Source organism: Podarcis raffonei, chromosome 2 (assembly GCF_027172205.1).
Source record: "Podarcis raffonei isolate rPodRaf1 chromosome 2, rPodRaf1.pri, whole genome shotgun sequence".
Taxonomy (NCBI): Eukaryota; Metazoa; Chordata; class Lepidosauria; order Squamata; family Lacertidae; genus Podarcis; species Podarcis raffonei.
The window spans coordinates 70,297,969-70,415,847 of NC_070603.1; the positions used below are offsets into that span (position 1 = coordinate 70,297,969).

General features: G+C 42.5%; 5 protein-coding genes across 17 annotated transcripts; 4 read left to right on the forward strand and 1 right to left on the reverse strand.

The window, feature by feature from the left end:
* Positions 1-7,815: 7,815 nt before the first annotated feature.
* On the reverse strand, positions 7,816-31,370 carry CDC25C (cell division cycle 25C). Of its 2 annotated transcripts, XM_053377303.1 has the most exons (17): positions 31,351-31,370; positions 25,446-25,545; positions 22,998-23,209; positions 21,043-21,125; positions 20,177-20,210; positions 18,423-18,456; positions 18,178-18,267; positions 17,855-17,953; positions 16,968-17,096; positions 15,861-15,941; positions 14,391-14,546; positions 12,871-12,972; positions 10,667-10,729; positions 10,090-10,188; positions 9,737-9,870; positions 9,493-9,604; positions 7,816-8,043 (listed from the first exon to the last, which is right to left on the reverse strand). In XM_053377303.1, exons 1-17 carry the CDS (start codon positions 31,353-31,355, stop codon positions 7,903-7,905), a joined length of 1,674 nt encoding a protein of 557 aa, XP_053233278.1. In that variant the 5' UTR covers positions 31,356-31,370; the 3' UTR covers positions 7,816-7,902. The 2 variants fall into 2 exon arrangements, with proteins under 2 accessions (XP_053233278.1, XP_053233279.1); XM_053377304.1 differs by lacking the exons at positions 25,446-25,545; positions 31,351-31,370 and adding an exon at positions 24,722-24,860 and having other exon boundaries at positions 18,423-18,459.
* LOC128408098 (oocyte-specific histone RNA stem-loop-binding protein 2-like) lies at positions 25,243-34,584 on the forward strand. 2 transcript variants are annotated; one of them, XM_053377308.1, is made up of 6 exons: positions 25,243-25,489; positions 26,147-26,224; positions 28,459-28,536; positions 31,422-31,526; positions 31,778-32,860; positions 34,024-34,584. In XM_053377308.1, the coding sequence occupies exons 1-5, from the start codon at positions 25,440-25,442 to the stop codon at positions 31,938-31,940; spliced, it is 474 nt and encodes a 157-aa protein (XP_053233283.1). In that variant the 5' UTR covers positions 25,243-25,439; the 3' UTR covers positions 31,941-32,860; positions 34,024-34,584. The 2 variants fall into 2 exon arrangements, with proteins under 2 accessions (XP_053233283.1, XP_053233282.1); XM_053377307.1 differs by having other exon boundaries at positions 25,255-25,489; positions 31,419-31,526; positions 34,024-34,583.
* A 1,080-nt stretch (positions 34,585-35,664) lies between these two features.
* FAM53C (family with sequence similarity 53 member C) lies at positions 35,665-52,439 on the forward strand. Of its 7 annotated transcripts, none has more exons than XM_053377311.1 (6): positions 35,665-35,727; positions 39,796-40,043; positions 45,844-45,901; positions 49,122-49,861; positions 51,639-51,923; positions 51,959-52,439. In XM_053377311.1, the coding sequence occupies exons 2-5, from the start codon at positions 39,966-39,968 to the stop codon at positions 51,909-51,911; spliced, it is 1,149 nt and encodes a 382-aa protein (XP_053233286.1). In that variant the 5' UTR covers positions 35,665-35,727; positions 39,796-39,965; the 3' UTR covers positions 51,912-51,923; positions 51,959-52,439. The 7 variants fall into 7 exon arrangements, with proteins under 7 accessions (XP_053233286.1, XP_053233288.1, XP_053233285.1 ...); XM_053377313.1 differs by lacking the exon at positions 35,665-35,727 and adding an exon at positions 35,794-35,817; XM_053377310.1 differs by lacking the exon at positions 35,665-35,727 and adding an exon at positions 35,884-36,012.
* Positions 52,440-53,973: 1,534 nt separating this feature from the next.
* Positions 53,974-69,630, forward strand: LOC128408100 (C-terminal-binding protein 2-like). 2 transcript variants are annotated; one of them, XM_053377318.1, is made up of 10 exons: positions 53,974-54,482; positions 55,348-55,463; positions 57,574-57,728; positions 58,258-58,402; positions 60,144-60,350; positions 62,608-62,822; positions 63,728-63,858; positions 63,981-64,108; positions 64,725-64,845; positions 65,362-69,630. In XM_053377318.1, exons 2-10 carry the CDS (start codon positions 55,391-55,393, stop codon positions 65,528-65,530), a joined length of 1,344 nt encoding a protein of 447 aa, XP_053233293.1. In that variant the 5' UTR covers positions 53,974-54,482; positions 55,348-55,390; the 3' UTR covers positions 65,531-69,630. The 2 variants fall into 2 exon arrangements, with proteins under 2 accessions (XP_053233293.1, XP_053233292.1); XM_053377317.1 differs by lacking the exon at positions 55,348-55,463 and having other exon boundaries at positions 54,062-54,482.
* Positions 69,631-72,890: 3,260 nt separating this feature from the next.
* KDM3B (lysine demethylase 3B) lies at positions 72,891-114,071 on the forward strand. Of its 4 annotated transcripts, none has more exons than XM_053377319.1 (24): positions 72,891-73,205; positions 79,812-80,003; positions 80,484-80,597; positions 82,256-82,361; positions 87,592-87,716; positions 88,326-88,394; positions 89,480-90,058; positions 91,406-92,651; positions 93,609-93,810; positions 96,657-96,871; positions 98,455-98,607; positions 100,076-100,183; positions 101,200-101,327; positions 102,009-102,291; positions 103,594-103,850; positions 104,597-104,863; positions 106,017-106,188; positions 106,438-106,528; positions 106,639-106,769; positions 108,170-108,289; positions 109,028-109,167; positions 109,503-109,679; positions 111,830-111,964; positions 112,839-114,071. In XM_053377319.1, exons 1-24 carry the CDS (start codon positions 73,032-73,034, stop codon positions 112,917-112,919), a joined length of 5,265 nt encoding a protein of 1,754 aa, XP_053233294.1. In that variant the 5' UTR covers positions 72,891-73,031; the 3' UTR covers positions 112,920-114,071. The 4 variants fall into 4 exon arrangements, with proteins under 4 accessions (XP_053233294.1, XP_053233295.1, XP_053233296.1 ...); XM_053377320.1 differs by having other exon boundaries at positions 102,012-102,291; XM_053377321.1 differs by having other exon boundaries at positions 79,836-80,003.
* The last annotated feature ends 3,808 nt before the right edge of the window (positions 114,072-117,879 follow it).

Sequence of the window (117,879 nt, forward strand, 5' to 3'; positions counted from 1 at the left end):
ACGATTTATTCTAGGCTTGATGCTTCCAACTTTTGTGTAGCATCTACACAACATTATCATTGTCAAAATGCCATCTTGTTTCTCTCCGCATTTAATACAGATTTACTGTTTCTGCAGATAATCAGGTAATCCTCCAGATTTAATGGGAGGAAAATACAGGCTGCCATTTTGATAAGGACAGGATCCTGCAGACAGTGCAGAAATCTTGCATCCATGAGCCACATCAATAAGCTGCAGTGTGGAAACCCTCACATATATATAAAAAATGTGAAGCTCAAATAATTATCACACATGGACAAGGGGCATTTATATACCACCTTTTTATCCAAAGAGATCAAGTTGGTGTACATGGTTCTCCCTTTCTTCATTCAACCCCCTTAACACCCCTCTGAGGTAGGTAAGGCTAAGAGGCAGTGAGGCAGTGACTAGCCCAGGGTCACCCAGTGAGCTTCATAGCCAAGTGCAGATTTAAACACTGGTCTTCCAGGTACTAGTCTGGCACTCTAACCACTGCACCATACTGGCTCTTCAAAGGAATTGTACATCTGCCACCCCGCACCCCCAGCTCTTTCTGAAAAGAGGGAGGAGGGGGTACCCTTTGATCTGGGACGACAACACTTTGATAGGGATGGCTTGACTGCAGTTCTCCATGCACTGGTAACCTCACAGTTTGATTACTGTAAAGTGCTCTATGTGGGGTTACTCAGCAAACTGATCATGTGCCGGGTGCGGCGCCAGCCACCCCTTGGCTGCGGGGCCAGCCATCCATGGGGCGGGGCAAGCCGGGACAGGACGCTCCACGGGGCCTCTGAGGAGTCTGCCTGCCTCCTCCCACTCAGCCGCCCTACAGCTGAGGGGGAGGCAATGGGTGGACTGTTTGGGGCAGTGCGGAGCCTGTGGGCACTCAAGCCACCACGTCACTCCCAGGAGAGACGCATGGCTTGGGTGCGCTGCAGGCCTTGCGCTGAGTGCCACCCACCATTTTGTCACCCCCTCAGTGGGGACACCTGGGGCAGACCGCACCTACCACACACCCCTTGCTATGCCCCTGGGGTTACGCTTAGGGTGATTCCAGGGGCTAAAGCTCTTCAGAATATGGCAGCTACCTTGCTTGTGGGGGCAAACCACTGCCATCATACAACACCCTTCTTGCTGGATTTGCACTAGCTGCCAATAATTTGCTCCCAGGCCTAATTAAAGGTGTTCATACCAACTTACAAGCCTCTATACAGCACAGGACCAGATTGAGCAACTGCTTTATGTACCCAGTTCATCACTGTGGTCTGCAGGAGAGTTTCTCCTGCAAGTTCCAGAAATCTCAGAAGCCTTCTTCACAATAACTTGGAGCAGGGCTTTTAGTGTGGCTGCCCCCTGTACATTGGAATAGCGTTCCTGCCAAGATACGACACAAACTTTCTGTACCTTCTGAAAACAATTTGAAGACATTTTTGTTCCGAAAGGCTTCTCCAGCTGGATAAATGAGTCTTTGTTGTGAGTGTCTGTTTTGTATGGTTTTAGTATTGTTTTAAATGTATCTGTTGTCTTTGTAATTTTTTTATTGTACATTTCCTTGAAATGATTGTGTAGATGGTAATTAGCCAAACAACAATAATAGCAAGAAAAGGAAAGAACCATACAATGCATTCTTAAATGACATTTTTTTATTTTATTTTTTTACAAATTAATATGTATCCATAGATATATGGAGTGGGCCTTTGAACCTACCCTACATCACTTGTGACTCATAACTCAGTAGAGCATGGGACTCAATCTCAGGGTCATGGGGTTCAAGCCCCACAGTGGGCAAAAGACACCTGCATTGCAGAGGGTTGAACTAAATGACCTTTGTGGTCCCTTCCAACTCTACAGTTCCTTGAAGCACTGCCCCCACCTATCTGAATTACACTACTGCTAAAAATGCAGGATTTACTTAAGAACGACCCTGCTTCTCTAAGCAAAGTGGGCTCCAAGTTAGCCTTCAGGACTGTCAGGAGCAAGACTTGGGGTACTTCCAGACAGAGACCTGATATCACAAATGTAACATTGGCAACAGGCTTTTTAAAAAGAAAAAGCTATCTAAATTTTGGTGGCAAGTCTTAATTTGGATTAAATGATTAGAAATTGCAAGATGGCATTCTGATGCATGTGGACACTGCAAAAACAAATAAAAAAACTGCTTGAATGAGCAGCACCCATCCCAAAGCATCCTTAGAATAGATATTATCTAGGATGACTGTTCTGCTGCTTTTGTGCATTAGTTGTGTGTTGCAGGACAGTTTCAAAATGGCACAGCCAAGCCGTTTCCCGTAAGCCTCAGTGTTGGAACATAGTGTGTAAACATTCTGCATATGTTTCAGTTAGTTGACATTTGCCATTCGCAATGAGCAGAGCATGGCATTTTACTCGGAGCCATCGTTAGCTCAGTTTTGAGGTTTTTTTGGCCAACTGACACTGGCACACTCAGAAAGAATTACAGCAGACTCAGCAGAGTTAAGTTTGAATAAGTAGAAAGCTTTTTGTATAGAACGGAGAAGCGCCTGTGTATCAATATGCTCTTCTCTCCCTTGTTTTGCCTTCCCTCATCATATGCCCAAGTTTGCAGATGTGCCGTAAGTTTAGTAGCAACAGAGTACCTTCCTTTGCCCAAGGCAATCCTGGGTGAGTGTGCACTGGGAGAGATAGAAAGATGGGCCAGGGCCTCACGACCAGCAGCTGTTGAAAGGGCTAGTGTACTGTGCTGCCACTGACAATGAGCAGACAGCTTAGAAGAAAAAGCCATCCTTGGCAGAACCAATGGAATTTTGGAAGCATTATAGAGTGCCATAAATTTATTCCCTATGAACATTTAGAAGTACAGTGGTATCTCTGGTTACGAACTTAATTCATTCTGGAGGTACATTCTTAAGCTGAAACCGTTCATATATATATATATATATATATATATATATATATATATATATATATATACACACACACACACACACATATATATATATATATATATAATATTTTATAACAATTAATGATATAAATCTCATTCATCATGTTTACAATTACTCTTCCTCCCCTCCTCTGGACTTCCCTCAACTTCCCCTCTGCTAAGTTATTTAGTTTTATTTATCGTATGCTGCTTTTCCTACACAACAATAAAATCCCTTATCATTTCTCTAAAATATCTGTTACTCAAATGAAGTTGTGAAAGTTTTTTCAAATCCTGCCAGTGAATCCAGTCCATTCTGTTGTTTCTGCAAATAAACTGTGAATGGTTCCCAGACTCTTTTGAAGTCCTTTTCGTCCTTCTCTCATAGTTTGTCTGTTGGCTTAGCCAATTCTGCATAGTTCACCAGCTTTTCTTGCCATTGTTCCTTTGATGGTATTTCTTCCATCTTCCAGTATTGTACAATCAAGATTCTTGCCGCTGTTGTAGCATACATAAATAAGGTCCATTTTTCTTTTGGTAGCTCTTGGTTTGAGATACCTAACAAAAAGGCTTCAGGGTGTTTGACAAAATTCACTTTAAACATTTTTTCCAATTCATTGTATATCATTTACCAATATTTTTTAATGCATTTGCATTCCCACCACATATGATAAAATTTTCCTTCCTTTTCCTTACATCTCCAACATCTGTTATTTTCTTTCCTAAACATCTTTGCCATTTTCACTGGTGTGATATACCATCCATACATCATTTTCATGTAATTCTCTCTTAATAGTGTGCAGTCTGTGAATTTTATATCAACTTTCCATAATTTTTCCCAACTTTCAAATTGGATGTTGTGTCCCACATCCTGAACCTATTTATTCATAACTGAATTAACATCTTCATCTTTGGTTTCCCACTCTAATAAAATATTATATGCTTTTTTTAACAATTTAACATTCTCTTCAACTATTTCTTTTTGAAATCTGGAGATTGTATAACTAAACCCCTTTTTATTGTCTTCCTTAAAAATTTCATTTAATTGCCTGTGGTGTAACCAACTTTGTAAACAGTCTTTCAGCTCATCATACTCTTTCAGTTTGAGTTTACCTTCTTCTTCTGTTAACAACTCTCTATATGTCAACCGGCTTACTTTTTTGGTCGACTTAAGTGAAAATGCTTCACTGGGTAACAGCCACCATAGTGTTTTCCGCTCTAACAGATCTTTATATTTTCCCCACACTCTTATTAATGAAACCTGAAACTGTTCTTAACCTGAGGTACCACTTTAGTTAATGGGGCCTCCTGCTGCCACCCCACCACCAGCGCGCAATTTCTGTTCTCATGCTGAGGTAAAGTTCTTAACCCGAGGTACTACTTCTGGGTTAGCGGAGTCTGTAACCTGAAGTGTTTGTTACCCGAGGTACCATTGTAATCTGGTGGCTGTTAGCAAACAGGATCACTGTTCCATGCAAACACAGAAAAGGAGAAATGTCAAGAGCAGGTGATGTTGGGCTAATCTCTCGCTCTCATTCACACACCTGAACCAGATTATCACCTGACAACAGTGCTGTTTTTCGATGAGATGAGAACACCCCCTTGCTTACAATTAGCATGGACACCTGGAAAGTCAGCAGCATAGAGGCAGCTGTTTCCCCATTTTCTTTATCAGCATAGCCAGATGCTGCAGAGACTGAGTAGAGGGCTTTCCCTTCCAACGGGACTTTGACCCTCAGCAGTGAAACTGCTGTGCACAGACGGGTTGTTGGCATGACTTCTGAAGCTGACAGGCCCCCAGCTCCAGCCCTTAGCAACAGAGGGGCACTTTTGTTTTTTTGTTTTTATTAAGCCCCCAAGCACACAGAGCCAGAATCCAAGAAGAAGATTCTAGGTTCCAGTCACTATACAATATGTACTGAGCCAAAACAGATGGGATTTCACAGCCACGACCCCAAAATACTTTGGAAACGGATACAGGATAGAACCTTGGGAGATGGGACGCTATCTGAGGACTCCGTTTGGAATCGTTCTTTCAGTTTGTGGGTTGGGTTACTGCTGGTGGGCTTCAGGAAACAAGAGAATTAGAGAAAGGAGACAGTTACTTCTTAGCGCCAAAGTAGTGCATGAGCACCAGGATTTAATGTTGCCTTGGGAGAAGAGCAGAGTAAGCAGGAGGAAAGAAACAGACCAAATGGCGATGCCATTCTGCACAGCACTGAGTTTTGTCTCAGGGGCCAAAATGTCTTGGGCCAGCCCCGTCTTTAGTTGTGTGGCCACAGCAAAAGCAACAGAATGTATGGGGTGGCTGATGGTATGACTGACTACATCACAGTGATAGCCCCAGGCAATCTGCTGCCTGAAGCAAAGTCCCAATGCCCCGTCCACCCTGCATTGCTTTAAAAAGCCTTACCACCCCATGCCAACATTAATTCCTGCCTTTCACCGTTGCCAGTACTGCCTAAAGTAGGTTCCTTTGTCCTGATGTATGGCAAGGACCAGCCTTGCATATACCAAATTGGTGGAGAACCTTTCTGGTGGGCAGGCAACCCGCCTATCAATCACATGACATAATGACGACATCAAACACTTGACAGGGGGGTTGTCCCACCCACCCACCCGTCAAATTCCCTTATGCAGTTTTCCACGGTGCCCAACAGCCAGCTGGCTGACGGGCATTTGGGATCCACAGTGCAGGGGCTGTTGCCCCAAGCTCAGTGTTTTGCAAAGTGCTGAGCATAGGGGCCAGCAAAGCATTAGGAGTTTTTCTGCACTATCAATTTAATGAGCACCCAAAACATTAATTTGTGATTTGTATGCCTGCAGGGAGATGCTCCCAGATGTTGGAGGTGGTTTTTGCCCCTACAATAATGCACCAGTGATTATGTGAGCATATGAGCGCCTTTTGAAGAGCTTATCCATATGTTTGTTAAGCTTATACGAGCACAAATTAGAAGACAGCACATAAGGTAATTGATGTCTGCAGTGCCATCTGATTTGCGACTTCAATTTTGTGCTTGCTATTCATTTTGTTTCAGTTAGTTTCAAATCAGGTGAACGGGCTAGGACATTATAGATCCCATTAAATGCCAACTGCAGGACTAAAGGTACCAAGCAAAGGCCCAGTCAGAATATCCCTTTCTGCACCAATAACAGAAATAACTGTTGCAGCAAAATAAAGAGCCTTGTGGCACCTTCAAAACAAACAGACTTATTGTAGCATAAGCTTCTTCCAGAGTCCATCAGATGCTGTGGGACCCTAGCCCACCCACAGCTTATGCTATGATAAACCTGCTCACCTCTTAAGGTGTCACAAGGCCATTTGTTGACTTTTCTGCTACAGTTCTGTGCATCCCGACCCTTTACCAGTTTGCTTCCTGCTGTCATCATTTCATTCTGCCTAGAAGTTGCCACCCAGAGCTGACAGAAAGGATTTTCCCCCTCACTCGAATTTGAGTTTAAGCGTTGCAGTGGCGCCATCTGGTGGCACATCTCTTTTGTAGCAGGCAATTTTAAAAATCTGCAGTAGGGACCTTTCTCCTGAAGCCGTCAAATCTAAGCGATGCCACTGCTTCATGAGGTCGCTCTTTAAAATTCCGTCAGACATTTAGGGAGCCCCCACCACACGCTTATGCTTTACAGCTGCCTTAAACCCATTATCTTCATGTTGGCAATTGTCATAGATATATTAAGAGTCTCATGCTCTACCAAATGAGCTAAGGGTTGTGGGTTTGAGCTACACATTGGTGAGAAGATCCCTGCATTGCAGGGAGTTGGACTAGGTGACCCTTGCAGTCCCTTCCAACTCTACAACTCTATGAGGGACGCGGGTGGTGCTGTGCTCTAAACCACTGAGCTTCTTGGGCCTACCAATCAGAACGTCGACGGTTCGAATCCCCGTGACGTGATAAGCTCCCGTTGCTCTGTCCCAGCTTCTGCCAACCTAGCAGTTCAAAAGCACACCAGTGCAAGTAGATAAATAGATACCACTGTGGCGGGAAGGTAAACGGCGTTTCTGTGTGCTCTTGCTTTCGTCACAGTGTTCCGTTGCGCCACATGACCCAGAAAGCTGACTGTGGACAAATGTCGGCTCCCTTGGTCTGCAAGTGAGATGAGTGCTGCAACCCCATAGCTGCCTTTGACTGGACTAGGGGTCCTTTACCTTTATTTATCTTATCTTCTTCCCTCAATGTCAGTAAATAAATAATATTCTAAGCAAACATGCCTATACAGTATATTAAAACACAGGGTTATAGCCAAGTACTCAGATTAGACCCACTGAAATTAATAGACCTAGCTTAGTCATGTCCACCAATTTCAATGGGCTTTCTTTGAGAAGGACTAACACTGGAGACAACCCACATGCTTCATCTCCCAGGTTTGTGTGGGTCAGTTGCAGCAGAAGTTACAAAGAAACCCACCCACTCTTTGCATCCCTCTCAAACAACTTGTGTGCCTCTTATGTTTATATGCTATCCAGAGTAACATCGACACCTTCACACGTTATGTATCCATACCCTTTCAAAATGTGGCTCTTTCGGGAGGTGGGTATTATTGGGTTACTGCTTTTATTTTTATTTTATATACTGTGATCTTTTAATGCAAACTGCCCTGAGACCTCCGGGTATAGGGCGGTATATAAATTCAATAAATAAAAAATAAATCTAGGAGATGTTATATTTACCCACTACACTGCACAGGAAGAAATGCATATGCAAAAGAGTAACAGGCATTATGTTCCAGTACAGTTTATTCTACCATTAAAACCAGACGCTTAAGTGCCAGTTCACACTGAGCTCCTTCCCAAATGAAAATTTGTGGAAACACAAATGACGCTTCCCTAACATTTCTGAGCTCTCCTTATTGCAGCAACTGACATGCACTCCTAAGTGCTGGCTTCAATTATAGAGACCTCAGGTTATCCCTTTGCCAGGGAAGAGTCCTCTTAGAGCAGAATCCCTTCTCCAAGACTGCCTTTGTCCTCACGGCTTCATGAGACGCGCAACTTGACCCCTCCACCTCCGCTCTCCTGCCCATGTCTTGCTTCTGGTGCGGAACTTCAGCATCTCTGCCTTGAAGTCCTGGTGGCGCATGGGGCAGTAGCTCTGGGGCTCACACAGCTCCTAAGGGGAAGGGAGACGCAGCAGAGTACAAGGTCTGGAGCTTTTCTTTTAAAGCCAAAGACCCACTGAATTCATCACAAACATATCAAGCTTAAGAAACCCCAAACAGTGCATTTCCAGCTCTTTGGCACATAGGAGGAGGAAAACTGAAGTCTTATAGACTTTTTCAGTTAAAGGATGAGAAACCAAGAAAGGGTCTGGATGGGACTCAAGCAGATTCTGAAACTGATATGGTTACCTTTCCCTTCCATATTCTCCTGCTTCTATGTACAATTAGCTGCTCAACATTGTTCCCTAGAGGAAACGCATCCTTTCCCCATCTAATTTCTTATGTCACATCAAAGGATTTCAAGTTCTACACAAGAAACATATTACACCTATGTCTCAGGCCTCCTTCAAGGAGCTTAGGTTGAGTCGACCGGGTTCTAGTTTAACATTTCTTCAGATCTAGTGCATTCCTGCCCCATGATTTAAATGTGTGCAATATAGATTTCCCTAAGCTGCTTTAAGCACAGAATTCCAGGATTCCTGCACATCACTCAACAACAACAACAGTTTACCCACCTACATCCTCTGTGATGAGACCAGGCATAATCATAATAGGGAGATTTTTTTTACCAACCTGCTGACCAGCATCTAGTAAGAGAAAGCCCTGACAGTCTGCCCACAACACAAACATGGGAACTATAATTTTTGAGTTCCAAACAAGGCTATGACAAATGCATTGAAGACTACTTTGTATTCTCATTTTGTATTTTCCTGTTGTGAACCGCCCTGGGATCTTCAGATGAAGAGCAGTATACAAATTGAACAAACAAACAATGAACTTCAACTGGTCCAAAATACTGCAGCTACATTGTTAATGGGGTTCTAGTCAACTGGAACATTACTCACCAGTTTTACACACTTTTTCACTGGCTTACCATGTGCTTTCAGTTGTAATTCAAAGTGCTGGTTTATACCTATAGAGATCTATGTTTGGATCAAGGAATCCAAAGGACTGACTGTGCCCATATTTGTTAAGCTTATTAAGGTGATCTTCCACTGGTGTTCCTCTTTCAGATGTAGAAGAGTGGAGACAGGACCTTCACTGAGGTGGCACCACAACTGTGCAACACCCTTGCCCGGGTTGTTAGTCTGGTGCATATGTTACCTAACTTTTTGTGCCTGATTACAAGTATTTCATTTGCCTGAGCTTTTTAAATGAACAATAATTTATTCTTGATTGCTTCTTTCTATCTCAGCTGTTGGAATTCAATGTGCTGCATTATAGAGACATTTTATACTGATCTTTTTAGGATTTGTTTTTAGTTATTGTTTTCTTGTCCCTCAAAACATGCACAAGAGGGTTGACAATACATCATTTTTTCCATTTGCTAGGAGAACCCAAATCTTGGAATGAGATGTTCCTGCATGGTAGGATTATGAAGTCAAAGTCTTGGCTGTTACCTTGTATTCTACGAAGAAGTCCTTATAGCCACCCTGAAGGACATACAGTTCAGGATAGTGCAGCGCAGGATACTCATTCATGGCTCTGTCTTCTTCCCTCAGATAGCGACACCTTCAAGTAACATCAAGGCAGGAAGAGTAAGCAGAAAGGCAAGACAAAAGCCACCCTATCAAGCAACGGACCTCCAAAACCCCACCTGTTTATCCTGCTCCCAAGAGCTGCCTCACTGAGACCCACACTCACATCTTTGGGCCCCTCTCTGAGGAATATTCACAGTGGAAAAGAAGGATGAGGCGCTTTTGAGGCGTTGATGAGAGAAGAGGCTTCCTCAGGAAGGATTCAAATAGATCATCTTCCCTGGGGATATTCAGAGCCCCCTGTAGTTAGAAACAGAAAACAAATTCTCAGAATGAGGTATAAGGCATCAACATCAGCTGGTCGTGGTTGTTTAGCATTGATATGCAGAAGCCCCACCTGGAGGTGTGGGGGATTTAACCGTGACGTTTTGCTCATGCCTTGCCACTGAGGTAAGGCCATCCCATCATGCAGCCCACAAAACCAATCACCAGCCTTAATTAAGCACATGATTCTCTCACCTTGATATGTCCCCCATCATATTCATAGGGGTAGCGACAGTCAATAATGCAGAACTTCTCTATAAGGCTTTGGAACTGGCCTTGGAGCAGAGCAGCCATCTAAAAGAATAGCAGAACAAGACCCAAGTTCAACTCGTCGCTGTCTCTCAAGCCTTACCTACATCACAGGGCGGTTGTCAGGATAAAATGCAGCTAGAAATGGGGGAAGAATCATCTCTACCACCACCTTGAGCTCCAGAGAAGGAAGATGGGCTAAAAATGAAGTAAACAAAACCACAAGCTCTACTATTTCTTCCCTGTCATTACATGGTTACCTATTAAACCCTAAGGTGGAGGATAGCTCTAGCAGGTAACACTAAAGGTAGACTGAGCTAAAGCTGGGGTCCTTCAGTTAGTGCACAAAACACAAATCTGTATTGGGGTGGAAAGGACAGCTATATCCCCACCCCCCCAAGTACCTTCTGGGATTTTTATAGAACCAAGTGTGGGTCAAGGAGCCAAAATTCAGCTGATGTGGAGGAAACCAAAGGGCCAAAGACACAGACGCACACAGATAACAGAAGAGGTGATTGCTCACGGTCTCTGAAGTGATGTATTTCAGGTCCTGATGCCTTCCTGCTACTGTTGGCAGTGAATACACCTAGAGACAATGCAGCCACATTCCACTTCAGGCTTTGCAATAGCTCCCAAACCCCCCAGATCTCCTAAGCCTCAGCAAGATAAATTCTAAAACCAAAGCTGTGATCCTAAGTGCACTTAATTGGAACAAAGCCCCAGTGAACTCCATAATCAGGCCTACTTCTTAGAAAACATGCAGACAATTGGGCTGCAAGCACTGAATGCATCATCTGATTCCTGGTTCAAAAGCACTCATGCTCTGAAAAGCAACGTAACCACCTGATTGATCTTTATTTGCTAGGCTGCATTTTCTGCAAGATTACAAGCCAGCGTTGAGAGTTCTACAAGAAAAAACTTTTATAGTCTGAAAACTCATACCCTGTTGGCAGAATTACACAAATTGGGGGGGAGTATACATTTTATTGGAATTGTCAGGGGCAGATTAACATGGGTGATGCCACAAAGGGATAACAACATAGGGAAGATGCCTGGAGTGTGGCCCTATACAACCTTGTAAAGAGCAAAACACAGCAGATTGTGAATGAAGGGAGATTATTTTTGTTCTTTTCATTTTCCAGTTGGTTTCTTGATAGTATGATTAATGGCATTTTATTCCACTTTTGCATTGGAGAAATGTACAGTACTGCTGTTTAACTCTTAAGCACCAGAGCTATATTCAGCTTAGGTGCAAGGAACGTTCCAGCAACTAGTTAAAGACGTAACGAAGGACAGCTATTCTGGCAACGCTGAGGGGTTGCAAATAGGCTTTTTGGGTAATATGAAAACACCTTTTCTGAGGAGTGATGTTGCACTCCTGTTTGTAAAATGAATCAGGATGATTCAGCAAGAGACAAATGGGATAGCCCATTCAGAACTTTCAGCAGACAGACCCCATATTCTAAAGCTTCCCTGCAATAAGAATAAAAAATGTTGAGCGCAATGCCTTAGAGCAGTGGTTCCTAACTTTATTTTGGCCATGCCCCACCTAAACATCTCTAAAATCCTGACCCCCCCCCCGATGACATATAATTCTTATTATTAAAAAAGAGAACTCCTATTCACGTGGAGGAAGCTTAAAAGGCCATTAACTGTTAATAACTCATTTTCCAATTACCCCCCGTAAAAATCAAATTGCCCCCCTGTGGGGCATGTGCCCCACATTGGGAACCACGTCCTTAGAGCATGGGTAGGCAAACTAAGGCTGGATCCGGCCCAATCGCCTTCTAAATCTGGCCCGCGGATGGTCGGGGAATCAGCATGCTTTTACATTAGTAGAATGTGTCCTTTTATTTAAAATGCATCTCTGGGTTATTTGTGGGGCATAGGAATTCATTCATTATTATTTTTCAAAATATAGTCCGCCCCCCCACAAGGTCTGAGGGACAGTGGACTGGCCCCCTGCTGAAAAAGTTTGTTGATCCCTGCCTTAGTCTCCGGATTGTGAACAAAATCTTATCTGATTCTGTGCTACAACAATTGGTAAAACAAGACTTGAGGGAATGAACGGCACAGTGGCATCTAGGCCGTATTGTACTATAACATTCAATTCTCATTAATTAGTACAGAACAGTTTAACACGAAGAACTGTTTCTCCCACCCTTTTAAAGATAGCTGCTGGCGTTTTGATGGGATTGTAGGAACTGAAAGGCATTTTGACACATGGGCAGGGCAACCCATATGTCAGTCATGTGGCATCAGTTATGCCTTGTGACTTACAGGTAGATTCGCCCACCCCATCTATCAAAGTTGGTGCACAGGGTGGGGCCACAAGAGCCGCAAAAGTTCCCCACCCTTGAACTACCCCAATACAATTCTCATGCATATATGTACCAATCTGGTTAAGATCTTCTTGACTCATGCAGTGACTTGCTTATAGAAATGCATTATTAGTTGGAACCCCACCCAAAACATGCAAGTGGTCTTACAGCTAGATCACAAAATCAGGCGTGTGTGTGTGGTATATCAATATACACCCCAAGTCCACTTGTAACTCTGTGTGTGCCCTGCTTTGCCCCCAAAAGAGGATAAACTATCAACAGGCAGTTTAAATATGTAGAAAGCTTGCATCTCCCAGCATCGGTCAACAATCAAGGTATTCAGCATCATTGGAGAGTGAAAGACAAAAGCCAGCCTCCCTGCCCCACAAAGGTTGAAGAAACCTACACAGGAGAAATCTCCAATCAGCTGCCTGAAGCTGTGGTCTTGATCCAGTGCTCTGACAATCTCCATGTCAGAAAGGGAGGCTGCCTTCTTCAAATGCATTACCTATATAAACAAAGCAGGCAGTCATCAGCAACATGTAAGCAAATGAATCCCTGCCCAGCTACCTACTTGCTAGTTTCTCTCTGTTCACACAAGTGTGATAGTAGAAATTATATGCTACCACAAGATAGAGTGATGGCCTCCAATTTGGATGACTTTAAAAGGGTTGTGGAGAAATTCATGGCTATCAATGGATTCTAGGGCTCCGTCTAGGCATCCTTTCTACAGTGGTACCTCGGGTTAAGTACTTAATTCGTTCCGGAGGTCTGTACTTAACCTGAAACAGTTCTTAACCTGAAGCACCACTTTAGCTAATGGGGCCTCCTGCTGCTGCCGCGCCGCCGGAGCCCAATTTCTGTTCTTAACCTGAAGCACTATTTCTGGGTTAGCAGAGTCTGTAACCTGAAGCATATGTAACCTGAAGCGTATGTAACCTGAAGCGTATGTAACCCGAGGTACCACTGTACTGTGCATGCATCATGGTTTGTGCTCATGATGCTATCAGGACAATTGTATGCAATCAAACTTTCAATACCATTTGCTCACGCAAAAGTTCTGCTGATACTGCCTTGGCTGCAATCAGTGCACATCCTCAAGTTTCCAGCTAAAACCCCATAACTTTTTACACTACAAATGTTACGGTTCATCCTTTCACTCTTGCTGTTAATGTACTATCACACAAAAGTGCCCTGGCAATGTGCCAAAATGCACCTGCTCCTTTGTGACGTAGCCACTCTCCTATCCCTCCTGTTAACGCCCAAAATTGGCATTCCTGTGGGTGTTTTCTTTTTAATGGAAATGAGCAAAACGTTTAGCACAGCAATCGCAGCCCCTATATAAAAACTGAAAAGGTGTTGAAATGAAAGTGTAGTGGCATGGCGTCATGGCATGACTAATTTGCACAGCTGGGAATTACGGGTAGCCGGAACACGAACAATGGAATGGGCAGAGTTGAAGTGTGGCTGCAATGACGCAGGTATGTTGGGGAAGCATCGCAAAACAACTGAGAAAACGGGATGATGTTTGGATGGCTCAGTACAAATCCATTTCAAATGCACTATGAATCAGAAACGCTTTGCTGCATACATCCACAACTAAACAGCGGTCTGATGGGCCGCTAAGTTATGATGGCTATATGCTGCCTCAAGGAACAAAGAAATAACTGGTTGCTGGGGAAAGCAAGTGGGGAAGGTGTTGCAACACTCAGGTCCTGCGTATGACACCCCGCCTCCCTGGCATCTGGTGGACCACTGCAAGAGGAGAATGCTGGACTAGATGGGCTTATTATCTGCATCATCAGGTATGCTCTCATGACAGCAGCTATGCCCCGATAGCTACCTGTTGATACAGCACATGGGACTGCCATTCTGCTGTCACTACTTAGACCCAGGAACTCATACTTGAACCAAGCAGGATCTTACCCCATCTGGCTCCTCTTGGGTTGGGCTGTGCTTCTGTTTCACCTTGATGGGTGCTTCGTCTTCATCTTGGCTCTTTGCTGCCTTCTTCAGCACGGGGCTGTTCAGTTTCTCTGGCAGTGATGGGGATCGGAAGAGTCGAGTCTTGTTCATAGAGACCTGCTCAGAGTGCCACATAGACAGTGATGAAAGTTGGGGAGCAGTGGGGAACTCCCTTGCTTCATTGACAATGTTTCAGGCCTCCTACAAAAAAGGCTGATGGTGAGCAGCACCAGCCTCATCATCAGGATTTTAATTTTTGGTAATTACTAGAAAGATCAGGGATGGGGAGCTGAAAGAGCAGACTCTTATTTCCCCTATTCCCACCCCTGGGCCCAAATTTGACAAGTAGGAATCCACCTGATGCCACAATGATGTCAGGTGACACAACATTCTAAAGCACAAAGGTCAGCTGTTTGGGGCGACTTCAAAGCACCTATCTTTTTACCTGTGCACACCTTGTGCCATTATTGTCAGTTTGTATTGTCAGAAAGTATTGATCTGATGTGTAGAGATCTTTCCTGTTCTGCTTAGTTCAAGAGGGATCTGGAAGGTTTCTTCTCTGTGTGAGAGAAGGTTCTTGTTTGGGTTATTTCTTCTGAAAAGCTGAGTACAGCTGGTTTAAACTGGTTCTATTAACTTTCTGTCAAGTTCATGCTGACTATAATAGTCAGGCCAGAAGGAGCCTGGGTTTCACTTACTTTCTACCTCTTTGTTTTGGTGTGGTGTTCTGTATATAGTGTTAAGTTTAGTCTTATTACCGTATTTTTCCACGTATAACACGCCCCTGTGTATAAGACAAATTAGCCAAGTCGCACCTATTTTGGGGGACTCAAAATTAAGAAAATGGGAAAGATTGCCCCTGTGTATAAGACTACCCCCCTTTTAACATTTTTTAGTAAAAAAACCTAGTCTTGTACATGGAAAAGTTTGGTATAAGTTATTATTAAGTTTAAGTTAAGTCTGCTGCAACTGGATTTCTGATGAACTGTGTCAATCCTGAATGTATTGGATTTGTGACCATTATGCTCATTTTCCTTCAGTAGCAGTAAAGCTCTGCTGGATGAAGTACAATTGCCTCTGGTCTATTTTGGGGGACTCTGCAACGTGTTTAAGTCTTTCCTTCACACGCGTGACAATTATGACATCAGGTGGTTGGCAGATAGGTGTGACTTGGCCTGATTAAGCATGCAGGCTGGAGGTTCCCCATCTCTAACTTCATCTGAAGGAACATCACAGCTTGGAGAGGAGGGCTAAACCTCTGCTCCCTATGTGCTGCATCCTGGATTACCTATTCAGCCTAAGATTAAACATTAAGAAATTGTTTAATAAACCCTGATGCAGTTTCTAATTACATTTTCAGGGTTCTCTCTAGTCTGAATCTTACTTGCCATAGGCAACCAAGGAAGGCTAGGTTTGCTATATGCTACTTGCCTCACTGACACTGATGTCCTGAGTAAGAAGTGGTCCCGAGAGCAACATCGCCATGCTGGAGAGATGCCCAGAAAGTGGCTTCTAAGAGAAACATAAAAGAAGGATGCAGAACCCAAGCAGTATTTCACAGTATGAAGACAGGAGAACTTAAAACTGTTTCCTCTGCCCATAGGAAGAAACAACATGACCCTCCCCGTAATTCAACTGACATAGTGTTTTTGTACAGAAAAAAAACCAGCTTATTAGTACTACAGATGCCCGAAAGCTTTACATACAAGCTTGCCACAGGGAGGAATAAATGCATATGGTGGTTCAGCTTTGGGGACAGATGACCAATAATAGTAGATGGAATAAGGGAACCTTGAGTTTTAGGGGTGGACAAGGAGTGTAATTCTGGTATGATAGAACAAAAATGTGACAAATAATCAGAACCTATTTTTGACAACCTTGCCTATAACTCCCATTAAGCATAATGTATGAAACCACTGTGTGATGTTTTGAGCCTTCCTCCATATAAAAACTACTGCACTTGGATCAAATATCCCTGTTGAGATCTCACAAGGAACTTTCGCATTTCATCATTTCCTACTCTTAACCATTTACTGCAGACGGTTGGATGTCTCTTGCGGAAATGACAATGGATGGAAAATAAACTGAATTGCATCTAGGTTTTCAGAAGTCACGATGCTGAAATCAAGACTAGATCATCTTTAGGGGAGCAGGTGAAATACAGAAGCTGCTCAGCACAGCTATGGCAACAGTGTGAAAAAATTCAGTGCCCATTGTGAACGCTTTACTATTACAGGTGTTGGGACACTTAAACATATACTTTTGAGCAAAATACCTACAAGTCTTCTACTGCTTCATGATGTTTCAGTGCAATAATACACAAGTCCATGATTTAGCCATTACCAAACCACACTTCTCAAAAGACTCTAAGCTCTCTCTCCAACCACATTGGCAGCTTTGTAGTAGGAACAGATCCAAGACCACTGTGTTCTGGCAGCCCTGAGAATAATAACTGGTAAGATCTACTTTTCCATCTTCTAAGATTTCTTGCTTTTCACAAATGCCAATAATGGAGTGAACATATCACATTTGTTTCACCTCAGTCTCTTCCAGTTCAGGGCAGAGTTCTGGAAAGCCACCCAAGGACTCTGGCATTCCTGGTGGTGTCACTGCAGAAATTGGGCTGCCAAGATCTTTCATCTCATACTCCTCTAGATCACCTGCTTCCTGTCAAGAGAAGAAGCTCACAGCTGGCACCTATTGCTTCTCCGGCATGATATATGTGTGTGTATATATCTTTCCCCTAGAACTTTTATATATCTGTGGTTGGGTAATTTGGGTTTTATATTAGTTTTCTGTACTAGGAAATATTTGATTGTCCTTAACTGTTGAGATGAAAGCACTTGTTCTGTTGGTATGCCTTTTTGTCTCGATACTTGAATATTCCTGTAAGTGCACGTGCTATTTGTTAGTTTTGGCAATTCAAAATGTAACCATATATATAATTGCACATAAACTGATTCCCTTGGTGAGCCACACCTCCCTTGTAAGAAGGGACAAACGATGCACCGCACAATGATAGCTGGCACCTAAAAATGACCAGCATATGGAGGCCAGCATCCATCACCATTACATGCCTTGCTGCTGGGAGATTAATTCTGAGTTCCCTAACCAAATGCTTTATCCCCATTCATGTCCAATGGAGAAGTTCCCTGCATCGTGAAGCTTGAAAGACTGGCCTGAACTGGACATTTAAGTGGAGTACTCTGTTAGACTAACACTCCCAATGAACAATGATTTTTGTAGAGGAGAAAAAATATGTAAACCCACAATGCATGGATTCCCATGTATCAGTAAATCAAATTATAGTGTTGGCATACTGATAAGTGGTAGGTCTGACTACTACTTAATATCTATACCCACACATAGCTGAAAAGGTCCAAGCCTAGTTCTATTTGAACAGCAAGTAAGCAGTATTAACTTACCAGCATAGTAGCATAGGTCTGCTGTGCATCTCGTGGTTTTTTCCAGAACAGCAGGGATTTGGGCATGCTCCACCCTGGGCGCTTAAAAGAGCTACCCTCCTGGAAGGAGATAAGGAAAGGAGGTGGCTTTTAGAGTTGAGAACTCTCTGGAATCAAGAACCTGGGGAAGTTTCAAGGAAGTTAAGCTAAGTATTATCACCATGAAGTGAAAAGAAGGGCCTAGCTTTGGTAAGCAAAGACTTCTGCCTGCCTGAAAACCTGGCCTGCAGCTTACTAATATGGCTGGAAACCCCAGCTTGCTGCAAAAATAAATAAATACTCACATTCTCTTTGTTCATGGAAGGACTGCTGATCACCCTGCTAATGTGTCGGAAGCAGCTCCGAGTGTCCGGTGTGCTACACAGTACCCGGGACTGGAAGACCATGCAGAGAAACACTTTTTCAGTAAATTAATGTTGGTTGTGAATCTTAGAACTGGGGCCCCAAGACCTCTGACTCACAGTTCTCTGGCAGCAGAATATTACTAAGAGGTGAATGAATTCCACCTCACCAGACAGGAAACACTCACCTGGAGCAATTGTGAACACTGCCTCCCTGAAAGTCTGCTGGGAGAAAGAAACAACTAGTCAGAAAGCCTTCTCATTGAAAAAGAGTGGTCAATCTGTCAATCCCAATCTGCCTTGCATACACTTCCTAGAAGTCCACTAGGATGGTAACACTTGTCCAGCAGGAGGAGATTTCAGCCAATTTTTCAGTCTGAAGAATTGAGGCAAGGTCTCCTGGTCTTCCTGGAAATCACTTTAGAGTTCACCTCCTGGTTTATTCACAGGACAGTTCCATATTTTATAAACTTGGTGTTAAATTCATGCTACCCACTCACTTTTCATATTTCCAACATCTGGGGTCAACTTTCAGATGACACACAAAACTAAACCCCAACGTTCTCTTTATTCTCACAATAAACTAACCTAGCAAAGACCAAATCTTAAGAACGCTGGTGTACAAAAGAAAAAGCAGTGTAAGTCCTTTGTACAGCCATTTTGCTTATGAATCCTGATGGGCAAAAGATCATCAGTTGGACCAGCATCTTATAGATTCAGCACCCTCAGCTCAGGGACAGGGACTTACTGATGTGGGTGCATGAAAATTAAGCAATGGACCAACCACTCTCCACCTGCATTTGGGTTAGAATTTTCCAACACAGAGAGACAGACATTCAGAGGGTAATGCACCCTTTCCCTCTACTGATAAAACCCCACATTCTAATCATGTAAATGAATCCAGCTACAGTACTTCATCTATATTGTAAATAAATCCATCTAAGGCTGAAAAGGTTAGGGTTAGGGCAACTCAATTTGCCTGGTAGACCCAGATGGTGAAACAGGCACATATGCTCTACCTGTGTCCACCAGGCATGAAAGTTACGTCATATGCAACTAAACCATGCAAATTAGTAGCTGTTCCCCAGTTTACAAGGCATTTCCAATGCATCTTCTTTAGCAATGAACAAATAAGTTGTCTTAAGGAAAGTGAGAAGAAAGAAATCTAGGGCCTGCCAGACTGTTTGGTAGAAAAGAAAACAGAAAAAAAAGAAGAAGAAAAAAAAAGAACAAAAGCACAAAAGCCTCCGCAAGCATCTCTACGGTTTTCTAAATATACTTTGGCAAACCCTAGAAAAAGACAATAGTGGTAATCTATAAAACATACTAGGGACGTGGGTGGCACGGTGGTCTAAACCACTGAGCCTAGGGCTTGCCGATCGGAAGGTCGGTGGTTCGAATTCCCGCAACGGGGTGAGCTCCTGTTGCTCGGTCCCTGCTCCTGCCAACCTAGCAGTTCAAAAGCACATCAAAGTGCAAGTAGATAAATAGGTACCGCTCCGGCAGGAAGGTAACGGCGTTTCCGTGAGCTGCTCTGGTTTCGTCATAAGCAGCTTAGTCATGCTGGCCACATGCCCTGGAAAAACTGTCTGCAGACAAATGTCGGCTCCCTCGGCCAGTAAAGCGAGATGAGTGCCGCAACCCCAGAGACGTTCGTGACTGGACTTAACTGTCAGAGTCCTTTACCTTTTTATAAAACGTACTTGCTGCCAAAGAACCCAAATATGTCTGTGCTTTGCTCAGGTTCACAGATTTCTAGCACTCAGGGCTCAAAAAAGTAAACCGCCTAATTGGGAAAGAATCTTCCCTCTCTCCTCCTGTCATTCTCGGCTTTATCCCCCATTATTCTCAGCTTTGAAAGCAGTTCAACATTTTAAACACAAATGTGTGGGGGGGGGGAGCTAATACTAATATGCTATAAGAATGTGATGGCATAACTTACAGCTTATTCTGGAGTCCCATTGAACCCTTCTGACCTGTAAAAGAATAAAGAAAAATCAGCAAAAGACCAGAAAAGATTGAGGCTTGAAATGTAAGTGACAAGATAAAAGCCAGAAGTTGTTCTTCTGTAAAAATGGCTTAACCACTGGTTCCCAAACTTTCCCCCCGTGGACCACTTGAAAATTGTCAAAGGTCTTGCCAGACCACTTAATTTAGTTTTCTTCCTTTTGTAGCAATTGTAACAGCTGTGCTAGATGCTGACTTTTAATTGCATTTTTAATTGCTTATTTTATTTAGTGTATTGTATTTTATTGATTTCCAATTTGCATTCCATATAATTAAAATTGGAATACAATAAAATACAACATAAGAAATAAAAGAAGCAATGAAAATACAACTAAAAACCAATATTAATATTTATTGCAATCATGCCACAGACCACCCAAATGAAGCTTGTGAACCACTGGTGGACAACAGACCAGTTTGGGACCCCTGCCCTAGACTAACCAGAAAACAAATCACAAAAGCCTACTGGAAGCACACAATGAGGGGGGCGGCTTGGGAAGAGAGCTTTCCCAGGGTTCTAGTAGAATGGCAGTGGGAGAGTCGAGGGCACTTGTTTCCACAAGTTGCCTGGCATGTTAACATGTAATCAAATTATCTGCGGGGGCTTGGTTTACTGACAATTTTATGCTGCATTTCTTATGGTTATTTTATTTTAGTGAGCCATTCAGAGAATGTTGTCATTGGGCAGCCACTATAAATGCCCTAACACATTAGCTACAGGAGAGCTACAGGAATAAAGACAAGCAGAAGCATGCAGAGAATTGTGCTGCTGGCAACAACTATTACCAGTTTCCAATGTACCCGGGGACTGGCTGAAGTTGAAGGCAGTTTCCTCTTCATCATGGCTGAGATTGGACAGATCTAGGCAGCGTCTTGGTGTATCCCTGCATGAACAAAGTAACAGGAATGCTTGGGAGAAACACACACATCTTATACAAATTAATACAGGACATAAAAGACTGAATTTCTGATTGAAATATAAAGTTTGTGAGTGTTTTCTGGTCTGTGTGCTTCTCTTCTAAGACAGTAATCACAATTAGTAGACAAATTGCATTCAGCTGCCATTTCATCAGCTTCTACTATACATAATCAGGGGATGACGACCACCTTAGAATGCTGCACCAGAGAAATAATTACTAAGGACTGAAGTCAGATTAGGATTTAGATTAAGTGAGATGCATTTAAGACTCACTGACTACTTTAAGCCCCATTTGCCAACTTCCAACAGGAGCTTAACCATGTCTACTCAAAAGTAAGTCCTATTGAACTCATTGAGGCATAATTCCAGGTAACTGGATTAAGTTTGCAGCTGCAGTCTGGCTCCAGCACTATATCACTGCCATAGGGACACCATTTAGATAGCACTTAAGTTGTTGTTATTATGATCTGCTTTTTGATCTAATTTTTATTATGATCTGCTTTAGAATTAGCTGCTGTGTTTCGATTAATTGCAACCACTATTTTTTAAAGTGGCTATCACCCACCTGTGATTTTATATACTATTGCTTTGCTATGAATATTTTGGGTGGTATTCAATGCACTCATTCTGTCAACACAAGGACTCAATGGAACTTCCCCTTTTCCTTTCCTCATATGCCCCCTAAATCTGGTCCAGGACCCCCATCCAAACCTCCAAGGCAAATTTGGGGATGGTGTGGGGCACACACAAATAAGAAGGGGGGGTGTTCTGTTGCACTAACAGAACAAGTGCATTGTTCTGTTGCATGAATTTTCTCCACATTGCCATTGTGTGTCATTGCCACCATTTGTACTTTTCATGTACAGAGCAAAATAGCATGTTTCAATGCAAATAATTTATAGATAATGAAATAAAATTTGACTAATTAGCACAAGCCAGATTTAATTATGGAAGGGGGGAAAATCACAATGTATGCTGCTCAGCACTAAATACAAACTAGGTCAAATGCAATATGGTTATGCTGTCAGTTCTCAATGATTATTTTACCAGTATCCATGAAAAAGACAGTCACCCAAAGTACTAGAGATGAAAATTGACATTTGTTTTTATGTTCAAGAGCCTTTACCACAGCTTTCAAATAATCATAGTTGTTTGGGCTGTAGCCTATTTACCTGTTATCTCCCTAACAAATGACATACTTTGCCAAGGCCATTAAATTTTCAGCAGTTCAACTGATTTAGCCCTCTCCTTTTCAAACCCGTCTTACAATAATAAATGCAGGTCCCGCTATACAAAAATTCACTTATGTTCATGTTAATACTCAAACCTTACTATACATACTGCAGATTCAGATTTCCAAACAGACCAGTGTGTAGTACTGTAAACAAATAAAGCCTTAAACAAGCCTTGTGTTTTGCTGGTCCCCACTGGCCATTTTGCCAGAGACAATAGTGGGAGAAGAGATTGGGCAAACAAAACGTTTTTCCTTCCTTGTTTGCCTTTTGCAAGGTTTCAGAGTTTTTTGTCATTTAGGATTCAAAATTCTGTGGTTGGGAACACATTTTCCCATAGGAATTAATGGAAATTGTTGACTCATTGTGCAAACACTCACCTAAAGAATGATTTCCTGTGACTGCATTGTGTTTGGATGGCGATAGTGTGTAAGTTATATGTGCATGCATACTTCGCAGAGATAGTCAACTGAAAAATTAATTACACATTTGAAACTACCTAACTTGAACCATATTGTATCCACTCATTATGCTGCTAAATTAAGGAAATTGGGGAAATGCAATGCTTTCTACTTCATTTCACTATTCTGAAAAGAGAAACTTACCCGGTTAATGTGCTAAAGGTCCTGAAACCATGAGTTAGGTTAGAGATTGGGGTAAGAGGTGCCTCTGGAGTAAAGGGTAGTGAGAACTCAGCATCCTGGAACATAATCATCCTGCATCTGGATCGGAACCCAAGACACAAATGAGAAGCATCAGCCTCTATGGGGGGAAAGTTCTCAGACATGGTTTGACACAGAATCCACTGAGCAGCTGCCTGTGGAGAACAACAATTACTATTTATATCCTGCTTTTTATTATAACCAGACTATCTTTCAGCATAAACACAAAAACTGCAATATAAACAGTACAGTTATCACTAAAATTATTATAACATACATAAAAAAAACTTGACAGCAGTGAGGTTCAAAAGAACCACTCAAAACTGGTAGCGATAGGATTAAAATAAAATACATAGTAAGCCTGCAATTTATGCACATTTAACTTGTGTGCATTCAGCTTTATGCATTTGGCAATTAAAAAAAAAGGAGGGAGTAGAATGGAGGTTGGCATCCAGAAAAAGCCTTTGGCAATCCCACTTGCCATTGCACTAAATGTGTTTTGACAATACACAATTTTGGCTTTGGGAGCGAACCCTGGAACAGAACCCTCATGCAAATTGAGGGGTTATAAAATTAAAAGATTATAAACCCATCAATATACAGTGGTACCTTGGGTTAAGTACTTAATTCGTTCTGGAGGTCCGTTCTTAACCTGAAACTGTTCTTAACCTGAAGCACCACTTTAGCTAATGGGGCCTCCCGCTGCTGCCGCCGGAGCATGATTTCTGTTCTTATCCTGAAGCAAAATTCTTAACCTGAGGTAATATTTCTGGAGTCTGTAACCTGAAGCGTATGTAACCTGAAGCGTATGTAACCTGAAGCATATGTAACCCAAGGTACCACTGTATGCATCTTCCATTTCCAAAGCTAAGCAAAAGTCAAATTCTGGCAATTTATGATTAAAGCCAATTCTGTCATACATGGCTTGAATCAAGCTTATGGGTTTGCAGAGGAAAGCATCCTGCTGTTGGTAAATTATCACCAACGCAGCTTTATGTTCCTGTTGCAGTTTGTCACCCAGCGACCTCACCCTTCCCCAGCCCCACGCATGTAGGAATATCTGCTAGTTTCCTTCAGTGCCAGATTTACATATAAACGAAACAAGCTATAGCTTACGGCCCCACTCTCTTGGGGCCCCCCAAAAGATTTAAAAGGGAAAAAACTGGATGTGCATTTCAAAAATATAAGATAAACAAATAAAATAAAACCTACATACAGCAACAGTGTTTTGTGTTGTGTAGGCTCCTATGATGTAAGTAATGGGCCCTGCCTGCTAGCCTGCTCCCTAAAATATCACTGGTTTGCTATTATTATTTCATGTTATAGCAAGTTTCTAGAGTCTAGATTATGAGTCTTTGTAAATTGTGTTTCTAAATGAACTTTTGTTATTGCCAAATGCCAATGTGTTTGCATTATTAAGTTTGTTATGAATAAAAAAATCATTTTAAGTCAGAGCTTAATAATTATTTCACTATTAATATACCGGTACTTCTTAATTGTATTTCAGTTCAACAATTACGTTGATAAAATACATATTTTGATATGTGCAAATGGCTTTAGATACCTATTGGGTCCATATTTTACCATAATAGCATATATTCAACACAAAAAACAGCGACAATTTGCTGCTGACAAAGGACAGCTGGACATATAAAGGGCCCCATTACCTTCAGTAGCTTAGGGCCTTATCACACCTAAATCTGACTCTGCTCTCCTCTAGACTCCCTTGACCCCATACTGCAAACATACAGTACAAGGGCAGCCAGAACCTGTAGCCCCGGGCAGAGAGAGCCTCGACTGCTCCCCAACAAGGGAATCTCTCCGTCCCCTCGAGGACCGCCACTCCCAGCAGAGCTCATCCCACCGCCCCGCTCCCGTTCCCCCAAACCCACCTGTGCCCATCGACGCAACTGCGCCGCTGGCCCAGCCCTTCCCTCGCCAGGCTGAAGGGACAGGCTCGAAAGCGGACAGCAGTCTGGGAACTTAAACCTGCCGCCCGAGCAGCCAGCCAATCCCAAACGCCGTCTTCTTCGTCAACCAACCACCGAAGCGCGGAGGAAGAGGAGCCCTAGCTACGGCTTGAACAGCTTTTCAATTGGTCAACGTAGCCACGGGCGTCAAAGGAGCTCCGGAGCACCTATTGGGAGAGCGTATGGTGGTAGGCGGGGCTTTGCTTACCACGCTTGTTATTGTTCCGCAGCGGCTTTCCGCCTTCCTTTGTGCTTTTCGTGCAGCCAATCGCTTAAGGAGGGCCCGCCCCCACTACCACGCGATAGGCCAGGAGTGTGCTGCAAGCCCCGCCCTTCTGAGCTACTGGAGGGAGATTTAAATCCCGGGAAGATTCTGCTCTGCACCTGACAGACACGCTGCTGTTCCATTTGAGTCATGCACCTTGGGAGTGCTGTGGGTGATGGGTGGGCTCCCGTGAGCGACAGGTGCTTGTTCCTGGATTTCTGGAGTGGGTGGAATGCGAAGCTCAGTTGTTTTCTTCCTCCTGCAATGTAACGAGAAGGAAGCTGCTGTTTGTTGGCTGCTTCGTTCTGTTCTGTTTCTTTCCACCCGAGTATTGGTTACCAAAGCTGGTAGGAAGAGTGCTGCAGAGCCACGGAATAAATGAATGGTTTCCTTGTAGCACAACATTTTAAAAAATATTGTTCTAAATTTAGCTGACCAGTCACTAAAAAAAACTAGGCTCAGCACCATGTCAATTTGTCTCCCGCCCCCCATTTCGCGGGCTCAGTTTTATTTTGTGTTGGGACTAACTGTAACAGCTCTGATCCTCCTATTTTCTGAACTCGTATGGAAAGGCGAAATGGGGATAACTAAAAACCTCTTATGCAAACGTGTTATGTTTTGCTTTGCTCTGTAAATGTGGTTTCATGCTGCAGGGGCTTTGCTGTTTGCGTGTTATGAATTAGATGAGAACTGATAAGAGCGTAAGTGCCTGGAAACAGTTTTCAGTCCACTCTCGTTAGCTAGAATATCCGTATAGGCTAAGATCTGTTGCTCCCCTCTGGGAGGTCTTTGGGATTGGTAATAGTCTCGTCTGTAGAATATTTATAACAAATTACTGTCTTTTAATCTGCCCTCAGTTCTCTGTACTATGGGTCATTAGTTTTCAATCATGGGGCACTTGCTGCTGGGATGTCACCTGTGTTTCAAAGAAACAGGTAGGTAACAATTCAGTGGGAGATGGGATGAAGTAGGATATACCTTATTAGCAGCAATGAATAAACTTTTTCCAAATAATAAGAGTCAATTCATTAGTTACGTGGATTATGATTCACAAAGGAAATCAGTTGGGAATTCTGGTGTAATGAAGGCACCAGTTTGTGATACAAATCAGTAACAAATGTCTTTGAAGAGGGTTAATTGTTTGATCTCAGCCAACGTCTGATGCTTTAGAATGGAGCTTGAGAGCAGGATGAATGTAATATTGAAGGGAATGAACCAGAAACCTTTTTCAGCCTCTAGTGGTCATATTAAAGTATTTAAATACAAATGAAACAAAGATAAAAGCAGCAGATACTGACTGCATTTGCTTAAGCATTTAAGATTTGTTTAAATTAAATCAGTTAAAATGCCTCAATTTTTTAAAATTTTGCCTGGTGCTCCAAAAGATAAGTGTTGGTCTCTGGCAAGGAATGTGAGGGACCATTGGGGACCACATTCCCTTAAATGAGTATCACTATGAGAAGCATAAGATACTTAACAAAGAATAAAATAGTTAATGTTTTCCAAGGCATTGAAAACTGTCCAAGACTTTTGTGTTATGCCTTATTTTTATTTTCTTTTGTCATTCATGGTCATGGGTTTACTCATTACAATAGTGAACAGGTTCCTTCTGGGAGCAATTCATGACTGCTGAGATGGAAATAAACACAGTAAGAAGACTACCTTGTATATAATACATGAGCTAGGGTATGAAGCTGGCAGCAACTTGTACCTCCTCTAATTATGGACAGCCAGTCACTGTCTTTTGACCTAGTTTATTTTATAGGGTTACTGTTGTGATTTTTTAAAGTGTATGTGTGAAGAAAACTGAGAAATGCACCTTGATTCCCATGAGGAAAGGTGGGATAGTTATGGTATGTCATAAACAGGGTGAAATGTGAGGGAACCTATGGTCTTGAGGCATAAATGAATCCATATTTTTAATAAAACATTTCCCTTCTCTCCTCATTCAAGGCCACAAGGTTGCATAGAACAAGCATTCCCTAACTGTGGTCCACAGGTGGTCTGTGAGCCTCTTTCAGGTGGTATGTCTGTAAAAATATGATTAAAAGTTACATAGCATCTAGCACAGTGCACTGCAATTCCTACAACAGGCAGAAAAATAAGTGGTCTTCCAAGAACCTCAGTAATTTTCAGGTGGTCTTGGTGGTGAGTTTGGGAACTGCTAGTATAGAAGATGTTGTAATAATATGTAGCACCTGGATTCTTCAGACTGGCAGGCAGTGTTTGATTTAGGCAATGTATAATGCTAATATTGCATGATTCAGGTAGCTGCACACAAAACTTGAGGTTTAGTTATGCATGCTCTGGGGAGAGTAGCCAAGAGATTGCTCAGACACTTGGAAAATGTTAAAATTAATGGGAGGGTTGGGGAGAAACAAAATGGAGTATATTGGAATGAGCATTGGTTTACGTATTTTTAGTTTGGCATGAAGAGTGTCAGACATAGCATGGGTGATATCAGGTGATTATTGCAGGCTAGCATATTGTACACAAAATGGAACAATAAAAATGCTAACTTTCCTTCACCTCTAACTTAATGTCCCACATTATGAATTGGAAATTTAAAGCCCATGCTGTCCAGCTTTCAACTGGCACAACATTAAGATTGATTTCAAAGTTTATGGGCTTTCTCCATAGTGTGTGGTTCTGATCTTGAACTGAGTCTGAAAATTGTATGGCTGCCTTGCTACTGAGTTTCAACCATTAGTTCCTGGAGACAGAAACCTTTTGCAGAAACCATTTATTAAAGGGATCCTGATGCGTTGGCTCCATTTCCAAGAAATAAATGCTATTTGTACATTGATACATCCTGTTATGCACCTCTTAGTTGAAAAAGTGTACCCTTTAGGCTGCTTCTGTGGCTTCAGATGGCAGTAACTACTTAAAGGTACACTTTACTTTACTGAATAAAAGATCCTACTGATTTTCAGAGGCATGTTTTAACCTGTGAATACCTTTCAGTAGTGACCATGGTAGATTGGGGGTTGTGGGATCTTGCCATAGCTGGCTCTAGCCTATTTTTCATGCTCTGTAATCAAAACAGATGATAAACAGTGAAGTCATATTTGAAGGAGACCCACTTAAGTAAATAGATTTAAGTAACTTTCAGTGGGCCTACTCCAAGTATGACTACCATTGGATATTGCCTCTCATTTTCTTGGAACAGGCCTTCATCCCAGGTCTTTCCTGTTGAAATGGTGAGTGTGTGTGTAGGCACCAGCCCAGAAAGGACAACAGAATCCAGGTAAGTTTTAGTAGGACTGTAGTGCTTTTATTTGGGGGGGGGGGCTTACATGTCATAAACACACTTACTACAAACTTATGCCTATATGTACATCCATTGATACAGTTTACATGTTGTTCACATTCTATTTTGTTCACATTTGTATCCTGATTTCTTTGACTTTTAGAAGACATCTGAAAGCAGCCCTGTTTAGGGAAGTTTTTAATGTTTGAACTTTTATTGTGTTTTTAATGTTCTGTTGGGAGCTGCCCAGAGTGACTGGGGAAACCCAGCCAGATGAGGGGGTATAAATAATAAATTATTATTTTAGTTATTTTATTATTATTTTATTTCCTAGTTCATATTGATTTCATATTAACATGTATACATCTCTGTTCCCCTAACCATCTAATAATTTCTACCTTATCTCATATACTTTGTAATAATTCTACTTTATAAAGCTTCCAGAAAAATAAAAAAATAGTTAAAAACAAATCAGTCATTCCATATCCTATCTTTCATCTGCTTATTTCCCTGACTTCCTCACACCTCCCTTTTTTCGTATCCTGATTCAGTCATTGTTTCAGCAAATCCTTACTATATTTTAGCTTATAACCAATTAATTAACTCTATACATCCTATCCATCTTTCACCATATTCTGATGTTCAATTTACCTTACTTTAACCTTATCTTACCATAAAATACCTTAACCTTATCTTAGCATAAAATACTGTAAAATACCTTAAAACTTAAAAACTTAATACTTATTTATCCTTACAGTATATCATTTCTACTAAAGCCAGACAATTTCATTCCAACATTCTCCCTAATATTCATTAATTTTACACTAATTCCCAAAATAATTTTTTTTCTTTATAGACTCTTCCAGTTTTCATCCAACGTCCCTTCTTCCTGGTCTCGGGTTGTGTCAGTCCTTATTATCCAATTCCATCTAGTCCATCAACCTGGTAGTCTGATATCCGAGGCTCTTAAGTCTCTTCCATGCCCCTTCTGCAGATCTTTTTCTTCTTGTTTATACTTGCACTTTTCCTTGTCTTTTGTTGGTCTCTTTCTTAGTTTCTTTCCTTTCTCCTTAGGGAGTAGGTCTCTGGGGAATTTCCATCCATACTCATGTCCATCTCCCCACATCAAACCAGCCCATTCCCCACAGTCCCACTCCCCACAGTCATCAATATAATCCAAAAGATCTTTAACAACATATTTCAAAATCTCTCCAAAGTTGAGATCCTCCTCAGCTCCAGATTCCTTCAGGTCTAATTCAAGTTCAATCTTCCAAAACAGCGGCTTATACTCCTGCAGGGCCTCGGGTCTCACCATTTGTGTTGCTTGAGGTAGCACTGTAGCTTCCTCCATTATTATCTGCCCTTGCATTTGCCCAGTTGAACCAGTTTCCTGGATTGGTCCCTGTATAATTTCTATGTCAATATTCCCTATTTGTCCACATTCACTAGTTGCAACAGTCATCAAATCCAACTTCTCATTCATCAAATCCACCTTCTCATGCAACTGCTCCAGCAAAGCACTTGTCTTGCAAAAAGCAAGCACCAGGACTTCTTCCAAACACATTTTTATTCAAGGTCACAGTCTGGTCCCACGATGTTAATCTCGCAGCTGTGAAATCCCCAAGTAAACTGCAGCAACAATTTGACAAGCTCCCTCTAGAGGATACAATTTCTATTTGTGTCCATCTTTTAAAATCATGTCCAACAAAAGAAAGTTACGTTCAGTTTTCAAATATTTTGTTTCTTTAGAATGCAACAGGCAGCAGTGGAATCAATTTGTTTCTCTTTTTTCTTGCTATCTGCCAAAATGTTCCATTCACAGTCAATGAACGTCTCCGATAATTTCTGTCTCTGGCACCCCGTTCCCAGGTTTGAGACGGTGGAAACTTATTTTCCTTTACTCCCTCTCCGGCAGGCTTGAACAGTTTAATCCCCCCCCCCTTTTCTCCTGCTTCCAAGGGGGTTTTAATGGTTATAAATGAAGGAAATTTCGACCTTTGTAAAGCGACTTTCCAGGCTATTAGCTTACAAGATTTTTGCTTCAGTCTATTTACAGAAAGCGGAAGGCGGACTTCCTGTTTTGAACCTTCCCGCTTCGGTGCCAAATTAAAATATTTATTGATCCAATTTTCCGTTTCTACTCACAGGTACTTATTTAGAATCCAATTGTCGACAGGAAAAAGTCAGCGCTCTCCGGCAATGGCAATGCGGCTTCCCTCCGTGAAAATAGCAGTCAGTTCGCAGCACCGCGCCGATCACCCTCCTTCGCTCCGGAGCCCCAAAATGGGGTTCCCCACGAATAGGGGAGACGCTCCTGGTGCTCTGCCGAACCCCACGTTCCCAGGCTTCTACCACCTGGGATTTCTAGCGGGTCCCCACCTTCGCCGCGGCGGGTAGACCCAGTTTCCATGGAGACAGTTCCTCCGGTTGGAGGAACTCCGCCATTTTGCCGATGGCGCTAACCCGGAAGTCCAGTTTTTAAAAAGCTTCCACTTTCCCTACGATGTGCACTCATTTAAAACCAATTTTCCCTATGTTGAGCTGCCATTGAGAAACAAGACCCAAGAACCTCTTGTGATAATTTCAAAATGTCATCTGAGACCTCTGTCAATCTCTGCACCACTTTCTCATAGGCACTTTTCTTTATCTTTTCTTACTAATCAGTAGCATCCCATATAGTTAGCTTTCACTTATTTGCTGCTGCTAATTTTTCAGTTTAAATAAAAACACAAAATTTGCTTTGATTCCTCAAAAAATGTTTATTTGGATATGCTGAAAATATGGCATTCTTAACTACATCAACTCATTCACCTCATGTGTTCTAATACTGTTTATTACTGATGAAGAATTTGCATTTAGCATTACATCTCTTCTCTCAGCAGGTCTGGCGTGGAGACAGATGTGGCTGTCTTGCAAAGGAGGCAGAAGCAGATAGACTATGGGAAAAACACCATTGGTTACCAGTGCTTTGTCCAGCAGGTGCCCAAGTGAGCAAAGCTAGTTGTTTATCTACCAAGTCTTTATCTTCACGTAGCACAGGCTTGGAGTTCACAGCTTTCCTTTCCAAACGGTGGCTGGCAACTGTTCTCTAAGCCTACTTCAAGGGACTGGCATTTGAGACATTCACTTTGGCATCTGCTCCTGATGAACCATTGGGAAAGGTTGCCACTTTTTTGGGGTGGGGGCTTAATGTGGTCTTAAACGGTAGAACCTAACAAGTGTTCATGCTTTGTTCTAGAGCTGCTCGGCAGCTAGGTGTTCACCCAAGAACTCCAAATAAATATAAGAAGTATAGTCGCCGCTCCTGGGACATGCAGATCAAACTGTGGCGACGGGCACTGCATGGCTGGGACCCACCTGGACTTGAGTTCACAGGAACTGGACAGGGAAGTATTTGCTAGTTTCTCTTAGCTATTCCGGGATAATCTGGGGGAAGATGCTTTTGGAGATGAAATATGGACATGTGTGTCCAGTTTTCCCTGCCCAAATCTTTTGCTCTAGAGAACTTGCTAATGGAATTCATTCTTTGACATACTCCTGTTGAACCTTGGTTCCATATTAGAAAGTAACTACCTTTTCATTGTGGAGCATTCACTGCCAGCAGCCCCGTGACCCATTTATAAAGCAATCTTAACACACTCTTCAGGAATTGCGGGCCTAGTCTATGTAGGCTCTCTCCCTGGTATTCCTTATCACCATGGAGACAGGGTTAATTGTCAACACAGCTCTTGTGCTCCTTGCTGAGAGCAAATGGCTCTTGGGCTTATCAAAGTCTGGGAGTATTTTTGTACACTGTTGTGTGAATGCCTGTGTGGTGGTGGTCACATGTGCATTGATAAGAGGGAGAAATACTGCTGTGGTATAGAAGTGAGAAAGATGTAGCCAACTTTATATTTTAGTGGATTTCAATCATTGCCTATATTCTGGCAGTTGGTGATCTCCCCAGAGGTGTATGTGGCGAAGAATTTAGTCATTTGAGTTCAGTTACCATCAGTGATGAAGAGAGAAGCCATACACTTCTCTTTCAGTATGGTTATCATAGCGGGGAGATTTCATCCTTGGCGTCCAGGACAACCTGGGACTTCTTGGCCTCTAAATGTTACTTCTTATCAACCATGGTTCGAGAATTGTATACAGGTTCCTTATGCCTGGTCTGGGATCTAAAGACATCTAATGCTATCTGCTGCCTGGTTCAGTGTGAATGAAATTCTGTTTGCTTGCAAGGCAGGAGCTGGTGGGTCCTCTGCCTGCTCTTTCAAATGACTGGCTTGTTGCCCAAGGGACCCTGGAAAAACTTTGTAAAGAAGTCTTGCATGGGCAGGTATTTAACATTACTCAGTGTGCTCCTTATAGCTTTATTTTGCCATAGTTAAAAACAGTGCTTTTTCCCCCCTGGGGGGATGCAGGGGTACGCATATCCCTAATCATTTTGTGAATCTAAGTTTGGCCTCACTGAGTATTTCAGTATTTCAATATGAGTAGGAAAATGAGAGTACCCCTAAACATTTTTTTTAGAAAAAAAGCACTGGTTAAAAGAACAAAATATTTTGACTTGTATTAAAAAAATAATTCATAGGATTTGGGGAAAAGCATAATTTCCTTAAACTACAAGTTCTCTATCACAGTTCTGTACAAAATCTTCACTACCATTGAAAACCCTTTGGGAATGAGATATTATTGGTGACTCTATAGACAAGATCTCTTGGAATAAAATATTGAACATGTTCTCCAATTGCTCTTCCTCCGTTAGAGTTCACTAAAATAGGCCCTCAAATTAACTTACTGGTGGTGCATGTGTTCTTCACTACTAATAGATGCAACTTGCCCAGCTACCTGTTGCAGCACCTGTGGCCAGCCTCCTTTTTCCACAAATGATAGGCTCCTTAGTGTCCTCCTTTGGGGAACTGGTCTTTCACAACCAAACAACAAATAGCTATAGCACCTGATACCCTTATAACTGATGGCTTACCTTTTAAAGAACTTACTATACAGCTTATGACAGCAGCTAAAAGCTGGAGGACATTGAACATGGACTTGTATGAAATGTGACTGGCACAGCTGTGGGAATTAGCCCTAATGGACAAGTTGACTAACAGAATGAGAGAACGCAGGAGTAACAAGAAAAAAAGACACTTTTAAGAGAAAATGGTTTGGCTTTATTTCATGCACTCTCAAGGAAGGATGGATTAGACCACATGACCATTTATGGACTGATACACTTATATGAAGTTATAGTTAAGGTGGAATTTACATTTCTTCTTCCTATCCAATAAGTGCAGCTGTTCTGTTTTACCGATAAAATACAAATAAACTTGGTGGTTTGTTTTTTTTAAATAAACATAAACTGTAGAGTTCTAGATGTTCATGTGCGATTCAATGACAGGTGGGGTGGGGAAAATAACTTTAAATGGGAAAAAAGGTTTGTTAACTATGAAATCTCATTTTATTAGACTACTCATTTAACACTGTCTCTTCTGGTTTTAGTTTGCTGGTTTGTCATCTTCTGACCACTCTTCTGCTTTGCTGCGTCATGATGATAACTTTATGGAAGATACAGAAGATCATCCATACTGCTTCTGGGTGTGAACCATATCTTCTGGAAACCCAAAGCACCTGATGCCCTAGAAGAGGCAGCATCTTTAAAATGAAAGTGGAGAGTGGGAACCTGAGCTATCTTCAAGCTTTTTTCCACTGTGGCCAACTCTTGCTTCCCTAGATTGCTGCAATATTTTGTAATACATTAATCTATTTCCATTCTTGAGTAATTTGCTCTATGCAGTTTTCACACAGAGAGCACTTGTTACTGTCTCTGCTTCACCCACTTACTTTGAAGAAGCCCTGTTTGTATCATTGACATTTCTATTGTTGAAGCATGGGTGGAAGATGTAAAGTCAGTAAAGTACATTCCAGAAGTGGAATACTTGGTGACAGTACCTTGCATTGGAGGGGGGAAAGGGGGAGATGATAACCAAAGATGAAAAGTTTGAGCATGAATTACTTTAGAAGGTAAGCACCCAGGATCAGCTTATCAGTGAGTTCCTCATTGGCCTGGCTTGTTTAGATCTACGGTACTTGACACAAGTACAGTGGTGTGAGGAAAGCCTCTTTGGTACTTGTTCTCACTTAAGATCCTTCTGTTGCTTAGGTGAGAACATCACCCCCAAACCTTGGGTGGGAGGTAGAGAATTCATAAGCATGAAGCTTAGTAAGGGACTAAGGTTTTTGTTTGTTTCTTTGTTTTGGAGGGGGTCCTATCAAATACATAAACCTTGGCCTCTTTCTGTTTAAAATGGAAAAAAAGTTCACCATGAAGAGCTACCTGCTTCCCCACAGCAGGGAAAAGCTGTAGAGTAAGGATGGAAACCTTGTGGCTCCTCATATTGTTGGACTAGAACTGCTTCGTCTCTGACCATTGCCCAAGCTGCTTGGAGCTGGGAGTCCAGCAGCATCTCATGAGCCACAGGTTACACATGCCTGCTTGTGACCTAAGTTTATGACTATCCCTATTCATTTATCATTTAGTCATGAGTGTGGCTTGGTTACGAAAACATGACCTTTACTTTCCTGATTATGCACCTCCAGCTGGTCGCTCTCTCAGTATATGCCATTCTCTTCTCTATATGTGTTGCAGCTGGTGAATCAGGGCACAAAACATATTTCATAGGTTTTATCAGTTGATCTGCAGCTACAACCTGTCAAACTTTGCCAAAAGTTGTTCAGGCATACTTAGGTCTAGGTAGTTCCAGAAATACTGCTTGTGTTATGAGGGGCCAGGGCTCAATGCAAGCAGTGGCCACAGAAGCGTTATTGCTCAGTTTCAGGTGGCTGGCCAGGTTGGCTAATAAAGAGCTCAGGTGGAGAAAGAAAGGGACTCTTGACATCATTGGGGTATATATATATTTAGTAACAATATATTTCACATTTTATGAGGCGGAGCCCTCTCGCTGAAAGGTATTTATTCTGTAACCGAGGCTGGCTTAAATTAAGAAGTGGAAAATGCCTCTGGGCCATAGAAGGAATGAGCCAGAGGAAGGGGTAAAATGCTATTCTCCCAGAGCCTCACTTCGAACTACATATCCCGTCATGCTTTGCCACTTGGTACGGTCCGTAGAAGGGGGAGAAGAGGAGGCTAGCGTTGGGGCAACCCAGGACGACAGAAAGCCAAGTCCCTGCCTTGCTGCAAGAGGGGTTCGTAGTGGGTTGTTGCGGAGAGGCGAGCCCCTTCCTGAAATTCCCCTGTGGGTCGCTGCTGATCTATGGGGCTTCACCGCCCCCCTTGTGAGTTGGGTGGTTTGTCCTGAGCAGGTCGATCCACTCCCGACCGAAGGGGGAGCAGAGGCTCCTGGCGGGGTGGTGGTGGTGGGGCTGGGAGCCCTGGCCGCCGGGTTGGGGGCGGCAGCTGGACCAGGGAGGGCCGGTGGATGCTGGCGTGTCGGGGGAGCCCAGGAACGAGGTCTCCCACACACACGGCGGGTGGGTGGTCTCGGGGCTGTTCAGAATCGGGGGTGGGGGGCGCGAGAGAGAAAGGGGGTGCACAACTGCCTGGCTGCGGGCCCCGCGAGGAGGTGCTGGAGCCGCCGCCGCCGCCTCTGCCGCCGCCTTCAGCTGGCGCGGTGGGTATCGCGAAAGGTGGCAAAAGGGGGGGGGCTGCGGAGCTCGGGTGGGTGTAATGCTGAAATTTGTGGGGTGTGTGCGCGCGCGGTGGGGGATTTTGGTGGTTCCAGGTGTGTGTGTGTGTTTATGGGGTGGGGATCTTGGGAGTCTCCGGCGAGGGAGGGGGGTTGTCTTTGTGAGGTGCCTTGGTTACAGACGTCTCCTGTTGTCATAAAAGAAAAAAGGGAAAAAAGGAACCCTGCAAGGCAGAGGTTGTTTTGTTTTGTTTTGCTACGTTATGGGCGCTTGCTTCACTGGATTGGATAACGTTGGGGTTTCGGCGGAAGATGTGGGTTCAGGGGCTTGCCTGGGCGTGCAAGGGAGCGCGTGAATCTATGGGAATTTGGGGTGGAATGGAGGGCCTTGGTGGAGAAAGGGGGGGAGTGGTTCCCTCCGCGGAGGCTGGGATGGTTCTGCTTTGTTAGGTATTGCGTCCCCTGTGGATGCATTCCTAAAACTAGGTTGATGGGACCCATTCTTAAAAACACAGCAGAATCGCACTGCATGGCACAATCCTGTCATGGAGTCTCGCGCTGTCTCCCTATCGCACAGGCTCGAGGTTGCTTAAGGCCTGCTTGTGTTTGGGGTTTTTTAAAAAAATAATTAGATCGCTATATAAACGAAGGAATCAAGTCTTGGGCGCATCATGTAGGACTGGAGGAGGGGAAGCAGCTGCAATGAAAACCCAACACTTTCCTAAGCTGTTGAAAATTTTTCTACACTAGTTTTAAGGTGTCTGGTAATGGGGCTTGGTGGATCAGTGTTTTCTAAAGGCTTGTGGCCTGAAGCTATTAGAATAAGTAGGCGTGGAGGAAGATGCATAGCAAAGTATTATAACTAATTGCCTGAGGACAATACATGAAGGATAAAAATAATTCTAGCACGTCCTTTACAGTGAAAAACAGCCACAAGATTTTGGGCACATCCTAGGAGACTTGTTCTTAGTTATTCTTGCAGACTTATCCCACCCAATCCTTGAGGCCCAGGGTGGATTACAGTTCATCTTTTTATCTTTTCTCATCACAACAGTCCTGCAGTTAGGTTGTTACTGAAAGATACTGACTTATCCAAGGCCACCCAGTAGGCTTCATGACTGAGCAGGGGCTTGAACTTCCGTCTTTCAGATGCAAATCTTTTGCATGCTATCAGTTGCTAAATTAACCAGGATTAACGTGGGGAAAGAAATTGTTCCTGGCACAAGCTCTCTAGAACAGAGTCTATGGAGTATTTTAAGTTCAGAGAAAGTTATGAGGAGCCTTCAATATATGCAGTGTATGCCAGGGGAAATATTAATTGCTCACCAAGTTGCTTGTGTAAATTGGAAGTGGCAAAATTAAGCTATTTCTCTGTGTGCAGCATGGTCCTATGCACATTCACTTAATCCTTAGCAAAATGCATAGGACTGCAGCCTTACTAGATTTATGGTCAGAATGTGCTCTGGCATCTGTAAAAAGTAGTAGAGGAAAAAGTACACCCCACCTTATCAAGAGCATACAGAAAATAATATTTTGAAGTTTTGAAAATGTATTTGTTATTTTGCTTAGAGAGCACCACTGGAGTATATTTTAGTTTACTGAGTTCCATAAGCAAAAATGTAGATAGGCCCCAGCGCCTGCCCTGAAGAATCTTGCAGTCTAGAACAGATAATGGGGAGGACAATAACTGATGAAGAGGCAGAGACAGGACTAGAAATGGATGAAAGTGTGTGAGCAGCTTGGTAAATCTATGGAGCCTCACTCTTTCCCACAATTATTGTAAATTGTGTTTTAATGCTTAATGTATGATTTCAGAAAGGGTAGAGTGGAAGACAAAGGTGCAGCAAGGAGGCCCTAGAGAGGCAATTTTAAAATGAACTTCTATATTGAGGTAACAAAGAAGGGATGTAATACAGTACTTAGAAAAACTAAGATTTTCAAGGAAGCAAGCCACCTGACTTTTCTCAGCTTGGTTCTTTCTGGACTAAACTAAGAAATGGACTGCCAGTTCTTTTCACCTGAAACAAATACAGCATAGTTTTTGGTGAACTACTCCCCTCCCCTCCACCAGCAAGTCCATCTTGTTGAACTAATCCTTTTCACACATCGTCTTTGGAGTCCTCTTTTCCCTTTGGTTTTAGGACTAGTTAGTTCTACTATTTTTGGAAAAAGTAAGAGTCATTTGTATGAGTCTGTGTGTATGTATAAATATGCATTGAGACTGCAATCCTATACCCACATAACTGAGTGTAAAACCCTTTGAACTAAGTGGGAATTACCACACTGTGAAGATTGTAACCACTTATACTGTAATCCTATACATATCTATTCAGAAGTAATTTGGACAGTTTAATGAGTTACTTCCAGCTAAAGTGTGTGTTTCAGTCTTCACATACCAAAAAGTGCTATATAAATTGGTATGCATAGTAATTTGTCTTTCCTAGATGACGAATGAACATCATAAGTAGCCTGGGTTGTAGTCAACATTAGTCATACTCAAAACAGAGAGATGACTAACTTAGGTGCATTAACTTCAGTGGGTCAGCTCTCTGTAGAACTTATTAGGCTATAACCTCTTACCTTTGTTGCCTTATTTTACTCTATAGTAGAGCTTCTGGGCTGCTGATCTTGGTTTTGTAAAGCACCTTGTGACACTGTTTAGGAGAGGTATAAGTATTAACCTGCACAGAATAAGAGGTGTTCAGTGAAATACTGTAGTTAATTTGCCTTATCTATTTCTAGTAAGCTATTTACAATACAACCATCACTTTAGCATTCTGAGATAAGTTAGCAAAGCTTGAACATTAGGAATTGGTTATCCACATCAAGAGGGAAAGTTCACGCTGGGAGAAAGGTGGCAGTGGCAAATGATCAAGCTTGCTCAGAGTAGATGTTGACTTTTAATGTACTGAGCGCTGATAATGAGAGATTAAATTAGGTAGGCTTCGCATCTGATTTAGATTTTGCTCACAATACTAAGTTCTGTTTCCTTATTATGGAACATTGCATGTTTTACTATAATACATTTAAGAATCCCAGACACTAGCCTTTAAGTATTGTAGACAATTTGAAGAATAAGGTAAGGCATCAATTTATTCAAGGAACCAGAAGGAAAAACTGAGGATGGAGTCCTGACTCTTTGTACTACAGAAATAAGATATCACATGGTTGGGGCTTTCTGAGACTGCTGAAATAAAATCAACATGCAGGGGGGGAAAGTTGGACAGCCAGTGTGATGATATAGTCTCCTTGGCTTAAGTTATAGAGTTTGAACTAAATCCGCACACAGCTAAGAAGCTCACTGGCTGACATTTGGTCCATCACTATCTTGCTGCTTTCACCTACCTCACTGGGTAGGTCTGAGGATAAAATAGAGTAGGGGGAACAGACCCTATATGCTGCTTGGTGTTCCTGGTAGCAAAAGCAGGGTAAAGATGTAATATTTTAAAATATGATGCTAGGTATGGAGGTTGGAGCCTTATCTAAGCTTGTTTAACTTGTGTCTTGGTCGTATACGTATATTGCACACATATGCATGTTTATTTTTGAACAGCAGATTTGGAGAGAATAAGGTGGTTGTATGATATGATATAATATGCCTTCCTTAATTAATGTCTGTCTTTTGCAGGGTTCCTGAGTATGAGATGGAGTATGGCTAGCATGTATGAAGACAACAACTTAGCAGATGTGATGGTGATGCTTGAATGCGGCTGGACTTGCTGAGGGAGGCGAAAGGGTGGCAGGTGGCAGGAGCTGGAGTCTCTCAAGGGTTCTGGTGCCTGGCCTCTGTAAGAAGCCATGATCACCTTGATAACTGAACAGCTACAGAAACAAAGCCTGGAGGAATTGAAATGCACATCCTTCAGCATCAGCCTGGTAAGATTTGCCCTGCCTTGCCTTGCATCTTGATAATTTTCAAATCAGTTGAAGAAATAATGTTTGTTTTTATCTTGAACAATAGGGCCACATTCAACTAACTTGTTCTGTTCGTGGAAACCAATTCAAGAACTCCTGCCAGTGCAGCAGGGCTCCCCTTCCCCCATGCCTCTTCCAAATCCACTTTGGAGGTTGGGAGAACCCCCAGAACAGTACACAGGGTGGAAGAGAGGGAAGATTGTTCTGCTGGGCAAGCAAAAATGCTTGCAGTGGTGGAATGATTTCCTCAGTGACCTTGAATTCACCCGTTGCCTCATTTTAATAAATGAAAGATTGGAGAGATTGCTACGCTGTGATTCAAGCTGCTGCTGCCTATGACCAGGAGTCAAATAACTAATTCTGATTGCCTAAGTATACTTTGGGTCTTCCCTGCCCATAACAGTCTTCTGCCCATACTGCATGCCAAACTGCTTTTGAAACTGAGGGGAGGTTCCAACAGAGCTTTTGATATGGCATGAGGATCTGCTATTCAAATACTAATTTATTAAATCTGTTGGGCTAGTACAAGTACTTTGTGGCAGTCTAAGCTGGGGTAACCAACATGGTCTCCCCCAGATCTTCTTGAATAACAGCTCCCATTATCCCTGATCATTGACTATGTTGGCAAGGGTGAATGGGAGTTGTAGTCCCAACAGCATTAGTTTTGTTGTGAACCAGCAGCCTGCTATATTGGCTTGGGAGAGAGGAGTGTTCTGCAGAGCTAGCACTGCCAGTAGTACATATATTTTGTTTAGTGCCCTACCGCCAATCACCCTTACAGATTTTCTGTTTTGATCTTTACCTTGGCAAAGCTAAAACCAGCTCTTGGGAACATGGCTAACACTTCTACAATAAGTAAGAACACTTATTCTGGTGATTGTTATGGGCACCTCTTGTTATGGCCATGGTTGTGACCCATGAAAAGGCTTATATTCCCCACCCCCACTCCCAAGTTTCCTTGCTTCTCCATAGCCAGAGGAGATTTGGAATTTTTTAAAAAGTTCTTAAGCAGATGAACAGATGAGTAAGTATCTATGCAAATATGAATGTGGTGTGTTGGGGTAGACATCTCAAAGTGAGGGTTCTGCTTTCAGCAGTACCCTGGCATTCAAGAACATCATCTTTTCCTTAGCAGTAAAACCGAGTAGACCAAAAGCTGCTTCTATTCTCCTCAGTCAATTTCACCATTCCAGTGATGTGTTTGGGGTTAAAGAAAAGGGCTGTGATTTTACACTTATAAGAATTGATAAAAATAAGGATAATTGCTTCCTTCCCCCTCTTACCCATTACTTTTCTACAATTGTTGAGCTACTGTTGCTGAGTTGGAGTTATTGCCATGGTAGTAGCTAGTAGGCAGTCACTGCTTAAGAAGAGAGATTCCATTCTATGTTTACATGTAATTAACCTATGGGACTGATCTCCACATGATAATGTCTATGAAGGTAAATTGGTAGGCTGTCATTGGCTAATAGTTTCATTAGGCAGGAGTGAAGTCTCCATATTTATAGAGATGTTACAGTAGAACTGAGTACCTGACACCAAGTACCTTAAGGGGAAGATACTGCTTTTGGCATGATCTGTGTGTTCACCACACCTGGTTTGGGACTTTAAAGGTAATTGCTGGGACTTTAAATTGAGCCCATAAATGCACTATTAATCAGTGTAACTGGTGCAATATAGTTGTTGCTTGCTCTAACCACCTGACCTTCATCAATACTTGGGCAGTTGCATTTTGCACCATTTGAAGTTTCTAAACTGCCTTTAAAGGCAGCCTAATCTAGAGTGTATTACAGTAGTCCAGCATGCAAGCTTCTGAATTTCATACTTCAGGGTGAGTGCAACCCTGTTAAATTCTCCATCCAGATTATTCAGGTTCCAGGATTAAGTTGTATCTTACTCTCATCTAGCCCACAATTGTCTCCAGATATTGCCTCAGGAGTTCTAAACGTGGCTTTTTAAATAGTGGCCTCAACGTGGCCTATTTCAAGGTAGCAGTGACCACAGTATTCCCTGATAAAGGTGTTAATCACCTCCAAGGTTCAGATTGCATAGCCAAGCCTTGGCAAATTTCACTAGCTAAAATGGGCAAGGGTTAAGGGAATATGTGGTGGGCCTCAACTCTCCAAGCAGCTTGTATATGTCTTCAGTTTGGTGCGAGGTGGTGATAATCATAGTATGACTCTCAGAGAGGCTCATAGTCTTGGACTCTATCACAGTTATTACACCCAAGTTGGCACAGGTGCAAGTTACTTTATCTACAAAATAAGCAGCACACTCAGGCTCTAGATCTTGCATCACTGAGCCTCCACTGAGGAGTCTGCTCAACACCAGAAACAGCTGTGGTGGATGATGTTGAACAAATGTAGTGGTGGCAGAGAAGTAAATTAACTCTCACTTGTGTTTGGTCATATTTGTTGAATGTTTTCTGTCACTTACACGCTAATTGTTGGTTCAGATGATTCATCACCATTAGCTTCTTGGAATACCACAGAGCTGACATGCTTCTACGATCAGGTCAAGGATATTTGGGAGCTATCCCATCAATTGCCATTGTTATTTCCTCATTCCAAGCAGATACCAGAGCCTTGGCAGGACCATCAGCTAGACCTTTAAGAAAATCTCCAGTGATGACAGAAAACCATTGAAATTAATCAGGTTCTGTGGAGATTACAGACAGCCTGAATGTCAAATCTGATCATGTAATGAAGCGGCCAACACAACAGAACCAAGAACGACTCCCTCACCTGCAGATGTTTCCCTCTTTGTTTTGTACAGAAGATTAGCTTCCAAATTTGTCATCCTATGTGTGTTGAATCAGCCTCAATTAGGTTTGGTGGGGTTATTAAAGTTCCCCCAAACCATAAACTGTGCAGTTCTCAATGCCACACTGACCACCTCTGTCAGCTCAAACGGGGAGAGTGTCGGGCAGCTAGGTGTCTGGTACACGGACAGAATCCCCAATTTGTTATTGGGTCTTCAGTACCAGATATAGACATTCAACTCCGGCCAACTTTTCCCATCCCAAATTGAACTTTGTGCTGTACTGCGAAGTTTGGTTGGACATATTTGGGAGATGGTAACTCTCCTCCCCTCACCCGGTCAGATTTTGGTGATGCAAGCCAAGTTGCATATATGGCACGCCTTGTCTTTTAGTGTTCAGAAGGTTAGTGTTTAATGCTAGAAGAGTAAGAGACTTGGCACCCCATCATGCAATTAGGTGCTACAGTAAAGTGATTTGTGAGTAGTGCACCAAGTTATACCTTTTCCACAGGGGCCCTTTACTTCCTGGGTGCTCACCTGCAGTTGTTGAGCAACATGTTTTATCCTCAGAACAATCCTATGAGGTAGGTTAGGCTAAGAGAAAGTGACTGACTCAAGATCACTCAGTGAGCTTCATGACGAAGTGGGGGTTTGAATCCTGGTCTCTCTAGTCCAGTACTCTAACCACTACATCACATTGCCTATCTGGTGTTTTCAAGGGGCTTATCAAAATTACCCACATATTGATTTTTCTTTCTTTGAGACCAAGAGAATTGGTGGGGTTTTTTTGTTTTTCCCATGCTAGTTCCATAATTTCCTGTTTTCAAGGACAAGTGAGGGACAGGTATGGTCTGAAGTTATTGCTGCAGATGACTACAGATATGCCTCAGGTTAGCATTATATCTGTTGCTGCTCTGAACAGGTAAAGGTCAAAGGCTCGTTTGCCATTGAATGACTGAGGGTAAAGGTCACTCCTTTGGAAGGTGATTTATGTATTTACTTACTGAATTTCTATGCAGCCCTTCATCTGAGGATCACAGTTTGGTTTACAATACATCACAGGGCAGTGATGGAAAGAGTAAGAGTATTGGGGAGGAATCAAGAAGATACTGGTGTATTTCTTTGCTTTGTAGAATATTACTCAAGCATTCTACTACACTGGGAGCTTGCCTTTTTTTTTTTACTATTACCTCTAAATCCCATATTATTTTCTTCTTTTTAGCATGTTACTGTTTGAGGACTGTGGAATACCACTCACAAGGGAAACTGACCCACCAGTTTCTCACTCATGTGCATGTGTTCTATCATCCTTGTTTTCCAATCACCCCAGTCCTTATTAAATGTAAAGTGTTTCCCAGTACACTTTCTCCATATTTTTTCTTAATGGGGATAAGATAAACTGTACCAAGGGATCCTCTCTCTAATCTATCCCTGTAATCTAAGGAGAGCTGGCCTGACTTGGAAAATGAAAGGCAATGTGCTGCTGTAGCAAAAATTAATTAAAAAGAGAATGACATGGTGGAATATGAAGCATGCGTTTCCTGATTTATCTTGGATCTGGAGCCCATGGAAATAAGTTTTTTTGCTTCAAAATGAGTTAAAGATGTACTTATCTGTTGCCTAGAAAGATTGCTCAGAAGAAAAGTTAAAACTGCACAAAGTTGCTGCGGTTGCAACCAGTTACAGAACTTGACTTTTCTGCAACATTGAGGTGTAGACTTCTAATAATGGGATGTGTGGCCTAATGAAGCTTTTGCAGGGGAAGGCACAGTCCAAAAGCATAATGGTGTTTGAGTAGAGGAAGCTCTGTAGCAGAGAGTCAATGGTTTGGAGAACAAAGGGACTTCAGCCTTTCAAGTTTTAAACATGGATAATGTGCAGAGGCATTTTACTCTATTGACATTTGGAAACAACCCATGGAGGCAAAGATGACAAGAATTAATCCTGCCATAACTCTTTCCTGTGGTGTTTTGTTAGGTATTTTTAATGGGTTATTGTCAAGCAAGAGATTTGGGAAGATCGCTCATTGCTTTAGGGAGAAGTGGTGCATCTTAATTTATGGTGGCCTGTGGTATTTAGTGTCTGGCTCTCCTTATATTAAGGGAGCTGACGTACAGACAAATACTACATTGTCCTTGTCTCAGAGGGCTTCCAGTGATAGAATGAAAGAGGAAAATAGTGGTAAGTGCAAATTTAGATTATTTCTGTGGCCATAATCTAAAACATTAATTTATTGGTGTGTCTTCTCACATTTTTTCTAATGAGAGTGAAGTATCCTCGGGCTTTTGATACTGAATAGTTTAGGCATGGTATAAAGGGAGCAGTTTAAATCTGTGTAGAACAGGCATAGGCAAACTCCAGCCCTCCAGATGTTTGGGACTACAATTCCCATCATCCCTAGCTAACAGGGCCAGTGGTCAGGGATGATGGGAATTGTAGTCGCAAACATCTGGAGGGCCGGAGTTTGCCTATGCCTGGTGTAGAACCTCTGTAGCATAGTAGCTTGTGGATGACTGTAAGAGCAGCACCATGGAAAGGACTGGTAGTTAAGCTTGAGCAAATCAGAGTTTCCATTTGGTTATTTTGCCCCTCTGAACTTTGATTTCAACATTCAGATTAAAGCAAGTTTTGGAAACTTTCCTTGGGGAAAGCTTGAAGATTTGTTACTAATAATGGCAGGGGGTCATAGGATCCAAGGAATTCAGATAGGTCCAGGAGTAGGAGACCTGTGGTCCTCCAGATGTTGTTGGACTCCACCTTGTATCAACCCTAGCCAGTATGAGTAATGGTGGGAAGTGAATGGCATCATGGTCCACCAATATCTGAAGAGCCACAAGTTCTCCAATCCTGAGATACAGCAAGATATCTGAATGTTGGTAGAATCCCACAGCTGGTACCACTCTTCTGTTGTAGACCACATGTTGGGAATTAGAGATCCAGAGGTGCTTATGAGATGCTGGTCCTTGCTGTGATGTGGTGACTCCTTGTGTTTCCTCCCTAGCCTTTGCCTGATCATGCTGATGTGGCCAGCTGTGGCAGCCCCTTCCAGATAGCGCCTGGTAAGAGCGTCTGGCTGGACTTCCACCTTTTGTGCCTACATCCATTTCTCTTTTGTCTGTCCTTTTTATCGTCTGATGTCCTTTACATGCAGCTCACGGTTAATAAGATTAGCTTCATTTCCAGGTCTCCTAGAGCTCATGTATTTTGTGATACCATCTCCACTTTTAGGTGAAAGCTTGGTGCAAATAAAGGGCCAGCTGTGGTTTAGTTTTAATAACAAGAATTAACAGAGTTAAATGCAGGAGGATATCCCAATAAATAACAGGAATGGCTGTTTTCAGTAAAGAAATGTCATTATGCTTCTGACGAATGGAAGGAAAGAGATCCAGTGAAGAAGTGGTGTTCTATTTAGTAGTTTTAAAAATTAATCCTGCTAATGCTCCCATTTTTCTGTCTTTATTTTTGAACTGGCAACCATCCCCGTTTTATCTAAGATGTTGCAAACCACTAAGATTCTTTTATCTAAGATATAAATTGTCAAAACAATCAAATCTAATACAGCTTAATATTGCTATATGCATACTGGGTGCTGCCTATGTTAAAAAGTTATTTATTTATTTTAAAATGTATATACCGCTTGATCAAAGCAGTTTACGTATGTGGCCAAGTACCACCACTGGTCATGTAAAATATATAGCGCTAATAATTAACTCTTGATACAAACTACGTTGTAGCATAGTTACATTGGCAGTATATGTATATACTGATAAATACTCTGATAAATAACTTGATTTTGGCACTTGAATTATAGATGTGCTTGATTATGCATGGACAAAGAATGGATGCCAGGTGGATAAGAGAATAAAACCCATAGTCTTAATTAAAAAAACAACAACTAGCTGTTGTCTTCATCAGTTCTGTTGACTCTTACTGCAATTGGCCCATATAGAATTTTGGTACGTAATTAATCTCAGTGTATGTCATAAAACTGTAAGCTATCAAAGTGTATTCCTGGATCCTTTGTAGCTCTTAAAATAAAGAACTGTGTTTCCGATCAATGTAGGAAACCTACATTGTACAATCAGCGTACTGAGCCTTAAGTAGAATAGCTTCTAGTCACTTATTTTAAAATAGCATTTTTGTTTGCAGCACGTTTTCTTTGCAAGGCACATTAAAGAAAGCGTGTGTTCCCTGCCAAAGTGAGTCATTCCTGTGACTGTTCTGGTCACTTGTACTAGAACCATATTGTACAGCAATCTGACTGTGACTCCTTTGTAGGCTTAGAATTAGAATATTTTCCACATAATAATGACTTTGTGGGTGTTGGTGGCGAGTGTGTTTTCTTGGTTCAGCTATAGCATGATGGGCCATTTTATTTATCTGATTTATTTATTACAGAAGTTTCGACCTTATCCTTTAAGCAAGTTTCCAGACTGGCTTACAAAACAAAGTACCTTGGCTTTAAACTTGTTAGCTTATACCTGCTTGATACGGGACAATAATAGGCTGTCAGGATTTTCAGCTGCATAACCTGAGCTAAAAGAGCTTTATCTTCTGCATAATAATTGCTCTAACGGAGTGTCTGAAGAAGGCCATTTCAGAGGCTACAGACTTCTAACATATGTATCGTGGCATAAGTCTACTTCATCAGGTGCATCAATTGGAGGATGAAGATTTAAATACACACACACACACACACACACACACACACACGGAGATTTGCCTCAGTGAGGTAAAACTGGTTCCAATAAAAGGTACTGCTCACCTGTAGATATTGGGAGTCCTAATGGACCAGCATGGTTATCTTTGATTTTTCTTCTACAAAATATATTGGCGCGCTGTAGCCTAAAACTTGATGCCACGATAAATTTGTTGGTATTTAAGATTCAACAGGACTCAGTTTTGCTGCTACAGACTAGTATGGTTATGCTTTTGGAGCTCAGATTGGCTATGTGAGTGATTTTGTGTGGGATTTACAGAATATTTAAACTTCTTTCTGTCTTGTTGGAAAGCATGGTTTGTGTTTCTCAAGGTTCCTGTCATGTGTCTGCTCCTTTCTCTTCTTTGTGCAGCATGTTTGGTTCTAGCTTTTGCATATTAGTCCTCTTATTTCAGTTTGCAATCAGTATACTTTTGAATGAAATGAGCCATATTAGCTCCTTGTCGTTTAAAAAACACCACCTTCTATATATAGGCAACTTGGGGTTTCTTCTCTGGAATTACTTCAAGACAGCTTGGCTTTTGACTTGGAGGCTAACTCATTTGATTATTGTTGCTACCAGCTTTGGCCACCTCTAAGAGACAAATGAGTCTTATAAGAACAATGTCATTAAATGAAAACAGCCTTTCTGGAGGGACTGCAGTTGTGAAACACAGGACTGCTTCTTGCTTTTTTTAAGGCGTGACTAAGAAGGGAAGTGGCTGGAAGATCTTACTATGTGCTGATGTTGGAGAGAGAAATATTCCAGCTATTTTATTATATGTGTGTTAAATATGAATGGGGGTGGGGCTGTGGACATGAAAAGCACCCCAAATTCATCAGTTGTACGAAACATGGAAGAACTTGGAAAAAAGCAGGAATTGTTTTCTCCAACTGTTCTTCAGTTTGAATTAAATTCCTTTAATTGGTTCCCACAGTTGAACTGCCCCAACTGTAGTAATCAAACAATGAATAAATTGTAGATTCTTTTAAGGTAGGATATCTTAATCTGGCTCCCTGCCAACATCTTGCTCCAACTGTAACAGGGGTGTAAGTATTAAATAAAATTTATGTTGTCTCTCACTTGTTCTACTCCCTTTCTCTGATCCACAAGTGCCTCCTGTCTAACACTGAAAGAAGAGAATTGCTTCTTCAATGTGAAGACCTCATGCATCACAGGAGAGGGGAAACCAGGGGCATCATAATCAGGGAACTAAGGGGAGCAAATGGGGAATGTTATCCTGGAGAACATTTCCCTATCTTGTTGTCATTGTGGGTCTTCTTATTCGAGAGTGAAGCACAACAAAGATGATCAGACCAGATCTTAAATCTTAATCGAGTATAGTAGAATAGTTAGGGCCGTTTCAGATCTAACAATTGCTTGAAATGGTTGTTTGTTCTACAACTGCTGTTGTAGAAGGTTCTGAAACTTTGTATGTGTGATGGTGCTAATAAAAAGTAAAAATAAGGCAACAAAGGGTGCTGATTGCTCACATGTCAAATGTTAAATTGGCTATCTGGCTTGTGGCACTAATTAGAGCCTTCATCTTTAAAATTCTGTCTTGTGATATTTCTTGCAGAGGGAACTTCATGGAGGGACCTAGCTCCCTGTCCAAAGATCCATCTTCAGGACAGCACAGGTCTTTACCAACACTCCAGCTTGAGCCTTCCCCTGCCCCCCTGCAGCTCAGACAACCGTCCTCAGAACAGCCTCACATCCCAAACACTGGCCACCAACTCAGTAGTCTCAGAAAAGGCTTCTGTGCCCCCCACCAAAAGACACTGCCGTTCACTATCAGTGCCTGAAGACCTCTCCCGTTGGCAGGCTGTCTGGAGGCCCCTGGGCTCCAAAGTCTGGACGCACGTCAAACGCCGGGACAACAGTGGAGGGGACACTTTGGCAGTACAAGCCCAGAACCTGGCCCAGGGAGCCAACAGACCTTGCTTCAATCCTGCCCCCAGTGCCTCTCACCAGTGTGTTCAAGATGGTGCTGGTGGTAGCGGCAGCGGCGGCAGGAGCCCCCCTTTCTTCAGCCTGGCCCTATCCCGAGAATCGCCAGCAAGCACATCATGGGAGACTGGAGAGACTTTGCAGCCCTACCCTCTGCAACGACGTTTCTCCCTGTCACCTGTCAGATTCCTTCCCTCCCCGCGAAGCTCCACCACCTCCACTCCAGAATTGCTTCGACACCAGCACAGCCTCCCTCGCAGCCGCTCACAACCATGTGACTTGGACACCAGGAAATCTGGTCTCAAGCGGCGCCACGATGAGGATGTGAGGTGGCATAGGCCCTCGCTTGATTTCTACAAGATGAACCAGGTAGGGAAGGAAGCAAGCACTGTTCCCATTTGAGTGCCTTAAGGATACATATGAAAGGGAAAATGTTGGGGTGCAGTGAGATTAAAAGGGTAATCTACTGAAGTAAAGAACAGAATTTGGCTATGTCACAAAAAATAGCGCGCGCACACACACACACACACACACACACACACACACACACAGCTTCTCTTGCCTCTCTCCTTAACCTCTGACAACAATTTGCTGTTATGAGATAGTTGAGATGAGATTACAAGCACTGGGCAAGGGGGCTGGGAGCCACACCGAGATTTCTCTGAATGATGCCAACGAAACATGTTAGGGTAAAGGTAAAGGGACCCCTGACCATTAGGTCCAGTCGTGGCCGACTCTGGGGTTGCGGTGCTCATCTCGCTTTAGTGGCCGAGGGAGCCGGCGTACAGCTTCTGAGTCATGTGGCCAGCATGACTAAGCTGCTTCTGGTGAACCAGAGCAGCACATGGAGACGCTGTTTACCTTCCCGCCGGAGCCGTACCTATTTATCTACTTGCACTTCAACATGCTTTCGAACTGCTAGGTGGGCAGGAGCTGGGACTGAGCAGCGGGAGCTCACCCCGTCACGGGGATTCGAACCGCCAACCTTCTGATTGGCAAGTCCTAGGCTCTGTGGTTTAACCCACAGCGCCACCCATGAAACATGTTACTCCGTGTTTATTTATTGGTAATGTTGGGTCAACTGCTGCACAAAATACAGAAGTGATAATAGACCCTGCTCCATGGGCAGCTCTGTTTACATTACCGGTTTCCAGCTGAAACTACTGGTTGTTTTATGTCCCTATTACTATAGGGTTCACATTTGACCAGCAGTAATTGGTTGTTCAATTATTGCTGGAAGAGCCAGCAACCATTCCATGTTTTTTTCAGATTCAAAACATAGAGTTAGGGCAGAAATGTTTGGGTAGAGCACCCATTCCTATTATAGCATCCTCCATACGCAGTGTGGGGTATTCAGTTATGGCCACTGCTTTGCCACTCCCTCTGCCTTAGGCAAAGCAAATATGAACACTGGTAGCTTAATTATTATTAAAGTATAGTTTGAACAGCATTCAGGTTTTAGCCCCATTAACTTCAACAGTAGTCTACTATGGTCTGAGAAGACATAGATTAAATTAATAATTATATTGTGGGGAAAGTAAGGTGGCTACCAGAAATACATATGTGAAGCTAGTGCTTCAGGAAGGCTTTGTTAGAATAGCATTGCCTGTCTCACACTCGTCAGCTTAGGTCAGCAATGAGAGCAGTTGGTTTTTGAAAATTCAAGTCTGTGTCCCATCTGCTCAGATCCATAGCCAACGGTGAGCCTTCAGAAGCTTGCGTCGTCTTCAGTTTATTATTTGTTTATGACAATTATTTATGTCCTGGCTTTCAGGATACAAATAACTTCCAAGGCAGCTTTCACAAGAAACATTAAACTACATTTAAAAAAATAAAAAATACAGTACTAACAACATAAGGATCCTTTGCATGTGGTAGTAGATGGCACTGCAGGTGGGGCACTGCATTGTGCAGTCTGGAACAGGCTTTGAGGTGGCTTTTCATGCCTTATCTGGAATCTGGCCCACAGGTAGATGACCCAGAGCAGGGAGGGGGGAAGTGGTGTTTTTCTTTGGCAAGTTATGACTTGAAAGAGCTCTAGTGCAAGTGATTTTTAATATGGTTATAAATTGTCAGTATTAGAATAATGTAATTAAGTATGGAAGGTGCATTGGTATATAACAACTTGTTTTGTTACATTTGACAGAAACCATTTGCAGGAGGCGTCTGTCAGCTGGACAAATCTGAAGAAGGTGGCTATTCATCATGGCTCTTGGGCTGCAGCCCACAAGCACCTTCAGCTCCATGTAGTCCCCTCAGCAACTGTGTCCAGGTTCTTAGTGAAAGCGAGGAAGAGGAGGAGGAAGAGGAAGCAGCAGTACAAGCGGCACGGCGACTAAATTGGAATTTAGCAAGCAAAAGGACACTCTTCCAACCAGACTTTAGCGATCTGGATCTAACTTTGATTGAGGAGAACTAGGGGTTGGATGTCCAAACTCTTCTTCTTCTTCTTCTTCTTCTTCTTCTTCCACAAGAAACTGACTCTGGGATCAGCCACAAGGGAGGCTGCACTCCTTGATGAGGGAAGTGGGGTGGGTGCAGAGGGGAAAGTGGCGGTGGGACTGGTGGGGTTTTGTCTGCTTGTTTCTTTTTTATTAAAAAAAAAAAGGAAAAATGGCTGTATAGATGCTGTATGTCTCTGGGATGGAGTGATGGAGTCCTGCCAGAGGGGTGTGTCCATATGTGAGAAAAACAGAACTTTGCCAATAATCCTTCTCCCTATTCCCATATCAGTTTTTTAGCAAGCCCCTTGGGCACCCATGTTTCAGAATGGACTCCATTACCCCAAAGGGAGATAATAACATTAGTCTCTAATACCGTAAAACTATTGGGGGGGGGGTGAGTTCTACTGTGACCTCATTCCAGTGAAATTATTCCACAAATTTGGTGGGGAAAATAGGAATCTCTATAAAAATGCTGGACGAAACAAGCAGAGTTGGAAATTAAATTTTGTTGCAGTGCTTTGTAATACTCATTCCCTCCCACCCACTGGTAGTACCTACTTCCTTTCTGGTGGTAAGTATAGAACCCGAGGCTTTTGCTGCTGTCCTCCTTCCCCATATCAGCCAATCCAAAAGTCAAGACTTCAGTTTAATTTTAGTTTTGTTTCTTTATGAAGATTAACAAGGAAATAATAATAATAATTTATTTATACCCCACCCATCTGGCTGGCTTTCCTTAGCCACTCTGGGCGGCTCCCAACAGAACACTAAAAACAGAATAAAACTTCAAACATTAAAAACTTCCCTAAACAGGGCTGCCTTCAGATGTCTTTTAAAAGTCAGATAGTTGTTTATTTCCTTGACATCTGATGGGAGGGGGTTCCACAGGGCAGGCACCACTACCAAGAAGGCCCTCTGTCTGTTTCCCTGTAACCTCACTTCTTGCAGTAAGGGAACTGCCAGAAAAGGCCCTCAGAGCTGAACCTCAGTGTCTGGGCTGATTGATGGGGGTGGAGATGTTCCTTCAGGTATACTGGGCCGAGACCATTTAGGGCTTTAAAGGTCAGCACCAGCACTTTGAGTTGTGCTTGGAAGCGTACTGGGAGACAATCTAGGTTTTTCAGGACCGGTGTAATATGGTCTCGGCAGCCACTCCCAGTCACCAGTCTAGCTGTCACATTCTGGATTAGTTGTGGTTTCCAGGTCACTTTCAAAGGTAGCCCCACATAGAGCACATTGCAGTAATCCAAGTGGGAGATAACTAGAGCATGCACCACTCTGGTGAGACAGACTGTATCTTGGACTTGTCTCAATTCAAGTAATGCTATCCTTCTAGCAGAATCTAAATTTCTTACACTGTAAAGATTGTATGTTTTGCCTGACTATCGGAAGACACTGCAAAAAGCGAGACTAATATTTTTTAAAAACAGCTTTTGGACAGGGGCAGAACTAGGCTTTATTTCACCTGGGTCAAAGACCCAGTTTGGTGCCCCCCCTGCACATGTGTGTGTGCAAACACACACACAGGCTGGGAGCCTCAATGGCACCCCTTTGGAGGTTTCATTGGGATAAAAAAGATTTTATTAGAATATATGGAGCTGAGCTTCAGGATGAGAAACCTGTGCCTTTAAAAGGCTACATAAGCAGAAATTCAACAAAATGCCCACTGCCATAGCTTTATTGCGCTAGGATTGTTTTTGTTTGAATTCCTGTATGGTACCCTTTATGAGTACTGGTGACCTGGCTAATGTTTTCATGCTACATATAGCTTGAAGAAAGGCGGGAAGTGAACACACCTAATAATAAACTGCTATAGCTGTGGTGGTTCTTTATAGCTGAAACAAACCCAACGGGAGCTTTTCTCATTGCTGCACCTCAGGAATTTCTGCTTTGCACAAGGCACCTAAAGAGGCGAAGGGAGTGAGGGAAGCACATCCTTGTTTCACTGCTTCAAAGTACGTACTGCCACGACCAGAACCTTTAACCATGCCTCGCTTTTACTTTAATTTTTTTCTGCCTCGCCGCCCCTGAACCTCTGCTGCTCTAGCCTTGAGCCTGGCTCAACAGGACTGCGGCCGGCGCCGCGGGAGAGCCCAGAGGACCGGAAGTGATCGTTGGTTTCCGGGGGGCGCTCTGGGCGCGCTACTCTATGGCTGCGCAGCCCGTTGCGCTCCGGCTTCGACGGGGATCTTGCCCTCCGCGGACCCAGCCGAGGCCTTCCGCTTCCCTTTTGGAGGCCGGTGGCGAGCGACGTGCGGTGGGGGGAGGGCCGCGGCAGGCGAGAGGCAGGAGGACGGCGCCCGGAGCGCATCCGCTGAGCTGGCCTGGCCTTTCCTCCCCGCCCTTTTCTCCTCCGGCTGTAGGCGGGCTGCTCGCCGCCTCTGCGAGTCTTTGGGCGGGGGCGAGGCCGCCGCCGCCGCCTCCGGTCCCCGAGCTTGCGCCTCCCTAGCGCCCGCCTCTCCCGGGCTCAGAGTCGCGCGGGTCTGCCTCGGTGTGTCCCATGGACAGGCACAAAGTGAAGCGCCAGAGGCTCGACCGCATTTGCGAAGGTAACGCCCTGGGCGGAGGGAGGGAGGCGTTCGCTGGGCGGCGGCGGCGGGGAAGGGGAAAGGGCCTGGCCCTGGGGCCAGCGAGCAAGCGCCTTCCTTTCTGCCAAGCGGCGGAGGATCTCGTCGCCCTTCCGCCGCAGTGACAGGCGACTTCAGGCGGAGGGTTCATTCGCGCCCCCCACGCCCCTTTCTGTGAACGGGGTCTTGGACGTGGTGGCCCTTTCGCCACTCAAAGCTTAGATCCTGGTAGCCTTGCCAGATCCGTCCAGATACTGAAGGTGTACACGAGCAGGATTAGCCCAAGTACAAATGCCTCCCTGCCCTTTAGGGAGCCATGGGCAAGGCAGCCACATCCCGTTTCCGGTCTTGCAGAGCGGTTCAGGTGGCTAAACATGCTCCCGTCTCAAGAAATCTTAACGGTGTTCTGATCAGGTAGCCCAACAGTCTTATCCCTGTATTGTAGATGGGAGAAAGAGCCAAGACCAAGAGAACCGGGGCTTTCCTTTTCTGGTCATGAACTCTTAACAAGTTCATGACCAGAAACCGAAAGGGCTCTTAATACAGTACTGCTGTTTTTATTATCTGCATTTTAATAGATTTGTTTCTTACAATGTTTTAATCCTATTAGAGCTTAATTGCTTTTTAACAATTGCCCTTTATATATTTTTAGCATTTTATAGTTTATCTGTGTTAATTTACATAAGCCACTTTGAGTTCCTGTCTGGGAAAAAGATGGGATACTACTACTACTACTACTACTAATAGCAGCTTTACTCCCATGGTGTGCTAGAGTAGGAGTAAAGTGAATTCAAATTTGTGGGAGAAATGGAACTATAAAGTGACATAGTGTATCTTGAATTTTCAGACAAAGTAATTCCATAAAAGCAGGGCGTGGAAACAGCTGTCTAATGTTTCAAAGTGGAGCAGAAAAGATTGAAGGCTTTTATCTTGGCAGAATCTGGCAAAAGCTGTGCTGTGGTGGTGGGTCATTAGAAGTTCTGGCAGCTGGGTTGTGCCTGATGGGAGAGTCCAAGTAAACCTCTCCCAAGTAAACTGTTGATGCTTCTGACAGGTGCTTCCTGAGTCTTCTCGCATTGTGTGGGAAATTGGGAGGGCTAGTCTAACTGATACAGAACATTGTATTGGATCTGGATTAGGTTAGTTGAAGTGAAGTCTCATTTATTCAATGGGACTTAAGTTGGACTAAGTCTGGAATCAGTCCATTATTCACAGCCCCCTTTTAAGACTCTGTGTCATTGCCTCTTTTTTCTTAATTGGAGTACTGTTAATGTGGTCTCTGGGGCCACCGCCCACTTCTCCAGACTTCCATATAAATTTTCAGCTTGTCTGCTTGCCAAAGTAACCCAGTCTGATCTAAGTAGTGAGGCTGGAAGGTATTGTTCTTTCCCTGAGTCAAGAGGCCATCTGCAAGACTGTTCTAAAGTAAAGGTAGAAAAGAAAGTAAGGAACTTCATCTGTTCGGCAGCAGATGTGTGGTTACTTGAAAGTAAAGAGAATTGTGAAGAAACGGGTTGTGTTGCTGGCTCAGCTGTTATTTGACATTATTCTTTCTTAATTCTTATGCAGTGGTTGCCTCATCTTCTGACTAATTCCTTTAATTGCCTGACAATGGTTTCTTATCTGGATGCTTTAATGTGTGAGCTGGACCATTCTTAGGTGACACTCTGCGTATAATGCCCTGTGGCCTAACACTTTTGCACAAATAATCCTGTATCTGTGTAGCATCCTAAAGAGACATGGGAAGATGCTGATGCAAGTGCAAATGTCTCCTTTGTTCCTCCTTTCCTGATTATATTGTGATTTATCAAAGCAGAGTGCTTAGCTCTTCACTCACTCCTTCATTATCTTAGATTTTTACTGACTAGACTCAGGCATCAACTGTACTGTCTCCATACCCTGGACACACACATATACACACAATGTCTTAACTAGGGAGGGTGGGTCCAGTTTTTCAAAAGGTTTTTGGATTCACCCTCAAAACATATTGTCAGTTCCCTTCCCTTCAACTAGTTGCATGCATGGTTGAAGTTTGATCTCTGTTAGATAAACTGTCCTTGCTTTGTACTGCAGCATGATTCTGTGCATGGTGTTTGGCAATGTCTCTCTATTGAATTTACTCCTTTGTAAGGCTTGATTATCATTATCCCTGTGGATAGCAAGATGAGCCTGAGGCTTCCTCTGTTCACCAGAACAAGCAGATACACTTTTCTATCTCTGGACTGAGAGTCTGGAAGCTTAGCCACAGCTTGTGCCATCCTAACAGACAAACTGTGGTTAACTATGGTTTGCTTCAGACTAAACTTTGAAACCATGGTTTTAAGTTTGCATGTTTCAAACAACTGCATGCTTCCTGAAATGAGCACAAAGTACCAGGCGTCATTTTTGTGGGTTGTAATCACTTTGTATAGGTTACCTAGAGACACTGCTTCTGTTCAAGAATAGCTGTTTGCCTTTTCTCCACACTCCTCTCAGATTGCTTTTAGACCTATTTCCTTCAAAGTAACTTGTGAAAAATAGAGCTCTTCTAATTTTATTTTTTCTACAGATAACTCCCAAATTGCATACTTTTGTGAACAAGTTATCAGTATCTGTTATATGATCATTGACTTTATAAAAGGTCTGTGAATAGCCAGACTTCAGAACTGGTTACATAGTTTGCAAGTATCTCTGGGCCCTGTTGCATGCATCATGAATTCAGGCAATGTTTGCATGCTGGTATGACACAAGTGATTCATGGGAGCCTTTGCATGTAAGAAAAGCATACTACTAAAAGCAACACAGAAAGCTGCCTGTGCCAGATCAGACCACTGGCATACTAGCTTTATAATGTCTACAGTGGTTGGCAGCAGCTCTCTAGGGTTTTAGACAGTTCTGGAAATATTTGGGATTGAGTCTGTGACCTTCTGCATGCAAAGCATGTGCTTTAGCACTGAGCTATGACTCTTCTCTGATTCCCCCCAACCCTTACATTTGTTTTCACTACGAATTCTTGGTGGTGTTTGCTTAGGACTGACATAAGAATCTTGTCATGCTCACATTTGCAGCTCATTAAGATGCTTTTTCCCTGTAGGTATAAGGCCTCCTATTGGTAATGGCCCAATGCAAGCCCGTCCGCTGGTTGCCCTCCTGGATGGCAGAGATTGCACTGTAGAGATGCCCATCCTGAAGGATGTTGCCACAGTGGCTTTCTGTGATGCACAGTCAACTCAGGAAATCCATGAAAAGGTAAACACACTTAAACAAGAATATCTTTAATAACTAGCTACTATTTGTAGTTGCTTCCAACCCCCTCCCCCCAAATTCTGCAGAAGCCCAATGAATTTGCAAAGAATTTAGCAGAGAATTTGTGGGAGGGTGATGCATTTTCTTAGACTTCACACTGAGCTTGTGCAGAAGCCCCACTCTATGGCTTGCTGTTTCTGTCTACTGCAGAAGGCCATGGGGGAGGGAGAGAAACAACTCCTCCCTTGAATTCACTGTGAGAACTCAAGACAAATTGAGGGAAAGTGAGTGGTTTCTCTTCTTCTGTAAAAGCACTGAGATGCTGCTTGTGCCTTCTGCAAAAACCACTGCTTCACAGAACTTAGGGAAAGGGATCCTTATGCTGGGTGTGTGGGGTGGGGCAGGGCTGCTCACCATGGGGCAGGGAGGGGCAATGCTGCTGGCAATCACGTAAGTGGGTTTGCAGAATCCTGATCTGACTAGTTCTAATGCTGTGGAGCAAGCATTATTCTGTTGTTCTGTCTTCCCATAGGTGCTAAATGAAGCTGTTGGGGCTCTGATGTACCACACCATTACCTTGTCGCGCCAGGACCTGGAGAAGTTCAAAGCTCTCCGGGTCATTGTGCGAATTGGCAGTGGCTATGACAATGTGGATATCAAGTCAGCTGCAGAATTAGGTATGGTGATCCCAGTGCAATATTTTCTAAAAAATAAATGAATACATAGAGTGAAAACATGTGCACTGCCTCTTTGTGTTCAGTTTACTGGGTCTAAATTGGGGGCTAGCCAAAATCATAAACTCCGAAGAAGCGATGAAGTGCTCACTATTGCAGAGAGAGAGAAATTTGCAAAGCACGCCACTGTTTTATTTTAATACATTTGCTCTCATAAGAACCCCTATAAGTTAGGCCTACTATGGATTAGAACTATTTTAGGAATTTTATAAAATGCAAGCTGTTAAATAGCTACTTGTTGCATGTAGTGGCAGACCTATGAGGACATGCACTAACAACATAGTACTTGTGTTTGCTTTGAGCAACAGTTTTTGCAGGCTGCTAATGTTCTGGTTGCTATGTTGGCTAAGGCTGTAATTTTCTAATTTTCTGGTCCTAAGCCGATTTATGTGGAGATAATTTACTGATTTCAATGGGCCTTTTTTTCGCACAAGGATGCTTTGGTTCAAGATATAAACCATTTTAATAAGTAGACTTCTTCTTTCTTTGGCAATCACTCATAGCCAAGTAAGATTGTATTCCATGAACACAGTCTTAACAGTGAGTCCATAAGTGACTGTGGAGGCCAATTCTGGATCCACACATCCTTTCACAGTGAGGACATAGGTTTCGGGTTGGGAGTTGATCACGGTGAGAGTTTGCCAAATGTGCCTTCCTCTTAGCACGTTTATCCCTTTCGTCCTGAGTTCAAGTGTCTTTAAAGTCCATGACACCTAATTACTAATTAAGCAAACACAATACAAAAGTATAGCATAGTTTGCAAATTAAACTCTAGGTATACGTCTAGCTTAAAAGCAGTAAGTGTTCTGCTACTGATCTTAGCACCTGTGTGAGAGCCATCTAATGGAGTTTCTATAGATTCTGCAGTCCTAGCCGTAAACTCTTGTCATACTGAATAACCTAAATTCTCTTGAGTTTTGGTGGTGGTCTGTCTGTATAGTCTTCTTGAAGTGTTGAAATTTAATGCCAAACTGAGTATTGTTGCGCTTTTAGACTATAGCGTCTCCTGAGCTATGATTTCCACAAGGACAAGTATTTTCAAGAAAAAAATTACCGTATTTTCCTGTCTATAAGACTCCCCCATGTATAAGATGGCCCCTATTCTTGGGGACTTCGGTTTAAGAAAATGAGGGGGGGGGGGTGTCTGTGTATAAGACGCCCCCAAATTTTTGACATTATTTTTTAGGGGAAAAACCTAGACTTACACACGGAAAAATGTGGTATATAATTGAGTCCCTTGTGGATAGATCATAGCTAAATAATAAGTGACATGTGTTGTGAATAGAAGGTTCTCTCAGGTTTAGTCACTGATATATACTGTTTAAAATCTTTTAGGTAGCAGGGCTGGGGAGAACCTCTGCCTCAGAAGTTGGACAGCTAATATCAGATAAAAACAGGACTAAATTAGATAGCCTCCTTACCTGATTTGGTGCAATGCAGCTTCTTCTCTCCTTCATCCAACTGCCTGATTGTGACAGAGAGTTTTCCTGTCCCCAAAATTATCATGGTGTTGATAGTGGGAACAGGATTTTGCTGTACATTAAAATGTTGGACAATGTGCTCGTGTCAGTATCAAATATATTGCCTTGTTTGTAGCTCTGGAGTGTTGGGGAATCCCTTCTTTTCTTCATCTGTATTGAGATTGTTTGGGAATCGTACTAGCCTCTTCTTCCTATTTCCTCAGGCATTGCAGTGTGCAACGTCCCTTCTTCTTCTGTGGAAGAGACAGCTGATTCTACCCTTTGCCACATTCTAAACCTTTATCGTCGGGTTACTTGGCTCCACCAGGCCATGCGAGAAGGAAACAGAGCCTCAAGTATGGAGCAAATTAGAGAGGTGGCTGGAGGTGCTGTGCGTATCCGTGGGGAGACATTGGGCATCATTGGCCTTGGTAAGAAATTGGCTGCTCCTAGAGATACAGACATAGTTTAGACCAAACTGTTCAGAGTTATATGATCAGACATTCATTTATTCATTTTATTTGTATACTGCCTTTCCACAAAAAATAATGCTCAGAGTGGCTTGCAAGAATGAAAACAGGAATGCATGTCAAAAGCAAAGAATGCAAAAACTATTTCATAATAACATAGCAAAACAATACAGTATCAAATATAATAATCTGATCATCATCATCATCTTTGTGTGCCCCCTCCGTGAGAGGGTGACAACACAAGAAGGGACCTTTCTTGCAGTGGCTCCTCTGTTGTGGAATTCTTTCCCCAGTGAAGCTTGCCTGGTGACTTCATTACATATCTTCAGGTGCCAGGTGAAAATGTTTCTCTATAACTAGACCTTATGGCCTTTAAATGTTTTTGTGGGAGGAGTGGCATTATTATGTATTTTGTGTTCTCATTTTGTATTATTCTCGGTAGTGGTGCCCTCCTTGTGGAACGCCCTCCCTTCAGATGTCAAGGAGATAAAGAATTACGTAACTTTTAGAAAACATCTGAAGGCGGCCCTGTATTGGGAGGTTTTTATTGCTTTGATATTTTTATTATGTTTTCAGATATGCTGTAAGCCGCCCAGATGGGCGGGGTATAAAAAATAAAATATAATATAATTAATTAATAATGTTGTCAACCAACCTGTGATCTGGATGAAGGGCAGTATGCAAATTTAATAAATAATAACAACAGCTAATAAACTTTTCAGTACTATTAATATATCAAGATTACATAAACAACATCAAGCATCCAATAGCAAAAATAACAAGGGAGCTTTACAGTTTCACCTTGGTCCTAGGTAGATTTATTGCTTTATTGTTTGGTGTCCAGCCACCCTCTCCTGCTAGTCTCTGCAGGTCGTAAAGCAATTAGCAGATAGCAAAGTTGCACAGCGGTCGTGTGTTTGAAAGAGCAGTGAACAAGTCCCACACGTTTCTTCTGTCCTAATATCAATTTATTTGCTCAAAAGTAGCATATTTACAAACAAGAACTTCCATCTGATTTAAGCTGCATCTTCTCCCTCTGTTTGCAGCTACGTAACAAAGCTGCTTTCACTTTGCACACAGCTCACAGCATTCCAAGCTGCTTTCCTCACGTCCTGACTTACTTCCCTTGTAAGCGCCTCCTCTCAGGCTTGAGGCACAGAAGGTTAACCCTTCACTACACCCAACAGTTACCCCTCCCATGATGTTGCTCGCAGTCCCTCTCCTGTAATGAAGGAGCCTTGCAGTGTGGCAGCTCTCTCCCTCTTTTCATAGCTTGAGGCAAACCATTGCTATGGTTTGTGCTGCTTCTGCAAACCAGGATCGGAGAGGCAAAAGGCAGGAGGTGAGGTGAGGAGGCAATGTCTAAGTCCAAAACATCCTTTACTGCTTCTTTACATATGTCCTCTTCTGGCTTTGGGGTGGGTCTCCTCGCAAGCCCCTAGGACTCTCCAGGGTGCTCCCCACTTATACGTGTTTCACTGACGTGCATGGAAGTCTGGAATATAACCCCGGGGAAAATGGGGAGTTACCTGTATGGAAAATATACTAGATGTGGAGAGACTTATCTAATCGTTAAATTGAAAGCTTGCAGAAATGGGTGTCACATGTTGAATGACGCTCCTGCTCATTCACCCTTTCTGCCTTGTTGGTTGTGTAGTTGAACTTTGTGGCTCCTAGTGCGAATGGGAGGTTCCCACTGATAGATTTGGGGTGGTATTGGTATCTGCCTTATATTTAGTTAGGCCAGTAGTTCATCTGGTAGAGCAGCCCTCCCCAATTTGGGGCTGTCCAAGTGTTTTGGCCTATAACTCCCAACATTTGTGACTATTATCCATGCTGTCTGGGGCTGGTGGGAATTGCAGTCCGAAACATGGAAGGCCCCAAGTTAGGGAAGACTCTAGTATTGTAAACAATCAGGTAAAATTGAAACTTCAGTTGCTTTCTGCAGGTCTTATTCGGAATCTCTCAGTAGCGCTTGCAAAGAACCTCAACTAGGCCATTGATCACAGCTGTTGCATATATGTGGGGTCTGTTTCCTTGGAGAGAATACACAGAAGACCTCAGCGCCCACCATTAGTCTCCCCTCCCCTTCTCCCTATCCCTAAAAAAAGAGTATCGTTTTTCTTAGGTCATTCCAAGTCTCCTCCCAATGAGTTAGCTCTTTGGGAAGAATGTGTTGTGCTGTTATTCAGGTGAATATGTGTTCCTTTTTTTCAAGGTCGAGTTGGGCAAGCAGTTGCTCTGCGAGCAAAACCCTTTGGCTTCAATGTGATTTTCTACGATCCATATCTGCCTCATGGAGTGGAGCGTTCCCTGGGGTTACAGCGGATGAGCACCCTGCAAGATCTGCTCATGCACAGCGACTGCATCACATTGCACTGCAGCCTCAACGAACATAATCATCACCTCATCAATGACTTTGCCATTAAACAGGTGCAACATTGCATTGTGCTGGGAGTATAAGTTGCTGCTGTTGGGTGGTTTCATGAAAGCTAGAAATGTGTGGATCTGGTGCTTGCATTTCTGCTGAGCATGGCTTCTTTTGTTGTGAATAGATTGATTCTGTGATTAGAAACTGCCTGTAACAAATGTTTGGCTTCAGTCTATATATAATAAACTCTGTAACTGGCAGTGCTGAGTAAGCAAAGAACAGTGACAGCACTGAACTGTTTCAAACAACTCTAGATTCTTTTAATGTCATGTTCTTCCCGGTTTGCCCACTCAATGTTCTTTTCAGAGCAAGTGTGTTTTTATACTATAGTGACTCAACGCTTGTTTCATTTGAGGTCTAATTTTTGTACTTCTGTTATACGGGTTTGCAGTAATGGTTCTTCCCAATTGTTGTCATCCCATGATCCAAATGTTGGCTGTTCTCTTCAACTACTACTTTAAAAAACCTTGTGAGGGATCCCAACAGAACCTGAAAGCAGTTGTTCTGGTTGGTGATGAAGGACTGGTTGGGGGAGGGAAGAGAGAGTGCAGAGAATGAACAGATGATGAACCTCTCAGGCACTATTTTCAATGTCTGTCCCCCCACCTCCAAGTTTCTGTTGTTAGATTCCCCTTCTTTTCTCTTTTCCCTGCTCCCTGGGCACCTTTTGAAGATTTATGTTAATTTTTGTGTGATGTTGTGCTGAGCCCTAAGTGTGTTTTTGAGTAGGAAAATTGTGTATTTCAGAATGTATGTGAGGGAAATGCTTTAAATCTAATCTATTCTGTCCTGATTGTCCCATACTCCTTTTAAACTGTGCTCCATTTAAATTTTACTAACAATAATGTAATTTGGACTCAATAGTAGGTTATTCAAGCTCAACAGTAGCCTATATTTTTTTTTGCAGATGCGCCAAGGCTGCTTTCTGGTGAATACAGCTCGTGGAGGACTAGTTGAAGAGAGAGCCCTGGCTCAAGCCCTCAAGGAAGGGAGAATCAGAGGGGCAGCATTGGATGTGCATGAGTCAGAACCCTTTAGGTAATAACTCCACTATTGCCCTGTACTGCTGCCAGCCTAGACCGCTTTTCACCTCTCCTTCTCCAAGTGTTAGGGCTGCCAGAGATCATAATAAAAAAAATGCCCCTTTCTCTACATCACAGCTTTGCGAATGGACCCCTCAAAGATGCTCCCAACGTGATCTGTACTCCTCACACAGCCTGGTATAGTGAACAGGCCTCCATTGAATCTAGAGAGGATGCAGCTAAGGAGATCCGAAGAGCCATCACAGGTAGCTCTGCTTTTGCTTTAGAGATTGTTCCACTGGGATAGGTCTATACAACTGTTGTGATGGAGCTCCTTGCCTAATTGGTGGAGGTGAAAATTAAGTCACTGGATTAGTTCTTTAGCTTTTTAGACCACTTAGGCCTGGTATCCCCAACCTGTGGCACTCCAGATGTTTTGGCCTGCAACTCCCATGATCCCTAACTTACAGGACCAGTGGTCAGGGATGATGGGAATTGTAGTCCAAAACATCTGGAGGGCTGAAGGTTGGGGATGCCTGACTTAGACTGTTTTCCTACCCTGGTGTTTGGGAGATGTTTGGTGTGTTTCAACATGGAGTGATGCCTTGGAGGATTTTCTTGACAGCAGTCATGTCTAATGACATTGGTGCATCTAGAAACTGCAGTTGAGGGAATCGTTTCTCATGAACACTGTGGAAGAAACAAGCAATTTTTTCTTGTACTACACCATTCTTATTTTTCATATCATATTTGTGGATCTATCTTGCAACCTATATACAAAGTAGAGAAGCAGTTAGGGTATCTTTCCCCTGTGACATTTGGGTGTAAATAACTTTGGGATTAGCATCTAATATACCTCTGTATATTTTGACTTTGTTTTAGGTGTCATACCTGATCATTTGAGGAACTGTGTTAATAAGGAGTACTTGCTTTTAGCAGCTCAGTGGTCCAGTATTGACCCTGCGGCTGTGCATCCAGAGCTTAACGGAGCTGCAGCTTACAGGTGAGATGTGCATGCATTCTTACCAATAGCTTTTTGCACAGGTCGCTTATGCATCAGGTCTCAAAAGGATTGTATTCAGAAAATTTACCTAGCTTTGTGAGACTGACCCAGCCTCCCTGTCCACCTTCTTTCTGGCAGCAAACTCCTTTGAAATAAAGCTGCATTGCTTTGTAGATTGTAGCTCTTGAACAATCTAAGAGCACCAACCCAGTTTAGCCAGAAGGCTTCAGGACCTTTGTTCAGATGGGTTACTGGCTAGGCACCCTAGTAATGATTTTAATATGTAGCTCTACCCCTGCAGCAATTAAGACAAACCTGCTTCGGAGGATAGTGGCCAGAGGATTGTGTCCTGATAAACGCCAAATTAAAGCTGTAATAGAATTTACTGTAATGCCATTTCCTACTAACCTTCACTTAATTGCTTAATTTCTGAATGCCTTTTATATAATGTCAGTGAAACCTTCAAGGAAACACTCCCTGGATTGTAATCACCCTGTGCTTTCTTTTTTGTGGCAGGTTTCCTGCAGGAGTAGTGGGAGTAGCAGCCACAGGGCTCCCAGAGCCACCAGTAGAGGGGATTGTACCTCACGGTATTCCCTCTGTGTCTCACTCTGCACCCCATACCCCTTCTCCGGGAGAGTCAAGCAAATTGGAGCCAGACAGAGAAATCTCCACTGACCAGTAGCATCTCTGTTCTCTTTATTCCCCCATGAGAAAGCAGGGAATGCCTCCTTTTTTTTTTAGGACATATTGTGATCCCTGTGGACTGTTTCCTGTTCGCACCGGACAGGAGAATGCATTTCATTGTTGGCAAATTCTAGCTCTTGCCTTTAAACAGATATTTTATATCAGATTTAGTTTAAATCTTTTGGTGAATCTTTTTCCTTATCTGGGGCAATGAAGCAGTGACTTTTCACCCTCTTGGTAATGTTTAGTTTTAACATGGAGGTTTCCTTGCCCCTGCCTTCCACTGTGTGATATACAGGAAAACAGTACCTGAGTAGAATACTGAGAATTCCAGTGATTCCAGAACAAGACTGGTGTGCATTTAAGGTGGTTTCTTAGGTTGAAGGTCAGCAGAGTTTCAGGTACAAGGGGCAAAGTACACTGTAATGGGGCGGGAAGGTGCGCATGTAGGTTTGCTTGGTAGGAAGGGGAGCCCCGGCTCAGTTGTGGGCATTTACTGCTTTGGCCTGCCTGTATGCTCTGAACTGATGTGCTTGGTGGGTGATTTGCTCCTAGGATGCTGGGGGTAAGTAATTATACGAACCAGAGTGAATTGGAAATTCTGCCTGGAATCTTATTTGTGTTTCAAGACGTGCAGAGAATTTGCATCGACAGCCAAGATGCTTGCGAAGTTACAGGGAGGAAGATTCAACTGAGATTTGGGCCCAGCTCAGGGAATGAGGAGTCAGCTCCATATAGGGAGGCAGAAGGCGTTTCAGAAATCAAAGTGTCAGGTTACATAAATGCCTGCTCTTTGCACGCTTATTAGTGCAACTTTGCTACAATAAGATGATTATGCTGAAATCCTAGAACTTAACTTGGGACCTAAGTCTCGTTGACCTGTCTTTTAACACGCATCAAAGGCCAAGCCAGGATTCTTCCCTCTTATTTTTGTTTAGTATGAAATGTCCCAGGTGTGTGCGTGCTGAATTTTTCAAGTTCTTTACTTCAACCCCTTTCTCTGAATTGAGTCCTTGTCTTGCAAAAAAAACCAACCAACAGAATTCATTCTCAAAACCTACAGATGGCCACACAGATTCTTCTTGGGGAGAAATAGTTGGTCTGTGGCAAACTATGGCAGTATGTTTTAACCAAGGCATTTAAACCAGATTTAAAGGCAGAACTAGTGCTGTACATTGTCTCTTATGAGGTGAATAAATTCTTATTCCCTGGCACTGTCCACACAGCATATAGTTCATAATGAAGCAAAGTATTTATTATTGTTGGAGGATAGCCTTGTCATGTTGCTTGGACTTTACAGAACTCTTTGACTAGGAAAATGTTATGGCTTATAATCAGACCGCCTAAGCATTAAGCTCAGAAAACAATTGGGGGTGAAGAATAGGAATTTTTTGTTGTAATCAGAATTCAACTTTACCTTGTTTTCTTACAAACAAAATGCCAGCCAGGCAACCTGGGAACTGGGTGGAGTAGAAACCTCATCCTAGATCTTGCTTACAACTGAACATTGATAATGGGCTAGCATGTCCCCAAGCATCCCAGTTTTCCAAGACTGTCTGCAGATATTGGCAGTATTTCTTCAATGCCAAGTGCTAACTGACAGGTGTACAGAGAATCCCTTTCAAGTGAGGGAAGCGCTGAGCAAGAAAAATCTTACTTTTGTATTGTGAGATGGTATATGGTGCCCTTGTAGTGTGTGCTTTGTTAGAATGTGAGTTGGAAGTGTTTGGTGTAATGTAGGCTCTGGTAGTGGGGGAGGCACAATAGCTTTATAATCTCTTGGATGATTATGACTTCATGTTTAAAATTCACATACCTCTTGGGTCGCTCAGGGTTTTTAGCAGTCTGTGCACGGGGGGGGGGGCATGCTAACAGATGTTAGTGCTAAGTGTGTGGCAGTAAATGTGGGGAACCTTTGAGTGAAGCCTTCACCTCTGAAGAGATTTAACTTGGGGCAGAAATAACAGTTTCAGCTTTTTATTTGATCTGCATACTAATCTGCTCTAACCAACCTGAAAACTGGAATGCATTGCCATTTGGGTTGTTGCAAATATAACACAATGCTGGCCTTTAACTAGGGTTAAAGAAAATGGGAGTAGCCTGTGTGACAAGACACTTCCTCACCCCATCCTTTCTCCTGTGTAAATTTCCTGTGCCCACACCATTCCCCCCCTTCAGTTCCAAAATCTAGGTTCACATCTGTGTTAATCGAGATGTAACATTGCTCAGACCTAACTCTAAACAAGGGCAAAGAGAGCTAAAGGAATGTATCTGTCAGAGGAGACGGAGATGTGATCTTATTGTTTGCTGTTGATCTTTTGGCCTGAGCCAAGGGCCAGAATTGTGTCCGCACCAGCCCTTGAAAAACTCTGCTCTCTAGTGGGCAAACTAGCCAGCTGTGAGGTGGGCTGCATGTATTACATTTCACAATCTGTTGAGGAGAAATCCCAATGTACAAAACATTCACACATTGCTGATGTGCCTCAGATAGCCATAACATTAGGTGCTACTCCAGAGGGCAGTTCAGGGTTGTGTGTATTCTCCGCCAACCTCCCCATTACACAGCACTCAAAATTCTGATTCATAATATAAATGTGCATATTTCTGCTTCCAATAGACCATCATGTTTAGGGTATTTTTACAGAAATGGCAGGGAATTGTAGAGAAATTGGGATTAGTGAGAAAGACGGTAGGAAATAGCCATTGAGGAAGAGCAGGGAATTGCAAGGCTCTGGTGCCCTGCCACTCTGCCTTTTAGTTTCTTGTACTTTACTCAACATTAGTTATGCATTGTCAAGCTGTTGGCTACAACTATAAGAGCAGGAATGTGCTTTAAAAAAATGAAAGCTGAAAATCTCAGGATACCAAGTTTGATTAGATTTCATACTTGGATAGGAGATACTGATGTATTTCACTGTCCTGTTGCAACCCAACTAATAAGTTCTGTCAACCCATGGGTTGAGCATTCCTGCAGTGGAGAATAGGATGCCTATTGCCCCAATGTCACATTGTATTACAAGCAGAGAAAATCAGCAACATCTTTTGCTCAGCTTGCTGCTGGCAATTCCTAAATTCTGTTTGTAAGATTTTCTGATCAAGGTCCCCAGTTGTGGGATTGCCCAGAGTCTGTTCATCTTGCCTGTTTCAGGGAGTAGTGTAAGATACACTTAATTAAAAGTGGCAAACATATATTAGTAAGCAAAATTATTTTTTACACATGAATACCTCTAAAGACTTATCAGGTAAAAACCTCCTTAAGGAGAGAAATTGGGAAGATCCCAGCTGGCTAGCACTGAGCCTTTTGTTTTGTAGAAACCGTGCTGATTGGCATACTAGAATACATAAATGATAAGGTTGTGTCAGTCTCTGAATGCTGGTGAACATTGTATAAGCCTTAAGCCCTCAAAGATAGCCAGTATTACCTAGACCTACATTTGGGAATTAAAACAACTTTGAAACTGCCAGAGTGGCATCGCTTGAGGATCCAGATCAGGTTTGAGACTCCTTAGCTAATCAAGGGGTTTTTCCCCAAAAAGCAGGATGGGCCAGGTGCTGATGAAAGTGCTCCAGTTGCACATCATGGTATATTTTTGGTTCAGACTAGCAGTTGCCACAAGAAAGGGTAATGCTAAAGTGGAATCTCTCTCCTGACACTAAACATTGGTTCAGTGACCCCTTCTCACATGTATAGATGTGAAACTCCTTGCTCCAAGTTTTATGCATGCTGGAGGAAGAATAGACTTCCTTCAGAATTAATGTGGAGCTTAATCCCAAAGAACATTTGTTCCTAACGTTGAGGCAGGAGTGCCCTGGGTCATGCCAAGCTTATCTGCAGGAGGAGCTCACTCTGTCCTAAGGTATATTCTGCTTGTCAGGTTTGCTGTTGCTGACCAGCTTTTTTTATAGAGGACTCAGAGTTTCAGAAATATATTTTTGTAGCCAATAACTAAACTGTGAAACTTAAACAATAAAGCATGTAAAAGCATTTCCAATGATGTTTCCTGTACAGATGTTTCTCCCTTCAACTCTCTCCTGGCTTTTGTTAGAAGTTTGACAGTTTCTTTGATTATATTTTAATAAATATTTCCTTTATGGTCATGTGGGTTTTCTCATTTCACTGTGTTGCTCCCTTTACAATGTATTTGACTAACCATTTAGTGTCTGCATTACAACTTTTGCAAATCTGTGCAATTGGTAAACATGATGGGTTGGCTCTAGAGATTAACCTGCGGAAGTGGGGTGGGGTGGGGTGGAAAGTGACTAAGTGGGGCATTATGGGGAAAGGGAGAAATAACAGAAAGTTAGTGAAGTAACTTCTGTAAGTATAGTTTCTACTCACAGGAGATGCATCTGCCCAGTTTTACACTATATCCCTGTACATCACAGTCTACCCTATTCAGAAATGTATCTTGACCCTTGGAATAGCCAGGAAGAGAAGGGGATTGGGAAAGTTACCTTTGACCTGCCTCCTGCCATAGGCAGATCCGCATCCTGGGCCTTTGGTATGTGGTCTCTTAAAATTTTAAGATTTTAGATAAGAGAAATCTGGTAAGTCTAAAATGGTAATAAAAAGTTGATGTGGCAATGGAAGGCAACTTCCCCGTAGCTGCTGAGGTCCTCTCACAAATCCCACAAAAACAAATTGGAGATGAGCTTGCAGTATGTCCACATCTGGGCGAGTTGTGTACAGCTATTAACCAAATGAAAAACAACAAACCCAGCAGACCTGATGGGATACCTGCTGAAGTCTTCAAAGTGGGCGGAATTGAACTTACACAACAACTTCAAGAGCTCATCAAAAAAATCTGGGAGAAAGAAGAGGTCCTAGCAGACTTCAGAGATGTAGAAAAATTAATTTATTTCTTTTTTTAAAAGATGATAGAATGGATTGTGGAAACTATTGAGGCATCTCTTTATTAGCTGTGGCTGGAAAAATTCTTGCAGGGATATTGGCAAACGAGGATATTCTTCCTGAATCCCAAAATGGTTTTCGACGTTCTAGGGGGACAGTGGATATGATTTTCACTGCTTGGCAAGGAAAATGCAGAGAGCAAAACCAACCCCTGTATGTGGCATTTATTGAACTGACTAAGGCCTTCAACACTGTACATTGCACTGCCCTGTGGACTGTCCTTCTAAAAATCGGCTGCCCAGATAAATTTGTGAACATCCTTTGACTCCTCCATGATAATATGACTGCAACAATTGTGGATAACAGTGGCTCTCAAAATGAACCATTCACAGTGGGATCAGGCGTTAAACAGGGATGAGTTAGTGCCCCAGCTCTATTATCTTCATCGCCATGATCCAACACATTGTCTAAGGGAAACTCCCCACCGGAGTAGAAATCATATAACGAACAGATGAAAACTCTTTAAACGGAGTAGGATGAAAGCAAAGAGTAAAGTTACCATAACTTCCATCATAGAGCTTCAGTATGCTGATGACAATTTAGTTTGTGCACACTCAGAGGATGACCTCCAAACCCTCTTAAATAGCTTCACAGCTTATTGCTCAATTTCCAAAAAAACCAAAGTGCTGCACCACAAGCAGACAAAAAACCCTATGCAGTGCCACAAATCCAACTTAATGGTGCAGTGTTGGAAAATGTCGACCACTTTTCCTACCTGGACAGCTATCTTTCCACAAGGGCCAACATTGATGCTAAATCCAGCATTGCCTGAGCTTTGTGAGTGCAGTTTCCTCCCGATTGAAGCACTGAGTGTTTGAGGACCAGGACATTCGCAGGGGAACCAAAATGCTTGTTTACAAAGGCATTATGCTACCAACTTTACACTTGAGAAACATGGACAACTTATAAACGCCATCTCCAACTCCTCGAAAGATTCCGTCAACGGTGTCTCAAAAATTTTTACCCATCACTTGGGAAGACAGGCGAACTAATGTCAGTATACTGGAAGAAGAAAGATCACCAGTGTTGAAGCAATGATTCTTAAACATCAACTTTGTTGGACTGGTCATGTTTGGATGCCTGATTATTGTCTTCCAAAGCAACTACTCTATTCCCAACTTAAGAATGGAAAGCGAAATATCAGTGGACAACAGAAGAGGTTGTCTTCTCAAGGCAAATATTTTAAAAATGTAGTATAAGCATTGATAACTGGGAAACACTGGCCTGCAAGCGCTCCCATTGGAGAACAGCCTTTACCAAAGGTGTTGTGGACTTTGAAGAAGCACGGACTCGGGGCAAAAAGGAGAAATGAGCTAAAAGGAAGGCACGTTTGGCAAACCCTCACCGTGATCACACTGGGAGGACGTGTGGATACAGAATTGGCTTCCACAATCACTTACAGACTCAGTGTTGAGACCATTTTCATGAAAGACAATCTTACTCGGCTATGAGTCATCGCCAAAGAAGAAGAAATGCAAAGCCTTCATACTTAGACTGGAGCCTGGGGAACACCCTATTTGTAAATTGTAAATGACTACTGGGGAGAGCAGACTGCCCTTAAATGGAGCATTTTGCAGAGTGGGTGACAAAAACCTGGCCTAGGTTGGTTGCCAGTTACTTTATTAGTTCAGTTACACTCATCAGATGAGCAAAATCCAAGGCAGGCAACTAAAACATTTTACAACTTGGCAGTGTTATAAGAATGTAAGGTCTCAAATATATAAATTAAATGTTCATAAATTTACAAGGCAAACACATGTGTCTGAAATATTACAGGAAAGCAATCCTGAAACTACCGGTATTTGGGCTCCTAAATTGACCTCAATGTTTCTCTGCAAGGAGGAAGGAAATGGGAAAGCTTCTCCATTGTCTTTTGCTTACCTGTCTTAAGGCCATATTTGTGTATGAATAGGGTGAGCCTGTGACCAGAATTCAGGCATTAAAGTATTTACCATCACAAAAGAATGGAGTAAGAATTCCCTAAACACACATGCATGTTGAGTAAATCATACCCAAAATGATTTACAACTTTAGCTGGTGAAAGCTCCCTCCCGCACTGGGAGTGCGGGCTGAGACCTCGTCAGTACAGTAATATCACTCATAACACCCGAAAAGAAGAGGGCAGCCCTTCTTGTACCTCAGGTCAACCAAGGCACGGCAGGTGGCCATTCCACTTTCCCCATCAGCTGTGATGTGCCTTGTGGGGTTGGGGGGAGAGGCTTTAAGGTTCTATGCTGCGTGTATCGGGGCCTGTGAAATGAGTCCCCTGCAGCGCCCCCTACGGGCAAAACCGAACAACAGGCACCTAGGACAAGAGCGCGACGACTGCGGTGCATGCCGGGGGCGGAGGAGTAAATAAATAAGGGCGCGCGCAGGGCACGCTGGGAACTTGAATCAGGGGCGGGGCCAGCTGGCTGGCCGGCGCGGGGCACGCCGGGATTGGAACGGAGGTTCTGGCGCGGGGCACGCCGGGATCAGGGCGGGCTGGTGTTCGGGGGGCCCAGCGCAGGGCCGTCGCTCACTCGGTGTCTCCGGCGGCGGCTGTTGGGCTCGGAGGCGCGACGGAGGCTGCTTCTGCCCGGCGGGGATGGCGGACACGGCGGCCTCCCCGGTGGGGAAGCGACTTCTGCTGCTGCTGGTCGCGGGGCCGGGCGAGGGCGAGGCGGCGGCGGGGCCGGAGCCTGGGCCTGCACTGCCCTCTCGAGCCTGGAGGAGCGGGACCGTGCGGGCCATGAGCGGCGCCGTGCCTCAGGACTTAGCGGTGAGCGCCTTCCTCGGGGGCGGGAGCTGGGGTCCGTGTGCAAATGCGTGTCGTGCGTACGTGTGTTTATGTATATCTCTCTGTGTGCCTAGGTGGGGGTGGGGTGTGTTGCTGAGCTTCTGCTTGGACTCCGGAGGGGAGGGGGAGGGGTTTATCCGCTTTCCTTCTTCGGCCGAGGTAGCTCAGCCTCCTGCTCCGCCTCTTCCTTATCTGGTGGCAGCTGCCGCTGCCGCTGCAGGATCTCTTGTTACGCTTGGATCTCGGGTTTCGGTTGCCGCATCTATGGCCGTCCTTGGTGTTTCTCCCCGTCGTGAGACACTGCGCGGTGCTGCACCCGAGCCCGTTTACCTCTGGGGTGGGATGTGCGGGGGGTTGTACTGAAGTGGCGGGTGGGAGAAGGAAGTCTGTGCGTTCCTGCTAAGGAATGTTTGTTCATGGTAGTTAGGATTAGATCCCTTAACGGTGGGTATCCTGGTCTCTCTCTCTAGCTGCAGCGCGTTTGAAGTCTGGGAGCTTTCAACGTTTCGTGTTTTCCAGCTTGGATCCCGTACTTTCCTTAGTTGTTGGGATCGCTGCTTATGTTTACTTCAGTTCAGTGTTGTGTTTTCCGTATGCCTTGCAGTTTTATTAGGTGGAAAGGATAATCTAAACTTCGAAGATGTTTGCCCAAAAGTACCAGGTCGAGGGCCACCAAGTGTTCCAAATAGGGAAGGTTGGAGCTTGTGCATTCATTTCTTAATGGCATGCAGCCTTCTATGGGATATATATATTTGTGTCACTGGTCGAAAGCCAGCACTGATAATGGGTACCAGTTCAGTGCTGTTGCTATTACGATTATGCTGTTATTGTCTGTGAAGGATAGCTGCCAGCGTGATTATTTTTGAAAACCCCATATCCACAGCACTTAGCTCTTGATTTCCAAGATTCAAAGTACTTCAGCTAAAGTGCCTGAGGAAGTTGTGTTCCAAACAACTATGTAGCAACTACTTTTTTGTACCACTTTGTGCTATGCTAGTACCATTGCCTTTTTACATCTGCCATCATACCTTGGTTGCCTATTCTGGCACTGTAAAATAAGGATAGGCTGTTTGGAGAATCCCTTTAGGTCCTAAAAGCAGAGTTATTTTTCAGATTACCCCCAATTTTTAAAATTTAAGGTGACTTAATTATTCAGAAACGAAGTACACTGAAGACCTGGAGAAGGCTCTTTCCCATCTGGATGATAGAATCAAATCGATTTGTCATTCTTTTGCTCTGTTATTAAGTAGGGTGCAATACAATTTGGAATAAATTATCCTACAAGTATGAAAACATTGAATTAGTTGCAAATAATTGCCTAGGAAAGAGATCTTGGGAGTTTCAAAAAAAATCCTGAAAATATCTGCTGAAACTGTTTAAATAATCGACAAATCATGTGGACTGTGTTCATATATGAAAATAAGAACTCTGCTGGAACAGATCAAACACTAACCTAGGACTCAGCTATACAGCTGCAAATAAAACATTTTAAGTGTGTTTTAAGTGCAGTATACCATGTGACACTAGGTGGCAATGGTGAGCCTATTGGAAAATTCAGTGTATTTTTAAAAACGCTTTTTAAAAAACCATTTTCAGAATGGTTTTTATATGTGTATAGATTCCACCCTTGACTAGCACCCTATGTCTGTAGTGGCCATTACTTATGAGACACCCACAAGCAGGGCATGAGAGCAAAACCCTTATGTTGTGGCTCTTCCCAGCAACAGGTATTCAGAGGTATACTTCCTCTTATTCTGTAGTTGTATATAGCCGCTGATAGCCTTTTTCTCCCATGAATTTGTCTAATCCCCTTTCAACCCAAATTGGTGACCCATCAACATTTTGTGGAAGTAAATGTTGTAGTTTAACTGTTTGAAGAAATCCAATTCTTTTTTCTGTTCTTATTCTCCCACAGTTCCACTTAGCTGGATTCCCTGGGTTCTAATATTTTAAGAAGGGGGAGAGAAACATTCCCCTCTCTGCTCTATGTCATGCAAAATTTATTCACTTCTGTATAAAAAAGTTCTGCTTAACTTTTTCAAAAACTGAATAGCCCAAATCTTGTTATCGCTTAGGTATATATTCCAGTCTCCTGATAGATTTTTCCCTTTACTGTACTTTTCCCAAGCTCTACAATAACTGGGCTTCTGAGCCCATAGCTGTCAACTTACAGATTTGAAAATAAGGGACCAGCAGCCTTGAAAATAAGGGACCTGCAGCCTCACCTGTTCCAGGCACTCCAGTCTTCCTGCCCTCCTGTAGTCTGGTCAAACTCATGCTGGTAGCTTCGAGAACACTGTCCAGCCAACTTTGTAACCAGAGGTTCAACTGAATAGAATCTGAATCACATGCACCACAAGGCCTATGCAGCCTCAACTTAAGATGGCTCCCCGGCCTGGCTTTGCACTGCAAAGTTTGCAGCAGCACATGCAACAAAATGGCATCCAGCATTCAAAAAACCCCTCAGCTTGCATTAACTAGCCACACACAAGGCATGCAAGCTCCACCCCCCAGTCATTCTTAGATTTCTTATTGGGTGAGCAACACAGCCAAGCAACACAGTTGGAGCCTCCCTCCTCCCTGGCCAGCAGGGAGGGAGGGAGAGGAGCTGCTTCCTTTGAAATTTAAGGGACAACATTTGAGGGGCATCCATCAATAAGGGACAGCAGCGGGACATGGCGTTGGAATAAGGGACTGTCCCTTCAAATAAGGGACAGTTGACAGCTATGTCTGAGCCCCACAGGGGTGCCGCAGAAAGAAGGTAGTTGGTGAAGGGAGCCGTGGGCTCATAGGGCCTCTGCCTTATTTATTTATTTCTTTATTTATAGATAAGGCGATTAATTGGTCATGTGAAAGAAGTTGATAAAATTATGCATGGCAAGGTTTTTATCCTTTCATAACACTAGAACTCATGGACATCCAGTGAAGCTGAATGTTGGAAGATTCAGGAGATACGGCGTGCCATTTGGTGATTAGCTTATATATTTTGAGTTTACAACACTGCATAGCATCCTCATTAAAACTCCCAGTATAACTGACTAGATTTTCCAGGAAAGGCATGGTCAAATACAGATATGATTGACCTCCCCCTTTCAAGATTTCTGTCCACATTTTTACACTGAACAAACAGGGGCATTTGTACATGCTGAAAAAGAAGTAGCAGTAGATCCCTATAGCAGTTTCTGCCCATATTGGAGTGTTGAAGAGGGAATGGCCATAGTTGGTTGTGCACATTCTTAGCATGCAGAAGAACCTAGAGGTTTATTCCCCTTGCTGGGAAAGAAAGAAAGTCAATGTAGACAATATAGGGCTGCTAGATGGACTATACAGATTTCTGTGTCGGCAAGAACTAGGCCCCTGTATGATTTTTATGTGCAAACATGCTATGAGTGATGTTTTGCACTGTGTTTTGCAGATTTGTTTCAGTGGACCTCTGAGGGTTCCTCTGCCTGAGGCGTTCCCAAACTGTGGTTCATGGACCATCAAGCTTCAGTCAGATGGCCTGTGGTGTATCTATGAATTTTTGGTTGAAGACGCAAGATGGCAGAACCCTTGCATTAAATATTCATATTGATTTTATTATTGCTGCTTTTCTTATATTGCATTTTAATATATTACAATTTTAATTCTGTGGAATTAAAATTGTAATGCAAGGAAATTGAATATAAAAGAAATAAAAGCAGCGATTAAAATGCAATTAAAATCGTATAGCATCTAGCATGTCATAATTGCTGTAACAAATTGAAACATAATTTAAGTGTTGCACCAAACCCTTGGCAATTTTCAAGTGGTCTGTTTTATCATTCTTTCTTAACACTTTTCAGAGTTGTGTTGGTGGGAGTGATAGTCTGAGACAACTGGAACCAGGATGAGAAATTAAGACTTAGATATGTTCAAGTTTTCAGAATACCATGATTTATAATGGGGTGTCTTCTAGGTATTGTTATATTGGGCAAGTTACTTTAGTAAAAATGCTTTCAAAGAGACTTCACATGCTTAGCATGCCTTGTCATTATTTAGTGATAGTGAAAGGCTTACTTAATGTGCAGTTGGCAAACAATTTGTTTAATTTCTGAGCATGGTATGTTATAATCTAAAAGAGGACATGTCCCTTTCCAGGGTAATGGTGTGCAATGCAGTTACAGTTGGAAGATCTGCTGGGGAGACTCTTTTTGTCCCATCAGCAGCTGAAGTGCAAGTGAGGATGTGGGAGGGTTCAGCTTAGACTGAGGAGCTCCCTACCTAGGGAAGTCAGGCTTGCCTGCTCTCGTTTCTGTTTTCTGCCATCTGGTTAAGGTGATCTTGACCTGCTGGGTTTTTTGCTGATGCCCTGACTTTGTGTATCTTATCTTCAAATTTTTAAAACTCTTGTTAGGATTACCAGTAGCTGTTTGGCTATTTTGAAGATGCTACCAAGTGCCTTGATTTTTTTTTAATGGAAAGGTGGGATATAAATACATTTAATTATTAAGCAATACTAAATATATAATATAATCAGTAGTAAACAATTAAAAGCCAAAACTTTGCAAACTTTTCATCAAAACTCAGATAATATAGTAATTTAATAACAGCTCAGGATACAGGGCAGGGCAATATTTTTAAAATAATGTAACATTTGCATTAACAATCCATTACAGACACTTCATCAAGTAAAGCTAAACATCAGGAAACTAACCACTAAGGAATCTAAATATAAAAATCCAAGCAAAAAAATAAAATGAAACAAGACTGGGAAATGGCAATATAAAGCAGAAAATATGAAATTTGAATTTCCTTCAAAAGCATTATGATTAGCCCCAGAGATCAATATTGTACTAAATACAATAATAAAGTACCCAGCTGGCTCCTTATTTCTGTGTTGTACATACACCTATTAATCCCTCCTGTCCTCCAGGGGCAAAAATAGAAGTAAATAGTGCTTTATCTCTCACTAGAGGTAGCAGGTATTAGAGCACCTCTCACACTTTTGCTTCCACCAGCTTCTCATTTACTGAAGGCAGAAAATCTTAACCCACCCAACAGAGAGAGGTGAAGACCTTCCAGCTCCCCTTCATCCAAAAATTATAGTACTTGCTGGTGACAATTTGTTGAGATGTGACATGACTCCCAAAGGGGCAGAGTCAATTTTATTTTTATGTTGTGAACTGCCCCGAGATCTGTGGATGAAGGGTGGTATACAAATTTAATAAATCAAATAAAATAAATACAAAGTGGAGTATCTCTCCTAGAAAATGGTACGTCCTGGAGAACAGGATTTCTCCTGGGTGATTGTTTCTCTTCCAGCTTTAATACAACAGGACTGTTATATAGCAGCTCTGGATCAGAGAGGGGTTGGACTAGAGCAGCTGCAAGCCTGCACACAGGTTCAGACACAGATAAAGACGTGGTCAGGAGTGGCCATGGTAGTGTCCAGGGAGGTCTGTCAAGAGCTGGAGATGAAAGGCAGCTGAGTAAGAGGAATTATCAACTTGAGTGTTAAAATCACCAGGAAGAAGCATGGAGATGATGTTAGAGAGAAAGAAGGTATGCCAGGCATCAAGTAGACTCTCTTCCAGAGTGAACTTCAAACAGGGTGACAGTGGGCAAACGTTAATGTAGTTTGAGGAACTAAATTACAAATAAATACATGGCATTAAGTTATTGTAATCTAAGATTGGATGGTTGAGCTTTCGTTCCTGTGATCACATCAGGTAGATCACATCTGGAATGTTGTGTACAAACCTTCAAACGGTTTTGTTTCAGAATTGGGCATCAAAAGTGTCCCTTAACCCCATGGTCCAAAATGGCACCTCCTTAGTGGAGCAGTTTTGATAAGAAATGATAGGCATCACTGTTTCTGCCTTCTCTTAAGCTTCTTGCAAGTAAAAGAAGTCCTGTCTTCTATAGCACAGAGAGATGGAGCCGAAGATGGGGTCTTCTCTAACTTACAGGACGCTTTGGAGAAGGATGGAAACTGTGGGTGCAGTCTTTGCCAAAGACTTCTGCAAGACCCCATCTGTGTCTTCTTCCAACCCTCCACGTTTGCTAGGGAAAGTATTTACTGTTTTTCAGGAAGCTTTGGTGAAGACAGGCTGTGTTTCCCCCACTTTTTCTGTTCTCCTCCAAAGTTTTCTGCAAGTCAGATATTAGTTGCTTCTCCCTCCAGCCCTTTTAAGAATTACAGGAGTCTTTGAAGTGAGGTGTAATTTTACTTGCACTGGCATTTGTTTGCATAAGAAAGCCAGGCACTCCCCCCACTCTTACCTTATGTATACCTCTATGCATGTAGACAAGACACTGCCTCTCTCCCAAGCCCTGTATGGGAAAGGGGTGAAATCTTGTCACTCTTGCAGCAGAAAAAAATGGGTGGGGTGCAGAGGAACCTCTTGTTTTTCTTCTCCACATTGCAGCCCAAACTGAAGAGACCATGGCCTCTTCCAAAAGCCCCCTTTGCTTGCGTCAGAGGTGTGGCAGTGGGGATAAGATAAAAATTGTAGTGAGGACAGGTAGAGGTTTATCTGGTAAGCCAAGCTGATATTTGTAGACCCCTATTCATGACAAGCATTTTGCTGACTGATTGTTGTGACTTTGCCCACATGTGTTTGAAAGAACCCATTCTGGGATCTGTTGCAGATATTTGTGGAATTTGACCGGTGCAATTGGAAGCAACACGCCTGGGTGAAAGTTCATGCTGAAGAAGTGATCGTTTTGATGCTGGAAGGGTCTCTCGTTTGGGCCCCTCGAAATGACCCAGTTCTGCTTCAGGGAACTAGAGTGTCAGTTGGGCACTGGCCTGCGTTGGTGAGTATCTTCATTAAGCTTGTTGCCCTTGATAAAAAACAATCCTTACGTCAAAATCTGAATGGTGGATTGTTTTGTTATGTGTCTCAAGGCCTATTTTGTCCAAGTTTCTTTGTTTCTTGTAATTCTTATCTAGGCCATTGTGAAAATGTATTCTAATAAATTGAAACATGTAAGATTAAACCTTAGCTGAGGATTTTTATCCAGCTGAATGATACGGTTTTAGAAACTTTTTAACTTGAAGAGTTACTTGGTGTGCTGTTGTATCTATATCAACACCCAAGTTATGAAATAAAGTCGAGTTTTTGCTAGATAGTTGATTGATTCCTTTCAGCAGATGATGGAGTAAGACTTTTTCTCGGAAGCCTCTAAGGAGGGTAAAAAGAGTGAGGAAATACCAGTTATAATAAGCACTTTTAAGAAATAAGTATGCTACCTTCTGTTTTCATGCAGTCGTGTTTTTTATATTCTCATTCACAGACTTTCACTCCCTTGGTCGATAAACTTGGCTTAGGTTCTGTGGTTCCAGTAGAGTCTCTTGTAGACCGAGACTTGAGATTCCTGTCTGATGCCACTGGACTACGTCTCTTCCAGGTATATTGTTTGTTTGTTTGGTTGGTTGGTTATTTTAATTTATTACCTGCCCTTCACCCTAAGGTCCAGGGTGGGTTACAACAATTAGCAGTGTTAGAGGTTCATGTGGTAGAGGTATCATGACTTCAGCAATATGGTCCTGGAATTCTCTCGCTTTTAGCATTCTCTTCCATGCCAGTTAAGCAGGCAAAAAGGGAAGCAAGGCAGTAAGCAGGCAGAATACTTACACAGCTAATTCCATTAGACCAAGAGGACTTCAGGCTCATGTTTCTCAAATAGCCAAATATCAACAACTTCAGATAGGCAGATGACACAACCTTGATGGCAGAAAGTGAGGAAGAATTAAATAACCTTTTAATGAGGGTGAAAGAGGAGAGCGCAAAATATGGTCTGAAGCTCAGCATCAAAAAAACTAAGATCATGGCCACTGGTCCCATCACCTCCTGGCAAATAGAAGGGGAAGAAATGGAGGCAGTGAGAGATTTTACTTTCTTGGGAGAAAAGCAATGACAAACCTAGACAGCATCTTAAAAAGTAGAGACATCACCTTGCCGACAAAGGTCCGTATAGTTAAAGCTATGGTTTTCCCAGTAGTGATGTGTGGAAGTGAGAGCTGAACCATAAAGAAGGCTGATCGCCAAAGAATTGATGCTTTTGGATTATGGTGCTGGAGGAGACTCTTGAGAGTCCCATAGACTGCAAGAAGATCAAACCTATCCATTCTTAAGGAAATCAGCCCTGAGTGCTCACTGGAAGCTGAGGCTCCAATACTTTGGCCACCTCATGAGAAGAGAAGACTCCCTGGAAAAGACCTTGATGTTGGGAAAGATTGAGGGCACAAGGAGAAGGGGACGACAGAGGACGAGATGGTTGGACAGTGTTCTTGAAGCTACCAGCATGAGTTTGACCAAGCTGCGGGAGGCAGTGGAATACAGGAGTGCCTGGCATGCTCTGGTCCATGGGGTCACGAAGAGTCAGACACGACTAAATGACAACAACAACACATGGTCAATGGATTTTGATTTCAAAAAGTGGCTTGCAATATGGCATGAGGATCTGCAGTGAAAACAAAGGCATGGGAAAATCCCACCTTGTTGTGCCTAAAATAGTTCTTTAGATTACGAATTTAATTTAAAGCACTTTAGTGAAAATGAACTGAAAAACAATTACATGTACCAAGCTTAGCTTTGTAGGCCTTCATAGTTTTTGATGAGGTAACTGACACTCAGGACTACTTCTCACATTATTTTGTGCTGGAAAAGTCTATTCTGTGTGATGTGAATTTGAGCAAGTTGCTTTTCTCTGTGATAGGCAAAGTACTTCCAAGATACTTAGTATATGTAAGACCAGCTGGCTTTAAAATCTTGCATTATGGAATGTAGTAGTTTTGGGATTTGCACTGGCTGGGGTATAAATAATAAAAATTATAAAATTATAATGCAGTGGTGTGTGCTGTAGAAAAGTAGCCTGAGTACACTATGTTTCCTTAGAATTTAAATGCAGGATAAACATTAAGAAATAAATCCGTACATTTCTGTCACTATGGGGAAGGAACATCAAGAAACAGGAAAAAGAAGTCATAACAATCTAGGCCATATAAATTATGCTTTTACCCCGTTCTTGAACAGCTATTACATATTTTTAAAAATTGTTTGCAGATGGCAACTGAAAGTCAGAACCAAATTCTCCAACAACAGCCAATATTGAGGGAAGCTGTCAATTCATTGGTCAGTGATCAGAAGCTTCAGGAGATATTTAGCAGAGGTAAGACCAGCTGGTTTTAGTTTTTTAAGGACCCTAAGTGGTTCTGGAAATTATATTCAGCTTACAGCTGCTTCTTAAGATCCTAAGACCTGTTCCAGCTTTTTCATCGGTCTGTGACGTATGAAATTTCAAGCTCTTGAAACTGAGGAATTAATTGAGCTTTGCTGTGAAGGGAGAAAGCTCAATTTTTCCTATAATTTCATTTCCTTAACACTCTGTTTTCTTGTTTGAATCAGTTTTGTTGTTTGAGTATGAACTTTAGCTACCCTTTCCAGGAGAAAAAACTGTTTATAGTCCTTATTGTAACAGTGCTCTGGCATGCTAGAGGAATGCAAGAAATCAGTAGGGTAGAACAACTATATTAATCTTAAATCAAGAGAGAAGAAGAGAATCAGCCATGGAGAACCACTATCATTAGTCAAAAATTAATGACTAAGACAGTTGTTACTAATCAAAGGTTAATAAAGAAAGACATTGAAGAACGACTATATTTAATTATTAAAATAAGAGTTGGAGAGAGCTATTCAGAGGAGCTTAAAGGTTCCTGACTGGCTTAGATTTGAAGGAGTTGATTTCAATGACTATCAAATGTCATATTGGAGCTATACGCTTGACGACACAGAAGGGATCCAGAATACTCTGGCTAGAGTATTGACAAGGGGTACTGATCAGAAGTATGTGATCCTCTTGTTGGAGCACCTCCACTGGATTCCAGGTTGTTTTTGGGCACGGTTCAAAGTATTGGTAATGAATTTGAAAGCCCTAAAAGGCTTTGAATACCAGTGCAAAAAGATCTGAAGGAGAGGTCCTTCCAGCAACACTGGATTTGTGTTTGGTGGGGATACAAGAGAGTACCTTGTACCAAGGTGGCTGCACCAAGGCCCTGGAACTGCTTTCCTTTCTAGGAACAGCTATCCAGCCCACTCTCTGGCCATTTTCTGACAGCTGGAGTCCTTGTTCAGAGAGACCTGTAGGTTATTGAACTGAGGGTATTTTGCTGCTGCTAGTTTTTAATTTAACTGACTACTCTTACTCGCTTTGCTTCTATTTTTATCTGCTCATGTGTTTGTAACTGTAGATTTAGTTTGTTAGCCTGCTACATTGGGCCACTTACTGTGGCAAAGGAGGGCTTTCTCCAAGCATTCATGGAGTAGTCACAGATATCGGCTGTGGGGAGGACTGCAGGTCCTGCTCCCTTCCAGGGCCTTCTCCAACTGGCCCAGGGGGCGTGGCCCAGGCCCTCTCTCCCAGCTATAAAGGGACTCCTGCTGCGGGGAGGCCTCGGACCATCGGCTGTGGGGAGGACTGCAGGGCCTGCTCCCTTCCAAGGCCTTTTCCAACTGGCCCAGGGGGCGTGGCCCAGGCCCTTATTTGGAACAAACTTTTGGGGAAGCTGGGAAGTGTTCTGTAATTGCTTCCCTGTTCCAAGTGGTTAATGTGTTTTAAAATGTCCTCAAGCAGTCGGTGGCAATTTAAATTTGTATTTCTTTTTTTCCTTTTTTCCTTTGTGGGTGGGTGGGTGGGATGGATATTTGGTTGGGGATTAATTTTAGTATAATTGTTCTGTTTTTGTTTTCTGCTGTTTTATTGGTTCTGTATAGTTTGTGTTTTGTTTTTAAGGGGCGGGATCAGGGCTGCCTGGGAGTGGGGCCCCAGCCAACACGATGGCTGGGACAAGTTCCACAGGGGGGGAAGCACTGGGACATCCGATCTCGGTGATCATGGGCAGAAGGAGGAGTTACGCTAAGACCAGACCATGTCATTACCGAGGAGGCAGGTTTAGTCGTTGTTTGAAGACTATCCCTGCCTCCGGGTCTGGCCTTGACCAGATGGATACTGGAATCAACAGGGGAAACCCACATGACCTGAAGGTGTTGCTGTGCAATGCCAGGTCAATGATGAATAAAACCACTGCCATCCACGACCTGATTGTGGATGGAGGATTTGACCTGGCATGTGTGACAGAGACCTGGTTGGAGGAAGCAGATGGGCTTGTCCTTGCTGCCGCTTGCCCACCAGGTTTCTCTTATGCACAGCAACCCAGGTCATGTGGGCGGGGAGGGGGGGTTGCAGTGATTTTTAGGAAGTCATTAGTTTGCATCAGGCGTCCTACTGGGAAGACCCAGTTTTCTGAGTGCATGTTCTGGAAGTTGGGCAATAGGGGCAGTACAGGATTCCTTTTGGTGTACCGACCTCCCCGCTGCACCAAGGATTCCCTGTCCAAGCTGCTTCAGGTCGTGGTGGATGTTCTCCTGGAGACACCTAGTTTGGTTGTCCTAGGGGATTTTAACATCCACGCCGACACGACCTTACAAGGGGCCGCTCGGGACTTCGTGGAAAGCATGGCCTCCATGGGGCTGTCCCTGAATAAGTTGGGCCCAACTCATAGTCATGGACATGCCTTAGACCTGGTATTCACCTCTAGTGACGTGGGTGATCTGACACTAAGTAAAAGTGAAACCAAAGAAGTACCATGGTCAGATCACTTCCTGGTGCAACTGGACTTCTCCCCGACCCTTCCCCTCTGCAGGGAGGTGGGACCAATTCGGATGGTCCGCCCCCGCCACTTAATGGATCCAAATTGTTTCCAGAGAGTGGTAGGGGATGCTTTATCCCATGTTGATGGCCTTTCAGCTGATTCCCTGGTGGCCCACTGGAATGTGGAGTTAACCAGGGCTATCGACTGTCTGGCTCCGAAGCGCCCTCTCCAATTGCATGGAGCCCGGACAGCCCCATGGTTTTCTTCGGAGCTGAGGGTGATGAAACAATTGCTGAGACGGCTAGAGCGTCGGTGGCAGAAAACTCACTCCGAATCTGACCGGACACAGGTTAGAGCTCAACGTCGAGCCTACCAAGTGGCGATAGCGACGGCGAAGAAGACTTTCTTCACTGCCTCTATTGCATCTGCAGAAAATAGTAGCAGGAGACTCTTTCAGGTGGTCCGCAATTTAACGGAACCACCTTTACCACCGGGGCCTTGTAAAGACCCCAAGATCTCCTGCAACAATTTTGCAAAGTTTTTTGCAGATAAAATCACTCATATTCGGAAGGAGCTAGACACCACCGTGGGAGCAGGGCTGGGGCGGGAGAGTGCTAGAGCCCTGTCTGGTCAAGTTGCATGGAATCAATTTCAATCCGTTACCCCCGAGGATGTGGACAGGCTGCTTGGACGCGTGAAACCAACCACCTGTGTCCTTGATCCTTGCCCATCCTGGCTAATAAAAGCAAGCCGGGAAGGGCTGGGCGATAGGCTCTGCGGGGTGGTGAATGCTTCCCTCTGTGAGGGAACATTCCCAGATCCGCTGAAAGAGGCGGTCCTTAAACCGCTTCTAAAAAAACCATCTTTAGACCCGGCCAGTATGGCCAACTATCGCCCAGTCTCAAATCTTCCATTCTTGGGCAAGGTGATTGAGCATGTGGTTGCTGAACAACTCCAGGCACGCCTGGAGGATGCGGACCATTTGGATCCCTTCCAATCAGGGTTCAGGCCTCATCATGGGCCTGAAACTGCCTTGGTTGCACTGGTTGATGATCTCCGGCGAGCTAGGGACAAAGGTGAGAGTTGTTTCCTAGTTCTGCTGGATCTCTCAGCGGCCTTTGATACAATCGACCATAACATCCTTCTGGACCGTCTAGAGGGGCTGGGAGCTGGGGGCACTGTTATACAGTGGTTTCGCTCCTTCCTCCTGGGCCGTGTTCAGAAAGTGGTGGGGGGGGATGAGTGTTCAGACCCTTGGGCCCTCACTTGTGGGGTGCCTCAGGGTTCCGTCCTCTCCCCCATGCTTTTTAACATCTATATGAAGCCGCTGGGGGAGATCATCAGGGGGTTTGGACTGGGTGTCCATCAATATGCAGATGATACCCAGCTCTACCTCTCTTTCAAATCAGAACCAGTGAAGGCGGTGAAGGTCCTGTGTGAGTGCCTGGAGGCGGTTGGAGGTTGGATGGCGGCTAACAGATTGAGGTTGAATCCTGACAAGACAGAAGTACTGTTTTTGGGGGACAGGGGGCGGGCTGGTGTGGAGGACTCCCTGGTCCTGAATAGGGTAACTGTGCCCCTGAAGGACCAGGTGCGTAGCCTGGGAGTCATTTTGGACTCACAGCTGTCCATGGAGGCGCAGGTCAATTCTGTATCCAGGGCAGCTGTCTACCAACTCCACCTGGTACGCAGGCTGAGACCCTACCTGCCCGCGGATTGTCTCGCCAGAGTGGTGCATGCTCTAGTTATCTCCCGCTTGGACTACTGCAATGCGCTCTACGTAGGGCTACCTTTGAAGGTGACTCGGAAACTACAGCTAATCCAGAATGCGGCAGCTAGACTGGTGACTGGGGGCGGCCGCCGAGACCACATAACTCCGGTCTTGAAAGACCTACATTGGCTCCCAGTATGTTTCCGAGCACAATTCAAAGTGTTGGTGTTGACCTTTAAAGCCCTAAACGGCCTCGGCCCAGTATACCTGAAGGAGCGTCTCCACCCCCATCGTTCTGCCCGGACGCTGAGGTCCAGCGCCGAGGGCATTCTGGCGGTTCCCTCATTGCGAGAAGCAAAGCTACAGGGAACCAGGCAGAGGGCCTTTTCGGTAGTGGCGCCCGCCCTGTGGAACGCCCTCCCATCAGATGTCAAAACGATAAACAACTACCTGACATTCAGAAGACATCTTAAGGCAGCCCTTTTCAGGGAAGTTTTTAATGTATGATATTTTAGAGTTTTTTGGTTTCTATGGAAGCCGCCCAGAGTGGCTGGGGAAACCCAGCCAGATGGGCGGGGTACAAATAATAAATAATAATAATAATAATAATAATAATAATAATAATAATAATTATTATTATTATTATTATTATTATTATTATTATTATTATTATTATATCGAGCAGCTATTGTGTTTGCACAAATGGTTTGTTAACTTGTAGGTGCAAAAACAAAAGCAAGAAGAATTCATTAAGAAGTTAGCACTTGAGTTATATGTTTCCAATATGATGTAACTAAATTCAGAATAAACATATCCACCCTTTACTGGAATTTTAGAAACAGACATGTAAATGAAGACACAGAACTCCACAGTATTGTGGTGATTACTTTTGTTACCCCTTGTCCCAAAACAAATCCTAATAAAGCTTTATTTGTGTGTTACATTAAGAAACCAATGCTTTAAGTCCATGCTCACTTTTAATTCTTGGTGCAGTGGCACTGGTTTGGCTGATAGCATTCTTGCTTGGGGTTCATTCCCAGGTCCTTGCAGCATCCAAGGTCAAAGAGTGAAGGTGTACCAGCCAGAGGAGGAAAACAGCTGGGTCTCTGCTGTTGTGAGCTGTCAAGATCCTATCACCTGTCTGATGGAGGTGGTTTTGACTGAGGTGTGAAGCTTTTCTCGCGGTTTCTTGATGCCTGATTTCCTTTCTTCATTTATCTACCAACAGTTATATACATGGTCTTAGTTATGTTGTGTGGACTGTGACATTTAATATAAGCACACTCAGCATGAGCAGAACTCTGACAGTTTTCAGCATTTAAGCAAATTCTAGTCTTTTATAGTTGCAGCCAAGAAAAGCAGTTGGAGTGGAATATCCTAATGGTTAGGGAATGCATCATTTTCAAAGTTCAAACATCACCTCCTGTCTTTTTACCGTCTTACATTTATTTCCAGTCCCGTAAGCTTATAGAGCCAGGCTCTTTTACAAGTCCTCCTTAAAGAAAAGATTGCTTTCCATATTTTGCCAAAATCATTTTTGCAACCATGAAAATGTATGTACTATTAAAATGGAATAAGTTATATAAAATTACTTCAGTTTCATATGTAAGATTGAAGATGATAATGGATATGGAATGGGAGCACAGCTTGCAGGGAAAAGGCAGGTGAAGAAGAGGGACATTGGAGAAGGTGCTTTTATGATCAGTATCTTACCAGTCTTTATGATTGACTTTGTCTTCTCTCCCTCTCCGCCTTTGTTGACCACAAAAATCAGACTGGCGAAATCAAGTCAGTGGATCCCCGACTGATTCATGTAGTGATGGACACCTCTGCACTGAACGAGGTACACATACTGTGTTGCACCAGGTCATTATATTAGCAATAATGTTTTAAAGATCTGATCTCAAAAACATATTATGACAGCTGTCTGAAATGTATCTATATTTTCATAGAGCTATTAGTTTGACTTCCCAATTAAGGCTTCAGTCAGTTACAGACTTAAGCTGAGTAAATTCCATTGAATTCAGGGGACTTATGAATGAGTAGGTATGCATACTATCGTGCTATAAACCTTTTAGGTATCCTGGTCCCAAGTTGTATAGGGTTTCCTACCCAGAGTGCATAGCAGTGCAGTGGTACCTCGGATTACAGACGCTTCAGGTTACAGACTCCGCTAACCCAGAAATAGTACCTTGGGTTAAGAACTTTGCTTCAGTATGAGAACAGAAATTGCACGGCAGTGGGAGGCCCCATTAGCTAAAGTGGTGCTTCAGGTTAAGAACAGTTTCAGGTTAAGAACGGACCTCCAGAACGAATTAAGTTCTTAACCCGAGGTACCACTGTAATAGAGGATAGCAGTGTGTGGACTACAGTGATCATCGTATCCTGGTCCAGAAACAACCATAGCTTTCTTACCAGCCAAAGCTGGTAAAAGGCATTCCTACTCAGTGAGGTCATCTGACTCTCTAGTGACAGAGATGGATCCAGGAGCACCCCAAGACTATGAACCTTCCTCTTAGAGTATACAGCTCCATCCAAAGCAGGCAGCTGATGAACTATCTGGATTTGGGAGCCACTCACTCATAATGCCTCTGTCTTGCTTTGATTCAACTCATTTTGTTGGCCCTCATCCAGCCCACAACAAAGTCCAGGCAGTGGTCCAGAGCTCTTGCAGTGGTCCAGAGCTCTTGCACAGCCTCTGCTGTTTCAGATGTTACAGAGAAATAGAACTATGTATCATTAGCATACTGACCCCTAAGCCCCTGACCCCTAAGCCGCTGATGACACCTGACCCCTAAGCCCCTGATGTTTAAAGCAATGTATTAATTGTTTCATGGCCTGGCTTATTAAAAACCTTTGGCACTGGATAGATGAAGTTAATTATTTTGGCTTCCTCTTTGTAGTGATATGTGCTTTTATTTGTTATAGGGAGCTTCTCTAAAGGCAGCAAAATCATCAAAAGGAAAAAAGAAGAGAGAAAGTGTGGAAGGGAAAGATGGACGAAGGAGAAAAAATTCTTCCGATACTGTGTGTGATCATGCTACAAAGAAGCTAAAGGAGAGGTGTGAAGTGGATAGCAATGGGAATGATGGAGGTGAGGCAAATAGGGGAGCTTGGAAAGGATGCAGCAGCAGCGACGTGACTCTGGATCCAAGGGCCAAGCAACTTCCTCCATTTGTCCCTCAAGTTAATCGCAGTATTCGTTTTGCCACATACACCAAGGAGAATGGCCGAACTCTTGTGGTCCAGGATGAACCAGTGGGTGGTGAGCCACCTATGCCCTTTACTTCCTTGTCTTCAACTGCTTCCCAGGCACTGCTGAGTGGCAGTGGTAACCAAGAAATGGCAAAATCATTAGAGCAGGTCAGCCAAGTCCAGGTGCCTGCCCCTGCCATTATTGCTGCAGCTGGGCCAACGCCAGCTACTGTGCGGATTCCAGATGCTGGCTTGTCAGCAGCTACTGGACAAGAAAAACAGAAGGCAGGCCATTTGCCTGTTCAGGGAGAGGTAAGCCGTTTACAGTCAGCATAGTAGTGATAATACATAGCACACACACACATATATATATATATATATAGCACTTTGCATACTTTGTCTTGCTATAACTCTTAGAGTAGCTGTGTTAAGGCTATGTACAGCTGTACAGTTGGAGCAATATAGCAGACTTGAGATCCTCCCCTGTTATGATGGATGCAGCCATCTAGCAGGATGTGGAATACTACGACTGTAGACTTGTGATCTGGAAGGGTCGTATGTTTTGTTCAGTGTACAGTGTGTTCCTCTCCACATTTATACATTAGGAAAAGGGTGCTGGGTTTCACAGTAAAGAAAACTTGAATTCATAGCCTCTGGTTTAGTATATCTTTATTGTCCATAAGAACACCCCCCCCCCCAAAAAAGTGATTTCTATAGCTACGGGGGGGAAGCTCATGGGGAAAATATGGCAGCTACACTTACAAGAGAGATCAGTGTGTTTATATTTTAATATTCTATAGATAGGCAAAACAATCCTACTTGGTCAAGGGAGAGAGACTCAAAGGCAAACAAAGCACCAAATCCAAAGCCCTGCTGGGCTTTGTAGGAAAGGGGAAAGTGTCATTCCTCTTTTTTTCCTCCTCCACTAGAGGCTTTTTTAAAAAATGATTTTTCCTGCTATTGGGACCATTGGGAGGCAAAATAACTACACTAGCCCCAGGGGTAATGTACTTTCGTCCTGTTTCAGGGGCATGTCAGGATCCAAAGCCTCCCCCAGTCCACCTGCAACACACTCCTCGAATACCCCCCTTTTTGCTTTCTCTGCCATCAGAGTAAAAGCAAATGAATGACAGCCATGGAATTTTTGACACTTGCAAGGCAGCCCCACCCATAGCTCTCCCTCTTCCTCACAGAAAGGGAGATCTGCAAAGTCCTGGGACACCTAGGGACTATAAGATGGTAGCCTAGAGGGAACAGTCAATAATTTCGGAATGGTGGTTTTGATACACATGTTGCCATTTTAGAGTAACGTTTTAGAAATTGAATTAAAAATACTGAATTTCATTTGTTTTTCTTTTCCATTATACCCATTCTTGTTAGCATTTTGAAGCAAGGTTTGCAGAGATACAATAAACTTATTTAAAAATTTGGAAGTTTAAGAATAGTCAGCGTAAATTAATTTGGGCAGCCTGCAAAATCTGGGCATTTTGTCTCATGCCTCGACTGTTGTTGCGCAACAAGTATATTTCTGATATAGAACAAGTTGCCAAGCGATGCTGCAAAGGCAGTATATTGGGGGAAATAAAGCAGGTTTGCAGGAAGTGTTTTGTCCTCTCTTGGGAGAGGAGTACAACTGACTGGTTTCCTGTTTTGTTTCAGATTTCCCCCAATTCAATGTTGGCTTCATCAGGGTTTGGAGTGGCACACTCAGCTGGTTCCCAGCCTGTGGTGTTTGACAGCGGGCGAAGCCAGTCCAATGGAGTAATAGCTCCAGAGAAGAAGTCTGTTGGATTTCCATTTGGTAGTAGCACTGGTCATGAGGTCCAGAAAGACTCTGATTTATCAAATAACTTGTTTTTTCAGTGCATGTCCCAGAATCTTCCCTCCAGCAACTACTTCACAGCCTTGTCAGAGAACCTGGCTGAAGAGCCCGCTAGTCAGGACTCGTTAAAAAAAAATTCAGAGAGCCTGAGTGCAGGCATCTGCAAAGGTAAAGCTCTTGCAGGAGAAGCTAAAGCTGGGACTCAATTGGGCAGTTCTGTGGACCGGAAACTGCCAGCGGAATCTATGCCCACGCTTACTCCAGCTTTCCCCCGAAACATTATGAGTACTCGACCTCCAGAAAATCACGAGAATCTCTTTTTGCAACCCCCAAAACTCTCACGAGAGGAGCCCTCAAACCCTTTCTTGGCATTTTCAGAAAAATCAGAACTCAGTCCTTTCAGCAGCTTCGCCTCTTCCTCTCAGCCAGGAGCAACTGCTACTCCTTCTTCAGTTCTTGGTTCCAAGGCAGCTTCTGGCTGGCCAGATTTGCACACTGGAGCTGACTCTTTGGCTAAAAAGAAAAGCTTGTTTATAACGACTGATTCCTCCAAGATCCTGTCCAGTGCACCTACTTCAACTCGCTTTCCCAGTGTTCAGAGTTCATCTACTCTGGGGAATGGCCGTTCCACCTCACCTATCGGAAGCTTGACACAACCTATTGAAATGCCCACGCTCTCCTCCAGCCCAACAGAAGAAAAGCCATCTGTTGGGCCTGGGCAGCAGGACAATCCTCTTATGAAAACCTTTTCTAATGTGTTTGGCAGACATCCGGCTGGCTTTTTCTCTTCACAGGCAGAGCTGGCACTGGAGAACAAAAACCCCTTTGAAACTGTGAAAAGGTTCTCTCTAGATGAGCGGAGCATGCCGTCTAAGCAGGATTCCGATTCCAGTACCAATAGCGACCTCTCGGATATGAGTGATTCTGAGGAGCAGCTGCACACCAAAGCTTGTCTGAAGGGAATCCCAGAGCATCTGATTGGGAAACTGGGTCCTAATGGCGAGCGGAATGCGGAACTACTAATGGGCAAAGGAAAAGGGAAACAAACCCCTAAGGGCAGGCCTCGCACAGCGCCCCTGAAAGGTGACAGCTTTAAAGGAAGGGTTATTTGAGGAAGGCTGAAGGAGGGCTGCTTTTTGTTCTGTACTTCCATATTATCTGTGTGGTCAGCCGTGTGGTGTGTGACCTTCTGTCAAATATGTCCTCTGTGCATGTAGCCAGAAGCAAGGCATCAGAAGAACACACCACCAACCTGAGAGTCTTACACCTGTCTGCATGTACTTGCAGTTCTTTTTTTGGGTGAAAGCATTATCTTGCACTCTTCACATTATAGAAAAACATTTACTCCCCTATTTTCAGGAAATTAGAAATGGATACAATCTGGTTGCTGGCAGAAGTATATGTATGAACTGAATGTTAACTTAGAAGGACTGCTTAGGGAGCACAGCAATGTATGCTACTGTACTAATGTGACTAGATGTTTCTGCATCTTGAAACCCCTAATTAATATTGATACTTTAGAGCAAGTTTAGGAACCCTTGGTGTGAATGCTTAAGTCCCATGCAGACTTTTTTTATGGGAAAAGACTAAATGCAAAGTGGGAGTGGAATCATGCCTGCTCCTGCTTTTGCCTGGCTGAAATTAGGAGTGATAGCCATCTTTACTCAGTTCAAATAGAGCCATTGAAAAATGTGGACAGAGTAGTCCCATTGAATCAATGGATAAGTTACTTGAATTTCACTTAACTGCATATTACCTTATGTTTGCTGAAAGGCATGTAAATATGTAGGCCTGATCGAAGCACTGTCTTTGATATGTAGAGATTATCTGTATCAGGCTTGCATGCCCAGGCCCCTATGCCGATGCCCAGGTCACAGATGTCAAGTACAGACAAGTCTAGTCCTGCTGTCTATCAAAACTAACATCGGTACAGTGCTACATTCTATAGCAGTCAGCATTAAATAAGTACTGCTTGGAACTTGACATCCTTTCCCTCTGTTGTTCTGTTGAATGCCTCTAATTGTTAACTTTGCTTCATAGTTGGCCAGTCTGTACTGAAAGACATGAGTAAGGTGAGGAAGCTGAAGCAATCAGGGGAAGCATTCCTCCAAGATGGTTCCTGTATCAACGTAGCCCCTCATCTGCACAAGTGCCGGGAGTGTCGGTTGGAACGCTACCGGAAGTTCAAGGAGCAGGAGCAGGACGACTCCACTGTAGCCTGTCGCTTCTTCCACTTCCGCAGGTAATAAAGCTCCCTGAGCATGTCTTGTTGGTATACTGTGCTTGTTGCTGGTTAATGTGTCACTTGGCTTTTAAATATTTTAATGGCAAGATAATGCTAAGTAATTTTATCTCTTCAAAATTGTACATCCTTTCTGCAATGACAGCTGCAATTCCTGCTGTAGCTTCTGAGGGCTCCTTGCACTCATAGAACTTTCCATTGAGCAGTGATCTCTGAACCCACTGGCACTTCTGTCCACCTGGTGCTTTTTCTTAGAATCATAGAATTGTAGAATTCAATCCCCTGCAATCAGCAATTACAGCTACATAATCCCTGACAGACTTCTGTTTAAAAACCTCCAGTGGAGAATCCACCACCTTCCAGGGTAGTCAGTTCCACACATCATCTGGAAACTGGCCTGTAAAATTGCACCAGAATAACATGATGACCATTTAAAGCAAGAGTTTAATATTTAAAAGCAAAAACAAAGATGGATTTTTAATTTAAATATGATTTTTTAGATTATTATTTTTTAAATTTCAGGTACATTTCACTTTTAAAAAACCTTTCATTCATATTTTACTATGAAATCATTTAAACAAACTTGTTGAATTTTACACTTAAAACTCAATCCAATACTCTGTCAGGCATACTGAATTAAAACCTGCTTTTCTATATCATAGAACAAATCATGAGATGAAATACTTTATTTTTGAGGCAAGCAAGCATTATACTATAGGTACTGCATTATTATGACAATTAAAAAATACTGAGTTCTTATCTGCTAATGTGAACATTTACTTTCCCTGTTACAGAGAGAGATGGTGTTCTTATAGTGGTATCTAATAGGCCTCCACTGATAGGAGATTCTTTGATCTCATGTAGGTGTCCTTCGGGGAACAAGGAGGGGGGTGATTTCTTATTATTTCCCCCCCCCTCCACTAGCTCTCCTGCACCACCCCCAATCTGTTCTGGAGGATGGAGGGTGCAGCAGAAAGGGGAAATTGCCTCCAACTGGATACAATCCATAGTAAATACCCCCCTTACTTTTAAAATGTTCTGGGGAATTGGTCCATGGACCAACATACCCAGCTGTATTGGATTGTGTCTCTTGTGTTAAGTTAACAGTTTTGCTTGCATGCGAGCGGAAAACCAAACAGAAACCTATTAATGACAAAATATACCCCCTTCTCTAAACTGATATAATTGTGTGATACAAAAGGCATGTTGGTTGCATGACCAGAGACTTTGAATTATTCTCATAGAGAGTACTAAGTACTGTAGAGTTTGAGCTACAAAACAAGATGTGTTGCTTATTATACCAAATGATAGGTGTGTACTCTTATTCTGGAAATGCTTGTATTTAGTTGGGTTGTGTCCAGCTAAATTATTGCACACACAGACGCTTCCCCCAACCTGCTGGAGCAGATCTGGGTGTGGTACAGGAAGGAGGAAAGCTCTGTTGTGGTTGAGGAAGCTGTTCCAGACATGCAATTATTTAGTTGAATGCAGCACCATGATCTACATCCATATTTTTTCTTGGTGATTTAAGCTGCATATTAAAATCACCTTGATTTAAGAAATCCATTCTGAAAAATAGACATCTGTTTCATAAGAGGGTGGTTACACGCAGGCATTTTGGAAACCGTATGAGTCTGGCCTCACAAAGCTTTAAATTTTAGTGTGCATTCATGAAGGATGTTAATTTATTGTATAAGACACTAATATATATAAAAGACTAAGTTGCTTGGCAGGATGTCAATGTTACCGAAATGTGGTTAAACTGGCTTGGAACTAGTTGAAGTGGCAAAAGATCATGGATTCATAAAACCCATGGTGATGCATACCCTGCTTTAAACCATACTTATCTGTACGTGTGAGTGCATGTTGTGCTGTTGAGTATCTGTTAACTCATTTGTGATCTAATGAAGAAAAGCGTGGGGAAAATAGTAATTATTATTAAGAATTTTGCCTTCTAAAAATGGCGGTATGCAAAATAAAGAAAATAGTTGATTATAATGTTTGTGCATCCTAAATAATATTGCCTCTTTTTGTTTTGTTTTTAAGAATCCCTCAGAGGCAGGGGGAAAGCATTGCTCAATAGCAGGACATCAGCTGTACATGCAGAAAGTCCCACATTAAATTTCCAGTTAAGGCTAGCCTAGATAATGCGCTCTTTGTGGGGGTAGGAGCTGTTTAGGCAGAGTGAGTGAGGTGTTGACCAAGGGCTAACCGTTTTAAGGTAGTTTATATGTTCTCTGAAAGAAATGGTGACAATTTGTTTTGAAATTCAGAGTTCCCCACTTTGTTTGTAAGGAGTACTTGCTTCCAAGCCCACTGTCCATTTATTATTATTATTATTATTATTATTATTATTATTATTATTATTATTTATTGTTACCTGCTCTTTGACCAGTTACTGGACCATGATACGATCTGTCATTTTAATCCCATTATTGCTTTGGTACTCAATAGTTTTTGGTGTACGGCTTTATCAAAAGTTTCTTGAAAGTGAGTGGAATTGGACACATCCAGTCCCACGTGCTTATTGGCACTGTCAGATAACTCTAAAAGGTTAGTTTGCAGAAGCCATGCTTGTTATCCAGGAAGACTTGCTCTTTTATATGCTTGGTAATTTTTATCTTTTAGAAATGCTGTCTACCAGTTTTTTTCAGAACAGATGTTAAGCCAACCAGCCTCTAATGATAGTTTCTAACAAAGGTTTCTACAGCACCATGTCTTCAGGAAGAAATCTATCAATTGTACTAATTCTAAAGAATAGCCATGGAGGAAACCTCCATTTCATTTGTGTTTTCAAGAGATTGTAGCTAATGTGCTCTTTTAACTAGCTCATAGTTTTGTTTCAGACTGATATTTACTCGGAAGGGTATACTACGAGTGGAGGGATTCTTGAACCCCCAACAGAGTGACACTGACGCTTTGAGCTTGTGGATCCCGTCTACTGCCCCTGCAGAGGGAATTGACCTGGAAACTTCCAAATACATCCTGGCCAATGTTGGAGACCAGTTTTGTCAGTTAGTTATGTCTGAGAAGGAGGCAATGATGATGGTGGAACCACACCGTAAGTTGGTGTTTTCTTTTAATGCGTGTGTGTAACTGGAACTCGATTATTGAAGAAGATACCCAACCCATTACTCTATGGTTTATTCTGCAAGTATTTGAATACCTGCAAGTGTTGAATAGCCAATGGAGTTGCCCTTGTGGAGTTTGGAAGTGGATGGTGGCCTCTTCTCACATACTAGTTTTGTCCAGCCAATGATCTAAAGCAGTGGTTTTCAACCAATGTGCTGTGGCCCCCTGGGGTGCCTTAAATGATGGTCAGGGGTGCTGCGGGCAACACTGGCCTCTATCCCTCTTTCCTTCCCTCTCTCCTCTGACGCTGTCTCACGTCTCTGCTTCCCAAAGACTTGCTCAGTTGTTTGTTGCAGCTGTCCTGGCTACAAGCTCCGCAGGTGAATGGTGCCTCTGGGGCTAGTCAGGGGGTGCTGGTTGCTAGAAGTTGAGGTGGCCTCGGAGTAAGCAAGCCAGCCAATCCACCAGCCCTTGCTGTTGGGAATGGACAGACAAGTTCTAGGGCCCTGTGGGGCAGTGTGAGGAGGCACCTCTCTTTCGAGCAGGGGAGGCAGCTCAGAGACCAGGGGCAGCAGCTGTGGCTGCTCAGAGGACTCCCAAGGAGAGGAGAGAGGGAAGGAGACTAAGGGAACACTCCACAAGGGAGGGTGTTCAAAAAAGGGTGAGAGGCTGCCAGCTCTGCAGGCAAGGGGTGACATAACTGGGCTCCTGAGCCCTCAGGGCAGGAAGAATGTAACTGGTCAAGGGGGCCGTGGACTGAAAAAGCTTTAAAACCTCTGATCTAAAGGATAGTGATACTCATTTTTCTTTTACATATCACTTCTCTGGAATGCATGGAATTTATGAAAATGTCTTAATAAATCAAACCTTGGTCTACTAATCTATTAGAGGACCAATTTTCTTAAGTCCCATTTTTGCATTATATGCTGTTATGTAACTAGGTGTGAGTAATTTCCTTAAGTCTTCATATAAAGGAATCTCTTAAAAATTGGCAATAAGAGCATAGGAAGAGCCCTGCAGGATCGGACCAAAGGCCCATCTAGTCCAGCATCTTGTTCTTACATTAGCTAAACAGATGCCTGTTGGAAGCCCTCAAACAGTACCTGAGTGCAACAACATTTTCTCCACTTGTATGCAACTGGTATTCAGGGATATGTTGTCTCCAACAGTGGAGGTGGAACATAGTCTTCATAACTAGTAGCCACCTAGCCTTACTCTCCATGAATTTGACTAGTCCTCATTTAAAAACAACCAAGTTGGTGGCCATCGCTGCATCTTGGAAACACCTCCCCCCACCCAATGTCTCCAGAACTATTGCATGAATTATCCTGAATCCAATACTGTAGATGTGTGATCCATGCATTCAAAGAGGCTTTTTCTGGAGTTTCTCAAACTCTTGTCTCTCAATACCACCATCACTTCTCTCTCTCAAACACATGTTTTCATTTTGAATTTGAACAACTTTTAATAAATTATTGTAAAACCAAGAAATTGTTGTAAACCAACTTTACAGCATGGTTCTAATGTATAATCTGTTAACATGTGCCTCCTTGATTTTATTTATTTTAATAGAGAAAGTGGCCTGGAAGAGAGCTGTACGTGGAGTGAGGGAGATGTGTGATGTATGTGAAACAACACTGTTCAATATTCACTGGGTTTGTCGCAAATGTGGCTTTGGGGTGTGTCTGGACTGTTACCGTCTCAGGAAAAGCCGTCCACGCAGTGGTGAGTACTTGATATTTTTCCAAGAATGCTGTAAAGTTTAGATTGGCGTTCTGCTTTTGGTGGTAGGGTTGGGGAGGAATTGTTCTGTGTGAAGGCTAAGTGATCAGTTTCCTGTGTTGCTAGATAAGATAAAGGATGATATGGATTGAGAGTATTGGCCTAATTTCCTCTGCTGCTGCTTCATCTTCCTGCTTCCTCATGGCAGCATAATACAGAATTACATTCTATGTTGAGCTTAGCCATGCCTTCAAGAACAGGGATGGCATGTATAGGATCATCATGTAGAATGAGGACAGCTGGACTAAGGAAGAACTTAGGGAATCGCAGGTAAAATTCCTAATCTTGCACTAGGAATAGCTTAAAGAATTCACCAATGCATTCTTAAGGAACTTTCAATGTGACACAGTTGACCTTTGGAGTAAAGCATGTCATCTAATTGCTAAAGTAGGCCTTTAGTTATTTTCCAAGTGTCAGGTATTACCATTAAAAAAAACCAAGGTTTGGGATATTACAGATCCATCAGCCAGGAGCTGAGAAGGTCTTGTATTGAAATAACTTTGGGTTCTTCCATTTCATGTTTCTTTACCGGGTGGGGGAGCAAGGGGGAGGTGTGTGAGTCTCTCTCACCCAGCCTCCCTGGAGACAGTTCTGAAGGAAAATAACTTCTGAATAGGTTACAAAAGGCTTTATGGTTGTGATTCATATAACAATCCTTGGTCATGCATAATTTTGCAATACTCTAGGTGTGCTTTTGCTAGTCAAATTGAAGCCCTTGCTGGAGTAGTTTTTACTTCATTAGAGAATGCAAGCCCTTTCAATGCTTTGAAACTAAAACAGGAACTGTGTGCTGACTTAGGACAGATGGGAACAAGGGTTTCTGTCTGATTTTTCTATTTTGTCCTGTGAACTGTCCCAACCTATCATGTCTTTTGTAAAAAGGAAAATGAAATAATGTTTCAGGCAGGATATTCCATCTTTAAGAGGTAATGTGATAAACTAGCAGAAAAGCAAGCACGAGGCTGCACAAATACACGTTATTGATACACATATAGATTATTGATGCACAAACACATTACTGAAAGGAGTTGTGGAGAGTTTCAACAGAGCTTGAAAAAACATCTTCCAGTGTGGAAATAGGACAGAATATTGATTCTAGGTTTGTGTGTTCATGTTTTAATCTTGCATACCTAACGGTTGTTGTATTAACACACCTTCCATTAGCACAGCCTTCATTAGCCCTCCAGCTGTTTTGGACTGAAACTCCCATCCAGCTGCGACTGTCTCTGAAGGGTTTTAGTAGCACATTAAGCTCCACAACAGACGGCTGTTGCATGTTTTGTTTGACTATGAAGAGAGTGCTCAGCAAAACCTGCCACCTTTGAATTTATTAGTTTGAAGCCGTTGTAGTACTGGAATGTGCAAGCAAGCATTTAGAAAGTTAAATGATCTAATTGTCTTTCTATTTCAGAGACAGAGGAGATTGGTGATGAGGAGGTTTTTTCATGGTTGAAGTGTGCAAAGGGACAGTCGCATGAACCAGAGAATCTCATGCCAACACAGATAATCCCTGGCACAGGTGAATCTATTTTCCATGTCCTATCATGTCTCTCTTCTTTGACAGATTTTATCCCGCTTTTCAGCCACAAAGGTTCCCAGATCTTGCAAATACCCATAATAAGATGGCCCCTGCTCTCAGGCTTACAATCTAAAAGACAAGGGGAAAGGGTTGAAGGGAGGAGGAGAACAGCAACCTTGGGCATGAGTTCATAGTAACAAATTTCTTATCACAATCAGCAGGAATGGAGAACAGTTTGCTGACAGGAGCAAAAAGTTGCTGCTCTCTTAGCTGTGCCAGTGGCATGGCTCTGCTTCCCTCATTGTCGTCCTCTCTGCTACAACAGTTGGTAGAAGCAGCGGCCTAATGGTGCTGGCTTCTAAGCTGAGCTTTATAGGATCCTGCTTCCCTTCACTCCCTCTCTTACAGCCTGAGGTAATGACTGTTGCCAGGTCCTTAATAATAATAATAATAATAATAATAATAATAATAATAATAATAATAATAAAAATAAAAATTTTTATTTATATCCCACCCTCCCCAGCCGAAGCCGGGCTCAGGGCGACTAACAACAATAAAACAGTACAAAAGTACAGCACAAACAACACTCTAAAATCATTCATTATAAAATTAATTAAATTTGTTAGGTCGTAGTTTGTTTTTGCCATCAGATCGAGCCAGGTGGATTCATTATTTGAATGCATTTTTGTAACAAGAGTGCATCTGCAGTTGCAGAGTTTTCATCGCTTACAAGGATGCTTATGAGGTTATTAAAGCTACTTGAGGCAGTTGTTAAAGAGAGTATCCTAACAATTAGTGCCATTAATAGTATTGTCACAACAAAGGTAATGATTTTTATGCAGACAGAGGGGTCTCCCTTCCCAGCCTAAAAGCTATACTCTTAAACATAGGTTCATACTTGTAAAAAGCCTAGAAGATCTACCATTTCAGCTGTAAGCAGGAAGATACCGGTCCTTGCATTTTAAGACTTTCAGATCTTGTTACAAAATTTGATACTGAGGTTTCTCACTTTTCAGCACTGTATAGTATTGGAGATATGGTTCATGCAGCCCGTGGCAAATGGGGAATTAAAGCCAACTGTCCATGTATTAGTCGGCAGAATAAATCTGTGCTGCGACCTGCCGTCACCAATGGAATTTCGCAGGTATGTGAACTTTTATTATGGCCGAAATCTGTTATGTGATCCTGTTAGAAATTGTCCACTTCCTCTAGGCATCCTGACCTGGGCTGTTGTTTTTGAAAAGAGTTGTTGGTATTTTGTGTGTTGGAATATTTATTTGCTATTGTTTTGTGGAATTTGAAGTGCCATGTTAATGAAAATGCAGATTATAAAGAAACAGCCATTACTAAAGATGTGGTATTTCATACTTATTTTGCCTTTTTACATGGCCTCAGATAGTGTGTCTACCAGTGGAATGTTTATTTTTTTCTGAGTTTGGAATATACACAACCTGTTAGTGTCAAATGTTTTTTGTTTGTTTTTTAAATTTGAGAGAATAATAATGTCCCCTGGTCTCCTTATCCAATGTATTGGCTTGTATCCAGAATAAGCTGATGTAATGGGTTCATGGAAGCTAAGTCCCCCATCCCACTATTCCTCATTGCAGCCCTCCACCCCAATGTTCTACCAAGGGTTAGGGAGACCCTTCTGAACTGGGCGGAAGATGGACTCCCTTAAAATATTTTGAGTTTGTCTCATGCTTGTGTCTAGTCTTAATATTGCTAGTTTTTAAAAAAAACTTTACATTTGTCTCAGTTGTTTAAAGAAATACTTAAGTTTCAGTTACCACATTTTGACTTCCCCGTGTGTGATCCTCTGTTTCAGCAGCTGCCCAGTATGAATCCCAGTGTATCCACACCTGCAAATGAAAGCGCTTTCTCCAGTGGCACAGGGACAACAGAAGGAGGGCAGACGGACACTAATGTTATTCCTAAGTCAGAAGCTACAGAAGACAAAGCTGAGGAGCCTATAAAGACAGAGGCTCAAGGAACCAGTAACAGTGGGGAGACAAAACCTAACAAGTCACTATGTCCAGAAACAAGTCCCTCTTCAGCACTGCATTGGCTTGCAGATTTAGCAACACAAAAGGCAAAAGAAGAAACAAAAGGTAAGTTTTTGGGGAGCTGAAGATTTTTTGCTAGAGAGCAGATTTATCACCCTGGAGAGAGAGGGATGTTTTTGAAGATGAGAATTTAGAAGACTGGAAAAACCAGGGACACTCCAAGATGGCTGCTTTTTCCATGTCAAGACACATTGTTTTAATACTCTTGATGTTCATAATCCACACTGGGACATCTCTCTCTCTCTTAACCCAAATGGCAAACAGATAGTTCTGTGAAGTTTCAAGCATGCCAAGGGATTAATTTTGGGTACTTAGCTATTCAGGGATGTTTAAAAGATTACAGCACTAATAAAACAAATGCAGCATGTCCCTTTCACATACGCTGCAACTGCATTGGAAAAATTACTTTTTAACATCTGTTGTAATTTCACAAGTGCTGACATCATTTATTTGATGTGAGGCGAGTCATATCACATGGAATTCCATGCCTGTCTGAAAATTTGGTAACTATCCAAACAGTAGTATTGCACCTGTATTTCACATAGAATTGTAGAGTTGGAAGGCACCACAAGGGTAATCTAGTTAACCCCCTGCAATGCAGGAATCTTTTGTCCAACATGGACCCAAACTCACAACCTTGAGATTAAAAGTTATTCTGGACTAACCTATCTGTTTTGGCTTTGTAAAACTGATACATAATTACTTGGTTTTGTCCATTTCTTAGGCCATCTTAGTACATCTTAAACTGGTAAAGAACTTGTGTGAAGGTGGGGGTTGGGTTTTATTTTGCTTGGATTTCATACTGAGACCTCCTTACTGCATTTTTTTCTCATGTGTTTAATGATCAAATGTATGAGTGGCTGGTATCTGGACAGCTACTAGGATTTTTTTGTAAATCTTCTGGAAGATTTGTGTCCTAACAAATTTAAACTGATGCCAGCTGGAGCATATCTAAACCTTTGAAGGTCACACATAAAACACTGGCCCTTTGACATTAAGACATTCCATTCCATGCTGATTAAAAAAGCAGTCACAAAGTCTCTTGCTTATGATTACAAGAATTGTATCTACAATTGAAGAATGTCCAAAGATACACATTAGTATTTATGCAATATTTTATTTTCTCCTTCCTCTCATGCTTGCTATCTTTTTCTAATTACAACTGCTATTTTGGCTTACTTGTTTTGTACTCATAAATATTGTAGCGGTAGTTATGATAAGTTTGAGCTTATGAAATCTCTTGTTACAATTCATAACCTCACTTCCCTCCACTGTGATTGTCAAAATACTTCCTTGGGGTGGGGGGAATATACATCTTCTCATGGTGCCTTTTTTGCTTTTTTACAGAAGCTGGATCACTGAGGTCAGTGCTCAATAAAGAATCTCAGTCACCTTTTGGATTGGATTCCTTCAACACCAATGCAAAGGCCTCCCCTTTAACTCCAAAGCTTTTTAATAGTCTCTTATTGGGCCCAGTTTCCTCAAGCAACAAGTCAGAAGGTTCCAGTCTTCGCGATTTGCTTAACTCTGGGCCTGGAAAGCTTCCTCAGGCTTCACTTGATACAGGCATCCCTTTTCCTCCTGTCTTTTCTGGAGCTTCCACTGTAAGTAATACTATTTTTGTTTAGAGGTATTGATAGTTGCTTCTTTAAAGTGGTATGATCTCTTTCTTTGGTAGGAAAACCTATACTGAACTTTTCAAAATAAGATTTATTTAGGCGTATTATTGTTTGTCCACTAGCCCAAAGGTGGGTTCGTGGGAGTGGTTTGGTTCAAGTATACCAAAGAAAGATTTCGAAAATGCCAGAGTGATCAATTCTGGTACTTTATTATAAGAAGGAAATGTAGACTTACCGTGGAGCCTTTACAGACCCAGTGAGAGGTTGTCATGAGTAATCCGCACCCAAGCAAACATTTATACATTCTTTATTCACCAGCACTTCGGCCAAGACTTCCCATCATTTCACCTGAGCAGATGAGGGCATAAGTGGCAAATATCCAAATCTTACAGATAGTTCCCCTTTCTGGCCCCAAGCCCACAGATGAACAAGCCAATTAGCTTCTATCAAAGCAAGTGAATATAAACATATATGAGCTCATTGTTACAACAACTGCCAATTAACTATGGTGTTATCTTGACTACCAAGATAGCGTTTGCAGAGCTTCTGGAACATTTCCCCTTTGGTTCAACACATTATTATTATTTCCTTGGCATTATTTTAGCCACTTTAGTGTGCTAACTTTTCTAGAAAGTGTTTAGTTAGTTGAAAGATCAGAATCTGTGGCACAGGCAGTATATTCTAATTCTTTACTGAAGACCTGGGTTGCTATGTGGATTTGTGTCTTCTAGGGTGCTAAGAATAAGGCCAGCTTGCCAAATTTCCTTGATCATATTATTGCCTCAGTGGTGGAAAATAAGAAGACGTCTGATGCTGCCAAGCGAGCAAGCAACGTGGCTGATACTCAGAAAGAAGTGAAAGAGATGGTAATGGGATTAAATGTGCTGGACCCACACACTTCCCATTCTTGGCTCTGTGACGGAAGGCTTTTGTGTCTCCATGACCCCAGCAATAAAAACAACTGGAAGATCTTCAGGGAGTGTTGGAAACAGGGCCAGGTAAATAAAAAGTTTGTGTGGACATCCTTTATGCCTATGGCAATATTTTCATTGTACCTGAAACTAGCAGCTATTTAATGATACTTATGTTGGTGCAGACTTTGTTAGTAGTTTAAGGTTGAAGGACAAAGCACAGTTAATGGCACTCGTCTATGTGTGATACAAGCACAAAAATTCATTTCTGGAACAGGACATGGTACCCTTAGAACCCTGGGATTCAGTTAAATTACAGCAACAAGTTTTGGGCCCTTATGGTTGGGAAATTGGGCTAGATAGAATATGGATAATGCCTGATGAACATTCAGAACTTGGCTGGGTTGACCAGGATTTCCAGCAGCCAGAAGCTTAGAATTCAGTGCTTCTGTTAAAAAGGTAAATATATTGGGTATTATCAAAAGATGGTCATCAGCCCATAGATTTCAATTTGTATAAAACTAGAATAGCTTTTCTTAGCACAGAAGTTGGACTTTGATTTTTTAATCCATATATAAATTTACAAAACCTACCAAAATATTAGAAATACATAATCTATAATAACATATAATAGTCTTAGAATTTATCACTATAAGGTATTACCTACTTAATTTGAATTTACATTATTTAATTTTTCTTTTTTATATTGTATTTATACAAAATGATATCTTAGCAACCAGAGCATATCTGTTATTACCTCTGTTTTGTTGTTTCATACAATCAGTAACTTCCATAGTTGCTTCTGTTTCTGTTGGTGCCTGTAATTATTTTTGCTGCTGTTAAAAGGTCTACTAATTCTGAACGCTCCCTCCTTATAACTTATTTAAGGCAGCCAAGTAAAATATACAGAGGATTAGTGGAGAATATATGTTCATTTTGTTTATCTGAGTTGCAGCCTTCCTGCAGAAATTATTGTTGTTTTTCTTCTTGAACAAGTCCATCATTTACGAATCCATTTTTTAAAAACAAAACGACAACAGCTTGGTCCTTTGCCAACATTTCCATTTCTTACATTTTCAGATCAGAAATTTTTTAACGAATAATACTGGAAACATAGTGGTTTCTTATTTTCATTTTGTCTGGCTATATTTTTATGAAAGATTATAAATTAGTAAATAAAAAATAAAATGCCTTCTGCGAATTGTCATTTTGGAATAATACCTCCTCTTTCTTTTCACAGCCTGTTTTAGTTTCTGGTGTTCATAAGAAGCTGAAGCCTGAGCTCTGGAAACCAGAGGCCTTTAGTCAAGAATTTGGAGATCAGGATGTAGATCTGGTCAATTGTAGGAACTGTGCCATAATCTCAGATGTGAAAGTACGTGACTTCTGGGATGGCTTTGAGGTCATTTCTAGTAAGTGCCACCTAATTTTGTTGATATTATTTGTGAAAAGTTATCTATCACATCAGTGTAGTCTCTGCCCCAACTTATGACACTATTAATGTCATAGCTGAACAGGAGATTTAAACCCAGATCTCTCATTATGGATTTAGGTTTCATTCTTCCCTCCCTTACTCCCAAAAAATCCTGTAGATTTCATAGGAAAAGCAAACTAATAGCGATAGAACAACATACAAGCCAAGTAAAACTATTTCTTTTCAGAGCGTCTAAGATCTGATGATGGACAGCCCATGGTACTGAAGTTAAAGGACTGGCCTCCGGGAGAAGATTTTAGAGACATGATGCCGACAAGGTAAGATCCCTTGTTACTCTGGGTCTGGGCCTCTGTAAGAATTGTTGGTGTTCTAGCAATGTATTCTTCTTGCCTTTGCCAGTGTCTAACATGGTACTTGCCCTTTTCAGGTTTGAGGACCTAATGGAGAACCTTCCTCTCCCAGAGTACACTAAGAGGGATGGAAGACTGAATCTGGCATCAAGGTTGCCAAGCTACTTTGTACGACCAGATCTGGGTCCCAAAATGTACAACGCATATGGTATGTAGACCAGGAGAGCATAATTTTGTCCCTACTCATAGTTTGTGTCTTATGAAAGTATATGGACTGAGAAGTAAATGAGTTAGATGGATTATTACCCATGTGAGTCATAAAATTAATTTGTTTCCTTTAAATCTGTTTGCTTCTAATTAAAAGTATAATGTCATTAGAAGTGGAATATAATTTGGTAATTGTAGACTAAACGGAATCAGACAGTGTTGTCAGAATCAAAGAGAACTTTGTAAAATGAAATGATGCTGTGCAAATCAGGTAAGAGAACTCAAGGACCCATGCCCATCACACTGAAGAGCAGATGAGTTTTTACACTAGTTTATGTATCCATATTCAGTTGCATCCATGTGCTCTTAACCTGTAAAAGGACTGTTTTCGTCTGCTCATCCAAATGAGAGAAGCCCCTGAGACTCGCTGTGATCAGTTTGGAAGTTATTTTGCAGATAAAATCATTCACATCTGCTCTAACTTGGATTCCAGTGTTGGAGCAGATCTGGGTATGGGATTCAGGAGCATCTGCCTGTCCAGTTTTGATGAGCAGGTTTCAACTACTATTTTCCAAACAAATGGATGTGATTCTTGGGAGAAGAATCCTCAACCCTTGTCCATCTTGGCTGGTAAATCTGCCTGGCCCAAGTTCAATAAGCTTTTGCTAGCTGTGGTAAATAGATCACAGAAGAAGGGGCTATTTCCTTAAGGGGCTAAAGGAAGCGTTGATCGTCAACTCCGGAAACATGTTTTGATGCCCCCTTGTTCTGTTGGCTTGGGAAAACCTGATGTTTCAGAACAGACTTTGTTATTGGCTGAAGGTGATTGGCCTGGATTTTCCTTTCTGCTGGTGTTTCTAGGACACCTATTAAGAGCTGAGTCCTTAGTGGTTTTTCTGTGTGCATTTTATTTTTATCAGGTTGTGTGCCACTTCGAGTGTGGTAGTGGCTGTGATAAAAAATATTCAATAAAGTGCATTTGTTGATTCGAAGCAGTGGACCATAACATCTGTTTGTACTAAGTGCTGCAATTACAAAGTGATAGGGAGTTTGCACCTTAAGTCTGGCTCCTTTTATAGTTAAACATGCATAGCAGGTGCCCTTATGATGCCCTCCAGATGTTGCTGGACTACATGCCCCCTCATTCTTGACGTTTGACCTTAATGTCTGGGACTGGTGGGAGTTAAGAATCCAATGACATCTGAAAGACATCATGTTGGCTACCCTTGATATCTAATCAGCAGAGATCAAGTATCTCAGCTACTGTTCACATTATCATGGCTAATAGCTGAATATTCTCTGTGTGGTGATATACTTTGAATGTAGCATAAAAAAGCATGCCTATAACAAGTAGCTTCAAGCTTGCTGTCATCGTCTCTCTTCTTTGCTTCTTTTTTGTAGGACTGATAACAGCAGAAGACAGAAGAGTTGGTACAACCAATCTGCATTTGGATGTGTCAGATGCCGTTAACGTCATGGTGTATGTTGGAATTCCCATCGGGGAAGGTTCTCATGATGATGGTAAACTTCTAAGATAATCTTTTTCAATGTTTAACTTAACTTCTGAATCTCCCCCTAGATATGCAAAATATTGCTTATATTAGGCCTGCACCATTTAATTTCATTTTGTTTTGATTTCTTCTCTGTTCTTGTGTTGCTCTTTGCACATTGGTAATACATACGAACAAAGGTAATCAGAGGGCAAAAAAGATAGTTCAGCTGCAAACTGGAATGCCTAGTCATGTGAATTTACTCATGAGTAGATGTATCAGTTTCTCTTCAAATAAGATACCTGCCTATTAATCATGCAGAACATTATAGTAAGCAGAGTACTGCTGTGAGGCGCTAACTCTGCCAGGATGAAACTTGGATGTGGAGTCCTGATTGAAAGTATCACCTGTGCACAAATGCAAATGTCACCAGTTTGATGCGTTTCTTAGGTTATATATTTGTGATATATGGATAGTGCAAACATAATATATGATTTTTAGGCATACATAAGCACCCTTGCAGGCTTGAAATGATGTGCTCTTGACAAAGGGAACAAATTTAGTGCTTTTTCCAGAATTACGAAAAATAATATGATTTGGTCTTTTCAAATTTCCTAACTGTCCTGTAACATTAATTAGGATAACTTTCTTAGATGTTAAAGTTGGTTTACAGTGATTTCTTATGGCTGTGGTTTAGTGCTTCCTTGAATTCATTTGATTGTTACACATTACACTAGAAAGCCATGCAACTTACTGATGTGAATTTCAGAGGTCCTGAAAACGATTGATGAGGGAGATGCTGATGATGTTACAAAACAGCGAATCCATGAAGCAAAGGAGAAGCCTGGGGCACTATGGCACATTTATGCTGCTAAGGATGCTGAGAAGATCAGGGAACTTCTTCGCAAGGTATGATGGTTGGATGTTTCAGGAGTTTAATATTTCACACATTATCCTATGCTTTCTGATAAAACTTGTGTCCCAATATTTTAATTGGACTGCCCTAAAAACCTTGTTGAAGAGTGGAGTATTAATGCCCTAAATAGTCTGGGAACGGACTAGGGCAGCTGTAATATCTGCTGTGAGATTTGGATTTTTTCCTATCATACCTGCTTATTGCCTCAACGTCCACCTTAGCCAAAGCTAAGAATTTCATCATAAAGTAACTTGCGGTTGTTTGCTGAATACAGATGAAGAAGAAATCTGCATGTAGGCAGCATTAAACTCTGATACGTTTGTATTAGGTTGGTGAAGAACAAGGACAAGAAAATCCTCCAGATCATGACCCAATCCATGACCAAAGCTGGTACCTGGACCAGATCCTCCGTAAGCGTCTGTATGAGGAGTATGGAGTACAAGGCTGGGCAATAGTGCAGTTCCTGGGAGATGCTGTATTTATTCCTGCAGGGGCCCCTCACCAGGTGAGTGTGGAGTGCTAGGGCCCAAAATGGTAGGGCAAAAACTTAAGAGCATAAAACAAGTTGTTCATGGAGCGTTCCAAAAAGAGCACAACTTTAGAATGTGACAGGTAACAGAATTTTCAGAAACACTGTACAATTGGTTAGGTTGGTTTTCCTGAGCTTTTTCTGTTGCGGGGCGGGAACAAGTTTCGAGTACTGAAAACCTGCTGTCTGTGCTTGGTGAAATTCCAGAAGCTGAAATAAGGACTGAGAGAACTCTAGTTCTCAGAAGTGTCAAGTTTCAGTACCTTACTATAGAGTTCCATGTCTACTATTCCTAGGTCTCAAGCTCCATATGTTTTTCTCAAAAATTTATTCCAGTTCTTGAAAGGGTTGGGGGGGGTCCACATTCCTTGAATACGGGAAACTTGAATAAATAATTAAAAGTAAAATATCAGCATATGCGCTTAGCGTGTTTACTTTAGTGTAAATTCACTATCTGGGATTCTTAGGTGAAGCAATAAAATGTTTGTTGTACATTCTGGGTGCAGCTAGTTATTTGAGTCTAGCAAGGATTCAGTAACTTTGTAGTGCCTAGCACCCAGGTGTGAACCAATAATTTGTTTTCAAACTAAAACTGTTCCCTCATCCCAGCTCTGGATCTTGTCTGCTTGCTGCAGTTGTCTCCTTTTATTACTCTTATACCAGGATTGGGGTACCTATGGTGCTCTGAATATTGTTCAATCTTATCAGCTCCACCCAGCATGACCAATGGTCAGGAATTACTGGAGTTGTAGTCCACAAACACGTGGAGAACTGGGGGTTCCTCATTCCTGTTTATACCACTGAACTCTTCAGTATTCTGTGAGCAGAAGAACAGTATATAAATATGTTAAATAAGAATTCAAACTTTATTTACAGTGCAATTCTCCTTGCAATTTGTATCATGCACATCATAAAGCATAGGTGTATGCTAAAGTGGTGATAATTATTTCTGCATGATTGCCAGTTGTTTCAGGAGGCAGTTAAGCAGCAGACGTAAACTTTGTTTGGCCTAATATGCCAAGATATGCACAGGCCTTCTGCTCTCACATGTAGCTCCTTTTTCCTTCAGTTTGCAGAACACAGCAATTAAACTCAGAAATCCACAGTTAACCAGAGTTTGCTGTTCATCTGAACCTGGAAAGTGACTCGTGCAAAGTGGCCCCACTAAATTATTCCAGTTTTCTTATCTTTCTCTCATTCACTTGGCACCAAATCCTATGCTAGTCCAGTGAGTCTGTCCGTTTTCAGGAGCAGCTTATGGAGGAGCAGTGGGCCTTGGGGGTGGGGAGCCATAAAGCCCTGTTCCAAGAGTCCTCTGGATTGAGCCCTGTGCCTACCAGTTTCAGAACAGGGCAGGATTTTAAGCCACTATTTAAATATCTTTGTTTCTTCTGAAGCTGGTAACCATAGTTTCTTGGTTTGGATGAAAAAGGAAGTTGGTTAGTTGGAGACTTGCAAGTTGGAGATTGCAGAATGTAATAATGAGAGGAGTGAGGAGGAGTGCGAGCATGGGCAGAAGGTTTCTGTGCATCCTGACTTATTTAGCTGAGAGATGATTGCCTGAGCTTGGTCATCTCACCATTTGGTCATCATTCAAGGGACAGTGAGAAATTTGTTTTCCAGAGTGATCCGTCCCACTCCTAACTTTTCTTACCCAACGCTGGTTTTTTATTATTCCTATCTTCATTCCTATCTTTTTTATTATTCCTATCTTCACTATCCAGAAGAACTGTTTTTCTCCACTCTTGTTTTCTCGGTTTTCTTGATCTTGGTTATTAGTGTCATCTTGGTCTTCCTTTAAAAGTCTTAACTTGAAGCCTCATCATTTTTTAAAATATAAAATGACCCTAGAAAAAATAATCACATATTTCCCACACAATCTGGCCTGATTGATGAAACACTGTTATTTGACTCATAGTGCAAAGTCATTATTTGAATGGAAGGCAGTTTGGAAAACTTACTTTGAACATCTGATCTCTTTCTACCTGTTAGATGTGGCTCATGAACACACTGAAATAGCATTTACCAATCTTATTTATACTGCAGAAAGCAATATTTTGAATATACATTGGATTGTTGAGTTTTGATGTTTATCTAGCACCCGGTTCTGCTGCTTATTTTTTCAGGTTCATAATCTGTATAGCTGCATTAAAGTAGCAGAAGATTTTGTATCTCCAGAACATGTGAAACACTGCTTCCGCCTAACCCAGGAGTTCAGGCACCTGTCTAACACTCACACAAACCATGAAGATAAGCTGCAGGTAAGCATCTGTTTTCATGGAACAACCTCTAAAGCACATATCAGATTTGGCAGAAAGTATTTGCAAAATTGCATAGGGTTAAATTTGACTAAAGTTATAAGCTAGCTGCTGGCCATGTTAGCTAGGGCTGCCATACAATGGCAGGGGGGTGGGGAATTGACGCATGGGAGGGAATTTCCGAAAGGTGGTGCTTTGTCCTGGATCTTAGGCAAGTCACTTGAAAAATTATAGTGGTTTTTGGCATTTTTTTATTTAAAAAAGGGTCAATGAACTTGGGTTTTGTTTACTTTTTGAACCCTGTGTTAGCCAAATGAATTCTTATAAAATGGGTTGAACCTAAAGAAGGGCAAGAAGAACTCCACTGGGGCTTTCCTGTTTCCTCTTCACTGTAGCCCCCTGCATTTTCGAAAGACCCCTCTGGATGCTCTGGAATGGCTTGCAGTAGGTCATAAGGAAGGCTGCCTTGTGGGGTGCTTTTCCACTAACACACTATACTTTTGGATGCAATCCAACTTAAACCAGTATCAAAGGCTTAGCCTGTTGCTAAGAAAAGATTATCATAGTAGATGTGTACAGGTTTTGCCAAAAAAGGGGGGGAGGGCAATTAAGGGGTTCTCCTGACTTTGGTTTGAGAGGCGGGAGATCAGCATTCATATTGGAATGTAATATTTTATTGGATGATTTTCGAGTTTGCTCCGGTATCCTTGTAAGAAGTATTAGCAGCTCAGACACCTTCCCATATTCATTTATGAATACATTCATTTATAAATACAGTGAATTAATAATTGAGAAACTCTGGCGTGTCTTACATAGTAGGTGGAAATGACTGTTCAGAGTTTTGATTTTCAGTGTCTTCATTTTCTTCTGTTTGCAGGTGAAGAACATTATCTACCATGCAGTGAAAGATGCTGTTGGCACACTAAAGGCTCACGAGTCCAAACTGGCTAGGTCGTAGGAACTGGTGATTCCAAACTCCCCCCCTCTGGAGTCATTTTTTTGCTCACAGTATAGAAGGGGAGCGCACATACCTACCTGTGCAGGAGCCAAACGCTTCTCGCTAAGAGATGCCATGGCATTCATTACACTCTCCAGCCACCGTCTTCTATGCTGCCTCAATACTAAGGAAACTAAAGGAAGGTCACTATAACATGCAAAGTTTCCCACCTAATGAAAGGTGCTGTGTCCCTTTCCTGTGGCCTTTTGCAAATTTAAATTGTATGGAAACCATGTGGTGTTCCTGCCTATTATGAATAGAACGTGTGAACCTTTTTCATGCCTAGTTAGTCTTTCCAAGAAGTTAGAAAGAATGATGTGAAGATGGACATTCTCTTGCAGACTTAAGTAGCCAACTCTGAAAGAGTGCGATCACCAGGAGCCCAGCTGCTGAAGCAGGTTCTCCTGAGTCTGACACAGGCCAAGGAAAGAAAGATGTTCTTCATGCTCCCTTTTTAAGAGTTCGCTATACACTGTAGAAACGCAGAATCGCAGAGAGAAACCACTTTTTCCCTGATGGCTCCAGGATTTAAAAATGTGTATTTAGTGAAAAACTAGGTTTGTAGTGAAACAGTATTTCATGAAAGTAGATATTTTTAGAATTTGAAATACCACAGCTGTTCCTGGGTTACAAGGAAAGGCACATTGTGTTTAGTCTTCCTTTCAGTAAAACCTTTCAAGAAATGATTCTTAGAAATAAATCCAAAATAGCACAATTGGCCAGAGGAGAGCTAAAAGAAATTGACTTCCAACACCAGTTTCCACAAATGCAAGGGGGGGAAAGAACTTTTATGTTTTGGAGATGTTGTACATCTCTCCCTAAACTGGCAAACCAGGTAATAGTTCACCAGTTGTCAGTTCTAGATTGGGACTTATACTTCCCAGAGCTAATTTTCAATATCAGCTTTGTCCAGAAATATTTTCAGTAAAATGTTCCTGCTTGATAGAGTTGTATTCAGAATTGTCACCATTGAACTGATGGATTCCATTGTTTGACTGTACATTGGGACTATATCTACCTTCTATCCAGCTGTACTGTAGTGCCACCTGCAGGCCTGTTAATATGTTCACGGTTATTTCATTTTTTAAAAAATAAAAGTCATTTACTGTAGAATCTTCTTTAAACCTACACTGAATCTGTGCAAGAGGAATTGTGGGTGGGGCTAAAGAAGTGCCTTTGCTTCTGAGCTCCCACTCCTCTCCCATAACTCTGAGAGCTGCATTCATGCATATTTTTCAGAGGCAACTTCCAAGGTTTGCTGCATCGTTTCCCGTCAGTACCTAGTAATAATGACCTTTTTTTCAGGAGGCAGCAAAACGGCAACATGGTTTCAGCAGTGAACCAGTCAGGCAATCCCGTGTGTATTTTATTTCTCTTATAGGTATGATGTGGTCAAACTTGACCCATGAAACACTCCGGCATAACACAGACTCCACTCCCCAATTCAGAACAGGCTAAACCCTGTAAGAGTTACTATGGGAGAGCAAAAATGTCATAGTTGTGGTCACTTAGAAGAAACCAAGATGTAGCAAACATTGTGTTTTTCCACTTATCTATACCACTCAAACTGGGATAAAGTCTCTGTGTGTGCTTACTCTCTCAGCTATTTATCTGAATTGCAAAGCCCCTTCAAAATGCCTTCACTTTTCCCTTCACCCACCAGCAAAATGTTCCTCATCCATTTACAGCTATACCGTAATTTCGTTGGCAATCTCACTTGAAATCTGCCTCATGCAACCAACGTTGGATACCCAGGTTTGGGCAGCTGGAGCATACTTGGGCTCCCATACTTTTGGAGCTGCGTTGGTGCAAGGCCAGAATCAGTGCCATGACATGCAGCTCTGGTCACATCTCTCCACATCTGTTGGGTGACTGAGGGGTAAAATAGCCACCCCCAGAGATCTTTCCCTCATCTCTGCATGCATACTCCCCAACAATTCTAGTTCATCAGCACTGACCACATAGGACAGCAGCTGAAATTCCTCACTATATATTCCAGACTGTCAACATGGTCTCATCATTAGAACTTAAGAGGCCTGCTGAATCAGACCAAAGGCCTGTCTTGCCCTGCATTCTGTGGCCAGCCTGGCCTATGGGAAGCCCACAAGCAGGGCATGAGCAAAACCACACACTCCAGCTCATGATCCTCAGCAGCTGGTATTCAGACATAACATGTCTGTGATAGCTGAAGTTAATACCACCATCATAACTACTAGCAATTTGTTTGTCTCATTTGGCCAACATTACTGTACTGGTTTTGGTGGGTGACATTAATGGTACTTCCTTTTCTATGGCCTCCAGTAATTCCCTCAGAGCAGGATAATCTTCTCAAGCAGGAGTTGAAGCCTTCCAAGCTACACATTTTATCATGGCTGCCAAGCATCTAAGCTTCAGGACAAAAAATGCTAGTGGAAATCACAGCAATGATTTGAATTGCAAACCCATATTTTATTTGTGGTGGTTTCAAGATGTCCTGGATTTTCGCTTCTCTCATCTGTGCTCCAGTGACTAAGCATTAAAAATATTGCTATGTTGCACTGTATTTCATTGGGTTTTTAATGGGAAATCTCAGCTACTGCTTAGATTCTGAACAATTAGGAAATAAACTTGAGTGTGTATAGTATTTGTATCCTAAGTCATGCAATTGCTACTACTAAAAACATATAGCAGCAATACTAGAGGAGCATGTAACATGCCCTCTCCAAGTTGTAGAAGAAACCAAAGCAATAAAATTAAGATCCCTGACCTTCTTAGCACTATGTTGAATTCCACCTGTTTGGGTGATAGTCAACCAAAGTTTGCTGACTAGACCTATTAAAATTAATGAATGTTGTTTTATAGTGTGTCTGAACCTTTTGCTGGAGTTGTAATATTTATTTATGAATATGTGTTTAGCCTTAACCTTATGCCCCAAGAAGTTCACATGCAAAAGGAATAAAGAAAGATTGATTAACTTGAATATATGTGGCAAAATATATGGATGCGGCTTAAGAAAGCAGGTACAAATACAAGCTGGTTGCAAATTGTACAACACAAACATACCTTGGTCTAAAGAGCAAAGAAAGATCCCTATCAAAAGCTCAAAGAGAAATTAAGTGTGACATTTGTCACAGTACCCGCACTAAAGCAAAGAAAGGGAGGGAGAATGGTGTCCTGAAGCAAAGCATAGTGTCAGGCTGGTCCTTGAGATTAGTGTGAAAAGGGGTCCATGAAAGCAAACCAGTCACTGAACATCTGGAGTTTTGGTATTATTCTGAGCCAATGCTAGGCTATGGAGAGGGGAGGGGGTCTTTGGGATTAGTGATTTGTCATAACACCTATATTCCATTGTTACATTATTTCCTATTAAGTTCCTGTCTGTTCCTCGTTTTGTTTATTTTGCTCATTTGGTACTGAGAAATTACTAAACTAGTTATATTTGTTTCCAGAGTCTTAAGGTTTTCTTAATGTTGTGAAACCCATTCTTTTTACAGGAGATGTTAAAGTTTGCTGGTAACACCAGATTACTGTGCTGAACTTTATGTAAAGTATTAGGAGCCCAGGAACATATTTCTGGGACATATTTGAGACAGTAACTGGACCAGGGTCAAGGAAGTTCATTTTATATAAAGTTTATGCCAACTATTCCAGTGCCATGATCTAAAAAGTTCAGACTGGCACACAACCATTACAACATAACTTAGTCATGTTCATTAATTCAGTGGGTCTACTCTGAGTAAAACTTAGTTGAATAGCACCCTTTGTCCTCTTTCATTGTTCTTCCTAGATGTGCTGGCCAGCAATTACAAATTTTTTGCTGAATAATCCATTCAGGAGGCATTAAGCAGGCCAGCCATGGGTAACTGTTAATCATTTCATCATGGGAGCACATCAAAATACTGTGGCTTTCAGTTCTCCTTTCACATCCTCATTCTTGTGCAGTGAAATGCTTTAGCCAGCCAACTGGCTGTTGAAATGTTTTGAAGGTTTCAGTGAACTCCCTTTCCCTTTTTGGCCTTTTGATAGGCACTTTCCAGCTCTTCCTTTCCTTCTTTCTTATGGTTTTTTTTTAAAAAAAAGATATTTATTGAGTTTTTCCACCTTTATACATTAAAAAATCAAAAAGAAAAAACAAAAAAGTTAAAAACAAAGTTTACAATCCTTATTTTCAATAACATATTTCCCTGACTTTCCCATACCTCCCCTTCTTATATTCCAATTCAAATTGTTAATTCAGCAAGTTCTTGTCCCCAATTTTTGACCTTTTTATATTTAATTCATTTAAAAAAAACCAATTTTAACTTATAAACATCAGTATTTAAACATCAGTGCTCATTCTTAAAACTTTTTTCTAAAGTCGACCCAAATTCCCTTCCACGAATTCCCAGATTTTCATACTAATAACAAAACAAAATAAAAAAACAGATAATTCTGCACCCTTTGGATTCCCAAACCCCACCCCCCCTTTCCTGGTTTCAATCCCCAACAAATGTCCATCAGTCTTAGTCTACTATCAGCCTGGAGACCTCACGTCCGAGGCTCTTAATTCTCTCTCAATTCCTCTCTGCCGGTTTTTTTGGCAGTCCTTAATATTAAACACCAGATCTCGGAGAAGCTCTTTCCCGATAGGGTCCATATTTCTTCCAGCCAGACCTCCATACTTAAAAGTGGAGCCCGAATCTTGTTTCTTACTCCTTTTAAGTCCAAATGTCCCAAAAGCTCCAACTTTCACCTTAATCAAATTTGTAATCCATAGGTCTTCAGATCTCCACATAAGGAGATCTCTCCATTCTTCATTCTTCAATCTTCAATTCAAAACAGATTTTCATCATCCAGTACTTATTTTCCTTTGTAGCCATCATGTCAGGCCTCTGGTTCTCCTTTGTCATCTGCAACATTACATCTCCTCCTTCCTTTTCCTCAGAAACAACATATATCTCTT

What these genes read in the sequence shown, in the direction of transcription:
- LOC128408098 (XM_053377307.1), top strand. Translation starts at nt 25,440, where the DNA reads ATGCACCTTGGGAGTGCTGTGGGTGATGGGTGGGCTCCCGTGAGCGAC. An exon ending in TGGGCTCCCGTGAGCGACAG is followed by an intron (nt 25,490 to 26,146) that starts GTGCTTGTTCCT and finishes ATCTGCCCTCAG; the next exon opens with TTCTCTGTACTATGGGTCAT. An exon ending in TTTGTCCAGCAGGTGCCCAA is followed by an intron (nt 31,527 to 31,777) that starts GTGAGCAAAGCT and finishes GCTTTGTTCTAG; the next exon opens with AGCTGCTCGGCAGCTAGGTG.
- CDC25C (XM_053377303.1), bottom strand. An exon ending in AGACCTATGCTACTATGCTG is followed by an intron (nt 17,097 to 17,854) that starts GTAAGTTAATAC and finishes TTCTCTTGACAG; the next exon opens with GAAGCAGGTGATCTAGAGGA. An exon ending in TCAGAGAGGGGCCCAAAGAT is followed by an intron (nt 9,605 to 9,736) that starts GTGAGTGTGGGT and finishes TGTTACTTGAAG; the next exon opens with GTGTCGCTATCTGAGGGAAG.
- FAM53C (XM_053377311.1), top strand. Translation starts at nt 39,966, where the DNA reads ATGATCACCTTGATAACTGAACAGCTACAGAAACAAAGCCTGGAGGAA. An exon ending in CATCCTTCAGCATCAGCCTG is followed by an intron (nt 40,044 to 45,843) that starts GTAAGATTTGCC and finishes TTTCCTCCCTAG; the next exon opens with CCTTTGCCTGATCATGCTGA. An exon ending in ATTTCTACAAGATGAACCAG is followed by an intron (nt 49,862 to 51,638) that starts GTAGGGAAGGAA and finishes TACATTTGACAG; the next exon opens with AAACCATTTGCAGGAGGCGT.
- LOC128408100 (XM_053377318.1), top strand. Translation starts at nt 55,391, where the DNA reads ATGTTTCAAAGTGGAGCAGAAAAGATTGAAGGCTTTTATCTTGGCAGA. An exon ending in ATTGGGCATCATTGGCCTTG is followed by an intron (nt 60,351 to 62,607) that starts GTAAGAAATTGG and finishes CTTTTTTTCAAG; the next exon opens with GTCGAGTTGGGCAAGCAGTT. An exon ending in GATCCGAAGAGCCATCACAG is followed by an intron (nt 64,109 to 64,724) that starts GTAGCTCTGCTT and finishes ACTTTGTTTTAG; the next exon opens with GTGTCATACCTGATCATTTG.
- KDM3B (XM_053377319.1), top strand. Translation starts at nt 73,032, where the DNA reads ATGGCGGACACGGCGGCCTCCCCGGTGGGGAAGCGACTTCTGCTGCTG. An exon ending in ACACCTCTGCACTGAACGAG is followed by an intron (nt 88,395 to 89,479) that starts GTACACATACTG and finishes TATTTGTTATAG; the next exon opens with GGAGCTTCTCTAAAGGCAGC. An exon ending in AGTGTTGGAAACAGGGCCAG is followed by an intron (nt 104,864 to 106,016) that starts GTAAATAAAAAG and finishes TTCTTTTCACAG; the next exon opens with CCTGTTTTAGTTTCTGGTGT.